Below are 121129 nucleotides of genomic sequence, written 5' to 3' on the forward strand. Positions count from 1 at the left end.
GAGACATTTATAAGAATACAAGTTGTTCCCTCATTGATAAATGGTCAAAGGATATGAACAGGCAATTTTCAGAAGAAATCAAAGCTACCTATAGTCAGATAAAAACAAGTGCTCTAAGTCATTATCCATTAAAGAAATGTAAATTAAAACAACTCTGGGATACCACCTCATACCTATCAGATTGAATAAAATAACAGAAAAGGACAATGACAAATGTTGGGAGGGATGTGGGAAAATTGGGACACTAATGTCTGTTAGTGGAGTTGTGAGGCAATCCAACCATTCTGGGGAATAATTTGGTACTAAGCCCAAAGGGCTATAAACCTGTGCATAGCCTTTGACCCAGCAATACCACTACTAGGTCTGTATCCTAAAGAGATCAAAGAGGAAGGTAAAAGACCCATATGTACAAAAATATTTAAAGCAGCTCTTTTCAGAGTGATAAAGAATTGGAAATTGAAGGGATGCCCATCAGTTGGGGAATAGCTGATCAAGTTGTGGTATACGATTGTGATGGAATACTATTGTGCTATAAGAAATAATGAGGGGATGTGTTCAGAAAAACCTAGGAAGACTTAAATGAACTGATACAAAGTGAAGCGAGCAGAAACAGCAGTTCATGGTAACATACTAACAATAATCACCTGTGAAATACTTAGCTATTCTTATCCAGGCAATGAGCTACATCAATTTCAAAGGACTCTTGATGAAAAATGTTATTCTCCCCCTAGAGAGAGAACCAATGAATGCTGAGTATAGATTTTCCCCCCATTCTCCTTAATTTGTTTTTTTTTCTCCTGCAACATGGCTAATGTGGAAATCTGTTTTGCATTGACTTTATATCTATCATGGGCACTGCATTTCTAGCCTTCTCAAGAGGTAGAAGAAGGGAGAGAATTTGGAACTGAAAATTAAAATTAAAAAAATAACATAAAATGAAAAATGCTAGGCTTCCCAGAAGACATAGAATTCTAGGTGGGTTCTGAAGGACAGCAGTGGGGAGGGGAGGGGGAATTTTTTCAGTAACAGGAGAGAGTATGGTATTCCAGAAAGGAAAACAACATGAATGCAAACTTGATGCAGGACCAGGCAGGGATTTGGGGGGCACAAGGGGAGGGTTCCTGAGGAGCCCAGCCTGGCTGTAGCAGAGTCTGAAAGTTGGGCAATAATCTTCTAGAGCTTAGAATGGCTGGGTGAAGGAAGGGCCCATGGAAGGTCAGCCACCTCCCTGAAGTCATTTCCAATGACTCCAAGAGATGGACAGACTCAGAATGAGAGAATCCCTGAAATTCAGAGCTGGAAAGGATCTTTTGGGGGTACTGAGGGCAATCCCTATTGGCACAGAAATCCCCTAGAATGAAGACCTCACAGTGGTGAGCCCAAGCCTTGCTCAGCAGCCAGGTCACTTGGGGTGACTTTGCTAGTTCCTAGTGACGTCAAGATCAAATCTGCCCTTTTTGGTGACTTCCTCCTGCACTGTTCCTAGTGCTGACCTCTGGGGCCAAGCAGGACAAAGCAAAGCCTCTTTGTTAGGCCAGCCCTCCCCATGCTTGGGGCAGCTGGTTGGGACGGGCCAAGCTCATCCCCAGTTGCTTCTCCAGGATAAATAGCCTCCATTCCTTCAGCTGATGATGATCATAGGTAGGAGCCAACCTTGTCTTCTGTGGTCTGCGTTCTCACAGAGCTGGAGCATTCCAAAATCTCTCTTCCAAGGGCCCTCCCAGCTCAGACACTACATGTTCTATGATGCTCTAATATGAAGTAAAAGCCAGTTTTGTTCTGAGCCATGTGCCTCATGGTAATTTGAGGCAGCTAGGCATCAAAGGAGTCAGTGCCTGTGTCAGCCTTGAGGCCCAGAGGGTAAGAAAGGACTAGCAGGGGTCTACTTCCTGGAGGGCTGTGTGTTTCGGAGGGAACTCCTCTGGGACCCAGGCTGGTAGCAGCTCCCAAGGACTCTGAGAGATGCCCAGGATTATGATTCCTTTTTATCCTGGAACAAACAGAAAACTTTCCAGGCATCTTCAGTTTGTCCAGCATATGGAAGCATTTATTGAGCACCAGTAATGTGTCCAGACTGGCCTAGGCACATTGGGAAATACAACAGACAGAGGTAGAGTTCCGCTCCACTTCTGGAGGAGGAGGAGGAGGAGCTCATAGGCAGGTGGATAAGTTGATGTGGGAAGGCTTAGGTTGTGTAACACACAAGGTCTGGGTCCCAGCATCTTTGGGTACAATGTTGCCCTTCCCAGTCCTATCAGGGCTCCAAGGCCAAGTAGAGAGAGTCCTAGACCTTGAATCCAGACAGTTCCAGTCTGAGCTCTGACATTCATCAGCTGTGTGACCTTGGGCACCTCCAGAAATTGGGTACAAAGACTATTGTAATAGTTACCTCCCTGGGCTGCTACTTGTCAATAAGGATGTTGCTTCTGGGAGGAGCAGGGCCCCCAGTGACGTGAGTGTTGGGTTGGGGAAGTAGGAGGAGAGCTAGGCATGGCAAAAATTGGGTCATGGGAATGGACAGAGAGCTGATGGATGGAGGGGGCTCCTAATGCGTGGGAAGACTTTGAATGCTAACCCAAAGAACTGAAACATTCTGGTTAGTTCCACTTGACCTTGGGGATGGGAAAAGGCAAGCCTTGGGAGCCAAAGTAAGATGGGCCTCCAAGTGAAGCACCCTGAGTCCTTTACAAGGGGCCCCAAATTCCACCATCAATGACTCATTCTTTGCCACTCCTCGGACATCTGTTTTTAAAATACAAGTACCCTTAGTGGGACATCTACATTACACTGGTATTAGTCACTCACCACTCAGTATAAATCAGTTTTCTAAGTCCCAGAAGACCACACCCTGAAGGACTGGGGGTTGTGGGCTTCAGGGGTGTAGAAGGTCATTTTGGAAGCCAAAGAGATGCCAAAGGATCTGGGACAATGTTGGAGCAGCAGTGGGCATGGGCACTTGAGGGAGGGGGATAGGATCCAGGAGGGCTGGGAGTCACCTGTGGGTAGTCTTGATGCAGAGTCTATCTGGGGCCTGCTGTTCCATCTCCCCTGGCAGCACCTGGCCCAATGCCCACCTCACTCACAGAAGAACTTAGCACGTCTGCAGCTTGGTGTCTTCCATTGGACAGGAGACTTCTGTCAGTCAGGTAGTGAAGCATTTATCTCTTGTCCCCTCTGGGTAGGCCCAGACAGATACTAGACAGGGGGAGGGGAAACAGGGATACCTAAAATTCCACTCCTGCCCTCAGGGAGCTCTCAGTTTAGTAGGAGAAATAAATAGGTATAATAATGCCGAAGGAGTGTCACCTGGTGTAGGAGAGGAATGCAGGTCTCTGGGATTTCCAAAGATAAATGGCTGGCTGGGCCATGGGGAGGGGGAAATCTAGGAAGACTCCATGGAAGAGGTAGCATTTGATCCGTGCCTCAAATGCCACATAGGATTCTTGGGGGAGGGGGTGGTAGACAGGCTGAATAACATAGAATGATCAAGTGTCAACCCTGGAAGGATCCTCAGAGAAACTACAGCTCAGCTGATCCCTAAACAGGCATCCTCTTAACAACCTCCTCAGCAGTGACTCCTGTCCAGCCTCTGTGCTCTAGTCTCATTCTGCATCACCAGGAGTAAAATGTGACCATGCTCTCGTCTAATCTGACTACTGAGTTTGTTACCAGTGTAAGAACCATTTGCAGAACACATGCAAAAAAAAATGCAGGGAGATGTGCTTCTGTCTCACTGCTATCTTTGGATCCCATTTTTGTTTGGGTTCTAAGAAATGTAGCCATATAGGCATATGCGTATATATATATATATATATATATATATATATACATGTAAAACACACATATTCTTATACATATTATACATATATTATACATATCTCTACATGCATATCAGATACATATATAACCAACAATGGATTCAGCGTGGCTCCCAGAAGTTAGGGTCCATGTGGTTTTATGCTGAGGTAGACACAGGGAGGTGGAATGTTTTACAGATCCACCCTTCCAAGGCAAAAAAGAGACTCCAAATAAAGGGTCCCCAGGGGCCCTTGAATTCATTAGTTAGGAGAAGCCAGATAAAACTGTCCACAGGGGCTGGCAGAATTCCTTTTGTATTCATCATGGACTCATATGTTTCTATCAACTTGTCCCCCTTTTTTTTCCTGGTAGGGGAAGGGAGCTGTTTGAAGACCTGTAGTTACACAGAACTCATCACCTCCCAAAGCAGATTAATATACTTTCGAATAGAAATAGAAAATGTAGAAAAGTCATCTAGCTAGGCTGTTGTATAGGGTTTGTGCTGAGAGACAATAGGGCATAAGGGTGGTGGGCCTTGAATGCCAGCCTAAGGAGATTGAACTTTATCTGGGAGTCACCAAAGATTTTTGAATGGAGGTGGGTGTATAACATGGTCAGAGATGTATTTTAAGAAGAGGACTCAGGCAGCCTGTATAGTGTGGAAAGGTATAGGTTAGACAACAGTGCGGTTTCTGTGGTACTAGTTGAATAGTCCATGGATCCCCATCAACACAAAAGGAGATCTCCAGCAGAGTTCCCAAGGATCTGCACCTGTCGCTGGACTGTCCACTCCCTTTATCAATTACTTGGATGAAGTAGAATATAGATGCTTTTTTCTTTTGATCCAGAGTCGTGGACATAGGAACTCCTGGTGAGGAAACTCCCTCCATCAATGACCAAAAGCAGATTAGCAACAGCCCAACATCTTAAGAGAGAGTGAAAGCGCAGACAGTCAGAGAGTCACTGAACCAACTGAGGCAGTTTGTTGAGAGCACTGAGAAGTTAAGTGAGTTGCTCAGGATCACACAGCCAGTTTGTATCAGAGACAAGACTCGCACCCAGGTTCATTGGGACTCAGAAGTCATTACTCAGTCTGCTATACTACACTGCCTGCCAGAGATGGTATCTCGTCAAATTTGCAAGGAACGACAGCAAACATACTGGATTCAAAAAGACCAGCAAGGATCCCTAATGATTTCCACTAGTTAGAATGTTTGGCTGAACTAAATAAGATGGAATTCAGTAAGGGGAAATGTAAAGTCTTACCCTTGGGTTTCTGATATAACCTTCACAAGAGCAAGTTGGGAGAAGTGTGTTTAGAAAGCAGTTTGTCTGAAAAAAAGATCTGGAGGTTTGAGTGGACCACAAGATTAAGGTGAGTCTACAGAATGACACAACAGCCAAGAGAGTGAATGGCATTTTACCCTGCTTCCTATCTGCCCTGTGCTGCCCACATTTGCAGAGCTGTATTCCACATTTTAGCAGAGCCATGTTGACCAGATGAGCATTCAAGTTAATTGAAAGGTTTATATGCAGCAAACACTTAATAAATGTTTGTCCAATTGTATTGACAGACCTTGGGATCATTCCATATGAGGCTTGCTTGATGGCCATGTGGAATGTAAGATTTGCTGTGTGCTCACTGTCATATGGAAGAAAGACGAGCCTTCTGGTTACCTTGGCCCCTGAGAGCAGGACCCAGAGCCATGAATGAGCAGAAGACAGGAGAGAGGAGGTCAACTTCTGTAAAGAAAATCATCCCTAAGAGAGAGGGTGAGTGGAGAGGTTTTGGGAGGGAGGCGTTCCTGTTCCTTGGAGATCTGTGAGTGGAGGCTGGCAGAGATGTCATGGAGACACTCCTGAATAAGCCTTGGTTGGAATAGATGCCCAAGGGTCCTCCCATCGCTGAGATTCTAGAGCCAAAGGTTGAAAGGCTGGAGGTGAAGGTGGGCAGCCCAGCAGAAGGGGGAGCATGTGGCCTGAGACACCCATAGCGGTACTTTGCCCCACAAGGGGTTTCCTGAGAAGTCGGGAACAAATCAGTGTCTGGTGAGTCAAACCACACTTGACCAGCATGGAAGATTGAGTGAAATGGAGAAGAATCCTCTGGAGAATTCCCCAGGGAAGTCAAGAGTCCTCCTGCCACCCCCTGGTTTATCTTTGGTGGGATTCAAATCAGCTGCGCTGCCACCTGCAAGGGACCATAGGCTGGGCCTCTCCCTTCCCCCAGAGGGAGTCATGAAAGTCTTCCAGTGGAGGCCACTTTGGGAGGAGGCTGGGGTGGAGGAACTGCCCTCCACAGTTCTAGGATTTCCACTCTCTTCTTGGCATTTTGAGGGAGGAGAGGGAGTGGATACATGATTTGAATAATCTGCTACTTCCCTAGGTGGGGGCCAGAGTGTACAGAAGAGGACCAGGGCCATGGTGCCAGCTTAGGGTCCAGCTACAAGGGTCTGGGGTTGGAGGGAGCCATTAGCATGCCCTTCATAGCTAACTCTGAGTCCTCAGGTGGGCCAGTGGGGAGCTATTTGATGGGTAGATGGAGAGAGTTGGTTCCTTTGATGAGACTCATGGCTTTCATTCCCTCTGGCACCTGAGGGGTCACCTTCTCCAGCTCAGGTAAATAAGAGGGATTTTCCCTTAACTCCTTTCTGTGTTCTGGCTCTGAGCCCATTGGCTAGGAGTTCTCCAGTCTCCCTCTGGGGCACTCTTGTCTGCCTCCCTCATCCCAGTCTGTGTTCCTTCTCTCAAGAGGGGCCATGGGTGGGGGATACCTCAGGAGGAACATCCCTGGAACTGTCCCCCTCAGGGGCAGGGGCCATGGCTGACTCTTCTGGGGGAGTTGGTGTGGGCTGTTCTGTGGATAGAATAGATGTGGGTCCTTCACAAGGGTCAGAGGTTGAGGTAGGGGGACTGAGGGTTGGGTCAGAAGGCTGAGATGTAGGGTTGACCTGAGGTTGATCTGTCAGGTTTGGCTGGGGCTGGGCAGTAGGGTTCACCTGGACCTGGGTCATGGGGTTCACCTGGGGCTGGAGCAGGACTACAGGCTCTGACTGAGCTGGTGGTGAGGCTGCAGGCATGGCACCCCTAAAATGCTCCTCAGACAGAGCAGCAGCGAAAGAGGAGAGCATGGAATGGAGGAGGGCACGGATGTTGGCACTGGCCAAGACACAGAGGAAGGGGCTCAGGCAGCTGTTGAGCACGAGCAGGTAGTCAGAGTAGACCAGCGCCTCCCAGAGGAAGTACCCAGGGTAGAAGTCCCACAGGTAAGCCAGGTAAAGCAGTTGGGCCAGCTGGTAAGGTAGCCTGAAGATGATGTAGGCTGACAGGATGGTGGAGGCCACACGGGAGAAGCCAGCTGCCCGGGGCCCAGCTCCACCATCCTGCGACTGCTGCCTGCGGAGTCGGCAGGCTTGGATCTGGGTGAGCACATGAGAGCTGAGGAGGAGGAGGAAGGGCAGCAACCCGCCAAGGATCTCCAGGACCCGCAGGGGCAGCTCCTCAGTGTCCCAGAAGTCGAGGCAGATGACAAGGTCATACCACCATACGTTGGCCTCTGGAAAGATGAGCCAGGGCACACTGAACAGGGTGGCTAGCACCCAGGACCCTGAACACAGCCAGAGTGGCAGGAGGGATGGACGATGGCAGGGATACCACCGAGGGCACAAGGCCATCAGGCAGCGGTCAAGGCTGAGGACGGCCAGCAGGAAGAGGCCTGAGGAGTAGGAGATCCCCCAGAGGAAGTAATAGAGGCGGCAGGCGGCTGTTCCAAGGGGCCAGTGGCCCTGCAGTTGAATCTCCATTATCTGGAAGGCAGTAGCCACTAGGAAGAGGAAGTCCGAGATGGCCAGGCTGAGCAGAAAGAGGGCTAGACGCTTGCCAGCCCTATGCCGGGCCTGGGAGCCCGCCAGCCACGCCATGAGCCCGTTGGCCGGCAGCCCCACCAGCAGCAATGTGACCAGAAAGGCCGTATCCCAGCCACCTTGGGGATAGTAGTTATCATCCAACTCAGATCTTGTCCTCCAGGGTGGAGCCAGCCTGGCACTACTGCCTGCTTCCATGTCTGGGGGGCCAGGCTGATGGGCCTGCAGGGCAGAGGGAGAGGAGAGAAGGGAGAACTTAGGGCTTTGGATGGGGTGAGGGGTGCGGCGAACAAGGAGAGACCTTCTTGGCACCAACTCTGGTGGGAGGGAGGGAGGATCTTAGTGCCAGTGCCCCCAGGTAGGACCTCAGTCCCAGAGCTTGGGCAGGCAGAGAGTGGTCTGAACCCCTGGGAATCCTGCCCAGCTTTTTCCAGACACCTGACCCTGCTGTTAAAGGTGTTTGATTCTACTGTCCTAGAAAGACCTCATCCCGTCTGGCTTCTGGACCCTTCCCAGCCTCTGGAGGGACCTTGCCATGAGGTGAAAAGAGTGCTGGACTTGGAGCCCTAAGATCTGGATTCAAATCCCACCTCAGGTGTCTGTGTAACCTTGGGCAAACCACCCTCTCTGGGGATCAGTTTCCCCACATACAAAATGAGGATGACTGTACATCCACTGTGGGGCCTTTCCCAGTCCAATCCCACCAGCTGCCGAGAGCTACCCCAAGTGGCCTCATGCTTCCGTTTATATGTATATGGTGCTTCCCAGATAGAATACAAGCTCCCTGAAGACAGTGTTCAATTTTTGTCTTTGTATTTCTGGTGTCTAGCACAGTGCCTAGTTTAGGGTGCTATCTAATCAGTACAAGTTTGTAATATCAGAGATTCCATGTGAGAGGGATCTTAAAGTCCATCCAATCCAACTCTCTCATTTCTAAATGAGGAAACTGAGGCCCAGGAGGTGAAGGGACTAACCCAGTTAGCAAGTATCTGAGGTGAGATTTGAACTCAGGTCTTCATGACTCCAGGCACAGTATTATGGATTAGATTGCTAGGCCTTCTCCTAGGCTCCTTCAGAGACCCAGCTTCAGAGGAGGGAAGAGACTGTGTGGAGCTAGGGAGTATGTCTGCACCTGCCCAGATGATAGTGCCCTGAGAAGGAGGTAGGAAGTTATCCCTGTCCAGGTCTCTTCCTCCCTTCCTTCCTTCCTTCCTTCCTTCCTTCCTTCCTTCCTTCCTTGCTTCCTTCCTTCCTTCCTCTCTCTCCTTTTTTCTTTCCCTCCCTCCCTCCTTCCTCCCTAATCAGTTTATCCCCTCTGTGAAATGGGCTACATGATCTCTAAGGACCCTTTCAGACACTAAAATTCTCTTTCCCAGAAGTCCTTTCTGGGATTGGTCCTTGTTGGGACAATGGGTTTCCTCTGGGCCCAAGAGGCAGCATGGTACATAGGTTTCTAGTCTGGAGTTCCTAGTTTGGAGCTGAGGCTGTCCTCCTGATTCAGCTGAGAGACCTCAGGCAAATCCCTCCCCCTTTCTAGGCCTCAGTTCCTCCTCCTTAAAATGAGAGAATGAGCCCCAATATCTTCTAAGGTCCCTTCTAGCACTAAATCCCATCATCCTTTGTTTCTGCCTCCAGCCTCCTCATGGTCTCTGGGCCCCTGCCTAGGGAAGGGGGAGGGCGGGGACAGACACCTACTGGGAGTGCTCTGTTAAAAAGTTGTGGAGGCCTGTCCTTCCTGCCCCATGAGACCCCCTGCCCTAGGAAGCTCTTCTCAGGGGAGGAGGCCCCCTGCTCTCCTTCAGGCATCCCAGGGCCTGGAGGAGGCCATGGCTGAGGGTTCAGGGGGTAAATAGGCTTACCAGCTCGTGGGGAGTAAGTAGTCAGGGGGGCAGAGAGGAGGATGGGGCAGACTGCGCCCCCACACACAGCCTGGCTTCTCTGTGTCTGCTCCCGGTTCTCCTAGCCCAGCAGCAAAGGCCTGAGGGGTGTGACCCCCCGTCTGCCAGTCTGTCTGTCTAGGTTTGGGCTCTGGGTGTAGCGGACGGTCGCCCCATGCACTTCTGCAGTGGGAGAGGTAACTCAAGCCAGGCAGGCCCATTAAACATTCATAGAGCTCCTCTCCTGGGGAAACTCTAACCCCAGTCCCTGCTGGGCAATGCTCTGGAGTCAGGCTGCTCCCTCGTTCCTCCCACCCAGGCCCCCTGTCCTGTGCTAGCTCTGCCTCTGATCCATCACCTTGGGAGACCATTAGCAAACTAGAAGCATCACTCCCTTCTCTCCCATAGAGAGAGGCCAGAAGGTCATCAGCATTGGGACAAATTCAGAGGCAGGAGGGGGCCAGCCTCCTTCATTATGCACTTATAATGTGCAGACATAGGCCTGAAGGACCCTCAGAACCCTTTGGCATCTCTGCCCCAAACATCCCTTAGATTGGCATTCAAGGCTCTTGACGGCCTGCCTGGTTGATGAATGCACAGGGCCTGGCTCTATTCTAAAGGGTCTTAAGCCTAATCTCCAAATCTTACCCACTCTTTAGGGCCCTGGAACCTGAAGATTCAGCCCAAAAGAGACGAGGGCAAGTTGGGAGCTGTCCCTCAATCAGTCAGTAAGCGTTTATTAAACACCTAGTAAGTGCCAGGCATAGTGCTAAACACAGGAAAGCAGAAAGACCATCCCTGCCTCCCAGAGGCTGCCAACCTAATGGGAGTGTTATATTAGCATTTGATTAGGCTCCAGGATCACTGACTTTCAGACCTGGAGGAAACCAGGAAGAGAGACTTCTGAAACTCTTATCCAGCCTCAGTTGTGGGGAACTCACTACTTCCAAGGGCAGTCCATTCCACTTTGGGATAGCTCTCATGGGTAGGAGGCTTTTCCTGGCATCACCCTGGGTATATTGGATGAAGCAGTGACCTCACTGACTTACATGTAAAAACAATTTTAGCCTTTGGTTTTTTTTTGTTTGTTTGTTTGTTTTTTTACAACTCAAGAGTTCCCAATTCTCTCCCACCCTCCCTCCCCACACAGATCATGGAGAAGGCAAACACTTTGATAAAGGTTAAGAAGATAGATGTTTCAGGGAGATGCTTGGGCTCATGAAAACCAGTCTCAATCAACTGGCATTTATTAAGCACCTACTAAGGGCCAGGCATACACAAAAAGGCAAAAGATGGTTCCTGCCCTCAAGGAGCTCTAGTCTAACGGGAGACAGCGTGCAACAACTGTGTTGTTGCAACAAAGAAGCCATCTGTGGGATAAATTTGGGGTGGTGTCAGAAGGACTGGGAAAGGCTTCTTGCAGAAAGGGTGGCTTTAGCTGGGACCTGAAGCGAGCCAGGGAAGCTGGGAGGGGGAGATAGGGAGGAAGCTAGCACCAGGCTTTGGAGTTTTTGGCCTTTGGAGATGGGATATCTTTGTGAGGAGGAACCTGGTGGCCTGAGGCAGACCATGTGGAAGGCAGTGCTGGGGGATGAAGGGGCCAGCTTCTGAAGGGCTTTGAATAAAGGATTTTCTATCAGCTGATCAGGAGCCCTTGGAGGTCAGTGACTAGGGGAGTGCTGGGATCAGAGCTGAGTTTTAGGGAGATCACCTAAGCAGCAGAGTGAGTCATGTGCTGGAGTGGGCAGGGAGACTACCCAGCAGTCAGTGTAGGACCCCAGGCATGAGGTACTGAGGTCTTTTAAGCAGGTGACACTGTTCAGTAAACAAGAGAGCCCTTCCATCTCTCAGCTCAGGGCATTTTCTCAGATCGCCCCCCCCATGCCAGAAAGCCCCTCCCTGCTCATCTCGGCCTCCTAGTTTGCCTGGTTGTTTCTAGTCCCAACTAAAATTCCATCTTCCACAGGAAGTCCTTCCTAATGCCTCTTAATTCTAGAGCTCCCTTTCTTATTTCCTGTTTACCTTGTATATAGCGTTTTTATGTGTTCATATTTGTTTCCTTGCTGTCTCTCTCACTAGTGTGAGCTGCCTTTTGGTAGAGACTGTCCTTTGCCTCTTTTTTACCCCCGGCACTTAGCACAATACTTAGCACATAGTAGGCACTTAGTAAAGTTTTATTGGCAGACTGACTACACCCAGTGACAGCAACATCAGAGAGAATAGGTGTATACGTAAGTGTGTATTTATCCTTCATTGCCGAAGAAGACCATGCCATCAGAGAAATGATGACATGACTTGCACTTGACTTTGTTTTGAGTGAGGGAGGGCTGTGCAGGTCACCAGCCTCACTTCTCCGGAGACATCTGAATCCAGTGACCAGATATTCATCAGGATGACTGGAGATGACCCAGGATATATACCTGGGTATATCCAAAATGAGAAATGATAGGACATAGCTACTGGTTGGATGTGGGCGGTGAGAGTGAACAGTAGAACTTGCTACCCATCAGGATGACTGGTGTGGTGCCCATCCTCAGTAGTTCTAGGGAAGTCAGGAGGAGAGAAGAGTTTGGGGTGGGGATATGAGTTCCATTTTGGACATGTTGAGTTTAAGATGTCTATGGGACACCTAGTTCAAGATGTTGGAAAGGCAGTTGGAGATATGAGGCTCAGAAGTTAGATTGGACAAATAGAATTGAGAAGTCAGCAGAGATGCTAATGGACCCACGGGAGCCGATGAGATTCCCAAGGGAGGAGGGAGAAGAGAAGAGAACCCAGGATGGAGTTTTGGGAGACCCTCCCTTACTATTAGTGGGCACAGTGTGAGTGAAGACAGTAAAGGAGGCTGAGAAGGTGCCAACAGAGAGGTAGAAGGAGAGCCTATGGCGAATAGTGTCAGAAAACCTAAAAACCCATATATGATGGCAACCCATTCTTTTACCCCACAGCTACCTCCCAAAGCTTGCCCAACATCCCAGCTGCAAGAGATGCCACTAATTGTCCAGGTGCCTAGAGCACTGAAGTCCCAGAGAAGGTCCCTCCTCCACAAGACTCCTCTCTCAATCCTTCCAAGTCCTAGTGCTCTCCTGTTAATGTTCTCCAATGTATCCCATCTCTAGTCTGTTTGAGTGTAGGGATTTGCATGTTGTCTGTCCCATTAGATCAGCAGCTCCTCCAGTGCAGGTGTTTTCTTTCTTCCTTCCTTCCTTTCTTTCTCTCTTTTTTTCTCTTTCTCTCTCTCCCTCCTTTCCTTCCTTCTTTCCTTCCTTCCTTCCTTCCTTCCTTCCTTCCTTCCTTCCTTCCTTCCTTCCTTCCTTCCTTCCTTCCTTCCTTCCTTCCTTCCTTCCTTCCTTTCTTCCTTCCTTCCTTCCTTCCTTCTTTCTTTTTTTCTTTGCTTCTTTCTTTCTCTCTTTCTTCCTTCCTTTCTTTCTTTTGCTTTCCTTTGGATCCTTAGCTCTTGGTCTGCTGGCACATAGTAGGCACTTAATAATTTTTAGGTGACCAGCTGACAAAGGCACATTCCTCTTGTGATAGTCCTTGCTCATGGCACCTCAGTGGCTCCTTTTTGACTCTGCTGCTGTTCATCCTTGGTTTTCAAAGAGGACCAATGATGTCATGGGGTGGTGTCCTGACTCACAGGTGAATTGGATTGAAGTGAGGCAGAAATGCACAAAGTTATCAGCCTTGTTTTCTTCCTGAGTCATCACAGTTCAGTGACAGGACAAAAGTCAGGTTGATTACAATGGCCTGGAATGCAGTGGATGACCTTGGAGTCTTCCATGTCTGACAAGCTCTAAGCTTCCACCCATTTTGGTGGACTCACTGATGGGTTTTGGGGCTAGACTCTGCTTCTTAAACTTTCTCCACTTGTGATTCCTTTTCACCCATGAAATTTTTACACAACCCTGTGTATATAGGTATATAAAATAGGTATACAGATCAAACATTTATTGATAATAAATCATAAAGAAATTTATTTTAAAATAATTCTTTTGTATACATAAAATTTTGCCATTTGTTAAAGACAAAGACAAATTTACATTCTAATGACACGGATGTGCTTGTTTGTTTTTATATAAAGAACTAAATCTTGGCAGAATATTTGATACTACTGGACATTGAGCATCTTCAACATTTTCCAGCGTTGATCCATATTTTGATTTTGTAATTGTCCATGCTGAGAATGCTGTTTTGCATAAATATATAGTACAAAATGGCAGAAGTATCTTTAGGGACATTTCAGAAATTGTTGAAAATTCTGTCCTAATCTCAAGCCAAAATTCATTTAATGACTTTTTTTTTAGGAAACTCAAGTTTTAAACTTGTATTGTTTGATAACTCAGCAAATTTTTCTTGAACTTTTAATGGCAGATGACTGGTGTTTTAGATTTCAGTTGAGTATGGTTTATGAACCAACTTGGTGTTTTTAGAGTCAAAGTTTGAAGGGAAGTATTTCTGAAACTGTGTTCCTATTCACTTCAGATGACTAATTATAACTCCTACAATTAAATCTTTGGGAAGGTCATTTCAAATGCTCAGTTTCCATTATTTTCAATTATAAAATCATCTGTAGCAGTGAACATTTCTAAAGAACCATTTTCACCCTGTTCTCCTATATGTTAACTTTTAAAGTAAATCGTTCAGTTTTTACCTTTTAACTTAAACATGCTACATTTTTTCCTTGAAGAGACATGTTTAAATTATTGAATTTTTCAAAAAATCCAACAAATAACAGTTTTGAAAACCATAAGTTATTATGAAAAAAATGAACAAAATTTGATTTTTGCTCAGTCAAAAGTATAACAACTTCCTCTTTCAATTTCAATAATCTTTTTAAACTTCACCCTCTTGAGAGCCACATGACTGGAGATATTTTAATTTTCTTGTCAATTTAGGAGTACTACAATCTGGTAGCAAAGACTCTGACATGTTGTCATCAGTATTTTTATCTTTTCTGTCTAAATTTAGCCATTTATTCATAACTGAAAAATATTTTTGTCCTAAAATATAATTAAATATTATTAATTTCCCAAATAAATACTAGCTTTAGTGTATCAAATTACATTTGTTTGTGCTTAATTTAAAGAAATTGATGTTCACACTTACATACACACAGGGTGATGGTGGAGAAATATTATTAAAGGGCTTTTTGTCTTTACTTGCTGCAATTAAACAAAGGAGATAGCAATTTTTAAAATCAAACATTCTAATGCAATCCAGTCCAAAGATATACTAATTTGATACTTACATGCTGAGGAATGACAGTAGGAAAATATTTGAAGCCTTTATTTTCTGTAATTAAACTACTATGTTTCTGTCAGAGCAGTAAAAACACTGCATGTCATAACATACGGTAGTCTCGGATCTGAGCTGAGGCATTTCTGGCAGGGTTTCTGGACATTGTGTGCCATGATGGCATACACAGCACAAAGTAAGCATGTTGTGTGTTCAGAACTAAGGCTGCAGTGATATTGTGTGATGAAACACAGGCAAACCCTGCCAGAAACACCTTGGATTCATGATGTGTTTGATTTTGAATTAATTTTTGGTCATTGCATGTTCAGAAACCTTTTGCTGTGGTCAAGTTTCTCGAGACCCCCACATATGAGGTTGAGACCCACAGTTTAAGAAGTGCTGTCCTAGAACAAGGTCCAAACTTGAATATGGCCCTAAGCTGTGTCACAGAGCTGGCCAGGCATATTCCATGTGGATTTCCTTGATGTCCCCAATGATCCTGCCACCTTGGATTCTGAGGGGTCCTTGATCTATGTTCAGGCTGTCTCCTATCTCTGCAGATTTGGTCCCCCATATTTGGAGTGCACCCTCTTCTCACTTCTCCCTGTTAACAACACTTTTTTGCCTTCAAACCTCAGCTGAACTGGCTCCTTATTTGCAAATAAAAATAAACATAGCAGCTGGCACTTATAGAGAATTGTAAGGTTTGTAAAGAACTCAACACATATTATCTCTATTTTTTCCTCACTACAACTGTGAGAGGGAGATACTTGTGTTATTCCATTTTACAGTTGAGGGAACTGAGGCAGACAGAGGTTAAATAACATGCACAGGAAGTGTCTGAGGCTGGATTTAAACTCAGGGTATTCCTGACTCCAGGCCCTGCCTTGACTAATAAAAGTACCTGTCATTTCCTTCAATAAAATGTAAACTCTCTGAGTAGTTGTTGGGTTTCTGTCTTTGTATCTTTAGCACCTACTACAACATTTGTCTTTAGCACCTACTACAACATCTGGTTGATAGATTAATCAATTGATCTTGGTTCATCAATTGGTCAAAATACTGCTCTTTTCCATCTACCTGATGCAGCTTGAAATTCCCCTGTTATATGAAGGCACTGTCTCCAGAAGGTCCCACTGGAAATGGGGAATAGCTGCGTGTGCGTGGGGTGGTGGCGTATTGGACTTACCTAGCAGTCAAATGATATGTTAATATTATAACAATACCTTCCATTTCAATGTGATTGATTGGCTCTTTCATCCCCTTCTACAATGACTCTGACACTCAGAGAGAGGAATTGACTAGATCTGTCATTAGAAAGCCTGGATTCAAGTCTCGGCTGTCCCCCTGTTCCCCTCTTGGGGCCTAATTCCTTCCTCTATAAAATGTTCAGTGGTCTCCAAAGTTAGCTCCAACTTTATCTAAACCCTCGTACTGGCTGTTGGGTTGTGAGAAGTTGGAGATTTCCAACACGTGGTGACTCTGGAGGCTGAGGAAGTGCTGTGTCTGATGTCCCCCTGGACAGCTGTCAGGAGCACAGCAGGGGGGTGATGGCAGATCCTGGCCCAATACCATGGCTGCCCACCTGCATATACTGTCCTCATGAACACTGTTTCTACGATGAGCTTCTTTGGGCACAGGGCAGTCCAGAGACCCCAGGCTGGGGACCTCAGTGGGCTCTGAGTGGGGGCAGGGAGAAGGTTGAGACCCCATTGGATAATCAGCCTGGACAATGTCCTTCTTATTTACCTTAATCCCCAGTCAGTGACCTGACCCCAGCCTGACTGTTCCCTGGGTGGTGGGGTTGGGGGTGGGGGAATGAAACTAAGCTGATTTTCTGGATCCTTGAGGGCTATATGTGAACTCATTTGCACCATTTCCTCTTGGCTCTGCACTGCATGGCTGCTAAGCATGGGAGCAAATACAAGAAGGAAGGCGATAGCCAAGGTCAGGGTCCTGAGAAGCCTCCCTCCAGGGAGTCTGTCAGGGCCAAGGCTGAAGGAGGGCTCCTGAGAGACCGGAGCATTCGGAGAAGCAAGAAGGAGAAGGGGCGCCGGGAATCCCAGAGAGACAGAGGGAGCGGTTCTGGGGAGAAGGCTGGAGAGAAGCCCTGTGGCAGGGACCCTGAAGCTGAGGGAGAGGCAGGCATGGCTCCTAACCACCGGAGGTTGTCCCATCGGCACCGTGGTGACTCTCAGCATGACCCTGCTCACAAGGCTTACTGGCCCCTGCTGAACAGTGTCTTTGGCAAGGTGAGGGTCTGGCTGCTGGGATTCCTGGAATGGAAGTTCAGCTGCCCAGGGGGCAGTCCTAGACCATGATGAACACGAAGGAGCCCATTCCCTGGGCTCCAATCCTGGGAAACCCCTAGCTTGGTAGAGGAGGGGATGTGGAGCAGGGACTCCAATTCCTCCCCTCCACACATACGCACATTGGAAAGTAGATGGTAGTCCAGGGCTGGGGAAGTGGGGAGGAAGGGCTGGGCACCTAATCTCATGGATATTTATTATGCATCTCCTTTGATCAGGGCTTGATGCTGGGCACCAAGGAAATAAGGTGTTTAGATAATTTCTGTACTCATGTATGTAGCTCGTGCACAGTCCAGGAGCTGGAGGTAGAGTGAACAATTGTCCTGGGCTTGGCTATCTCTGCCATGTGATGTTGGGCCAACCACGACATCTCTGAGCCTCAGAGGCCGCATTTGAAAAATGATGACTATTCTTTCCTTGCCAGCTTCCTCTTTCTGGGAGAGTCTCCCGGGAGTTACCAAATGAGAATTTTCTTTGTAAAACACTTACCAGCAAATATAGCGATGTGTTTAAAATGGATTATTAGGACTAGAAGGGACCTTAGGCTCACTTCAACCTCTTTATTTCACAGATGAGGAAACTGAGGCCCGGAGCGGGGGAGGGTGCTTGGTGAGTGAGTGGCTGCCTAGGAACCCAGTTCTGACTTCCAGTCCAGGGTTCTTTGTATCTCACACAAGCAAAGGGTATCTTCTCAAACTAGAGAGATAGGCATTAAGGGTACTCCTGGGCAGGAGACAGGGATGGGGCATGAATGGAGGAACCAGAGCCTTTGGGTAGCCTGGACTTCCTCGAAACTTTCTTCTTGCAGGATCGGGAACTGGGTCCTGAGGAGCTGGATGGTAAGTTATTGTGGAAACTGAGGCCTGAGGCAGAGAGAGAGGAGAGGGGCCCATTGGCACCAAGAGGGAGCAGAGAGATGAGCAGGGGCTGGGGAGCCCTGGGAGCTGGAAATGGGCAATGGGAGCCATGAGGGATGGGCAGCCTGTGAGGCAGGGCACTGAACTCTGTCCTTCCCTTCTTCTTCCACTGCACGGACTGACCTGGACAGAGCTGCTGGAGGCCTTCAATGAGTTTGACACTGACCAAGATGGCTATCTTGGCTACCGCGAGCTGGGGGCTTGTATGCGGACGCTGGGCTACATGCCTACAGAGATGGAGCTCATTGAGATCTCCCAGCATGTCAAGATGAGAAGTCAGTGTCCAGAATTCCTGGGGGGAGGGCAGTATGCTGAGTGTGCATGTAAGCGTGTGCATGCACGTGCGCATGTGTGTGCACATGTGTGTGCACAGTTATAGGGCCAAGGCCCAGGAAACGTGGATAGCACAGGCTGAGTACAGTAGATACAGAAGGTGGTGTGGGGCGGGACCACCAGCAGGGACCCAGAGGGGAGCTGGGTACCCATGGAGTGGGATGGAGTCAGCTTGCAGGAGAGTTAGAAGTTTCCATCAAAGTCAGACTAAAAATGGGGGTGCAAGAGGGGAACCTTTCAGTCTGAAAAGCAGAAACTGAAAGGTCATCAAAGTTTAGTTACCAGAAGAGATTGAGATGATCTCTAAGGTCTGACATTCCATGTTCTCTGTTCCAGGATTCCTCCCAAAGGTGAAATTCTGTGTTTTTTGTTCTGAGTCCCTCCAACTCTGATATTCCTGACCCAACTTTGACTTTGTGCCCTGTGATCTAAAGGGTCTCCCAGTTCTGATATTCTGTGTTCTGTGTTCTAAAGGCCCTCCCAACTCTGACATTTTGTGTTCTAAGCTCTAAGGGTTTCCCAGTTCTGCATTTTGTGTTCTGTGTTCTAAGACCCTTCCCAACACTGACATTTTGGATTCTATATTCTAAGGGCCCTCCCAGCTCTGCCGGTTCATGTTCTAAGAGTTCTACCTGACATCCTAAGATGCTCCCATTGGAGGAAGTGGGAAGCCCACGCTTGGAATGAGGCTCTCCCATGGGGTTTGACGAAGTCCTTTCACATAGAGATCTGTAGCAGAAATTTTGGCCACCCCAAAGCTGCCTGCTCTGTGTTTGAATACTAATGGACAAAACTCTAGGACTCTCCTCTGGCCACTCCTCTGGTTTGGACAAGGCTAGTCTTGCAACATTGGATGAATTTTTCTCCTTGCAGTTCGTGTTTATAAGAAGATCCAACCAGACAAGCATGGCTTCCTGGCTTCTGAGCCGGAAGGCCGGCCTCCCTCCCCTCAGGGTCAGCTGCCACCAGCTGACCAGATTGCAGACACTCATGGAGGGAGGAGGGGCAAATAGCCTCTAGAGGGCTTCCCTGTCTGATTCACCCCTCTTCGGGGAGACGGCTGACCTAGGGGATCTTGCCAGGCTAGAGCACCAGTGATCGCAGGCAGGGCTGTGGGTGGAGATGCAGAAGGTGCAGGAGATCAGCTGGGTGCAGATCACCCTAGTCCATCATTGGAAAGGATTTGGATCATTGAGTATTTGAATGAACCAGAGTGTCAGGTAACTGAAAAGGGAGCCAGGGGCCAGGTGGGGATTTTAGATTTGATCTGGTTGTGACTTCTTGATTGAGAGAGCTTTACAGTCAGACCAGGCTTCTACCTAGGCATGATAATTGGTTGCTGAGATCACCCAGTGAGATAATGTGGAAGGGGAAGGGCAGTGAGCCCAGGGCAGAGCTTTGGGTGACACCCATAGGCAAGAGTGTTCCCTGGACCCCAGGGGGTTTCCACACACACTTTAAGAAGCGCTGGTAGCAGAGGTCATAGAAGGTTTTGATTAATCAGGTAATTTACCCTCCCGGGAGCAGCCCAGCCTCTGAGTCTTCAGGTTATTAGAGGTTTTCCTGATTGAGCTTTCATGCTATGGAGTGATGGACTGAACCTTCTGAGCCCCTGGGAGAATGCAGGAGCCAAGGGTGGACATGATTTCCTGGATGTCTGATCTAGGGCCTTCCAGTGAGGGTAGGGGAGTGAGGGTGGGGGAGTTGGGGTGGGGGGTACTTCATTTGGTAGAAGGGCCTGTCATGGTCATGGGCCCACTGAGGGGGCAAAGCTATCCAAGGTTCACAAAAACTTTCCTTACAACCCTGCTCCAAGGAAATGAGCTGGGGTCCTAAGGTCCCACAGATAGGGTGAGTGTCTTTGTTAGAGACATTCCTGGGCACAGAGCATCTAAAGTTCCTTCCTGGGTCCTGTAGTGGGCGGCTGTGTGGACTTTGAAGAATTTGTGGAGTTGATGGGGCCAAAGCTACGCGAGGAGACAGCCCACATGTTGGGCATTCGGGAACTTCGAATCGCTTTCCGAGAGGTAGGGCAGAGTGTGTGAGTGTGTGTGTGTGTGTGTGTGTGTGTGTTTTTGTGGTGTGTATATATGGAGGAGGGTGGTAATATGTGTCTATGTATGTGTGGTATGTGTATGTGTGTGGTGTGTGTATATGTGTGTGGTATATGTGTAGGAGGGTGGTGGCAGGAGACTGTGAAGCTAGAGAAGTGAGGGAGAAAGGCCCAGTCCTGCCTGGGAAGGACAGGCAGAGAGGACTCTGTACTGGCTGGAGCTCCCAGCAGAGGCAGGGTCTGAGGAAGTGCTGGTTGGGGGCATTGGGCAGGGGGCAGGGGGCAAGGGGCGGGGTTGAGCTCCTTTGTCGGACTTTCCTATAGTTCGATGCAGACAGGGATGGCCGGATCACTGTGGCTGAACTGAAGGCTGCTGCCCCTTCGCTGCTTGGGGAGTCCCTGGTGGGACCTGAGCTGGAAGAGATGCTTCGAGAGGTTGATCTCAACCGAGATGGACATGTGGACTTTGATGGTGAGAATAGAGCACCACCCCTCATGTTGTCAGTGCCCCCTCCCCTTTCTGCCAGCTCTGATGCCCAAACTGCTCTCACGTCTCCTCTTCCCCCAGAGTTCGTGATGATGCTGTCTGCCCGCTAAGCTGAAGGTCCCTGGATCCCAGGCCCCCAGAGGACAGATGAGGCTCTGTGTCCTTTCTGCTGGTGACATCGTCCAGTTGACTGACCTGCTTCTGCCATCCCTAGGTGCCCCGATGTTTTCCCCTTTGTTTGCTGGTACTCCTCTTATACTGGTGCCCAGCACTCATGCCATTGCGCCATCCCTCTCTTCTCATCTCCAGAGATATAGAGCTATGTGAAGCCCTAGAGAGACCATCTAGTTTAACCGTCTCCTCAGGTCTACAGATAAGAAAACTGGGGCCCAGGAAAAGCAAGGCAGGATAGCTGAGCTCTGTGCACACCAGACACCTGCCTCATCTCTGCAGCCCCACTTGATATCTAGAAAGAGAACCTGAGTTCAAATCCTGTTTCTGACGTTAATCACCTGTGTGACATTGGGCAAAGCACTTTGTCTCCTGGGCCTCAGTTTCCTCACCTACATGAGGGCACTAGAGGGGACAGCTTCTGAGGTCCTTCCAGCTGGAGGGAGATGAGTTGCTCAAAGTCACACAGGAAGAGTTGGGATTTGAATCTAGGCCCCTGACTCCAAATCCAAGGTTATCTGCCACCCATCTGTCCTGTCTGATGTAAACCTTGCCTCCTCCAGGAGGCCCTCCTTGACTCACCCTGGCCCACACAGCTCCTTTTTTGTCTCAGGATCCCATCTCACAGTAGGCCACACACCGTCCCACAGCCTCTAGCTATGCCCTGCCTGTGTCTCTGCAAGGAGCAAGGGTGGGGTTTGACCCCTTCTCCTGCCTTCCTGACCTCAGCCCACCAAGGGCTGCATACACTGGCACTAGCTAAATTGTCTGAGCAAATGCGGAGAAAAGGCAAAGTGGGACCAGCTAGGGTTATGGCTATAGGAAGGGCAGGGACAGGAACGATGTTGTCAGAGCTGCTGGGAATTGATCAGATGCCTTAAATGGCTGCCCTGGGAGTTTCTCTTTCAAGGTTGCTTGATCTGTCTCCCCAGGTGTCCCTCTTGCTGGGCTGCTCTGATCTCACTCCCTCTGTTTGCCCCAGGTCCGTAGTCTGGGGGATCAGAGGTCATGGTTCATCTGCTTGCCCTGCCTTTTGTCCTACACCTGTCCCAAGAAGAGACAGGGAAAGAGCTTTCAAGATGAGCAGGAGCCAGAGTAACTGGGCAGGGCCAGTTTCTTAGCATGGCCCACATTCTGGGATGGTTCTGGTGGCCCCTGGGGGAGCCAGCACCAGGCTATGAACCAGGACACTGGCCTCTAATTCCCATCTCCACGTCATTCTCTCTGGGTGCCCTTGGCTCCGGGGCATCTGACGGATCAGCCCAGCTGCCATCTGGGGCCAGGAGAAAGAAGCAGGGGCTGCTAGCCTGAGAAATTTCTCTCTCTAGACAAGAAAGACCTGGGGCTCCAGATTCCTTGGGAGAAGAGCCTGTGCTGAAAGAGTACTCCAAGTGGGGAGGGTTCAAGGGTGCAGGGCAGGGGGGCGGTGTCCTAAAGTCAGTAGTGTCATAGGCCACTTTGGAGGAAGTGGAGCCTCCTTCAGGGCTGGGGGGGGAGGGGAGGGTGGCGGCAAGGACTGTTTTTTCAAATCTTTTCTTTTTCCCTGGGTTCCAAATCCATCTCGCACTAGTATTGCCCACAAGGTGCAGGACCCCAGGACTTGAGAAGGGGGGAACCTCAGGGGCATCTCATATGTGTCATGCACAAGAGGGCATGACAGCCCCTGATGGCAGTCACCTCCCCCCTAGCCTGGCAGCCAGGAAGACTTGGGTTACTAACAACTCCAGGATAGGAGAAGTTAATTCAATTGCATACCTAGTATCTGAGTAGCTAGTCCATGTTGGAGGCAGGATTTGACCTCATCTTCCTGATTGCAAATCAGGAACACCTATTCACAGGGCCATCCACTCACCCTACAGATCCTGTCATTGACAGCTGATGAGCTGTGTGACCTTAGGCAAGTCACTTCAATTCTCTGAGCCTCAGTTTCCTCATCTATGAAACGGGACTATAATAACAGGGCTGCCACAAGAATCAAATGAAACTACAGATGTAAAGTTCTTTGCAAACGTCCAAGGGTACTATTCTTAGTAGAAAGGCTTACCCAGAGGGATACGTCCCAAGCTGTCTCCCTGATCTCAGTCCTGAAGCCTGAGGAATCCAGAGTCAGGGAGCATAGGGAACACTTGTTGAGGCTCTGACCTTCAAGGGTGGGAAGGAGACCTAGAGGCTCTCCCTTCCCTAAATGAGGAAGGCTGATGGCCCCACCCTGGGAAGTTTGAGGCATGCTGTGGCCAGGTCTGGGCCAAAGGTTAAGAAGAAAGGATCCAGAGGAGAGTGTGGACAATCACCCCACTGGAAGGCATTGGGGGTGCTTAGCCTGGGGCCCACAAGATTCAGGGGGCCACAAGCTGGATTTAAGTGCTTGTAGGGCTATGTGGAGGAGAGATCAGGCCTGTGCTTCTGGACCCCCAGCGTACAGGACCAGGAGCAGTGACTGGGAAGGTTCCAGACAGCAGGAAGAACATCCTAATGACTGGAGGGGTCCCAAACAGTGCTCTCAGCTTTGCTTTGAAGGGGATAGGGCCTCTCTCCTCAGAGCCCTTCAGGCAGAAGTTGGGGACCACTTTCAGCCTTAGGAAGGTTCCTTTGGGGCATGAGTCACGCCAGCTGCTGCCAGAGTCCCTTCCAACTGTGTGATTCCATGAATTGGGATGTTAGCAGGAGGGAAAAGAGGTAAACGGCCCTTTCTGGAGCCTGCCTGCAACATTCCTCCTTCACTGACTAATTCAGCATCCAGGGAAGGGGGGTGGGGGGTGGAGGGCCAAGCGCCCAGGGCATCAAAAGAAGAGTGTGCAGGGACCAAATCACACAAGGAAGGGAAAGGGAGAATCTGAAGCTTTGTATCAACTGACAGAGTCAAGAACATAGAACCAAAGGACAATTTACAGGATGAACCCAGTTCTGTAAAGGGAGGCAGGGTTTAAGAACTGTGGTCATGGCCTTGACCAGGAGACTGGTGAAGCAGGTCTGCAGAGCTTTTGGCAGAGGTGGTAGATTCCACACATTGGCTACTATGTTGTTTTGCTTGGTTATACTTTGTTACAAAGAAGCGATCTATTTGGGGAGGAAAGGCATCAAGGAAAGGTCAGTGATACAATGCACAAATAAAAACAAAACCCCCTCCCCTACTACAGGTGTGGAATACTGTATACACCATCAGACTTGGTTTATGTGTTGTAGTCTTATAAAGTTTCTTCCTCCATCCCTTCCTTTCTTTTTCATTCTTTGTTACAAGAGATGGCTTCCTAGGGAAGGGAGGTGGGATTTATTTGGAAATGAATGCCAATAGAAAGTCTACAAAGAGGAAGGTCCACCCTATGTAAGAGCACCAGATCTGTAGGCTCCCCAGACGGTGCCTGAACCATTCTAGGTCAGTTTTCTCATTTGTACAATGGGGAAAACATTGTTTATGTGCCCTACCACAAAGGGTTAAAAGAGCTGAAATCTTTAAACTTGTCCTTTGGGGGGAGGGAGCAGGGGGAAGGAGGGAGTTGAGGATCGAAGGGGAAAGAGCCCATTCTCCCAGCCAGAATTAAATGCCATTTTATTGGGACAGAAGACCCGAAATGTGAGGATGGCCTCAGGGACCTCCTAATAAGTTAAAGGCACCAGGATTAGAGGCAGCACTGGGGGGGAGGGGGGCTGAGGAAAGCTTGACCCCAGAGCTAGGGAAGCCCAGGGACCAAGGAGGGAACAGAAGGAGGAGGGATGGGGCAGAAGTGGGGGCAGTAAACTTCCTGAGAAAACCTCTGGCTCTGACTCCAGGGGTCCTGGGACGGGCTGGCCACAGAGAGCCAGGCAAGGAGCAGTCTCCCCAGACTGAAGCTTTCCATCGGCTCCAGCTAACCTGTCCGGCAGGATCAGAGGCAGCTTGTAGTGGTCAGGAGGCAGAGGGCCGAGGTTCGAATCCAGGCTCCATGGCCGACTAGCTGGCCATCTCTGGGCAAGGCATTATTGCCCTCCACGTGGGGGGAGCAGGGCACTGGCCTGATAGGCCTTGGAGTTCTTTCAGTTCTAAACTCTAGGAGGGGGAAGGGGACACTCTCTGGAGGAGGCTACTTTGTCGTTACTTCTCCCCAGCCAGGCCCCCTTCCCCATTCTCTTCCTTCCGCCCAGTCTGGAGCTGTTGGGCCTACAAGTATCCGGCCAGCTGTGTCCATTTCCGGGCTGCTGAGACAGCATCAGGGCAGTGCGGAGCTCCATCCCGGACACAGGCTCTGGGTTCATTTCTCAAAGTAAGGCAAGTAGAAGAACTGAAAACCTTGGTGACCTCTGACAGCAAAGTAAATGAAGATGACGTGGTATACTGAAAGGGAAGGGGCCTGTCACCAGCTTGTCCTTCATTATCCTCCCCCCCACACCCCAGGAAGTGGGGGTCTCCCTTCCTCCCCCCACCAGGCCTGGGGTGCACCTCCAGGGATGAGCAACAGGAAGCCAGGGACAAAGAAGATGGCACTGGAGACACCTGCGGGGAGAGAGGTGGACAGGCTGGACTCCATCCCGCGCACTGGGACAGTTCCTGGGCCAAGGCTAGAGGAAAGCGCAGGCAGGGAGGCTGGATAGTTCAGGAATGGCCCCCTCTTTTCTCCACCCCATCCCTCATGCACCTAATAAATTTCCAGGAAGGAGATCACAGATAAGAGAATGCTCTCACCTGGAGAAGGGTTCACCTGGAGTCCTATTCCAATGAGGATGAGTACTTCAGCCAGGTCAGGAGAGAGGCAGGTGGGGGAAGGGGGTGTTAGGTCAGAATCTAAATCCCTCCAGGATCACTCCCCCCAGGGCAAGGCCTCTTGAAGGTGCCACCACTTACACTAGGCCCCTCCTGATTCTTCCCCAGTTAGACAGCCACAGATTCAGTGTACCCTCAGGGGCCAGTGAATCTGATCCCCTCATTTTACAGATGAGGTCACTCAGATATGAAGCAGAGAATCTTTTCTGCCTCCAAGTCCACTACTCTCTGCCCCTCACCTCCGACAAATGCCCCAAAGTTCCTCCATGTTTCTTTTGTAATTACTGATCTGTGCGGTTCTTTCCCCGGTAGGATGTCAGTTCCCAGATGCCTTCAGGGTGGGGTGGGGGGAGCCACCATATCTAGTTTAGGGCTTGGTACATGCTACCATCTTAGAAGATGAGGGAGTAAGCCCAGAGAAGGAAATCCACCCCAGCTTACACAGTTTTGCCATTAACATCAGCAATTAGAGATCTGGGTGGGTGTGGGAGCTCTGAGAAGGCATAGGTATCTTTTCTACACTGTGGGCTTCCTCCAGCACCTCCCTCCGATTTTTTCCAGCGGCCAGGTACTCCTCAGATCCCTAAACTGTCTTGGACATGAAGTTAACTGATGGACTTTAAAGGTTAGAATTAGATTTTGGATTCGGAAGGAAGCCTAGAGTTGGCCTTGTCTAACTCCTTACCTGAAGCATGATGACCCTTCTCCCTCCCAGCTCCCAGCTCCACCCCCAACTTGTAATGGGAAGATGGACTGGATCCAACCTCTAGATACTCACTGAGGCCCAGTAACAACAGTAGGAAGGAGGCCAGAACCACCCGGCGATTCTTCTTGATCAGAGGGTGCTGTGTCCAGCTGAGGCCAGACAAGAAGTCATAAATAATGATACAGTGGTAAAAATAACAGATCACATTTGGATAATATTTTAATATTCTCCCAATTTTATGGAGGGGGAAACTGAGACCCAGAGCAAGTCAGGGGTGGAGTTAAGGCTGTTTTCTGGATTCCAGTGACCTGATGGGAGAGAGTGTTAGATGAGGATGGGACTGGGCTGGAGAGGGCATCTGGGAGAGAGGGAAGGATAAGGCAGGTTGGGGGCTTGTCCCTGGCCTCCCAGGAGGGAGGGGGCCCTGCCCTCACCTGCAACAGGCCTGATAGGAGCGCTGGGTACTGTTGCTGATGGTGCTGAAGGACCACTGAGAACTTCGGGTAGAGGACCGGCCAGAGTCCCTGCTGGAAGAGGGCAGACTGAGCATGGTTCCCCTGTGCAGGCCAGGAGCTGGGAGAGGGTGGGAAGGGCCAGGGGGTTCAGCCTAACCTGAGCTTCATAGCTCCATCAGGATCTGAGGGCATCTGGGCACCATCCTCGTCATTCTCCAAGTTCTGCTCCAAAATAAAACACCTAACTGTTGGGGTATGGGAATTCTCTGAGACCCCCAGCTCCTCTTCCAGCCCCCCTCCCCCCACCAGCCTAGAGGCAGCCGTGATTGTCCTGACAGCTGCTCACCAGCCTAACAAGTTTGATGATTCACTGAAACCGAAACCAGTTCCTAGGTGGATGGCTCAGAAGGCTGAGCAAAGGCCCAGCAAGGTTGGGAGGCGCCTGCACAGTGAAGGGAGGGTGTCTGCAGGGGCGTGAGCAGGAAGACTGTCCAGGGAGGAGAACTTGGGTCTGGGGGCCCGGGCTGTGCCTGTGTAGGGGACGCTCCCGATCCTCAGGACACACGGGCGTTGGGCAGCTCTCTTCTCTTTCCTGTCTGTAAAATGTGTGTGGGTGGGTGGGTGGGGAGCTTGATTTCTAGGGTGTCTTCCAGTCTGGAGTCTTAAGACTTTGGGCCGGATAGGGGCCCAGTAAGATCCTGGATCCAAAGCTGGATGGGGCCTTGGCAAGCAGCTAGTGCGATTCCCCTATTTTACAGATGAGGCAGCTGAGGCGCTGAGGACCCCGGGGTGCGGGGTAGGGGCTAGCGCGTGGAGGGCGGGGGAAAGGGGGACGCTGTTCTCTCACCTGGTACTTCAGACGAGACTGCTTCTCGCCCTCTTCTTCCGCATCTCCCCGGCCCTTGCGCTCAAAGTGCAGCGCCCCAAAACGCGGGGTAGTCCCCCCAGACCCCGGGCCCCCCTCCTCCAGGGACAGCTCAAAGGCATCGTCGATGCTGAACTCGGAGCGGCCGCTGCTCATGGCTCGCACCCCCGCATGGAGCTGCCTTGCAGCTGTGCCCAGCTGCCCGCAGCTGGCCCGCCGGGCTGGCTCTCAGAAGCCCATGGTCCTTGCTGCGCTGGTCCAGGCGCTGGGCTGGCCAGTTGGCACCGAGATCTACCTTGAACCTCGCCTCCGCCTCCCGGGACGCTGGCATTCACTCCAGCCCCAAAGTGGGGTGGGGGAGGGGGAGGTGGCTGCTGGGGAAGGGGTGAAGTAGGAGCTAGTGCCCCCACTCCCCACAGGAGGCGAGACAGGAGCAGTCAACCGCCTATGGCCGGATAGCTTCACCTAGTCCGGGAGGGGAGGAGGAGGGAGGGGCACCAGTTGGGGGTGGGGATAATTTGGGAGGAGGGAGGAGGAGGGAGGAGCAGAGAGGAGGAAGGAGGAAATTCCACTTCTCTAGCGAGAGCTAGATGTGGGAGGCGGTATTAGTTTGAGCAGGTCCTCTGAAAAAGATCTGACGGTTCCAGTGGCCTGCAAACTCGATCTGGGTTAACCGTGTTAAATGGCAGCTATGGAAGCTCAGGTCTCAGATTTAAGCACAACGCAGAGAAGAAAGTCACGTGCAGCTCATCAGTCAACAAGCATTTGTTAATTATCTGCTAAGTAGGGGCAGCTGGGTGGTGCCATGGATAGTGTTCTGGACTTGGAGTCACGCTCAGACACTTACCGACAATGTGACCTTATTGATCTTGAGTCACATCAATTCTTTCTGACCCCTTTTGGGGGTGGATACTGGAGTGGTTTGTCATTCTTTTTTCCAGTTTATTTTACAGATGAGGAAACTGAATGAGTCAAGGGCTTGCCCTTGATCTGCTTAGCCCACCTAACTATGTGACCTTGGGCAAGTCATTTAACCTCTGCCTCAGTTTCCTCATCTGTAAAATGGAAATCATACTAGCAACGTCCCAGGGCTGTTGTGTGGATCAAATGAGAAAACAACAAAGTATTTAATACAGTGTCTAGTACCTAGTAAGTGCTTTGTAAATGTTAGCTAGCATTATTATTATTACGAGTGCCAGGCACTGTGGTGCCACATGACCCTGGGTTAACCAGAAAGCTCAACTGCTACCTACTGCATGGGTGGGTCTGGGACATGACCCCCAGGGTCTAATTTTCAACCTTTCTTTTCTTTCCTTCTCCCCACCTGCAGTTACTGCAAGAAAAGTCAATATCCTCGTGGTATAGTTCCTGTCTGTCTCCCCAAATGTAAGGGCCCTATTACAAGCACTCAAGGTAACAAATACAGAAGGAGGATAGGACAGCCTTTCTTTCTGGCCAGGAAAATGCAGAAGGTACAAAGCATCCATAGGAGCCCATAAACAGATTCATTCATAAAGCACTCAAAGAGTTCCAGAGCTCCTCTGGAAGGGAACCCAATATTGAATTGCTACTTGACATTCTGGTCAGTGGCTCTTTCCCACAGAATTTTGCACAATCCCCCCCCCCCCCAGTGGTTTATAACAGTCAAGTGAAACTCAAATAGAAAGGGAATGCTGTGGGCTGCGTATCGACCTAGCAAACCACGAATTATGTTGTCTTTTTACTCATTTTGTTCAACATTTTCCAATGACATTCCAATCTGGCTCCTGACTCTCCTTCTTACCAAAGTTAGCCACAGTTTGGGGCCTAAAGCTCAAGCAATGCCCTTTCAGTCACATGTGCAGTCCTTGAGTAAAGTCAGGCTTTGTCCTTTAAGTAGGACACAGCTGAAAGGACTAGTAGGATTATCCCTTCCTTTCTCCAAGTAGGCTGCCCCAACAGGAAATCCTGTCTTCTCGGGGTCAATCCAGGAGGAGGGTGTGTTCCAGAAAGGCCACTCTTCTCAGGCCACCTTTGCGAAATGATTTAAAATTGTTATCCAAGTTGTTCCTCACAACAACCTTAGGAAGGAAGTGCTATTATTATCCACATTTTACAGATGAAGAAACTGAGGCAAATGGTGATTAAATGAATTGCCCAGGGTCACACAGCTACTAGGTATCTGTGGTCAGATATGAACTCAGGTGTTCCTGACTCCAGACCTGGTTCTGTGTCCACTGGTCAATTGGTGTTAACTACACTGAGGGAAGAGGAAGAGTGAGATCCTGAACCCCTAATCACTAATCTCTTGAAGAAAGTCCAAGGGAAAAGGTGAGGGGGGGATCCTGAAGACAATGAGAGCGAGTTGGGTGTCAACTCAGTAAAAGGGCCAGATTCTCTACCAAGAGCCTGTTCCCTGAACCAATCATTTGGGGTTCCTTGTGCCAGTGGTCGATGGCAGTGAAAATTGGCTAACTTTGGAGTCTAAGGATGTGTTTGAGCTTTGCCTCTGTCACTTACTTCCTGGGTGATCTTGGGCAAGTAGCTTTCCCACCATGGGCCTCATCTGGAAAAGGAGATTAGACTCCATAAGTCCAGGGTTCCTTCTGACTCTAGATATGGGATGTGTCAGTCTGTGATCCTTAGGGGGGGGGTTTCCCTTGGATGCTTCCAAGCTTTTGTTTATCATCTTATCATAGATAAGAGACTCTTCTGATGACCTCCCTCCCCCTTATATTCTAATGAGAAGAAACATCATTTACAAAGACAAATCAATCCAAAGAAGGGACTGAGAACTCCCAGGTGAGGAAACCCATCTACCAATGCAGGTCAGCATCTGCTTTGTAGTCTGTCCTCTCAAAGTGCTTATAACCACTGAATGGGTGTTGCCTGAGACAAACTGAGACCTGGCAAAGACCTTAGCTTAAAAAGACCAAGGCCTCCCACTGCATCCTGGGCCATCCACAGGTGTCCTGAACTCCAGTGACTCAGGAGGAGAGAGTGAATCTGGTGAATCTATGCAGCCCTCCCTCCCTCAAATCCAATTTACTTGTAAGTCATGACATTACTCTCCTGATGTCACTGGTCTTCTTGAAGGATGAAGGATGAACAACAATGTGTGAGTAGTAGCCCCCTGGGGGGACCCAACAGGCTAGTTCAAGTTGGTCAATGCTGCCATTTTTTTCTCCTCCTCCTCTCCCACTCCTTCCTCTGTCATGTGGGGAGTCACATGACAGTGTGGGCCCTTTGTCCAAAGGTATATATATATCTTCATCACTTATATTTCACAAGGTATCTTAGGGTTTGGGGGCTAGATTTTTTTCTTCTCTACTTATTTATACTATCACTTAAAAAAAACTGGAACAATTAACTCTTTTGTCTCACATAATTTTTATTTATGGTTTCTTGAAATTTTTCTGGAAAACCAGACTTTGCTAAAACTTATTGGGATTCAAGTGGAACAAGGGGGCTATGCCTTTAAACCCAAGTCCATCTGGCTCTCACTGACTGGCCCAAGCCTCACTCTCTCACTGCTCTGGTTTGATGGCTCAGAGTGTAAGAAACAGCAGCGGTTTCTGTTCTGGCCAGAAGCTCTGAGGGTCTTCCCCTCCCTGACTGAAATTTTTGTGAAGGTAGAGTAGGCCATCTTTTACTTCAATTCTTACTGAGCCTTTGACTGTTGAATGAATGTTGCCTCAGACAAGCTGAGACCTGGGAAAGACCTTAGGTTAGAAGGACCAAGGTCTCTCACTGCATCTGGGGTCATTGCTACTCATCCTGACTTATGACTTGCCACTGGACTTGGATGACTCCGGAGGAGAGAGTGGGGCTGATGACTGCACGACCCTGCTTCACTTAAATCCAATTCACTTGCAAGTCAAGACATCACTCTCCTGATGTCACAGTTCCTCTTTGACAATGAAGGATGGATGAACGACAAGTCTCAGAGTTGCTTAGAGAATTGAGAAGTTAAGTGACTTACTTAGGGTCACCCAGAAAAAGATGAGACTCGAACTCAGGTCATCCTTGTTCTGAAAGTGCTCTTTGGACACTGCCACAGCAGGAAGTAATAGGGAGTCATTGGAGTTTATTGAGGTGTGTGTGTGTGTGTGTGTGTGTGTGTGTGTGTGTGTGTGTGTGAGAGAGAGAGAGAGAGAGAGAGAGAGACAGACAGACAGACAGACAGACAGAGACAGAGGCAGAGAGACAGAGAGGGAGAGAGGCATGGTCAGGCGTGCTCTTTAGGAACACTGGCAGCTGAATACAAGATAGGTTGGAGTGGGGAGAGACTGGAGGCCATGGGGCCAGTTAGAAGGCAGTCGTCCAGGTGAAAGGAGAGAGCTGGACTCACATTTCCAGCTTGTTAGGATTTAGCAGAACTTGCAAAGCTCCTTAAGAACCCAGAGTCACCTTTACCCCAAAATGAGACTAGAAGAAAGTGCTAAAACCTTCACTGTCTCATCTTTCTTGGCTTCTCTTCAGCATTTGGAACTGCCCACCACCTTCCCCTGCTGGGTACTCTTTTCCGTCTGGGCTCTGGGGGCAAAGCTCTGTCTTGGCTCCTCCCCCTTCCCTCCTCCCCACTCCCCCATCTGACTGTTCCTTCTCCTTTGCTGGTTCATCCTTCTGATCCCACACTATTATTAACTGTGGGCGTTCTCCAAGGTGCTGTCCTGGGAGTCTTCTCTTTTGTCTATATTCTCTTCCTTGGCAACCTCATCAGCTCTCATTGTTTAAAAACATCTCTACATCAAGGACTTCCAAATCTATATCCCCATATCCAGCTCTAATCTCCACCCTGGATTCTCTCTCTCTCTCTCTCTCTCTCTCTCTCTCTCTCTCTCTCTCTCTCTCTCTCCCCCTCCCTCCCTCCCTCCCTCTCCCTCTCCATTTCCCTCTCCCTCTCTCCCCCTCCTTTTCCCTCTCCCTCTCTCCCCTTTCTCTCATCCTTCTAGTCACCCAACTGATGCAACTTCAGTCATTATCAGCTCCTCAGTTTCCCTTACTGCACAAATCCAATCAGTGACCAGATCTTATAGATTCTGCCCTGCCTCTCCCAGCTCTCCACTCTCCCTGGCCCCTCAGTGGCTCAGGGCTGTATCACTAGTCTCTTGCACCATTCTAGCAGCTTCCCAATTGGTTTCCCTGCCCCAGATCTCTCCCCCCTCCAATCTCTCCTCCAAAGAACTGCTAAAATTACCTTCCTAAAGCACAAATCTGAAGATGGAACTCCTCTGCTCAAGAATGCCCAGGGACTCCCTACTGCCTTTGAGGAAAACAAACAACCCCTCTCTGGGCACGCAGCCTCTTTCAGCCTCCCTCTCCAGTTTTGCTCCCAATCTCTTCCTTCACACACTCTATGTTCCAGTCACACTTTCCTGCTCCTCTCTCTTCCTCTGTCCCTTTGGGTCGGGATGTTCCCTCCTGACCTTTCCTTTGAGAATCTCCACCTCCCAAGGCTCAGCTCAAGTTCTGCTTCCTGCTGAGAACTCTTTGGCACCCCTGATTGGCTTGTGTCATGCCCTACCCCCACAACTTGCACTGGCGCTGGTAAAACCCAGTCTCCATATGGTATTCCAAGGGTAATCCTGTAGGCAGCTAATGCTATCCACAGTACTGGCCAGTGTGCTCCCCTGAGGCCACTACAGGGTGTCATGGTGCACTGAGTTTTAAGACTGGAGTTCAGATACATCAGCCCTGCTTATTGTGACTCTGGGCAAATCACTGGACCTCTGTCTGCCTCAGTTTCTTCAACTGTAAAATAGGGATAATAACAGCACCTACCTCTAAGTGTCATTGTGAAGATCAAATGCAGGTTCTGTTCCAGACCACTGCAATAAAGTGGATATTGCAATAAAGCAAATCACAGGAATTTTTGGTTTTCCAGTGCATGTAAAAGTCATGTTTACACTATACTATAGGCTATTACCAGTGCAATAGTATTATGTCTATAAACCGCCCACCCCAATGTTTTCTTGTTCAGTCGTGTATGACTCTTCATGACCCCATCTGAGGTTTTTTCGGCAAAGACACTGAAGGGGTTCACCATTTCCTTCTTCATTTTACAGATGAGGAAGCTGAGGCAAAGAGGGTGAAGTGACTTGCCCAGGGTCACACAGCTAGGAGCTGTCTGAAGCTGCATTTGAACTCAGATCCTCTTGACTCCAGTGCACTAGCCACTGAGCCACATAGCTGGCTGTTAACGAACACCTGTTTCAAAAGCCTTTCCAATGGAACATATTAGGAGCTGGAACCTCACAGAGATGCCAATGATTATAATCTTCACTTTTTTTCCATTGGATAGTTTATTGTCATGAATGTAACTATATAAAAACCTAACTTATGAAAAGCAGTTATGATATTTCCCTTTGGCCCCTCTCACCCAAGAAAGAGAAAAGGCACAGGGGATTAGGGACAGAAGACAGGATAGGGCCGGGGTAGGAACCCATGACCTTGAGGTCACAAGCAGCCCTCTAGGTACTCAACAAGCATTTGACCTGGCCATCAACACAGAAAAGACCAAGTGGATGAAAATGTCTATCACACAGATTTCAACATGCATCAAAGGGTCATACTAGAAATTGTCCATTAGTATTTATCTGGGAGAGACAGTATGGAGGGCATTGAACTGGGCCAAGAGCTGAAGAGTTGAATGAAGGTAGGCTGGGTTGCCCTTGGGAGATTGCAAAGAACCTTCACTCATTCCAATGTGGCTGTAAAGCAAAGGCCTGTCTTTTCAATACAAAAGTTCTACCAACATTGCTGTATGATGTGAGATGTAGGCCCCTACCGACCCTGAAGAACTAAAGGTGACGTCCATACAGATGGCAATGAAAAGGGACATGGTGGATATAACCAGAACCCTCCAGGAATTTGGAAAAAGAACAGGAGGAAAGGATGTCATCAAGGAACTGGATGAGGGGAAGAGGAGATGGGATGGTCACATGGCAAGATAAAGGGATGCCATGAGAACAGACTGAGGGATGCTGGGAGAGAGAAGAGGACCTCCAGAGGTGAAGGTCCAGGTGAAGGACCTTTGGGGAGCACATGCTCAAGAGTCACCTAGGATGGGAAGCAATCTTCATCGATCCATCAAGGAACATTTTTGAAGTGCCTGCTGTGTGCCAGGAAACAGAAAGGGAAAGGACAGTCTGTATCCACAAATAGCTCACAATCTAATTCTGGAGACAAGATGCAAACAAATGTATGCAAAGCAAGCTCTAGACAGGATAAATAAGAATGAACAGAGGCAGGCACTGTAGAAGGTGGGATTTTAGCTGGGACTTAAACGAAGCCAGGGAAGCCAGTAGTGAGAGATGAGGAAGGAGAGCCTTCCAGGTACAGGGGACAATTGGAGGTGAGAAATGGACAGTCTTGTTTATGGAACAGCTGGGAGGCTGGTATCACCCGATCAAAAAGTCTGTGTTAGGGAAATAAGGTGAAAGATGACTGGGAAGGTAAAGGGGCACAGGTTGGGAAGGGCTTTGAACACTAAACGAAGCACTTTCTACTTGATCCTGGAGACACTAAGGACGTACTGGAGGTTATTGAATGGGGATGTGAGTGACATCATCAGATCTGCACTTGAGGAAAATTACTTTGGTGGCTGAATGGAGGACAGACTGGAGTGGGGAAAGATTCCAGGCAGGTTGGCCCACCAATGGGTGGGAACTCCCAAATTAAGGGGATCATCGATGGATGGGACCTTGTTGAATCACATCTGATTTTTCAAGACCCCACCAACCATAGCACCAGTGCTGTCTGTGAGGTTTTCTGGGCAAAGATCCAGGAGCCTTCTCAAGTCAAACAGAAGTTAAGTGACTTGTCCAGGGTCACACAGCTAGTATCTGAGGCCAGATTTGAACTCCTGTCTGTCTGAGTCTGGGGTCCTTCGCTCTATCCACTAAGACCATCAAATCCAGCCTCCTTTTACAGATGGGGAGACTGAGGCACATAAAGAAGTCATTTACCCAGAATCCTGCAGCTAGTAAGTGATGAGGCAGGATTTGAACTCCTCTCCCTGGCCCAAGTCTAGTGCCCTAATCATTATGCTAAGCTAATCTTCATTTGAGTAAAAGATATTTAATTGAAAAGGAAGGGGAGGGGGCAAGGAAAAAACCTCTTATTCAAGGTAGTTATTAAGTCCTTGCGCAGTTTCAGTCTTTAATACAGGACACAGGGAGGAGAGCACTGGTTAACTTCAAGTCAAGCAATCTCAGACACTTACCGAGTCACTTAACCTGTTTGCCTCAGTTTCTTCCACTGTAAAATGGGGGTAATAACAGCCCCTGTCCCCAGGATTATTGTGAGAATTAAATAACATTGGTAGAGCCCTTAGCACAGGGTAAGCACACCGTAGGTGATAGTAAATGCTCATTCCCTTCCCCAATAGTTCAGAGCACACAGGAAACAGGCACCCAAGTGTATTCTCAAGGTTTTGGGGCATTAATCTTCTTAATTCGAGGTTGCTTCTTTTCATAAATGCGAGCATGGAACAAGCCAGAGTCAGTGAGAACGGGGGGGGACGCGGGGTCAGCAGGGGGGCGTTGGGAGCCTCTCCTGCCTCCGGCTCCTGCGCCCCCCTAACTGGGGGGGTCAGCTCCGTGGAGGACCGGCCTCGGGCTCACAGAGCAGGGCGGGCGGGAAGGGGCCAGCGAGGCTCTCCCCCGCCCCATTTTCAGATTAGGAAACTGAGGCACAGTAGACCGAGCGACGTGTCGGAGCTCGGGGGGATTTGAACTCAGGTCCTCTGCCTCCAGGCACGGCCCCCTGCCTCACTCCTCTGCTCGGTACCGGAATCAGAACCAGAAAAACTGGGGCGAAGTTGGCAGCGAGGAAGACTGACAGGTAGTGAGCTCCCCATCACCCCATTCGTCCGATAGCTTGCGGAGGGGGTGAGCGGGGTGGGAGCTCTCGGCTCCAGCGCTGGTCGGGCTCCGGCGGGGAAGTTCCGAGGCTCGGGCTCCCGCTGCAGACACAGTTACTGCCCCGCCCCTCGGCCCTACTGAACTGGAGGGCTCCATCTGCGCATGTGCCAACCTCTCTGGCTTCTACCCTCAGTAAAGATGGCGCCGCAGCCGCCTCCGGAAGTTGCCGAAACTGCGGTTCCGGAAGCTGTCAAAACGAAGCGTTTCCGTAAGTTGCCGAGATTGTCCGGAAGCTTCCGAGAGGAGGGCATCAGGGAAGCAGGATGGCGGACTTGGTTAAGAAGCTGCGGGCGGAGGGCATCGAGAAGCGGATTGTACAGGAGGGCACCGGGGAGCTGCCCGATTTCCGGGACGGCACCAAGGTACGGCTCCGCTCGCCACCGCCCCGCGGGCCCGCTACGCGAGCGGGGCGGAGGGGAGGCCCCGGAGAGGGCGGCTGCACGGCCTCGGGCCCCCCCGTTGGCCCGCGACCCTAGCACTCACGCGCTTTCTCGTCCTGATTGGCCAGCGATTGCTTCGGGGGCGGGTCCGGGCGTGCCGGCTCCGCCCCCCGGTCCTTAAGCGCTGCCCCAGCGGTCCCGGGCGTTGCCAATCCTTTGCCCCACAGCGCCGCCTTGCGGCCGGGCAGGAGGCGCGGGAGGGGAGTCCCGCTACCCTCGGACTTGCTGTGTGTGGCTGGGCTGTGGTTCTAGATCTGGGAGGGATAACGGTGCTGTAGGCCCCAGGGTGCGGAGGAGCGGGGCTGGGGGGACGTCTGGGCCAGCTGAGCCTCAGTTTCCCGGTCTGGAAAATGTGCACAGCGGCGCCAGGTGAAGCCCGGGGGGTGGGGGATGAAGATCCCACGCGGGCACGTGGAAACAACATTGCCCATGTCACGGCCCACCTCTGCGGGCTCGGGCTCGCCGTGGGGAGGGGGCTTCCGGCGGTTCCAGGGCAGGGCGGGGACGGGGGTCTGTCCGGTCCCCCCCATGGGCACCCCCTGGCTCTCGGGCCGTCCTGACGGGCTGGCCCCCCAGGCCACCTTCCATTTCCGGACCCTGCGCAGCGACGAGGAGGGGGCGGTCATCGATGACAGCCGGCAGCGCGGGAAGCCCATGGAGCTCATCCTGGGCAAGCAGTTCAAGCTGCGCGTGTGGGAGACCATCGTGCGCACCATGCGCCCCGGGGAGGTGGCCGAGTTCCTCTGCGACGTCAAGGTGAGGCCCGGGCCCGGACGGCGGGCCTGCCCCTCGTGGCGCTGAGCTCGTGCCCAGCGGTGGCATGGAGCCTTGTGGGACCCCGTAGTCGGCTGAAGCTAGCACACAGGTCATGGGCCTCAGCAAAAATCCCCTCTGGAGAGTCCCTGACCAGTGGGCTTCCAGCCCTTTCCTGAAGCCTGCCCCAACCATCCCCAGGGGACCTGCCTCACCCTAATGTGGAGTCTGAATCTGTCGTTTTGTGACCCCTACACCCAGGTGTGCGCTCGGGCAGAGCAGAACAAGGGGGCAGAGTCTTCTCCAGGTCCTTTAACTGGCCTTTCTCTGGACCCCTCCGTGTGTATCATGGTGCCCATTGATGAGCCCCCTCCCATCCCACACCCGGTGTGGTCAGGGCAGAGGACTGTCCCAGGTCCACATCAGGCCCCACATCAGGCCCCACATCAGGTCCACATCAGATGTGCTGATGCGTTCGTTAGCCCCTCCCAGCCCTGATGTTCCCTGTCCTCAGGCCCCTTCCAGCCTGGATGTCCTATGTTCTAAGCTTCCTCTCAGCTCTAAAACCTTGTTCTTTCTAACACCCCTCAGCACGTGGTCCTGTACCCGCTGGTATCAAAAAGTCTCCGTAACATTGCCGCAGGCAAGGACCCCCTGGAGGGCCAGCGGCATTGCTGTGGCATTGCCCAGATGCAAGAGCACAGCTCCCTGGGCCACGCAGATCTGGATGAGCTGCAGAAGCATCCCCAGCCCCTCATCTTCCACATGGAAATGATCAAGGTGAAGGTCTAGGGGAAGCTGGCTAGGGGCAGGGGGAGGAGGCTCAGGCCCACCCTGCATCAGCTGGGTGACCTTGGTCCAGTCTTGATCATCTCCCAGAGGGGAGGCCCCAGTAATGATCATCATAGCGTCCTGCCCAGGGTTGTCCTCTGGCACCTCCTTGCAGCACAGCCCTGGCTTCTGTGCCAGCCTCAGCCCAGCCTCAGAAGAGCAGCCAACAGGGATATTGCTTGTGTTCTATCTCTGGGTCCTGGCAAAGCAGTGAAAGGAAAGGCTTGTAACCTCAGCTCCATTTTATAGGCTAGGAAACTGAGACTCTTTCCTTGTTTAACTGGGGTCTGGACAGACCAGAAAACAAACAGAACTGACCCTGTGGGAGGGGTGGTGTTACATTCCATCTGGGGAGACAAGTCTATCCAGAGTAAGCACAGACCACTGGGGAGGAGGGAAGGAGCGAATAGGTAAGGGTTCAGCAGGAAGTGGCCTTTGGGCTGAGCTTGGCTGGGAGGGGGAGGGAAACCCCCTGTGCAAAGGCGCAGAGGTGTGCAGGGAGCGCCTTGGAGGCCTGTTTGGCCAGACGTTGGCGTACGTGATGAAGAGCCCTGTCTACTGGGCTGGAATGAGGCAGGTGGGGAAGGGCGGCTGGTGGTGAGGGGTGTCTGGCACCAAAGAGAGCAGGGGCTGCTTGATCCTGGGAGTACTAGGGATTGGAGGGGGCGGTTATTGAGCGGCGAAGTGACCTAGTCAGACCTGTGCAAGAAAGACCAGAGAGTGAATTGGAAAGGACTCTGGGTTTAAATTTTCTGCCCTAAGGTATCCTCCTCTATAAAATGGGGTGTGTATGTGTACAAGATGATTGCCAAGCCCTGCCCCTCAGCTCTGGTATTCCATATTCTAAGTTCTAAAGATCCCTCCAGCTCTTTCATTCTATGTTCTAAAGCTCCTCTAGCTCTGATATTCCATAGTCTGTGTTCTAAGATCCCCTCTTAGCTCTAACATTCTATGTTCTAAGCACCCCCACCCCCACCCCAGCTGTGACCTTCAGTAAATCTAAGCGTCCAGGAGAGGAGGGACATAGCAGGGCCTTATCTGTTAGATACCTCACCCCCTTGGGAATTCTTGTCCCAGCAGCTGAAGCGGCTTTGCCGCCCTCCCGAGATGTGAGCCCGCTCCCTGTGCCCACAGGTCGAGGCTCCTGGCACCTACCAGCAGGACCCGTGGGCCATGAGTGATGAGGAGAAGATGAAGGCCGTACCCCTCATCCATGAGGAAGGCAACCGCCTGTACCGGGAGGGGCGCATCAAGGAGGCCTCAGTCAAGTACTACGATGCTATTGCCTGCCTCAAGAACCTGCAGATGAAGGTGGGGGCAGGAGAGGGAGCCGGAGCCAGAGGAGCCTCAGCTTCTGCCCCCAGGTGCCTCCCTGACTCACCCCCTTCTCTCCTGTGTGCTCAGGAGCAGCCTGGCTCCCCGGACTGGATCCAGCTGGACCTACAGATCACTCCGCTGTTGCTCAACTACTGCCAGTGCAAGCTGGTGGCCCAGGAGTATTATGAGGTGCTGGACCACTGCTCCAGCATCCTCAACAAGTATGAGGGTGAGTGCCTGGGCTCAGGCACCTGTGCCAGGCTGCTGCCTCTGCCCAGTGTGATCCAGTGCCCCAACCCCACTCTCCTTCCCCTCCGCTGGCCTTCCTGGCTTCCTTTCTCTCTACTGGCCCTCGTGGCCCCTTCCTGCCTGCGTGGCACATTGTCTCTGCCTTTTCTCTCCCTTGACTGGCAATGGAAAGTGAACACTGGGTTTGGGCCAGAATCCCAGCTCTGCTCGCTAGGACCTAGGCAGTCTTAACAAGGCCTCTTGCCCCCTGGGGCCTCAGTTTCCTCCTCTGTCAGTGGTTCCCTCTGGTGGGCGAGGGCAAAGAGGAGGGGTTCCTGGAGAGCCTCTAGGGCCTCACCTGTTGTGCCCTGCATCTCCCACAGACAACGTGAAGGCCTATTTCAAGCGGGGTAAGGCCCATGCAGCGGTGTGGAATGCCCGGGAGGCTCAGGCTGACTTTGCCAAAGTGCTCCAACTGCAGCCAGCGCTGGGCCCTGTAGTGAGCCGGGAGCTGCGTGAGCTCCAGCACCGGCTGCGCCAGAAAGACCTTGAGGACAAGGCACGCTTTCAGGGCATCTTCTCTCCGTGACCAGCCTGGCCGTCCCATTGTACCTGCCTCCTGTATAAATGCTGTATTTATCTGCCTGCCTGAGTCCTTGCTCATCTGTGCGGACCCACAGCCCTGTTGCTGTTTGACCAGTGACCTTGGGCCAGTCATTGGGCCTTCTCTGGCCCCTCGCAGCCTTTGTCCTGTGTGCCAGGTATCCTTGCTTGCTCTCAGGGGGTTAAGACTTTTGAGGCTAAGAGGAGAGGCCATGGCCTTGCCTCTTTCACTGCCTGGCTGGGCTTGGGCTAGAGCCTTTCCCTCCTTGGGCCTCAGTTTCCAGCTCTCAGTCTGACTCTATTTTCTAGGTCCCACCACCCCCTGCAATACTTCCCAAAAGGAGGCCTGGCTGACTGGGAGCTGAGCAGAACAGTGGCCAGAGGGGGGTGGCGAGAGAACCAGTGGAGAACTGTGGGGTGGGATCAAAGTACTTGGGTTTGAATCCCTGCTCAGTTGCTCGTTAGCTGTGTGGCTTTTCCTTCGCTTCCCTGAAGGCCAGGAAGCAATGAGACAGGCCAGTGAGAGGCCCTGGCGGGGGCGGGGGGAGCCCCAAGTGCAGGCACCACAGAGCACATGACACCACGTTAGGGGCTGGGGTTTAATGTTCACAGTTTCACACGTCATGGAAGCCTCAGGGGCCTCTGCCCTCTCCCCAGGGCCTGTCCCCTCACATTAAAGGGATTTGTAACACATTGACAGGGAATGGAGGGGACACAGAAAGGGCACAAGCAAGGGGGGGGGGTGTTGGGGGCAGCGAGGGGTGGGCTGGGAGGATTGTCAATAAATACACCATTCTCTTGACTGTGGCCCCCCAGAGTAGGGGGCCCTTGGACCAATCACTCCTCACTGTCCAGCTTCAGGCTGACACTCCGGGCCTTGGCCCGGGCCAGGGCAGTAGGTGGTGTCCCTGGCCCCTCCCGATCGGCCTGACTGGGCCCCCGGGAGCGGAGCAGTTGGCTCTGTTTTCGGAGAAAGTCCACGGGAGCTGCCACGTAACTGCTCTTGGCCAGCCCTGTCCTTGGTGGGGCCTGGGGGGCATGAGGGTGGGCGCCTGCCTCCAGCTGGGCCAGGTGGGCCACATAGCCTTCAGACAGGAACTGTAATGGGGAGACAAGGTGCTTTAGCCTGGAGTGAGCCGCACCCAATGAGGGTGTTGACATGGGGGGATACATTTATTAAAAGCCTTCTGGGTTCCTGGCACTGGGCTCAGAACCTTACAGGTGTTCTCATTTGATCCTCACAACAAATCTGGGAAGTAGGTGCTATTACCCCATTTTCTAGTTGAAACTAAGGCAGACAGGTTAGGGTTAGAATTGGAGCGCATTTAGGGTTAGATCTGAACTTGGGTCTTTCTGCCTCCGGGCCCCTGGGTCACAAAACTGCTTCCAAGGGAGGGCTCAGGTCCCCAGCACTCTGCCCTCTGCCCTCTGCCTGGTGGGCACTGTCCCCCCACTGCCAGCAGCTCACCTGGCACTGGGCCTGAAGTTTGCGGACAGCACGGCCCACGATATAGGTCTGGCCCGGAGGGAGCCCCAGGGCCCCATACACGGCTACATCCTTTGGGGAACCATAGCCAGCCACGATGTTCAGCTCCACCTGTGGTCCAAGTGAGGACACAGGCCTGTGTAAGTGACCAACACTCTGTCCCCCCAGCTTTCCCTTGAGCTGCTCAGCCCCTCTCAGCCCCAGAGTAGGGAAGGGGTTTGCTTGGGCCCCCCAGCTGGTGAGCGCTCTGGGAAGGATTAGAACCTAGGACCTCACCTCCTGCACCAGGCTCTGCAGGAACACGGCCTTCTGCCGCAAGGGGTCATGGGTGAGACCGTCACAAAAGGAGACGACTCCATGGGGAAAGTTGTGCTGGGAGAGCCAGGCGACCACGCGGTGCTTCTGCATGTCAGGCCGGCCTGTCACATACACAATCAGGTAGCCAGAGTCTTGCCAGTGTCTGTGGGAGAAGTGAAATGATCTTCACAATGACCCTGTGAGGCAGGGCTGTGATCTCCCCCTTTTACAGATGGCAAAGCAGAGGCCTAGAAAGGGGATGACTTGCCTGGAGTCACCACGAGAGTAAATGTCTGAAGCAGGATGTGAACCCAGGTTTCTGTGACCCATGCCAAGGAGCAGGGGTTGAGGTTGGGGTAGGAAGGAGAGAAAGGCAGGGAAGGGGGACACTCGAACCTGACGACGTCCACGGCTCCAGCCCTCACTTTGGGGTCGCTGCCCATGATGGAGACGCTGGCAGTGAAGGATCCATCGATGCTGAACACTACAGCCTCGGTGCCACGGGCCACCACAGTCAGGCAGCATTCGGCATGTGTGTGATCCCCCCTGCATAGGTGTGGACAGATGGCCCTGAGTGGGAGGCCTTTGGGGACTGTGCTGTTCTCCCCTCTCCGGGGTCAACCTTCCCCTGGCCAGTTCTGGCCTTTTACCTAACCACCATCCGGACTGGGTAGACACCGATGCCTAGGGAGCGCTCTGGAGGCACGGGGAAGGTGAGCCGCCCGGAGCTGTTGGTCACCTCAGTGCCAAAGTGAATCCACTTGCCAGAGAGGGGTTGGGTCATGATGTAGACATCTACCTGGAATGGAGGGGAACTAGTGGACAACCTGAGCCTGAGGTGGAGCAGGGAGTGCTCTGTTGGGGTCCCCTAGCCCATAAGGCAGAGTTGGAGTTGGAATGGGGAATCTCAACCCCACTCCCCTCCCCTGCCTGGGAGGATAGACAGAAGGATGGGGGGGGGGGGGTGAATCTCAGCGTGACCTGAATGTGTGGGGTCCACTCTGCTGGGTGCTGACCTTTTCTCCTGTCAGCGTCACCACATCCAGGGGCCCATACATGAAGCGGCCGCTCAGCACCTGAGGCCGGCCCTCGCAAACGATGACATCACTGGCCCGGTGATTGGAGGTCACATTCTGTGGGCAGAGGAGGGAGGGCCTGCAGTGAAGACTGGGGGAGGGGTGGCCAGGGTGAAGGGAACAGAGGGGAATGGGGAAGGGTGCCGTACCCGAATTTTGACCTGGGTCCTCCTCCTCTGCCACTTTTCCCGAGGGAAGGCCGGGCTGTAGATGGAAGACTCCTCATATTCAGCCAAGTGGGGTCTCTCCTTCTCAATGACCTGGCGATGGGGTGGGGTGGAAGCTCAGCTCCTAGGTCCCTCTCACAGGCCAGCCCTGGAGCCTACCCCAGCAGGGAGTGACACTGGGCAAGAGCTGCCTTTGGGCCTCCCCATCTACAGGGGAGACTGCTGGACCAGCTGCTGTCCAAGGTCCAGTCGCTCTGCTTGTCTATGGTCTACTTCTTAGGACCTTCCCCGCCCTCATGTTCCCATGTAGGTTTTAGGGGCCCTCCCACATCTGCCATTTGTTCTGTGGATTGAAGGCCTTCCTCTGGACTTGGGGGTCACCATGTGTAAAAGGGGCAGTTGGGACTAGGGAGAGTCACAAGTTAATGTCCCATTGGGTTTTCCCAGCTACCCGAGAGCCCCTCTCCTGTGGCCCTAGAGCTTGGCCCTTCTTCCAGCAGCCCTGCAGTCAGTCCCCTGGTGCCCTTCTCCTCCCACCTGGCGCAAAATGAAGGCCACCACGTCGGCAGACTCCCAGTAGCTGGCGTGGAAGAGGTGGGGCAGTGTCACCGTAGGGAAGGCCGTGAGAGCCTCAGGGCAGTACAGGGAATAGTCGATCCGCTTGGTCCCCCACCAGCGCTCCAGGACTGTGGGCCACCATACCAGTCAAAGCTCTTTCCAGCCCTTGGGCCAACCCTCCCTGCCCCATATGTCTCCTCCCAGCAGCTGCTCCCTCCATTCCACTTCCTGCCTGGGCACACTCACTTCTGACCACCTCACTAGCTGTGCTGGGAGCACCTGCGGGTGCTGGGGTCTCAGACCCTAGCTCGTTGCTCCGCCAGAAGCCGCCGCTGGCTGACGTGGGGGTGGACGGCACCATCATCTCCATCTCCTCCAAGAAGAGGCCTGAGTGGGTCTGTAAGGTGTCAGCTGGCAAGGGCACAGAAGGGCATAGATGTGTTGCAGCTCCAGCTCTGGAGTCTACCTCCCAGCAGTGGCCCTGAGATTCCATCTGTGCGGGTAGCAGCTACCCTGAGTCTGGACTTGAACCCAGGACTTCTCCCCACCTTCTAAGCCACCCTAGGATCTCAGCCCTCAGGGGAGGCAGGGTAGGATGGTGGAGTACAGACTAGTGGGCTGGGAGTCAGGAAACCCAGTGCTGCTAATTGAACCAACATGGGCAAGTCTCTGCCCATCTGTGGGCCTCAGTTTACCAGTGTGTAAAATGGACTTAAATGGTAAAGAATTCTGCACTTAGAGTCAGCAGCACTGAGCTGCAATCCTTAGTTTGCCACTTAACTGGCTGATCAAGTCATGGGAGCTTGGTGGGTTTCAGTTTCTGCCTCCATGAAATGGGGGCAGCCACTTCCCAGGATGTGACGCAATGTAACCAACTTCCCATAGGCTAGAGGAAGCCCTGAGAGTCAGGGAGGGAAAGACCTTGCCCGGGGTCCCCCAGGTGATGAGAGGAGCACAGGAAGGCTGCCACCACCCGCCTGCCTGGGATGACTGGCTAGCTGTGTCAGGTTGCAAGTGCCTTGGCCCTTCCTCGCATCCCCAGTACTCAGCCCAGTGCCTAGCAGACAGTAGGTGCTTCATAAATGCTTGCTGACCAAATGATTGCACACAGGGACAGAGAGCTTTGTGTAACACATAGCGCCGATGCCCAGACAATGTTGACACATGCTCCCATCTGCCCCTATCTACCCCACTGCTTTCTCTTCTCATCCAGGGCCATCCCAACCCACCAGCACGCACTGAGGCAGATCCTCAGGGAGGAGGGCACCCCCAGAGCTCTAGAAGCAGCTGGAATGTCACACGCTATATGGTCACCTGGTCTCCCCTCCTCCTAGGCTTTGGCAAGGGGCCACAGCCCTCTCCTCCCCTCCCTATGACCTGGTTGAACCTTACCTAACAACAGAGAGGTGCCATCTCCCAGGGGGAATTTCTGATAGCGGGGCACAGTGAGGGGGGCGATGGCCTGGAACTTGGGGGCCAGCAGGGGCTCCAGGCGGGAGGCACAGGGATCAGCAGCATGAAAGAGGTTATATATCTGCTCACAGGCCGGGCGCATCTGGGCCACTGGGGCAAGGAGAGAAGAGGCAGGGCAGCCCTTAGGTACCCGGGATGGCCAGGCAGGAATTCACATCATGTGTCCCTTTTCACAGTGGGGAGGGAGTAGAGAGCACCTCAGCCCTGACCGAAGCCTCAGGGGTTGGTCTCCATAGCCAGCACGTGTGGATGTGTGGACAAGGCTTAGGGGGGAGGTTTCATAGACTTCAGGAGGTGCACTGGTATTATGGGGCAGACAGTTGACCCCTAGCTCGACTCAGCCACCTTCCTCCCCATTGCCCCAGCTTGGCCCCTCACCCTCCAGGGCGGGCATCACGGTCTTGCGGAGGGCTAGCACCAGGCCCAGGGGTGAGCCAAAGAGGAAGAAGCCAGACACCTTGAAGTCAAGGCGGGTGGGGCCATCCGTGGCCTCTGGGGCTGGGCAGGAGACGGTGCTCCCCCGCCGGGGCTCTGCTGGGGATGTGCCAGCCTGCAGGCTGGCCAGTAAGGAGGCAAGTAGGGGGAGAAAGGAAGGTGGTAACAATGTGGGTGGGTGAGGAGAGCACATGACTTATCCAGGCCAACCACACAGCGCCCCTCTTTCCACTAGCATGGCCCCCTAGCCACTCTCTCCTCTCCATGTCTTTGCCTAGGCTGGGCTCTATGCTTGGCATGCCCTCCCTCTTCACCTCAACGTCTTAGATTTCTTAGCTCCTTCATCGAATGGCATCCCCTCCCTCTGACTTCTTTGTCTTTACATGGCATTTCTCTCAATTGAACGTAAGTAGGGAGCGTTTGCTTTTTGTATCCCCAGTCACTTAATAAATGCCTTTCAACAAATTAGCAAAATAGCATCTGAGGCTTTTAAGCCACAGACATCTCCAGAGCTGTCTAATTCAATCCCTTCATTTTACAGATGAAGAAACTGAGGCCCAGAGACCTTACAGAGCTTGTCTGAGATCCAGCTAGGAAAGGGAAGAGTTATGATTTTAACCCAGATCTCATCTGTCTACACCCTTAGGCTCCAAGGAACAAGGGGAGACACACTGATGGGTTTGGAGAGCTTGGAGACACCAACCTGCCAGGAGAGGACAGGGAGTCAGGCTCTGGGGCCGCACCATCACTGGGCAGGCGCTGGGCAGAGACAGAGCCAGGCTCTGGGCTGGCCCTGCCCAGAGCCTCCACGCCATCAGCCAGAGGATCACGTCCCGGTCCCTGCTCTGGGGACAGCAACTCGTTGTTCTGGAAGGAAGGAGACGTCCCCTGGTTGGGTGGGGTGGCAGAGGGGCCACACAGGAGGCAGAGTGTCCATGTCTTGCTCCTGTGCCCCATGAGCATCATCACCCCATTTAGAATGGGATAGGGCAGAAGGAGGAGAGAGAGGGAGGGAGGAAGGAGGGAAAGGAAGCAGGAAGGGGTGGGTGCTAAACCAAAAGATGGAGGAGAGGAAGGGGCAAGGATGGAAAGGAGAAGGGATTAGGAAAGGAGAGAGTCAAGGCAGGGCCCAAGCACTGACCATGCTGCCCCGGCGGCTGCTGCCCAGGCTCCCTGCGCTGGCGTTGGTACTATAACAGAGCGCATCAAAGCCCAGGATGCCACCAACACCATCTCCAATCAGCACTACCTGAGAAGGGGCAGACAGTGCCTGAGCTGGTGGTCCTGGAATGGACCAGCCCCAGCCCCAGTGCTGCTGCAGCCACTGGTCCTCCCCAGGAATGCTGTCTGCCCCAAAGGTGCCTTTCTTAAAGGGTGTAAGGGGACTGAGGGCAAGGCAAGGGCGGGGGAGGATGCACTGTTCTTGGGGTTAAAATAATCAGGTTCCAAAGAGGCTCATCTGAGCATTAAAGGGTGTGAAGGAGAAAGAAGACAGGATGTGGTGGCCAAGAGATGGAGGGATCACGAGCCACCTGGAGGATAGCAGAGTGCTCTTGCCTAAGGAGATGTCTATGCTGGGGGCCTGGACCCTGGTCAGGCCACAGCTGGGGTATTAAGTTCCATTCTGGGCTGGTGAATGTTCAGGCCAAGGGGACTCGGCCAGGGGGTGGACAACCAAGGTGGCTTTAGGCTGGGGAGTCCTGCCCTCTGGGACTCACTCGAAGTGAACTCTGGGTGACAGTATGGACAGGTCAGGGGGATGGAATAGTTGGTGTCCAAGTATTTCTCATGTGCAAGAACAGGAATTCTCTCCCATACTCCAGCAGGGGGTGCTCCAGGAAGAGGGTGCTCACTAGCTCCAGGGATGGCCCCTTCCCCTCTGGGACAGCTCTTCATGACATTCAACCTCAACTGGCTTCCTGCTGTGCACCTTGCCTGCCCCCCCAACCCCCAATTTGGTCTTTGCAACATTTCCCTGTTCTTCAGCAGCTCCAGCTGGGGTCACACTTGGGGCCTTTGATCCCCAGGCTGTACTTTCCATAGACCCCAGCCCATTCACGGCCTTCTCAGAACGTGGCCCCAAGACTCCTGATGGGTCTGGATAGGGCATACAACAGCCAGGCCTTTGAAATCTGGGCTAAGATGGTGTTAGCTCCCCTCCCTGCTGACTCATGCTGAGTACACAGTCCCTGAAATCCCCTCATCTCTTACAGATTCACTAGTCTCCACCCCCCCCCCCCCCCCCCCCCCCGCCTTCCCTGCATTAGATTTGTGAAGGTTGTCCCAGCATATTTACTTTTCCTAAATTCCCCATTCTTTCTTCCAGCGCATTGTTTCAACCTGCTGGGATTTGGGGTGGGGGGGATACAGACCGTCCTCCAGCTCAGCTATCCTGCTAAGCCTTGGGTCCCCCTCTGGGACAGGGAACTAGATTTGCCCAAGGTCACCCAGCCAGGCTGCCACAGAGTAATGTTGCCCTTCCCCTTCCCTCCCCCATCTCTGTTCTGTGTCTCCTGGCCCCATGTTCCTCCTGCTTTCCTGGGAGCCCTCCTGGCGCCCCTCCCCATCCCCCTGACCTGCCCACAGAAGCCAGTGCCCTCAGGAGAGCGCAGGAAGGCAGAGTAGGCCTGGTTGGTGCGGGTGATGACGGTGGTCACGGCCCCTTGGTAGCGGGAGGAGGAGGTGGCCAGCAGGGGCAAGGCGGCCAGTGGGATGTGGTCCTGGGAGCGAGAAAGGCTATCCCCATCGTGGCTGTAGGGACTGAGGCTGTGGGGAGGGGACAGCCAGGCTTGGTCTGCTCACCTGGCCCATCCAGGAGATAATGAACCCTCCAACCCCTCCCACCCCCCACCCCCCTATTGGTACCTTCCTCACTGGAGATACCGCACCCCCCTCCCCCTGCCCTGCCCCAGCTCATCTCCCATCATCCCTCCCATGCCTCCCCATCAGCCTGTCCAGGGGGATACTTGGAGACGAGGGCATAAGCTGCAGCGCAGATGGGCGGGCAGGGCACCAGGCGCAGCGCCACATGGCCCAGGGCCTCAGGGAAGTGCACACGGGTGATAGCATCGAAGGCTGCACTCAGGGTCTGCACGTCAGCCTGCTTGGAGTCCACATCTCCTGGGCCAGAGTCCAGAATGTTCCCGCTGTGCAAGATGAGGAACAGGGCATGCACAGCGCAGGCCTCGGCCCCCAGACCCTGGAGTAGGGCAGAAGCATCAGCAGACATCAGTCCTTGCCTGAGGGGGCCGAGGGCATGGCGGGGAGGGAAGGAGAACATGTCAGGGGGTTAGTGGGTGGCCTACCCTCCCCCCCATGTAGTGTGGGAAGCAGAGATTCCCAGGGCCACCTCTCTGACCCCAGGCAAGCCACCTGGCACTCAGGGTCTCAGTGCCAACCTGTGCTGGCAGGGAGGTCGCTCATCCAGGAACTCCCTAGACCAATGACCTCACAGGCTCCGTCCCCAGTCAGCCTTTAATCAGGTGCTAATCTCTGTGGTTTCTCATCGGTGCCATCTGCCCCTCCAAATCCAGACCCTGGGCTAAAGCCCTGATTACATTGCCCTTGTTACAGTTCAGTGTGACACACACCTCTGTGGTCAGAAATGGGCCATAAACCCAGAGAGGCAATAGGGGATGGGGTTTCACTGGAGGGGTGACTCACCTCAGGGTCCCTGGATGCTCCTGCAACGTCTCCTTCGCCCTTGGTGACCTCAGCCCCAGGGTCTGCAGGGTCTGGAAGAGGTGGCTGGTGAGGGCACAGGCAGCGGATGTTACCCCTCCTACCCCCCACCTCTTCCTTTCCGACAAAGGAGGGAGCCTGGCCATGTGGGGCTGAGTCAGGGAAGGAAGGAGAGATGTGACTTGTCACCCAGTCTGGGTGGGCAGGCCAGGGCCCGCACAGACTCCTCAGACCTTTGGGCTGCTGGGCTCAGCTACGCAAGGCTCTCTCCAAGGTTCAAGGTCAGTGTTAGTGCCTGAAGGCAGCCCAGATACCTCAGCCCAGGCTAAGGAAAGCCTCCAGGTGCTCACCAGAAGCCCCCACGGCAGCAGAGGGACAGGCAAATGCGTCAATGAAGTCATTGGAGTTCCACTTGGTCATCTCCTTGGGGAAGACGTCCTCACTGTCTGAGAAGCCTTCTACGGAAGAGGAGACCGGGGCCAGGGGCCAGGAGCAGTGAGGCGGGGGCCCAAATGGGGACAGAGAGATGAGGAACAAAGGGGCAAGGAGGGGTTCCTGCCAGAAGCCAGCCTCCAATTCCCAATGCTACCACCTCTGGGAGCCCTCCATGGTGCCCAATGGACCTCTGAGGATTGTGCAGGAGAGTCATGTGTGTTTGTGTGTTCTTTACTCCTAACTGGAAGCTGCAGGGAGGCAGGCACCAAGGTCTGATCTCACCTTTTAGTATGTATGTGGCCCAGGGTCAGGCACAGAGTCCTTCACATAGGCCCTAACCTCATGGCTTTGAGCCCCTGCCTCATGCCTTGGGCGTCTGACATTATTTTGTGCCCTTTACTGGTCTGTGTGGAGATGTTCCCCAGACCTTCTGCTCACTGATTTAACAGAACATCCACCCTGGAGAATGGCGGCTGCTAAGGGCAGGGGCTGTCTATGTTATTGTCTCCTGGCCTCTGGCCTGCTTGGCACATGGTAGAGCTCTTCATAAATGCTTGAAGGAAAGGAGGGAAGGGGTGAGAAGAAAGAAGGATGGAAGGGAAGGAAGGGAGGGAGGAGGAAGAAACATACCATGTGCATCAAAGAACTCATCCTCTGAGCTGTTTTCTGAGTCCCGGGCGATATTTTGCATCCGCCACTCAGACAAGCTCTGTGGAGACACGCCCCCTGCAAAGCCCCTTTTTGTCACTCACTGGAGGGCCCAAGCTCACAGCCACAGCCCCCACCCTAGCCAGATCCTATCAAAGAATCCTGTGGTTCAAACTGGAAGACACTGTAGAGCTATCTGGAGATATTGTATAAATGAGAAAACTGAGGCCCAAAGGAGAAGGGGCTAGTGACTCTGGTCAGCTCCTCCCAAGCCATGCCTTTGCTCGCTTGCCTGGCTCTCTGAATCACTGAGGTTCCCCTGCCTGAGCCCCATCCCCCATGCTCTCTCTCCCCCTCCCCACCTCACCTCCATGCTGAGAGGAGTAGGAGGACCTCGGGGACGAAGACCATTGTTTGGAGAAGCTGTCAGTGTCTGGGGAAGCATCAGCTGCTGCAGGGCCCTCGGGTCCTTCGGGACTTCCTGCTTGGCTTGCCTCTGTCTGGCCCTCAGACCCTGGCTTAGAAGTGGACTCAGTCCCTTCCCCTTCAGGTGTGGTGCATTTGGCCATCTTTCTGGCCAGCATGCGAGCTGTTTCCTCCTCCAGAGCCCGGATGTCAGCCATGCTGAGCTCAGTCCATTCATCCTGCCAGCACCAGGCCTGGCGGTGGGCTCGAAGCATCACCCTCCGTAGACCTGAAAGGGAAGAGCCTGGGCCTGAGCTGGGGCAGGTAGGGAACCCCACTGAAGGGGACTCCACAGGCAGGAGCAGGTGGGGAGGTGGACAGGGCCCAGGGGTTTGACCTGGGCGGAGTGGTCTCCAATGTGGGGGCAGGGGGGGGGAGACGGACAAGGCTCAGGGGCTTGGCCTGTGCAGGGAGGCAGGGTCCACTGGCAAGGGCTGAGGTCCTTTCTCTTGTCATCCCTCACCAACATCGTGGATGAACTGTTCAATCTTGGCCTGCATGCCCCAGTAGCGGAATTCCACCTTGCAGAGCTTGTAGGCACACATCAGGGGGCCTGATTGAGCAGCCAGCCGTGCCCAGTCGTCCCCGAGGGGCCCCCGGCCCGTCTTGGCAGAGCGGTACAACCTGGGGTCCTCCTCAGCTTTGTACTCACCGGGGGCCACTGCATCCCGGACAATATCAATGGTGTCTAGGGGCAAGGCAAGGAAAAGCCCTCCTGGGACACCCAGCCAGGATACCAGAAAAGCTTGAGAAGCACTTAATCCAATCACTATTTTACAGATGAGGAAACTGAGGTCTAGGGAGGTTAAGGACTGATAAAGAGCAGAGCAGAGAATTGGAATCCCCTGCATCATACCGCCTACCCCAGGAAACCCACTTCTCCTTCTCATGGCCTGTCACCCATTCATTCTCCCAGACCATAAAGACTGCAGGGTGAGGCTCCTTATGTTATTTGGGTTTGGGTCTGTATGGGGATTCCTGGTGTGGAAACTTCCTCCCTGACTGATCTTGGTAAGTGTAGAGAGAGGTCTAGACTCCTGGGAATGAAGTGACTGAGCCAGGATGGGTGGAGGTGGGACTCCATCCCGGGGCTTTCAGCCTCCACTGGGCCAGGCCAAAGACCCAGAAAGTGAAGGGCTGGCCCAAGGTCTCCAAGTTGGCTCTCCGCCTCAGGAGAGGCCTTCCAGGAAGGCCACCCCCCAGCTCATACCCAGGATGCGCTGCCTCCTCTCTGTCCCACTCAGATTGAAGACGTTGGGCTGCTGACCCCCGTCAGGCCGGTAGTAGGTTTCTATTTCAATGGAGAATTTCTCCACAAAGGGGCAGGTGTAGCTGTGGGAGGACCAGGGGCCAGGCTCAGAGTCAGGGCTGTCATGCCCTGCAGCCCAGTGTCCCCCGTGCTCCCTGAGGGAGCCTCATCCAGCTCCCATCCACCCCCTGAAGCCCGGCTTCCCCGAGTCCCACAGGGTGCCCTCCCGGTTGGCCATCCATCCCCGCGCCTCACCGAGTCCTGGTGTAAGGATAAGCGTTCCAGGACTCCTCCTCCACCTGCAGGGCGGCCTTGGGCAGCAGGGCCCGGAACCACCCCGGGATATGGGAGCCCACGTGGTAGACCTTGTGGGTGTACTGCCCGCTGCCCCCCGGCCCATCCTCGTAGGGCCTGTTGGCCAAGATTTCCACCCCGCTGCCCTCGCCGCTAGACTCTTCTCGGCTCTTCTTCTGCAAAGGCCCGGAGGTCAGGTGAGGGGCCGGTGAGCTGGGCAGGCGCCCCCTCGGTCCCCACAGCCCGGCCTCCGAAGCCTGCCCCCGCCGCCAGCCAGCCCCGCCTGCAAGCCCCCTCCCCCATCTCCGGGCTGCGCTGCAATCCCCGGCCCCTTTCTCCTCTCTCCAGGGTCTCCCCTTGCCCTTCCCTCCCTCCAGGATTCCAGCCCCACCTTCTGTTCGCCCCTCCCCCCCAGGCCTCCCCACCTGGATCATGTACAGCTGGGCCACCTGGTACTCTTCCAGGCTCATGGGCAGCAGGATGTGGTACTCTTTGATCAGCATGGTGCCCGCTGCCCGCTGCCCGGCCAGCAGGGAGGGTGCCCGCCTGCCTCGCCTCGTCTTCCCTCCTGGCTCGGGATCGGGGCGCGCCCGTCAGGGCTGGGGCGAGTTCAGAGAGTCCGGTCCCCCGGCTCGGGGAGGAGCCCGGCCCTGGCCCCGGCCGCCGTGCGCTGCCCCGCAGCCCCCCAACCCCATCGCCCGGCCCGGCCCTGGCCCCGCGCCCGCCCCCCGCATGGAGGAGGAGAGGGGAGAAGGGAGGAGGGATGGGGCAGAGGAGGAGAGAGGTGGGGAGAGCCGCGGCGGCGGCCGGCCTGGACAGGAGCTGCTGCTGCCTCCGGCCTCGCTCGCTCCCGGGCTGGGGCTCCAACCGAGCTCCCTCTGACCTCCTTTCAAACGCCACCGCCGTGGGCCCCCCTCCCCCCGTTGCCGCGGCAACCGAGTGCTGACGCGTCCACCCCTGGGGGAGACGAGCCAGCCCAGCCAGGCAGCGGCTGATGCTGGCCCCCTCCCCCAGCCTCTCAGGCTTCTACAGCTCGGCCCCCTCCCCCCGCTCGACATCCCTTTTCCACCGCCCCTCCCCCATTGCCCCCACTTCCCCCCCATCACGCCTCCTTTCCTCTCCTAGGTCCTGACATCCCTCCCCTCTTCCTTCTCCCCAAACATGCCCCTCCCCCGTCTCCAACCCCCAGCCTCCCCCCCACCTCCACATCTATCTTCACGTCTCAAATCCCTTCTCTCATTTCTCTGCCCAGTCCCCAACATCCTGCTCCCTCTCTCCATTTCCCCAACCTTCCTCTGCCTCCTTTCCCCTTTCTCCATCCCTCCTCTCTCCCCCCTTGATCCCCTTACTTTGTCCCCAACATCCCTCCTCCGTTCTCCTTATCCCCCTCCTCTTCCCCTTTCCCCCAAATCCTTGTCTTGGCTCACCAACCTTCCTGGGCACAGCCACTCCTCTCCTCTCCTCCAGCTACCCCTGCATCTTATCCTTAACCTCCATTCTTTCCACCCTTTATCCCCCCTCTCCAGGGAGGGCAGGGGAGAAGGGTATCCTCACTCTCCCTCTACTCCCCTCCAGTGCCCTGCCTCCTTCAGGCTCCCTTTATGCCCTACCTCCTCTGCCTCCATCCCCCTATCCTGCTCTGCTCCCCAGGAGGCCCCTTCTGCCCCAGACCTTTCACTGTGCAGTTACTGGGTGAGGCCACTGGCAGATAGATAAGCATTCTCGGAAGCAGTCACCGTGAGAACCCCTCTCCCCCATTCTCCCTGCCCCCAACAGAGCTGCCCAGACTCAGGGCCCGTCTTGAATCCTACCTCCTAGTCCTCCCTGAATTTCTTTGGGACCAGCAGGGCTCCATCTCAGCAGCACTTTGCTGCTCAGGCCCCAGGGAACATCTCCAGCACTTACTCCTCTTCTGGTCCCCTCCCCAGGTGCCACATCATGGAACTGCCCCTTCCCCACTCAGCCACAGGGATCCAGGTTGGGGGATCTGCCCTCAAGGTCGGTCCTGGCAGTGGGAGGGCCCATGTCTAACTGGCCACCCTCTTTCCGGAAGGAGCCCAGACAGTTTATAAACCTCTTAGAAGGGGAAGTAGAGCCCAGCCCATCTGGGCTGTCTTGGGCCTGGCCCCTGAAGCTCCCCAGGACAAGCCTGTTCTCCCCTGTGCCGTGGCCCTTCACATTTCTGCCTCCTGACCAGAGTAGCTGTGGGACCGCAGCCAAGCTACCTCCCCTCTGCCAATTCTTTTATAAGAGGGGCCCTGTTGGCCCGAATGACCCAAGGTCCCTTCCCTTTTCTAATGGGCATTTGCCTCTCAGAACGAACAATACCTCAATGCTCCACATCCTTAGCTCACGTCCATTCCCCATCTAGGCCCACATGTGCACCTCTGGCCCTCCCCTCCCCTTATCTTTCTATTCACACCCAAGCCTCTCCCTGGGTCTAACATGCCCTAGTGACTGGGCCAAAAGCCCTATTTCTCTGCCAGGGTTCAGGGAAGGAAAGGCACCAGTCAAGCCTCTGACCCCGCCCCTGCCCAGCACAGAAGGGGAAGTGCCCAAACCTGCTTCAGAGCTGGGGACTTCAGGCTCCCTGCCAGAGTGGCTAGACAGCCCAACTGTCAATCACCCAGACACGGAACTAGCACGAACCAGGCTTCCTGGGGAGGGTCAACGGCCTGGGTTGCATCTCTCTCTGCAGCAATGCTAAGCTGCCAGACCCATCTTGTGGACAGGATGTGGGGGGCTATGGAAGGACTGTCCCCCAAATGTTCTAGAGGCCCATGATTCTTAGTGCTTCTATCTTCCAAGGGGGTCTGTGCTGGGCAAAGGGACTTTAAACTTGCAGAGGGCCCTACCCAGTTCCACCCTGGGACCTTGCCCTGGGGCAGGCCAGGAGCAGAGTGGCATCTCTCCCAGATAGGGAAGTAGGGCCAGGACTCTGCCTCCTAGGCCAGGCAGCCTTAGGGGGCCATGTTGAGGGGGCCTGAAGCAGGTACCTGCCACTTGAAGACCTTTTTTGAGCCCAAGGACCATAGGAGCACATTGAGATCTGAACCATCTAGCCCACCCCCTCATTTGACAGACAAGGAAACAGCCTCTGAGAATGGAGTCGACTTTCCCCTGGTCATCCAAGCAGTTAGCAAGAGATCTAGGATTTGAATCCAAGTTCTCTGACCCCACACCAGAGTTTTCACAGGTTCATTCCTAATGCCCCATCCATCCTGGATTGTCCAGGAAGGATGGCAGATCACAGAACGTCATCTGTGATGTGGATGCCCTGAATAACTTCATGGTGATTTCCCTTGGGGCCCCGGCCCACCCTGGTCTTGGCCCTGTAGGCCCAGAGCCAGCCAGCGATGTCCGCAGAGAACAACTCCAAATCTCCTTTTATTTATAGAAAAAGAGCATTTTAGTAAAAGACGCTGAGAAAAGGCACCACCTCAAGCAGCCCAGAGGCAGGGCTGGGAGGTGGCGGGTGCCAGGGAGGCCCCAGCCAGAGGGAGGAGTTCCAGCGTGGGACGGAGGGTGGGGGCCAAAGGTCAGTACTGTGCTGGGGGTGGGCAGGATGGCCCGGGTCAAGGACTCTCCAACACCCACTGGCTACGGGGCGACTGAGGGAGGCCTAGAGGCATCAGGTCTGCTGCTTTTGCCTGGCACTGGCTCCAGGTTCACCCATCCCACCCCGTGTGGCTGTTGGTCACAGGATGGGAGAAGGTTGGGAAGACAAGAAGGGCACGTGGGGAGGGGCTCTGCTCCAAAAGGCGATGCAAAGAGGTGGGAAGGTCCATAGGGCAGAGGGGGTGGCACCCCGTTACGTGCGGGCGTTGCGCTCTGTCTCTGCCAGGCATTCTCTGACCAGTGCCCGGGCATGGATGATGCCTAGGGAAGGAAAGGAGAAGATTTACTGGTAAGCAGCCTGGGATGGTCCAGCCCGGCCCACTGGCCCAAGTGGGATGCCACGCACCTCGTTTCAGCCGCTCCATGGCACTCTTGCTGCCCGCGTAGGTGGGTCGGATTTCCTTGCCCATCTCTTCGATGACGGAGAGCAGGTCTGTATAGGTGCTCTGGGAGCCTTGGGAGCCAGGGGGCTTCATAGCCTGGAAGAAGACGAGGTGGTGGGACCCTTGGCCCTCCCCCAGCACTTCTCTGCCCCATCTCTGTCACTCACCTGCACATAGCCCATGGAAGGTGGCCCAAAGTCATTGAAGAGGGGACGGAAGGGGGCAGCAGCTCCAGGGACTGAGCCCGAAGGGGAAGGGACACTCGTGGCTGCAAAGGATGGGGAAGAAAGTAGTTACCAGGTGGTTTCAGTCCCTTCTTTCCTCACTCTCCCCCTGGAGCAAAACTGAACTTGGGGCAGTCTAGCCTGGCCACCCCCAAGGACCAACCCTTCCTTCTGCAGCTGCCTCCAGGAAACTTCATGTGTCACCTCTCCAGGCCTTTGTATAACTCCCTCTTAGCACAGTGCTCACTGACTGACTGACAGACCACCACCCCTAAATCACAGATACTTTTTGCTTTTGTGTCATGGCCTGCGCCTGATCTCCCCGCTTGCTTTGGGTCTTCCCTTGTAACAAAGATAACCAAATAAACCAACTGGCACCACCATTGTGCAGTAGTCTATAGGGCAGTCAGCGCAATGCCTTGCTTTTCTCCTCTCCCAGGCTTTCTTTTAGTTGTTTTTCAGTGTGTGACCCCATTGGGGGTTTTCTTGGCAGAGGTCCTAGAGAGGTTTGCCATTTCCTTCTCCAGCTCATTTTACAGATAAGGACACTGAGGCCAACAGGGTGAAGTGACTTGCCCAGGGTCACCCAGCTAGGAAGTGTCTGAAGCTGGATTTGAACTCAGAAAGATGAGTCTTCCTGACTCCAGGCCTGGTGCTCTAACAGCCAGCTGCTCTCCAGAGCTATGAGACTCCAAATCACTTCTCTGTTAGGGTTCCTGTTACCCTGCACTAACTGCCCCTTTCTTCCTGTTGCGGCCCCCCTAAACTGCCTCATCTCAACTCTCTCTGGCTGCAGCTCAACGAACCTGGGATGACTAGAACCAGTGGGTCACTGTCCAAAATGTTCTGTGACTGGTCAGAGAATGCATGTCAGAGCCCCAGTGGACAACAGAAACCCGAATGCTGGAGCTAGGAGGGGACTTAAGAGTCAAATGGAGAGGTATGAGAATCTAGAACACGGCAGAGCCTGGGGCTATTAGAACTTTAGAATATGCAAGTCAGACCTGTGGGGTCGCTTTGAAGATGCAAAGAAGCTCGTCAGAAGCAGGAGAGGACGGGCTTGGGACCTAAAATGCGTCGTGTAAGAGATGGGGGAAACCCTAGAATGAGATGTCAGGGTTGGGAGGCTCAGAACTTAGAACGTGGCACATCAGAGTTTGGGAGTGTTAGAACTTAGAATGTGTAGATCAGGGCTGGGGCCTAGAACACAGCATGGCAGAGCTGGGTAGGCTCAGAAACTGGACCGTGGCAGGTCAGTCTGGAGGCTCGGAACTTAAGAGTGTGCCAAGCCACAGTTTGGGGGCTTTGGACCTTGGAATGTGCGAGTCAGATGGGGCTGGGCGCGCTGGGCACCTAGAACATGGCCAGTCTGAGCCTGTGGCTGTGAGAACTTGGGCACGCTAGTCTGACCTTGGAACCCGCAAGGATGCGCGCTAGAGCTAAGGGGGGGGAGGGCTCAGCACCTAGAACCCAGCAGTCAGCACCTAGAACGCGGCTCGGCCCCGGGCGGGCTCCGGGCCCTGCCCCGGCGCGCTGCAGGACCCCCCGCACCTCTGGCCCGGGCCGCGGCCTCTCGGCTCACCTGAAGGGATAGGAGTGCCGGGCCCCTGCGCGCTGGAGCCGCTCGTGTTGGTCGGCGCAGGAGCTATGGGTTTGTAGGACATTCCCAACTCTTCGGGAGGGCAGGGACCAGTCGACTCTCCTCCGGATTGGCCGAGCCGCTGAGGAGCGCCCGCTCTGATAGGCTCGCCGCCAGGAAGAGCCCGCGGCTCGCACTTGCGATTGGCGGGGGCGCACGTCACTCGACGCTCCCAGGCCCCCTTCTCATTGGTCGAGAGTCCCGGCCCGGACCTGCTGCGGATTGGCCCTCGTCGCGTCGGGCTTCGCACCTGTCTGGCCGGGATTGGCGGGCGGAGGATGAAGCCTGCGATTGGAGGGTTCGGGGAGGCAGGCTAGCGCGCTCCCAGCACGATTGGCCTGGGAGGCAGGAGGGCGGGGCCGGCTGGCACCGGGAAAGGAGTCTCCGGTGTCGGGCCGCCTCGGCTCGCGCTGAAGGTTCCCCTCGGCGAGGCTTGGCCGCACGCGCCCTCCTTCCGACCGGTTATGCTGGACCGCTCGTGCCTCCTTCGGCCAGCTCGCGCCGCTACCCGCGCCGCCTCCGGGGCCGAGCCGCCTCGCGCTCTGGGGCCGCCGCCGGAGTCGCCGGAGACGCGCGCCGCCGCTCTCCCTCTTCGGACACCACTGGGCGCGAGGCTGTGACGTCAGGTCGCGCCCCGCCCCGACGCAGAAACGTCACGGCGCGTGGTCCCGCCCCTCCTGGCCCGCACGCCCTCCAGGCTCCGCCCCGTCTCCGTGGCAACCGCCCCGCCCCACCGCCCTCCCTGGCCCTGGAGACCCCCTGCTCCTCCCGGGAGACCCCGTCTTCTTGTCTTCCTCGGAAGGCGCCCCGTCGTGACTTCCCCTGGGAAAGGCCTTTCCTTGTCTACTTCTTGAAGCCCCCTCCGGAGACTCCTCGCCTTAGGAAGCCCCCATCTCCTTGGACTCTCCCAGAGGACCCCCCCACCTTGGCCCCCTCGAGCCCCCTCTCCTTGTCTTCCCCAGGAAGACCCCTTCTGTTGCCCCGAGGAAGCCCCTCTCCTTGTTCCCACCTGGAGACCCCCCTTGTCCCTCCCAGGGGGCTCCTCCTCTTTGTCCCGCCCTCCTTATCCTCCTCCGAAAGACCCCCCAAGGTCGTCCCCCTTCTCCGCGCCTCCCGGAGTCTTTTGTCCCTTGGGGAATTCCTCTTGATCTCTCCCAGGAGACCTTCCTCCTCTTCCCTTAGAGGCACCCCTTCTTCGCCGGACTGCCCCGCCCGCACTAGCAGACCCCCTCCCCACCGCTGGTACTAAGCGGTGGGCTCGCCTTATCCTCCCCGCCCCCCTAGTCCCCTCTGCCCTTCCTGCCCTTTTCCCGGGAACAGAGCAGAACACGCCCCCACCTCCAGCCTGATAAAGGCACCAGTCTCCTGAAGAGTCTAGGCGCTTCTCCTCCCTCCACTTTCCTTGTTGTATTTACTAAATAGTAACTGTTTCTCTTTTACCCAGGAATGCTACGGGTCTGTTTTCCTTCTTTCCTTCCTCCCTCCCTCCCTTCCTTCCTTCCTTCCTTCCTTCCTTCCTTCCTTCCTTCCTTCCTTCCTTCCTTCCTTCCTTCCTTAACTATCCTGAAAGGGCCAGGGACCCCCACTGCATCCTGGGCCATCTCCGCTCATCCTGATGAATATCAGGCCAGTGGACCCACATGGCTCAGGAGAAGAAGGTGAGGTTGGTGACCTTGCACACCCCTCCCTCACTCCAATCAAAGTCAATTGCAAGTCATGTCATCACCTCCCTGATGTCATGGTCCTCTTCCAGCACAACGGACAAGCACAACCCAAGTCACTGACTACTTGTGTGGCGGAGACACTGTGCTGAGTTCTCTCTCTCTGCACTGTCGCACTTGGGGATCTTACCAGCTCTCAAGTGTGTAGTCGTCCTCCCTAGACGGACAATTGTCTGATCTGTACATCCAGCCCCGGCCTGTCTCCTGAGCCCTGCATCCCATACCATCTGGACATCTGGAACCAGATCTGCAGGTTCAAGCTTAGCATCTTTCCCTCCTTCACCCTCCCATTCACTTGAGCTCTCAGCCTTGACTCCTCACCCTCAACTCCCTTGTAGAGCTTGTTCTGCCTTCACAATGTCTTCACTATGTGTCCTCCTCTCCCCACTCACACCACCCTGGTCCTGATGCTCATGCAGTAGCCCTCCTGTGGGTCTTCTTCAGGTGTCCTCTGACACCCAACTGCCAAATCAACTTTCCTGAAGTGTTATCCTCCTCAATAAACCGGGTTATTGTTGTCAAGTCATTTTCAGTCATGTTCGACTCTTTGTGACCCCATTTGGGGTTTTCTTAGTAGAGATACTAGAGTGGTTTGCCATTTCCTTCTCCAGCTCATTTTATAGATAAGAAACTGAGACCAACAAGGTTAAGTGACTTGCCCAGGGTCACCCAGCTAGGAAGTCTCTGAGGCTGGATTTGAACTCAGGAAGCTGAGTCATCCTGACTCCAGGCCCAGGGCTCTGTGTCCTCTGACAGCACTCAGCTGCCCCCAATACACCCTAGGGGCTTCCTATTCTGGGAGGAAAGAGAACATGCTCTATTTGACATTTAAGCCTCTTCCTGCCTTTCCAGTCTTTTTACCCTTATGCTGCCCCTCCACAGGCTTCCTGAGGGCTCCTTTTCCCTGTCCATCCCCCACCCCTAGCCCATGCCTTGCTTGCTTTAAGGCAGCTCAAACCCCACCCCCTACCCCTCCCAGGTCATTTACTCAGTACCTTGTTTGTACCTCTTTGCTCAAATACTGGCACGAATCTGATGTGAGCTCTTTGAGAGCTGGTTGTGTTCTTGCCTTTCTTTGTATCCCCTGGTACTTAGCACCTGGCAGGCTTTGATTGATTGAACAAAAGGAAAGTCTATTGCTGGGCCCTTCCCAGAGGTGATGGTAGGAGGCTAGGGTGCAGCTGTGGCCCAGGGTGGGAACTGGCCCTGAGGAGACTGGCTTCTCCCGGGTGTGGTCTTGGGAGGGCTTTTGGAAGTGTAGAGCATCTGTGGGGTAGAAAATGACCCAGAACTCCAAAGGGAGCAGCTTTTCCTTTGACTCACTGTCCACTGGCCTTCCTCCCACCCCCAAGTGCCCCACTTCCCTCCACAGTGTGAGCTTTGGGAGGATTAATGACTTTAACACTGGCATCTGGTTTGGTTTTTTTCTGTCTGAGCCATGGGAGCCAGTCGAGGATCAGCTTCCACTGATGGAGAAAGTAGGGGGGCAGGTGGAGGGCAGAGCTCCCTGACCCAGCGAGTGAAGCCTTTCATGATGCAAGGGAAGCATTTCTTGAAAGCTTGTTGACCCAAGTGGAGCCCCCATGGGTCTTCCTGGTGCCAGTCACAGGGAATCTGTCTGTGGCCTCCTGTGGCTTTCTCTGAAGCTGCTTCACTTCCTCAGAATTTCTTTCTGTTTCTAAGTTTTCTTCAGGGTCATGTTCCTCATTACTTCCCCTTTCTGCAGCTTGGCTTCGTGGAAGCAGCAAGGGCCTGGGAGTTAGGATGCCCAGCTTCCTGTCTCTCTTCTCCCTGATTTAGCTTTGTGACCTTGGGCAGGTCATTTCCCCTCTTTAGGGCTCAGGTTCCATGCCTGGGAAAAAGAAGAGACTGCCTTAGATGAGCTCCAGTGAAGTCCTGGGTGCCTGTGGATCTTCCCACTTCTCCAAGTCTCTGAATTTTGCTTAGCTTCTTTCTGGACAGGGAGACCTTGGAGAGAGGAGTATATGTGTCCTTATAAGTACTGGGGGGTGGGAGTGTAGAAAGGGCCCAGAGACTCAAGAAAGAAAACAAATGCCTAGGGTCATTCCTACTCCAAACACCCTTCACCTGTCCTCTTCAGGAAGAGATAATTCAGAAGGACCCCAGCATCCTCAGGGTGGTCAGAAGGCCCTTCCTGAGCTGTGCTTACTCTTGAAGCGAGGAACAATTGGGAGGTCCTGGAGGAACTTCAGCCCAAATACCAGGCCCTTGTATACTGCCTCAAAGCTGTGGATAGTTGGGAGAAGTCTCCTAATTAAGGAGAATTAAGGATTAATCGGGATTTTCTAGAGTGAGTGCTGCTGGACCCCACCCTGGCCAGCACTGGCACCTTCTCCTTGACTATTCCATGTTCGGTGGAGAGGAGGAAGACGAGGCCCCATTCTAAGTGAGGCAACAAGAGAAGGGGATCTTCCAGTCATGGCTAGAGCTGCCATCTTGAAGAGGTTATTTTCATCCATTCTGCTCTTCTCCCTTGCAGGACCACCTTCCCCATCTTCTTTCTTAGATGATTACTTTAGCCTCCTAAATGTTCTTTATACCTCCAGTCTTTCCTTTGCCAAACCTGCACATGGGTGACCTTCCCACATATGATCCAAACTCAATCTCAGCATTCAAGGCCTTTTTAGAACCCACATCTCTTTTATGTGCCTCCCTTCCAGGCATCTTTCAAGCTTGCTCCCTTGGTTTCATTCTTGTGCTCTACCTGAAATATCTTTCCCTCAGTTATCAAAATCCTGCCTTTACTTTAAGGTCCAGCTCTGGAGAAAAACTTCATTAAATGTTTCTTGTTCCCTACTTGGAACCAATAAACCTTAATGGCTTTGACCTTCCCCTGTTTTGAAGCACCTGTATTTCTGTCTTATTCCCCTCAAGTAGATTCTAATTTCTGTGCAGGCAGGAGCCTTAGATTATGGAATCTTTGCATCCCCGAAGTGGCCAGCATGGGACAGCGCTTTGCACATAGTAAGTGCTTCATAAATGTTGAATTAAGAAAAGGCACCACTACTCACCTTATAGACAAGGGGCAGATGTCATGGCACCCCTCTTTTGTTTCTGAACTTGAAAAGTCCAGGGCCCAAGGCGCGTCTCCCCTGACCTCAATCCCAAAGGCAGGACTGAGGCTCCTTCTTCATCTAGAAGGTCTCCTCCAACACGTACTAGGTTCTGGGCAGCCTGAACCTGGTTACACAGTAGTAGCCCAGCTAGGGGTAGAGTCAATGCAAGGAACATTCATTAAAGGTCACTGTTCTTGGTCCTAGACCTCACTCAGATCTTTCCTGGATTGAGGCTCAAGCTTTCAGTTTCCAAAGAAAGGGCAAAAGTCCCTGGTGGTCAGACATCCAGAAACTTTATTATCAGTAAGGATAAGGACAGGGATGGGGAGGGACACACAGGCCCACTGGGGAAGAGAGATTTTGGGAGAGTGGGGAGTGGGTAAGGACCAGAGGTTGGAGAGGGAGAAATTAGGGGTTGTTACACAGACACACAGCTTAAATAAAGGGGCAGGGGAGAGGAGGCTTCTGGATGGGCACCCCAGGAGGGGGACTGGATGATCCCTAGGGTTGTAGCTGAGTTGAGTGTCTTCACAGGCAGGCTGGCTGGTCAAGTTAGCGGGACATCATCCGTACAAACTCTGTAGGGGCAGGGCCCTCAGCTCCCAGCTTCCCACTTGGGGAGGTCCTGGGGCTAATCTAAATGTTTGACTCTGACCTGGGGGGTGGGGTCTCACACCAAACTGGGTGCTGAGGACCCATCTAGAACTAACTGAACCCTGTCAGACTAGGCTGGAACCTGCCCAGCCTCTGGGGTTGGGAGGGAGGTAAGTAGAAAACAGAGACTTAGGCCCTGAAGTTGACTTTGGCATTGACTTTAGTGCTTCCCTTGGGGTATGGGTTTCCCCCTCCCCACAGTAAGAGCTTGATCTAGGTAACTTCTGAGGGTCCTGCCAGCCATTTCTGGGATGAAGGGGGGATATGCTTTTCCAGGGGACTCCTGGGGAGGTTAGGAGGGGCTTACTGGCCCAGGTGGTACCTTCAAAGTCAACGAGTCCATCCCCATTGAGGTCAATGTCATGAAGGATTTCATCTACCTCCCGCTGGCTGAGTCGCTCTCCCAAAAGGGCCTTCAGGGCAGCCCGTAGCTCCCCCAGACTGATCTGACCATCGCCGTTGGTGTCAAACTGGGAAAACCCCCAAGAGGAGTGTCCTCAGCCATGGAACCACCCATCCTGAGCAGCCCCCACCCCAGGCCATACCTGACCCCAGTCCCATGGACTCAGAGCTCCCTCTTCTTCATCCCTGCCCTCCTTTCCCTTTCAGTGGTCTGGCCTTACCTCCCTAAAGGCATCCCGCAGCTCCCTGACTCCAATCATGTCTGCGGTCTCTGCCAGCATTTTGGGGCCCATCAGCTCTACAAAGTCTTCAAAGTCCACCTTTCCACCACCTGGCATCCAAGGCAGGAAGCTAGAACTTAGATGTAGCTCCTTTATGCTATCTCTGACCTACCCAGGGACCCCTCTATCCTGTGCCCACCTCCTCTCTGCCAAGAAAGTTCTCTAGAGGAAGTCATTTGTAAGGACTGACCCTCAGGCTTGACACATTCTTCCTCCTCCTCTCCACTTCCTTTTGAGGCTTAGCAGCTGGTAAGGGGTATCCTTCCTAGCTGCTGGTGCCCCACCTCTAGTTACTTTAAATTTATTTTGTCTATATTTTCTCCCCACCCTAGCACCCGGTACAGAAATCTGGCCCATAGCTAACTTCCTCTAACCAATGCAGATGGGAATCTTTTTTTGCCTCTCAGAGTTGTCTGGGACATTGAGAGGTTCTGTGATGGGCCCAGGGCCACACAGCTAAAGTGTATCAGTTAGGACTTGAACCCAGGATTTCTGGAACCTCCAGTCAGCTGTGCCCAGCACATATACAGTAGGTACTTCATAAATGCTATTGGATGACTGCAGATACATTTGTAGTTTCTAATCTGATCCAGAGACAGTGTGGTGTAATGCAGAGGGCTGGCTTTGGAGTTGATAATAATAAAATGATGAGCTAGCATTTTTAAGGTTTGCAAAGTACTTTATAAACCTCTCATTTTATCCTCACAGCAGCCCCGAGAGGCAGGTGGTGCCATCTCCTTATTTTATAGATGAGCAAAGGAGGCAGACAGAGGGTGAGTCACTTGTCCAGGCTCCAGAGCTAGCAAAGGTCTGAGGTCCACTTTTCACTGTCCTCCTGACCACATATCCAGTGCTCTGGCCACCACCCCACCTAGCAGCTATCTTTGGATAGGCTCTTTGGGCGCTCCCTTAACCTCTCTCCCTGACTCATGCTCATCCTTGGACTGGTACTCTCCCCACCATGGAGACCAGAAGCCTCGTCCAAAGGGCGTGTTCATCTCTGACTCCCAGAACTGAGTGTCAGACGGGCTCTATCCTTCAGGGAGAGCTGTGGGAGTTCTTGGAGGGGAGATAGGAAGGGGGCATGGGCCAGGGACCTACTGATCTGTTGGGAGATCTCAATGAGCTCCATCTCTGTGGGCATGTAGCCCAGAGTGCGCATGCAGGCCCCCAGCTCCCGGTAGCCGATGTAGCCATCCCTGTCCCGGTCAAACTCCTGGAAAGCGGTCTGTAGCTCTAGGAGAGGGAGCATGTGAGTGTCCCCCGACCCCAACCCTCCCCAGATCTCCTTCAAGCTCCTTCTGGCATCCACACCCCCTCCCACCGTTGCTCCCTCCCCATATCGAGCCTTCCTCCCATTCCTCCTCCTCAGTCATGATGCTCCCTGTGATCCCCATCCCACTACTTCCCCCTCCCCCTCAGCTCCGAGCCCCAACTTACAAGGACTCTGGAGGTAGGAACTACAGCTGAAACAGGGGCAGGGAGGGTTTAAATGAATGGGCAGCCTGAGGCAGGAGGGATGGATTATGGGAACAGACCGAGGCCACCTTACCTTCTATCTCTTCTGGGCGAAGCTCCCTGTCCTGAGAGGGAGACAGAGCCAGGTGATGAGTGCTCCCCCTGGGCCACTGCCCTTCCTTTCTTTCCTCTTCCCCTTCCCCACAAAGAGGACCCGTCTTCTTCTTTGCTGTCTCAGGCTCAAACCCTTTGTACCTCACAGTTTTCCCTTCTCCCGATCCCACCTGGGACTCCCTTTGGTCTTTGCGTTTTCATGCTGTACCTTGGGGTGCTGAACCCAAACCTAGGGTTCCCTGGAGGGCCGGGCAGGCAGAGCGGGGATCAAGAAGGGGGCAGGCCCTTCGGCTGAAGGGGGAACCCCTTCCCAAATGTTGCTGCTCTTGAGCATCTCCCTCCTTCAAGCCTCCCCCTTCTTTCATTTCCCTCTCTCTCATAGCCCCCATCTTCCAGCATCATGGGCCTCCTGGTTTTCTCTTTCCTTGGGCCTCTAACAAATCTCATTCGTTTTGGCAAATGCTTTCCTAAATGTAAGTCATGTATGCACTGAGCATCATGCTAAGTCTTGTCCTCCAGGGACCTCTGGCCCCCTGGGCATCTTATCACTTACCCGGCCCCCCTCTGTCCCTCCTGGGTTTATTCCTCTGGATCATTTCCCCTCATTTGTGCCCCCCTTTTCCATCTGGGTGCCCCAGTCCTCCCCTTGTTCTATCAGAGGCTTGAGCCTAGGACAGTCCTTAGCTGGTGACAATGGTCAGGGAGAAGAAAGGGCAGGCAGGGGGCATTGCCCTGGGGAGATCCAGGAGTGTAGGGAGAGTAAGGGATAGATTGTAGCACAAAATGGGTGGCATGTGGTGGGCCAGGACCAGCAGTAAGTACATACGATCTGGGTGGCTGCGATGCTGGGCCGGAGGAAGATACAAGCTGGGCCCACTAGGCGGTTAAGCACTGAGTAGGCTGGGGACTGTGACTCAGAAGCTACTGCCTGCTCCTCTGAGACTGTGCTGGGGCAGGAGCCCCTAGGGGATCCCAGTTGTGGCCAATGGTCCTATGGCAAAGCAGGGAATGAGAGGGTCTGGAGGGGGGCACTGTCAAGGGCTGATTTGTCCCCCACTTATTTGGAATAGGTAGCACCTACAAGGGATGATCTGAGGGACCTTGGGCTGGCCTTCTGTGCCTGGAAATGGAGCCCTTCCTGTCCTGGCCCCGGGCCTGAGTCACTCTTGCTCAGTTCTAACATATGTTAAAATGTCACCTGGGAGGGAAAGGAAGGCCAGCTCTTTCCTATGCCAATCATTTGCCAACCAGGGAGAGGCCACAAAAAGCCTGGGCATCCAGTGTACATGTTAGCATTGGAGACCGGGGTGAGGGAACCTGGAGATCAGAGGCAAGGGGCATTCCCTCCAGACCCAGGAAAAGCAGGGTCTGGGCAGGAGTGAAGCTTTGGGGGAGGGCATCATCACAGGGCCCGGGGGTAGAGTGGGGAAATTCATTTAGGATTGTGCCCAGTCTCAGCCCCTTGGAGACTCAGGTAACTCCACAGAACACAGAGTATCACAGTTGGGAGAGACCTTAGAACTTGGAATGTGTCAGGGATCTTAGAACACAGAATATCAGAGTTGACAGGCCTTAGAACACAGAACAGAATGTCACTGCCAGAAAGGACCTTAACATATCACACCCAAAAAGGCCTTTATTTTACTGTGGAGGAAATCTAGGCAGGGACCCCATTTGTCACCAATGGGTCTCTATCACAAGGGCACACCTCCCCACCATTCTAATCTACCCCCCACTCTTCCCTCAAAGCTTTCCTCTCCTCCCACCCCTGACCTAGCCCCTATAACTTCAGCTCCCTCCTGCCCTGTGCCCCTCCATTAACCCCTTCTGTTCCTGTCCTGCCCAACGCCCCATCTCATCTTCATCCCCTTGGCCTGGCCCTCCCTCCACATCCCATCTCCCCAGTCTTCCCTCCCATACCTTGAGTGCCCTGCGCCTGGGCCGTTTGGCACAATTTCCCATGAGTTCCTGAACCATGCCAGACCCAGGGGTCCTGAGAGGAGGCCAAGCCAGTGTGGCGTGTTCCCTCTGGTGTCCCCAGCTTCCTGGTTGTGAGGGCTTTAGGAGATTTCCCAGGGTTTTGTTTGGGAAGATTGAGGGCAGGTGGGTGGCACCAGGCCCCAGGCACAGGGCTGGGGCCCTAATCCTGGGATTATCTCTGCCTTCAAGAGGAGGGGGACGAACCTGCTCTGGGGGAACAGGCTGGGGTCCCTGTTCCCCTGGAAGCTCTACTCTCTGGGTGCCACCCACCTCGCTGGGGACTTTCCTCCTCCAGAATCCCCTCCCCCCTTATCCATTCTGCTCCATCCTTAATCTCTCCACAATCTATGGAGATTTAAGTCTTCCCCAGAGCTGGGGCTGCCTCCTGGGTGGCAGTCCTGAGGACTGAGGAGCGAGAAGGCCTATCTGGGGGTGGGAACCACCAATGATGAGGCTTTCCTGAAATACAGGGGGCTGCTGTTGTCATACCTCTTCCTTGGTGATAGTCCTTGCCCTGGAGCTGCCAGAGCCCCCAACTCTCCCCTCCCCTACCCCAACACCATTTCTCATGCCCTGCTCCCCGGGAGAGCTAAGTGAGGCCTGGGCAATCATGGGGAAGAGAAAGGATCTCCACCTCTGGGAGGGCCCTCAGCCATGTCTGGCCTCCCTCTGGGACACACATGAGCCCAGAGCCTTCTCTGTGGTCCTGAGGCCCTTACCGGCCCATAAGCAGCCTCGATCTGGGCAATGAGCTCTTCTGAGTCCTGGAGCCCGGGATCTGCAGGGGCAGGGGAGGGGCTGGCACTCAGCTTTCCCTTTGTTCCTGGTTCCAGGTGTCCCAGGCTGGCCAGTGCCCGGCTGGGTCCAGGGTCTTCCTCAGGAACCCTTGAGTGGTGGTCCTGAGGCTGGGCCATGAGTTCCTCAGGCTGGCCCTGGCTTTGGAGGGCAATGTTTCCTTTGGCCTTTGGTGCTCTGGGAAGCCCCCATGAAAAGAAAGGGGCATAGGACTCAACGGACTCCCATGGTCAGTAGCCCCTAGCCCTCCCTACACAGCTCCTCCCCAGCTGCCTGGCCTGAGCCTGAGCCTGGCCCCCCTCCCCTCACACCCCTCCCCACCCCCCTCAGATAGGTCTGCCGTCCCCCAGTCCCTCTCCTCCCACTCCTTGCCCCCACCTCATTCTGGCTCTCTGTCCTGCTGCTTTGGATTCCAGGATGTGCCTGCTGGAGTCTGGGATGGGAAAGCCCTCTGATTTCTAATTATCTATCCCACCTGCTCCAAGTCCCCTCAGAAACTCTCCAGAGCCCCCTTCCCCACCTTCCCGGGCCCCTTAGGAAAATTCGAACTAGACTTGAATCCTAGCTAATTCTTTGACCTCAGCCTGCTTCTTCACTGGCAGATCCCTAGCCCTGGATACTTGTGGGTAGGCCTCAGTGAGGGCATGGTGAGTGACTCTGCTGGGTTGGGGGGCAGAAAGGAGGAGGAAAGGGCTCAATGTTGGGGCTTGCCCTTATGCTCCCTATGGCCTGGAAGGACCTGCCTTGGGTACACATCACCATTCCAACCAGCCTCTGGCCTTAACTGAGGCCTGACCACCTCTGACTGCTGACTGCCTTCTGCCTCCTCCTTCTTCAGGCAGTCCCCCTAACCCCATGCTCACAGCCCCTCTTTGGTTCCTACAGTGCATATCCAAGCCCTTCCCTTCTGAATCTCCTGGAATCCTTTCCCATGCCCCCCTTACTCTTCCCTCCTAAGGCCCACTCACCAGCCTAGGCTCTAGCTCCTCGCAGTTGGACAGAATGAGGTCAGTTTGCCTCAGGCCCAGCCCAGCCCCAGGCCTGCTCATGTTTTATTCACCTGCCCAGCCTCACTGGCCCTTTGTCATTGGGAACCAGATCCCCTCAGCTGCCTCCTTGCTACCTGAGCTGGTCCTGCCTGCCCTCCTGGGCCTCCTCCCCAGCTCAGATCTGGGGCCTGCAAATGACTGTACCCTTCTGCCTTTACCAATGCTCCCCTTGCCATGTTGTTGGGACTGTGGGAGGAGGCCTCTCTTGCCCAGTACTGGGGTGAGAAGATGGCCCAGAGACTGCATCTGGAACTCCCCTCACTCAGGCTCAATAGCTATGTGCGATCAACGAAAGTTTTCCCACACAGCCGAGATATTCATTCACTCACTCGCTCACTCTCTCACTTACTCATAGCATTTCTGCTAACAGGGCACTTGGTTCTGGGCCTACCAACATCCAGGAAAGGCATTGGCAAACTCAGTAGTGCCTGAGGAAGGTGACCAGGATAGGGGAAGGACTGGAGGCCTTGCCTTAGGAAGATCCATGAAAGGAACCAGGGGTGTTGGGGCCTCAGGGGGATATGGCTTTCTTCAAATACCACAAGGTCTGTCCCAGAAAGGAGAGTAGACTTATTTCACTTCACCCAGAACTAAGAGGCCCCTCCCCAGATTCCACTGTATTTACATTGTCTGTGTTTTGCCTTTGAGTTGCAAGCAAGGACAATCTTCCCAAGAATCCCAACAGGCCAAAGGAGGGATGGGCTGCCTTGGCTGGTTTGGAGCTCCAAGTGAAGTCTCTTACTGGGACAGCAGCTGAGGTAAGGTGGCCAGCTCTGCCTCTGAGTACTGAAGTGTGCTGCACAGGGCATAGGCTCAGGATGCAGGAGGGGAGCACATGTGTGGCTATGGTCAGCACTGGAATGTGTTTTATTTAACCAAGCCTTTCGTTGCAAGGATTTGGTTTTCCTTTTCTGTTTTTTTTTTCCCCCAATAAGAGGATGGGAGAGAGAGAAAATCCATGAAACTTATTAATTGAAACTAAAATTAAATTAAATAACAAACCAAAATATTAGCCGGACCGGGTTCTTGCTGAGGTCAATAGGCCCTTTGAGTTTAGCGAAAGTCTCACCCAAGGCAAGGGGGCAGCCTTGTAGTCCCCACTGTATAGTCATGCAATGCTGGCTGGGACTGATACCTCCAAACCAACCCTAATGCTGGCAGAAGAGACAGGGAAGGGATACAAGTGGGGATCTCCAGGGACAGCCTGGTCATTGAACCATACAGTGGAGAAAGCACGGATCCAAGTCAGAAAGCCCAAGTTTGAATCTGGCCTCAGGTATTTCCCAATGGACCAGTCTCTTCTCTTGGGTCCATGGTTTGCTCGCTATAAAACTGAGTTGAACCTGATAAATATCCGAGGTCCCTTCCAGCCCTAAATTTATGAACCTATGATAAGGACAACCTCTGATGGTCTAGGAATCCTGAGACCACAGCCTGTGAGGGCTCTAGGGAGGGCAAGGGGCAGGGTTGATGTTTGGTTTTGTTTTTTTAACGAATGCAGTATTTCTTTATTTTGACTGTGATGTTTCAAAGGGAGGGAAGTGCTCCTGCTTGGGGTGGAGGTGGGGGACCCAGGCCAGTGGGAGGAATGGTTTCCCATTCTTGGGGTCACATGACATCTCAAGCTGAAGCTGGATGAGGCTCCCACCCTCAGGCACATTGAAGAAAGGATTTCTTCCTGCCTCAAGCAGGTGCTTTTCCCTCTCTGAGATTGGCTGGGACCCTCAGTGGCCTCTATCTCCCCTTCCCCTTGGGACTCATTGGTCTTTTCTAGGCAGTAAGGTGGTGCAGTGGACAGAGCCCTGAGCCTGGAGTCAGTAGACTTGTGTTCAAATCCAGCCTTAGAAAATTACTAGCTGTGTGACCTTGGGCAAGCCACTTAATCACTCTTTGCCTCAGTTTCCCCATCTGTAAAATAGGGATAATAACAGTACCTACCTCCCAGGGTTGTTGTGAGGCATGTAGTAGGGGCTATAAACATACTCATTCTCTTCCTCTCTCTTTAATCTTTTAATCCTTACCTTTGAAGGACTGAGGGAGATGCTATGGGCCTCAGCATAGGGTAAGGCTCAGAGAACCTTAGTTTCTCTGTCTGTAAAGTGGAAGTGATCACTCTTGCTCCAGCCCTCTCATGAGTTGAGGAAAGTCTGAAGTGTGAGATCTGAACTGAAGAATGGAATAGGCCATGGGCAGGCAGGCAGAAGGTTTGGGCTCTAGGCCCAGGCCTGCCACAAAGTCAGCTCCTTGACCCTGAAAGGGCTGGACTAGACCATTTTCCAAGTCCCCTCCCTATTAGAACTTGCTGTCTGTCATGACAACAAAGCCCCTTCCTCTTCTCTGACCCGACCCCCACCCTGGGGTGGACCCTCATCCCCTCACCCTGGACAAGACAATGGTTGCTGAAGGTCTGTCTGCCTCAGGTCTCTCCTCTCCCATTCATCTTCCATTCAGCCACTAGAGCTCTGACCCCATCACCCCCTACTCAATAACCTCCAGGGCTCCCTAGGGCCTCCAGGATCGAATATAAAACCCTCTGTTTGGCCTTCAAAGCCCTTCCTAACCTGACTTCTCCAACCTTTCCAGGCTTTTTATACCTCACTCCCTTTCATCCCATCTGTAGTTGGTTTGTGTGCAGTTATCTGTGGTCTTCTTGTGAGACTGTGAGCTCCCTGAGGTCAGGGCCTAGCTTTCTCCTTTTGTTGTAGCCTCAGTGCTAACAGAGGGCCAGGCACTAAGGAGACACCTCATAGGGACACCAGAGTGCACAGATGTCTGGATGTGATGTCAGAAGGACTTGTGTTCAAATCTTACTACTGGCATGCCATGCTTCATTCATTAGTTAAGTCATTTAATAAGTACATATTTATTATTTTAATGGTTTCTTTTTGTATCACCATTAATCTTGAGTGTAGCACTCTCCTCTTCCTCCTCCCATCCTTCCCCTCCTCTCTCCTCCTCTCTCCTCTACTCCCTCTTCTCTATCTTGCCCTCCCCTTCCCAGAGAGCCACTCTTTGTAGCAAAGAATTAAAAACAGAGGAAAAAGTGGCTCAGGAAAACCAGCAAACACACCAAGAGAGTTTAACAGTGTGGGCATGTGCCTGCTGCATGCCAGGCATCGTGCTGTGTGCTGCAGATACAGAGATAAAAGGAAAGCCGTCCCTGCTGTCGGTAGAAACAACACACACTCAGGTAGATAAGCAAATAGAAAATGAATAGGGGCCTGGAGAGGAAGAAGCAGCGTCCAGGGAAGCCTCTTCCCCTCCAGCCTGGGCCTGGCCAGGGACCCCCCCTCGCCCCTTTTCCCTTCTCCCTCTTCTTCACCCCCAGCTACCCTCTGCAGCTGTCAGCCCCTAAGCAGCAGGGCCAGATCAGCTTCCACACATCTGTCCTGTAGGATTTCTCTTCTCAAGCAGAATTCATGATAACCAGGTCAGCAAATCCTCGCCACCATCAGGGCCATGTTACAGGACCCAGGGATCGGGATAGAATTCCAGGCCCCATATCAGGGATCATGGACTGAGCCTTGGCACACTTATCCAGCCAGGTGCTTGGAACTGAGTCTCAGACATCCAGGCCTGTACCAAGACCTTTAGGATGGAGGAGGGAAGGAGGCCTGCAACCTTTCAGGGCCATTATCCCTCCTCTGCCCCCCCACCCTCCCTAGGCCTCTGCCTGACCCTTTAGTAAAACTCACCTGGAAGCTGGGGAGGAACGGGCATCTTCAAAGCACCTTCTAGCCCTGGAGGGGGTCTGTGCTCTCCCCCTGAACCCTGCAGGGATGACAAACATTTTTAGTTCCATTATACAGATGAGGGGACTGAGCATTAGAGAATGGGTGACTTTCAGAAGGTCACACAGGTGAAGTTGGCTGAGCCATACACCTGACCCCATCCCCTCATATCCAATTTCTTTCCTTCAAAGTTCAGCTCCGACACTATGAAGCCTTTCTGATGCCCTTGTCTAATAGGACTGCCCTCTCCTGTCCCCTCCAAATCTAGCTTGTATTTTGTACATATACAAGCACCTTGGTCTTTGCATGTTCTCTTTCTCAGTAGAATGAAATCACCCTGAAGGCAGGCAGTGTTCCTCTTTTGTCTGTCTCTTGGGGCCTTGCACAGTGCTGGGCACAGAGCACACCCACAGTAGATACCTCCTGAAAGAATGAATGATTGAATAAAATCAAGATATTTCTTGGATTCCATTGCTGACGGTTGGTATCTGTTGACTGAGAAAACGCATACTGATGGAAAGCCAAGATGAACTCAGTGGTGCTTTGGAAGGAATTTGGATTGTATAAATTCTCCCGGCATCTGAAGACATTGGAGAATAGATAAAGGGAAAGGCAAGTTCTTTATTGGGCCCCCAGGGGTCCTGCTGGCCGAGGAGGGAAGGACTCAGAGTCAGGAGGCCTCGGGCTCAGAGAGGCCTTAGATGCTGCTAGCTCTGGGATGTATCCTTTCTGATCCTTAGTTCCCTCACCTGGAAAGTGACATTGTATAACAACAGTATCAACCTACTGGCTGGAAGTGTTGTGGCAAACTTGTTATGGTAAAGTCATATAGTAAATTTCTCCATGGATCCTCCAGGGTCCCTGGTCTGGTCTAAGCCCTTGTTTTACTGACAAGGGAAATAGAGGCCTAGGAAGGACTTTTTGAACTGCATTTGTGGCTGATCTTGGCCTCAGGGACTGTCTACTCATCCCTGGCTTCCTGGAGACAAGATCCCTCCTTTCTCCCTTCTGTTTCCACTCAACTGCCCCCAGGAAGGAGGGGAGTTTGTGTGCATGCAGACATTCTGACCCCAGCCAGTAGCTGGGAGGCGGTCTCCTCTCCTCCCCAAATCTCAGAGTAGGCAGTGCCTGGGTCACCTAACTTCAGACCCTCTGTGACAATGACCATGACACAAGTCACTTCAATGATCCACCCCTCAGTTTTCTCACCTGTACAATGACGAGGTAGGTGGGCCTCTAGAATCCCATGGTCTTAGTGCCACCCACCTAGTTTACAGAGAGGAAATAGGCCTAGAGGAAGGGAATAGGGACCTGGATTTGAAAACTGTCTCTGATACTTATTGGCTGTGTGACTTTGAGCAGGTCACATTCTGGGCCTCAGTTTCTCTGTGTATAAAATAAGGAGGGTGGGACTCCTGTTCTCTCAGGGCTCTTTCAGCTCTGGGGCAATCTTCCCAGGCTGTAGCCAGCCAAAGTCCCACAACATATGAGCTGAAGGTCAGGATAGCCCCTAGTCTCATGCACAGTATCTGTCCCTAACCTCGACAGACAAGTCTTCCATTGAACCTTAGCCTCTTGGGGCAGAGACTGTTTTTGCCCTTTTTAGTATCCCTGGAGCCTAGCACAGGGATTGGTACATAGGAATAATAAATATAGGAATTAATGAATGAATACATATAGGCACATGGGAGTTAATACATACACATCGACTGAGTCATTATGATAATCACACTTACATTTATACAGTCTTTACAAAATTATCTCCTTTCTCATGATCTTGGAGGCAGGTGCTCTTGTTATCCCCATTTTACAGATGGGGAGACCGAGGCAGACAGAAATTAAGTAACTTGCTTATGGTCATGCACTAGTGTCTGAACTAAGCTCTTCCTGACTCCAGGCCCATGGCTCCAACTGGCTACCTCAGTGACCATCCAACCTTCCTGCCCTCTGGAGCTGCACAGAATGCATCCAATCCCATCTTCATGCATGCTGGCATGACTTTGGAAGGCTGTTCTTGACCCCTCAGTTGAGGGAAGATGCTGAGGAGCTGGAGAGCATCCAGAGAAGGGAGGGCTCCTGGAATGGCAAAGGGCCTTGAGCTCAGGCTACATGAGGACAGTTTGAAGATACCTGGAATGCATGGGGCTGAACAGGGTTATAGTGAGAGATTAGATTGTATTGGGAGCTTCTTGGAGGCAGGAACATTCTTTTGCCTCTTGTATCTCTAACTCTTAGCACAGTGCCAAGCACACAATGGTCCTTAATAAATGTTTATGGATTACTGATTGGCAGAGGAGACTGGCAGAGGTGGTGGAGGGAAGGGAGATAAGTTTGCTCTATTCAAGTTTTTGAAGGGCCATCCCATGGAGGAAGGTCTAGGCTTAATTTTGCATGACCTGGGAGTAGGCCAAAGATTAGCAGGCATGAGATGCCAGAGCCTGACTCCATGTCATGTCAGAAACAATTCCCTACTGAAGAGAGCTGGGCACCAGTGGCGTGGGCTGTCTCAGTGAGGAGGGAGCTCCCCATCACTTGAGGTCTTCAGGGGAAGGCTGAACGGATCCTTCTTGGGAAGGGCATAGAGGGTGTTCTTCAGCTGTGGATTGGGTTGGAGGGAGTTGGACTTCCTCCTAACCCAGGCAAGTAGTGACTGTCCTCAGTTCTCCAGGGCATTGATTTTCTTTCTTCCATAGAATTTGACAGTAAGTGCACGGCTTTGCCTTATGAAAAGGGAGGGAAGGGGATGTACCAGCTACTTACTACGTGCCCCATTCTGTGCTAAGAACTTTACAAATATGATCTCATTTGACTACAGATATTTCCAGGGGTAGGTTCTGGAAATAGTCTTGACCTGGACACAGCCTATTTCCCTGGACCTGAGTTTGGTCATAAAGCCATTCTCCTCAGACCCCCTCCTTACCAGCCTCCCTCCAAGATCTCTTGTGTTCCCATGGTCTAGTCAGCCCAGCCCACATCAGCCCAGACCAGTCCAGCCCAGTTCAGATTAGCCTAGTTCAGTCCAGTCTAGACCAGTTCAACCCAGCTCAACCAAGTCTAGCCCAGCCCAACCCTGCCTAATCCAGCCTAGACTAGTCTAGTCCATCCCAACCCAGCCCAGTTCAGCCCAGCTCAGCCCAACTCAGCCCAGACCAGTTCAGTTTATCCAGTCTAGCTCAGCTAGGACATCTGTTTCTCTTAAGCTTGCAGATGGTAGTAACCACATGAGAAAATGTCTCTCACAAATCCCCAAGAACAAGAAAAATCAGGAGAGGAAAAAGCTCCAAGGACATGTAAAAATGGGCTTCATTCATTTTTTGCCATGCAGTTGGAAGATACCTTTTTTAGTCTTATTAGTACCTTTGGTCTTTGTATCACAGTCACCTCTTTTTGTTAGAAGTGAGCCCATCTAACAAGCCCCCAACAGGGAGAAGCATGCTCACCTTAAATAAAGAGCAATATCTGTTGTGAAATCAGGAAAGCCTTTATTAATCTTTACATCCATTCCCCCTAAATGGATGGGTAGCCTCCCTAGTAAGGTTACAGGAAGACTACATGTGCAGGAAGATGGGGCTTCTTATACTTTTTTCTGAACTTTGGATCTCCCGAGATACCATCCCCTGGCCATGTGACTCCATGTTCTCCTCTCTGTTAGGCCCTTCCTCACACAGCTCCTTGGGCCTGGGCGTTAGTTTCTGACCTCTAACCTGTCCATGCTAGGTCACAACCGTTATCACCTAGGAATGTGGGCAACAGAACTTTCTTACTTCCCACAAAATCCCCCCTCTTTTTTTTTATTAAAATTTCTGTTTCCACACCTAAATCTAATCAATAAATACCTCCTCAAATTCTTTCCCCTATGAATTCTTCCCTTCATCTATCCCCCTTTATATAAATATGGGAAGGGAGCAAAGTTGACCTACGCATTGACAAATTACAAGAGGGCAGTCCCCTTGTTATAAGTACAGATATAGAGAATCAAAATACAAAGGCAGATCAATAAATCATCCATTCAGAGATTCCATCTCATACAGCAGGTCTGGGGAGGAACATCATCTGATGCAGTTTTCTGGTCTGGATGCTCGTTCAAGCCATCTTCAGCACAGCATCTCAGTATCTTCTTGTCTTCATCTTCTTGTAGAAATCCAGATGTCCAATCTCCTACAAGACTGACCTTAATACAATTTTAGATGACCATTCCTAAGCTTTATACTCTTATCACTTACAAAATCAAAATTGGAACTTTGGTCAATGGTCATGTTTAAGAAATACACATTAGAACCCAGTTTTTACATTTTACGTTAATTTATTATTCATTTCCCCCATCAGGAGGATGAAACTTCACTAAGGAGTCAATAACAGGCTCCGGTACGTACATAAATACAATAAATAATCATTTTTAACACAGTACTTATCACATCATAAAACAGTTCCAACTTCTGGTCATGTGATGCTTCTTTAAAGCATTTACAATATAGACCGCAAACCATTCTTCTTTTAACATTAACCAACTGAGACAAAACAATAACTACGTATGCTAACCTCACAAGCCCTTGACCTGATTGTCTCCACACTATTACTAAGAAGTGAAGGGCCCTAACTTCTTGTTGTTGGTCTAAAGATCTAAGCCTAATAGCTTAATTTTAGACTCAACCTCAGATATTCCCTTACCAACAATCTATTATTTAATAGATCTGGTATTAAGCTTACAAAACTCTTGATTATAGGAATTTGCCATTAAGAGCAGAGATATTGCAGGGAAACAATATCTCTGTAACTTCATGTCAATTCCAGGCAGGAGTAGATTGTCAACTGGCATTCAGTCAGGCTTCAAGTCTGCCAGGTGTCAGTGGGGAAATTGAGTCAAGAGAATTCTATCTTAGCCCAAGCTGAACAGGGGCTCTCCCAACCTTTCCATGAGATCACCTTTTTGCAGTTCATACCAGCATCTCATAAGCTCACTGGCATCATGGATCCGAGGCTTAGATCACCTTTCTTGCTATCCATACCTGGAGTTAGATTCAGAAGAACAGTCAGTTAATAGTCCCATAAAATCTTAAAATAGCAAGCTCCAATAATCAAGTTTCAGATATGACTATAATTTCACATTGGCTAAGGAATATCTTTTGAAGCAAGTCTTAAGTGGCTTGCATCCCTTTCTATGCTTTTTCTAATTCCTGATTAAATAACAATCATAAAATCAAATTTACTATTAAAACCTTGTTATTGCTCTAATAGATTTAAATCTGTTTCCCAAACTGCTCTGTCCCTTTCTAACCCTGCTCAATCTAAAAGAATGAGCTACACATGTGATAAGTTCAAACACTAACTTCAACTTATGTTCATGAAATGAATTCATATCAAAACAGAAGCATTTACCTTTTCCATTAATGTAAAATATTACCAGAGGTTACCTGCCTCTAAGAAACTACACAATTTTTTCCCCCCAGCTAAAGATGTCTTTGATTTAATCTCAGTAATTAATTCAGTCAATTGTTTTTACCCATATAACAACCTTATATGTAACATGTAAAAACCTTATTCCAAGTTGGGACCTTTGTCCATTATCCCAAAAGAGTTTTAGTCCCATTTATTTAAAAGGGCCCTGGAAAACCTCACCTTGTCCCATGTGAACTGACTGTTTAGAGGCCCAAAAGCTTTTCTTATCACTATGCCCTATCAATCCAAATCTCCAGGTTACTGGTCACTCCCATCAAGACCATTCCTGGAACCCCCAGGCAACCTGTGACCGCCCCAGACTCCTTCTTCAGTCCCTCTGTAGATAAGATACAATTGCATCTAACTATAAATCCCAATCTTGTTCTATGGAACAATGATACAACATCACATTTATACTTTGGTTTCCTTTCCTTTATCTAATTATTCCCCTAAAATTCAGAAATAATATTCTCAGGGATTTTATCTTTCACAAGACCATACCAGAGTACCCATTTACCCAATTAACTGAAAGCAGCAAGATTCCGCTACTTGCATCGTTCTTACATCTTAAACTATCTGCTTTGATTATAGAAACATGACATGTAGATGAAAAGCAAGGACCTACTTAGATATCACCTCTACCTTATAGCCAGACTTAGAATAGCCAAGGGGAAAATATACCTTTTCAAAGGAACACACTGGGGAAACTGATCCAGAAGGATCCCATCCCAGGCTGAGGACACAATTGTCCCCTGAGGCATATTTTTGTAACAGTCACATTTCTCTCTGAGTAGTAGGACACAATAAGTAATGATCCCAGAAGCTATTTACCAAATGGCAGGTTTCACTAATAAAAAATTTTACCAGGACTCATATCTTAAATCTTAAATTTGTCCTAAAAACCAATCACTAGAGATTATTTATCACCAGCACAAATTCCTTGTTTAGGAACTCCATATATAAAGAGTTTACATAAGAGATTACAACTTTAACAAAGTGCGGGTGATCATTTGGGTGATCATTTTAGACTCTCCAAATCTTAGGGGCCCCTGGGTGGAGCTGGTGCCACTCCTCTCCTTCAAACAATAGGAAATAGTTAACATCTCTTCTCTGAGCATCTCCAGTTCAGATTAGATCTTAAGAAGTCCTTCTGTAATGACTGAACTTCAAAAGGAAAGGGGGATGGGGCCAGGAGGCTTTTTGTCTTAAAATTATCATAGAGTTTCCTGGAGCCGTAAAATTCCTGGTCTTCCTTATCTGGTCCCTTATCTTCCAACCTCCCCATAAAACTTGAAGTTATTATAACAAAATAGCTTACAAATGTAAATTTGAAAGGTAGGCCTTTCAAAAATCATACAAGAGATTTTTACAAAACATTTCTTCATACAACAAATATCTTCCTCTTTTAAGAACAGTTTAAAACTTATCACAACACACTAAATGGCAAAAATTACAAAATTTAAAACCAAGACTTTTGCATATTTGCCCATAAGCTTCCTTTTATAAACATACTTTTGTAAATGCTTGATTCATAGCAAAAACAATTTTAGTTGAAACTTCTTTCTTAACAGCAGAAATAAACTTTTTAACATACTAATATATACGTAGGTGGAACAGGCTTGAAAATCACACCCATATAAAAAAATATATATGTATTTTTCCAAGTGTTCTCATTGTCTCAAAAGGAATTCTCTGACACAGACACTCTTACACAGAATTCATAACAGCTTTTTAAAACCAATTCATCATTAATTTAATAATGCAATTCCTGTAGCAATGTAGCAAATGTAGCAACATTTAGATGGTCTACCTAAAAATTTAAGCTTATTTAAGCTTACTTAAAACTTAAAATAAGCCATTAACCCATTCAGCTGAATACTTTTCCACATCACCTTGCACAGTATTTCATCCTCTTATCACCACGTGGGCATACTCTATCACCTGATCAGATAGAGTCAGCTCAAATTTGATTGAGCTATTAATTATCAAATCAAGTTACATGATTTTTTCTCTCTTCTTAAAATACTTCCTCACATCCTCACTATTTACATAAACCATCTGAAACTGACCCATCCAGAACTATTCAGCCTCTTTCATCTTCCCAAGTCTCTCAATCCCATTACTCAGGTTGTCTAGTTCCTCCACATCTTAACCATAACTGCCTACACTGAAATCCCTTTATAGCTTAAAGAAAGCAAAAAAGTTAACTCTACCATTATATAGCAAACATCAGCATTTTCACTGCTTATTTATAACCAAATATAAGTTTCAAATTATCAAATTTCTATCACATCCTTTTAAAACCCCACTCTATCTATAACAAACTCCAAATTTAAAAATTGTGTAACAATTGCATCTCACGTATACCCATCCTTATATCCATCCTTGTGTTAAGCACTTTACAATCATAATGGCCAAATAACTATATCTTTCTGCTTAATCCTGATAAGAAGAACATTCTCAGATGCTGCTCTGTATTCCTTTGGGACAGATTTTAACTTGAAATCATATCAAATCTGGATTTATAATCACTAATGATAGACGTTTTGGCCCTCTTTTTTCCAATCAAATATTCTTGCTCCTTAAAAAAAATTTCATTTATAACTTCCCATAATCTCTTTTTACTCTCCTTTCTTAAAGAGCTGAAACATCATCTTCCAGTTCCCCCCTCTCCCCTCCAAGGCCCACCAAACCAGCTCTCCCAGTCTCATTCCAGTTTTTAGATCATATGGTGGGGTAACCTTCCCCTTGTCCACGTGGTCTGAGCACATGGACAGAGTTAATACTTCTAAAAGAAATCACTGAAAATTTTAAAGTGAATTTGCAATTTTAAATACTTTGTCTTCTGGTATTAGATTTATTTACTTAATTTAGACATAAAGTACAGATTTTAGCTTTGAGATCTCATTAAATCAAAACTCAACTTTTCTACCCAGACTGCCTGTGTTTTTGTCTGCTAATTTTCATTACAAAGAGATCCTCCTTTAGGTGAGGTATGCCACTCCCCTATCTGAGGAGGAAAGACTTTCCCAGATTCAAAAAGTTTTGAATCAGATTAACTAAAAAAAACCTCCTTGCCCAGGCAAAAGGGCCTAAATAATACTGACAAAGTGTGACTTCCAAGCATGAAGCTTGGGAGCTTAATAACTAATAGTAATTATTATAAATCACAGTAAGCAATTTTTAAATCTTTAAATCCAATAACCTTCCATAACTTTGTCTATTGGTTTCCTAGTCAGGCTAGATATTTTCTTAAGTGGGATGGGAGAGGAGAAAGGGAGTAAATGGTCCAATCACATGGAATACTCCACCATCCTACTCATATCCTCCCCTTCAAATAAAACAAATACCATTTCTTCCAGGTTCTTTATTCCTTAAAAAGAAACTTAGAGGTTAAGAGCCTAACAATTTAACTTATTAATAGAGCCACATTTTTTTAAGTTGAATAATCTACGAGGAGCAAAAATCTTCCTTTTCACATTCACAACCTGGTCAGGGTTCTAGAATGCAGAGAGAAAGATTTTTTTAAAGCAACTTCTGAAAAATTTTCTAACTTTCTGTTAACACCATTATCAAGCCAAATTGTAAAGCATTTTTTCTCTCCTTTTCTCTCTCCCCAGTCCACTCACTCCTCTGAGGCTGCTGTAGTTAGGGAGAGAAGGAGAGGGGAAGATTACGAGATAGCAGAATTCCAAGGGAAAGTCCAGCTACAGCCCTTGCTACTCTGGGGGCTGCATGGCTGCATTTACAGTTTAACAAAACACTTCACAAACACACAGACAAACACAGAACAGATAGAATAATACAGATCCTCTCTTTTTAGGAAATAAACTAATTTTAGACTAGAGTGGTCAAAATTTAACCATTAATGTCAATTTACTCTGACTGATTCCAAGCTAATTTCAAAAGGATCCTTCCTAGATCTAGATTCTCCCTCCTTCCTCTTTGTCTCTGCTCTCTCTCTCTGTCTCCAGAGCAGACAGAGGAAGGAATATAGCCAGCATTCCTTCAAATGGGCTTCCTACAGAATACCCAGAGGATTATTCATCCCCTCCCTGGTACAATTGTTTTAAGAGCGCTCACTCCCCATATTAGTACTTATATTCCCAAAGCCCCCAAAGGGCTGGTCATGCCTAAGATCCCAAGGCACATAAGGCAGTACCTAGCTACCTGATTTTCCTGTTGTTGCTCAGGACCCTGACTTATGCTACCTTTGGCTATTCAATCCTTTGTTTTAGCTGTGTTCCTGAGTTCACAACAGTTCCAAGCAGTACTGGAGAAGTTGGCAGTCAGAAGAGGAGAACAGAGCCTGTGGGTGTCTGAGCCACTGAAAAAATCAATGGACACGCTGCCATTCCCCACAAGCAAGATTCCATCCTGACCTTTCTGATGCTAAAGATCTCGGATGAACCCCCAAGAATTGTTAGACGTGAGCCTGTTTAACAAGCCCACAACAGGGAGAAACATGCTCACTTTAAATAAAAAACAATGCCTGTTGTGTAATCAGGAAAGCCTTTATTAATCTTTACATCCATTTGGATGGGTAGCCTCCCCAGTAAGGTCACAGGAAGACTACAACACGTGTAAAAAGATGGGGCTTCTTATACTGTTTTTCCTAACTCTGGATTTACTGAGACATCATCCCCTGGCCATGTGACTCCATGTTCCCCTCTCTTATAGGTCCTTCTTCACACAGCTCCTTGGGCTTGGGCGTTAGTTTCTGACCTCTAACCTGTCTATGCTAGGTCACAACCCTTATCACCTAGGAATGTGAACAACAGAACTTTATTACTTCCCACACTTATACCAAAGAAGAGTTAACACAAATCCCACTAATAGATTACACATACACCATTCTGCCCTAATGGTCCTTGCCTCTCTACCCAGAGCAGTGTGGCATGTCTCCCCATTTATTCTCCCATGCCAGTTACTCAGAGTTTGGAGTCCTTTCAGTCTCTGTTTAATTTCCATTGTAGTTGTTGTGTGTCTTGTTTTTCTGCTTTTGCTTTCATTTTATCGTCCCACATCAGCTGAGTGGCTGGGAGCACAGAGGCCAAAGTGCCAGGACTAGAGGCTGAGAGATCTGAGTTCAAATCTGATCTTAGATACTAGCTGTATGAACTCAGGGAAGTCAGTTCATTTTTATTTGCCTAAATGTTCTCAAATTTAAAATGAGAATAGCTAGAATGCCTGTCTTCCAGAGTTGTGATGATCAAATGAGAACATTTTTACAAATCATTTAACAGTTCTTGGCATACAGTAGGTGCTTAATAAATGCTTGTTTCCTTTCTACCTGCCAATCTTCCCATGTTTTTCCAAATTCTTTTCTTACTGGGCTATCCCATTCCATTCATATGCCAGTTTACCCAGATGTCCTCCTAGTAGATGACCATCTTGCTTATTTCCACTTCTTTGCTCCCACATAATTGTGGGAAAGTCAATTACCCTCTGAGGGCATCAGGCTACCTTATAATACAATAAGTGCTAAGTTGCAGATGGATTGCCAATGCTTTGACAAAGTCAAAGGTCAGGATCAGCTCCCCTCTACCCTCAAATGGTCTATAAAGCTTAACTGGGGTTCTCTTACCAGAATAACAGAGCCTAGTGAAAAGTCCATTGTACTGAGCCCCAGGACACTGCAACATCTCCCCAAGGAGATTCTTGACCATTCAAGAGACAGGCTGGCCTCTTAGCCCATACATGTGAAACCAGTGTCCCAGAGGTTCAGACTATATGTGGACTAGGTTTGATCTTAGCAACTTCTCAAAAGAAAAAAGTCACTCCCTTTGGAGTGTCCTCACTCAGAGCTTCCTCTGGGAGCCTCAGAGCTGGACTCATTTCTCTCTCACCTAAATTGGACCTGGGAATACTCAGAAATGTCTTATATCTTGATCTCTAATAATATGGGTAAAAGAATCACTGTTCTTAGGCCAGTTTACAAGCTAACACTATCAGGTATAGGGCAATCTTTGTTTGATCCCTTAGGAAGAATGTACAAACTCCACAAAGGACTCAGAAGAGCTCTGAAAAATGAGGGTTACTCCTCTGTCCAGTGAGTCTCAACAGACCCACAGGGATCTGTAAAGTCCTTGAGACATATAGTACCATCCTATGGTCTGGATTCTTTCTGAAAGAGAAACAAAGTTTGGGTTGCTGGGGAATAAACTCCCCTGTCCTCTAATAATCCACTCACCTTGACTAGGACCTACACAGTTCTCCAAGAGTTTGGAGCTCCACCAAAAAGTAACTTTACACTTGAAATTGGCAATCCCCAGCTATCAAAGAAAAAGGCAATTTCCAGATACCTAAGAAAAACATTCCTGGTCCTCACAGACCTACTGGTGAATTTTATCAAATCATTAATACCTGTGCCACAAAACAATTGAGTATATCATACTCCTTCTATGAGACACATATGGCTCTAATATTTAAAACAGGAAGAGATAAAGCAGAGAAAGAAACCTAAAGACCCATCTCACTAATGCATATTGATGTGAAAATTAAAAAAAAAATCAAAGTTCAAAGACAATAGCAATACAGAGAACTCTTAACTCTCTAAACTTCCTAGTGCTTCTAGGGATCTATACAATCCCCCATTCTTATAGTACTACCCTACTCTCTCAAGAACTTTGGATTTGACTGTACAACATGGGAGACACTGGCACAGGACCACTCAGCATAGCGTGTCCGCATTGGAAAGGGTGCTGTGCTCTTTGAGCAAAGCAGAATTGAGACAGCACAAAGTAAACGCAGATGTGCAAATTTGGGATATCCACTCCAAATATTCACACGGACTATCTGTGCCCAACCTGTGGTAGAGCATTCCGAGTTCATACTGGTCTGATTAGCCACAGTTGGACACACTGAAATTTCACTTTATCAAGGTGATATCATTTTGGTCCTCTTCAAAGACGAAGGACAACAACCAACCAACCAACTAATTACCCTAAATGTGTGAGTCTCTTCCCAAAGGTCCTCTCGTGCTTAGAATTTTTATTAAAACCACTTTCCACTGGACTTGCACAATTCAAGTAGCTCATCCATTGTAGTTCTATTTTTTGTTCTTTCTCACATCCATATGGGTGTACCTCTTTTTTTCCAGCAGGAACTCTCCCTGTTCCACAAATTTTGGGGTCCCAATTTTGCTCCTTTCTTTCCAAAAGTCTTGGTTCTAGAACTCACTGTTGTCTAAAATCCCCCTCTCCCCCAGGAAGCTGGGTCTACAATTCTTGAGTAGTAGTGTCCCAAACCATTCCCTTCAAGAACCTTGCGGTTCCCTGCAAGGACCCAACTTGGGGACCCTGTTTACTCTCAGCTCCCTTAGCTTTGGGTCCTTAGGTTTTATTGTAGGAATTTTTTGTTTGTTTTTACATAGGGAAATTTACTTTGAAGCTACAGCAAGAAGGAAAGCACAAACATTCCTCCCAGTCCCTGAGGGCACACCTAGAATGGGTTTGGATTGAATGCTTTGTACAGAACATTAGCTCCACCAAGTTCACTTCTGAATGTGGCATGGACAATGCATAGAGTGCAGTATCAGTGCTGCTGCTGGACTGGGCTGTGCACAACTGCTCAGTAGGAAACCTGAGTATGCATTTCAACTCCAGAAAAGCTATTCTCTCTCTTTCTCTCTGTCTGTCTGTCTGCCTCTCTCTGTCTGTCTGTCTCTCTCCCTGTCTCTCTCTCTTTCTCTGTCTCTCTCTCTGAAGAGATACAGGTCTATGAGGGAGGGATTTTGTATACATTGTCTGATTTGGTTATATTAGTTTAGTCTTGGAGAATCATTTTTCTTTTTTTTCTTTATTCTTTCCTGTCTCTTTCTTTCCTTCTTTCTTTCTTTCTCCCTTCCTTCTTTCCTTTCTTTCTTCTTTTCTTCTTTCCTCCCTCCCTCCCTCCCTCCCTCCCTTCCTTCCTTCCTTCCTTCCTTCCTTCCTTCCTTCCTTCCTTCCTTCCTCCTTCCTTCTTTCTTTTTCCTTTCTTCCTTCTTTCCTTTCTTTCTCTCTCCCTCTCTTTCTTTCTTTCTTTTCTTCTTTCTGTTGTTGCTAGAAATACCTTGCTGTGTAGGGAAAGGGAGAAGGACCTATTTTGAAATTAAGATAATGTCAGAAGGAAAGATCTCGATAAATTGAAATTACAAAGAAAGTTAATGATGTTGTGTTGAATTTTAGTCTCTCATGTGAGACCTAGGAGTAGGTGGGTAGAAAGATAGCAGACAATGAAACAAGCAGGTGATAACTTCAGCTTGATATAAAAGTCTGCAGAGAAACAACTGAGTAAAGGGAAGACTTTGAAAGTTTAGGAGCAGGAATTTGCCATTGGGGGAAGGGGAAGGAAGCATGGGATTGGGAAGAGAGATGATTTTGTGGTGGCCCTGAATTATGTGGAGAGCTGTCCCCAAATGGTTGTGCTGCCTGGAGAGGTGGCAGGTGCCTCTCCTAGGGAGGACTTGGGCACAGGCTCCATGAACACTTGGCAATCTTTATCTGGGGAAGAGTTAAACTAGATTGTGCTCTTACCAAGTCTGAGATTTGGGTCAAGGCAAGGAAATGGGGAAGAAGAAACCTTTCAGGAATTGAAATGGATTGATCAATCAATCAAGAAGTATGTCTCAAAGGTGCCTACTTTTGGAGAAGAAAATGCAAACCACTTCAGTGTCTTTGCCAAGAAAAGCCCAAATGGGATCATGGAGAGTCAAAAGTGATTGAAACACGACTCAACATCAAACAGCACTACGTGTGTGCCAGGCACTCACTGTGCTGAGGGGATACAGAAGCAAAGGGATACAGAAACAAACAATCCCCACCCTCAGGGAACCTCTGTTCTGCTGGGGGAGAAGGGAGACAGCAGACACTTACTGTGGGTGTGTAGACTCTCCATAGAGACAGATGAAGGGTAGTCACTGGGGTGGGGTTGGGGGGGCAGGAGAGACCTCCTGCAGATGGGGAGCTAGAGCTGCCTTAGGTGTTGAAGGCATTGCTTTGGCTTGATCTTCATCAACCACAGTGAGGTGGATGGGACTGTGCTGTATACATAATAAGGGCTTAGAAACCACTGGAAGGAACGGGAGATCTTAAAAGTATGTGAAGGGAAAATAGGAGGATAATGGTGGGCAGTGAGCTCAGTGACTCAACCAGACCACAGTGCCAGGCTGTGTGGATAGAAGAATCCCTTAGCCTTGGTCACAAAAGAACTGGAGCATCCTGTCTGGTTGGGAATGATGTTGGTTTTAGGAGGGCTGCTGCTGAGCTGCTGTCTGGTCCAGAAGAAGGTGAATGAGAAAGGTCAGTCTTCAACCCTCACCAGACTGGCTGAGAGAACTGGGACCATCTAACTAATTTAGGAGGACATGAGACTCAGGGCATTGGGAACAAATAATTGTTGTCCTCAAATATTTGAAGGGTTGTCCTGTAGAGGATATAGAGGATAAGAGTTCTGCTTGGCTCCAGAGGCCGAAACTTTGGCCAAAAGGTGGAATTTACAAGAAGGCACAGCCCTAATAGTGAAAACTGTCCAGTGATGGAAGTGAGGAATCTTCTGTGGCTGGGAGACTGGGAGATCTCTTCTCAAGGGTCTTTTGGAACAGGGATGTCCAACTCTGAAAAAAACAGGGGACCACTAAACTTGTATAAAGATCTCTGTTGCTGTATATTAGCTCAGAAAACCACATATTAACATTAATTGTATTCTGTTGCATTTTGATTTATTCTGTCAAATATTTCCCAATTACATTTCAACCTCGTTGGGGGCTAGTGGGCCACATGTCTGACACCTTTGTTTTCCAGTGTATTCATGCTTCAGGCAAGCATTAGCCTTCATGACTCAAAGGTCCCTTCGACACCTAAGAATCAGTACAAAACAATACGATAAAATTTCCCCCTTTCTCCAGTTGCACCAAAGTCACAGAATATTTTGAGTTGAAAAGCATGGGAGGGGAGGGGCTCCAAGCCAACCCACATCAAGAAAGAAATCTGTCTAATGTCTCTGACAAGTATTTATGGAGCCTCTGCCTGAGACCTCCCTATGAGAGGCACGTGCCACATCTCCAGGAAGCCCATCCCATTTGGGGACAGCTGTCAACATAAGGAGCTGTTTTGTCTCATGTGGAACCTTCATGTGTCTCTTTCTAACTTTCCCCATGACTCCTGATTCTGCCTTCTGGGACCATTGAAGAAGACAAATCCTTCCTCATGGTGGCCCTTCCTTTGATGACTTTGACGTTCTTAGAAACTTTTAAAAATTCTATTTTATTTCATTTTTAGTTCCAAATTCTTGTTTCCCCTCCTATTCCACTTTCCCACCTTTTAAGAAGGCAAGAAATACAGCATCCATTATATATATAATACACATATATTCATAATTATATATATATACACACACACACAGAGATGATCATACAAGATGTATTTCTACATTAGCCATATTCCAAAAAAATGGGAAAAAACAAAGCAAGAAAAAAAAGTATGTTTCAATTTTGACTCTGAGTGTAGCAGTCCTCTATCTGGAGGCAGAGATCATGTCTGCTCATGAGTCCTTTGGCACTGTGCTAGGTCACTGTATTGATCAGAGTGGCTACGTCTTTCATAGGTGATTCTCTTTATAATATCTCTGTCACTGAGGCTGTTAATCTGGTTCTGCTCTCATCAATTTGCATTAATTAACACGTCTTCCCTGGTTATTCTGAACCCATCCCCATCATCATTTCTTACAGTATAATGGTATCGCTCACATTCATATACCACACATAACTTGTTCAGTGGTCCTCAATTGAGGGATTGGGGAATCCCCAATTGGGAGCGCTAGGTGGCGACACAGTCCATAGAACCCTGGACCTGGAGACAGGAAGACATCTTCCTGAGTTGAATTCTGTCTAACCACTCCAATATCTTTGCCAAGAAAAGCCAAATGAGGTCATGACGACGTGGACACAACTGAAGGGGAAAGTTACAGCTATCCCTTCATTTTTCTATTCTTTTCCAAAAGAAAAAGAGCTGCTACAAACATCTTCATATGTAAAAGTTCTTGTCTTTTATTTTTGATTTCTTTGAACCAGGAGCAGTACTTTTTTGAGTCAAAGGGTGTGATTTCGTAGCTTTGGGGGCATAATTCCAAACTGCTCTCCAAATGGTTGGACTTGTTTACATCTTCACCAGTAGTGCTTTTGTGTGCTGATTTTCCCACAGTCTCTCCAGCAATTGTAATATTTTCTGTCATCTAAACCAATCTGATGACTGTGGGGTGGTATCTTAGAGTTGTTTTAATTGGCATTTCTAGAATTATTCATGATTTAGAGAATTTTTTTTATATGACCTTTGATGGCTTAGATTTCTTTCTGTGAAAATTGCTTATTCATTCCATCAATTAGGGAATGGTTCTTATTTTTACAAATTTGGCCCAATTCTTTATATATTTGAGAAATGAGAACTTTATCAGAGAAACTTGCTACAAGGATCTCCTCCCCCCACCCCAGTTTCCTGCTTTACTTCTAATTTTGCCTGCTTTAATTTTGTTTTTGCAAAATCTTTTCAATTTTATGTTATCAGAATTAGCCATTTTACTTCCCTGAACATCTCTACCTCATGGTTTGTTTTTTTTTTTTTTTTTCACGAACTCTTCCTCCATTCATAGATCTGACAGGTAGTTTCTTCCATGATCCTCAAATTTGCTTATGCTATCACCCTATATATATATATATATATAAATCATGTACCCATTTTGGCTCACCTTCATATAAGGAGTGAGTTGTTGGTCTAGGCTTACTCTCTAGCAGATTACTTTCCATTTTTTCCAGCAGTTTTTGTCAATAATGCGTTCTTATCCATGTAGCTGGGATCTTTGGGTTTATTAAACAGTAGGGCTCTGTGCTCCTTGGCTTTCGCATATTGTGTACCTGATCTGTTCCATTAGATCAGCCATTCTTTCTTAACTGGCACAAAATCGTTTTGGTGCTTACATCTCTGTCGTATAATTTGAGATCTGGTACTACTGGGTCCCTTTCCTGGGCATTTTCCCCCATTAATTTCTTTGATGTTTTGACCTTTTGTTGCTCCAGATGAATGTTGATATGTTTATTTTCTAGCTCTCTAAAGTAGCTCTTTGGTAGTTTAATTGTGTGGCATCGAATAAGCAAATTACTTAGGTAATATTATCATTTTTCTTGAATTGGCTTGGCTTACCCATGAGCAATGAATATTTCTCCAGTTACTGAGTTCTGTATTTATGTGAAGAGTGTTCTGTAATTCTGTTCATATAGCTCCTTTGTGTGTCTTGGCAGGTAGACTCCCAAACATTTCATGCTGCTGGTAGTTATTTTCCGTGGAATTTCTCTTTCTATCTTTTTCTCCTGGGTTTGTTGGAAATATGTACAAATGCTGATGATCTGGGTCATTTTATTTTATATCCTGTAATGAGTCAGAAATTGTTTATTATTTAGACTAGTTTTTTTAGTTTACTCTTTAGGGTCCATTAAGGAAACCATCAGATCATCTACAAAAATTTGATATTTTTTTCCTCGTTGTTCATGCCCATTTCTTCAGTTTCTTTTGCTTGTCTATTACTGTAGCTCTCAGTTCCAGTGCAATATTGGATAGTGATGGTGGTAAAAGTATCCCTTCTTCACTCTTGATCTTATGGAAAGGGTTCCAGTTCATCTTTATTATATTTAATACTGATGCTTGTTTTTAGATATATACTCGTTCTAATAAAAAAAGTTTTATTCCTATGATTTCTAATGCTTTTTTTCTAACAAGAATGGGTATTGTATTTTGTCAAAAACTGTTTCTGCATTTATGGGAGTCCATCCAGTTGTGTTATGATCTGGTCTATCTTTTCATCGTTTCTACAAGAATAGGATAAGGAAAAAATCTATGTGAGGCACATTCCTCACCTACAGGTTCAATAACCATAGCAAAGAATAAAATCAGGTTAGCTAACCATATTCATTCTGAAGTTAACCCAGCTGGCTCTTTCTAATCATTGCTTGCCTTTCCAGATACTTGGCAACCATACCTTTAGTAACACCTACTTTATTTTCCCAGGGTAGCACATGAAGCATGAGGGATGTTAGGGAGATGAGAGGCTGACACAGAGGATATTCTAGAACTCAACGGTTTGGTGACATCTTTGAAGCTGATTTCCTGGGTCTGCTTATGGAGACTTCTGAAAAAGAGAAACTAGGAAATTTAAATTGTCCCGTTTGCACTCTGCCAAAGTACAGAATTGGGTTAGGATTTTAGATGGACATGGGCCACTTTTCCTGTCTACCCTGTGGCACCCTGAATGTTGGGCCTCTTAGGAGCTGTTGGGGTCAGATGGAACAACTGGACTTGTGGAGTGACAGGGAGATATGGACTACTTGTTTTTGTTCAATAATTTCAGTTGTATCTGACTCCTCCTGACTCTATTTGGGGTTTTCTTGGCAGAGATACTGGAAAGATTTGCCATTTCCTTCTCCAGCTCATTTTACAGATCAGGAAACTGAGTCAGGGTCACAGCTGGTGAGTGTCTGAGGTCTGATTTGAACTCAGGAAGTTGAGTCTTCTTGACTCCAGGTTTTGTGCACAATCCACTGTGGTGCTGCTTTGCTGCCCTGACATAGACTAGATGATAATACAATTGGATAAACTTCAATAGATGCAGAAAAAGCTTTTATCAAAGTACAACATGTCAATCCATCTTTACTCCAGCCCTCATGACCTGCCCAACTCATCCAAAGTCTGTGTCTCCCCTTCCAGTAAGAGGAAGCTGGTCCTGCCTTTGTCGTTGGCAGCCCCAGTCCCCAGCTTCTTGGCATCCAGCCTGGCCTCTCTATGCTCATAGGGTTTCCATGGCTGTTCCTTTATTCCCAGTAAAATGAGACCTGGATGGCTGCAGATTTGCCTTGATGTGATTAATGCTGGCAGTGGGGAGAGATTCTAAAAGAGGTTTTGACCTCCATAGAGAGGTGAAGGCCACATTCCCCACTTCCATGTACTTGGGGCATAAGGAGGAAAGAAGAGCCAACTAAGTCCATATAGAAACCCCCAGAGCAAGGCAGCTAAACCCCTTAGCAAGGATGAGTTTATATGTACTGGAAAATCCCAAAGAGGAGATTATTAGGTGGATGGACAAATAGACACACAAAGTTAAAGATATAGACAGACAGAGAGTTCTAGATTCAGAATTTACTGGTTGACCAGTCCCAAGGGTAATTGCTAAGGATTTCTTATCTATTTATCCATCCACCTATCTGTCTTATTCATCTATCTATGAGATATGAACTGAGATTTCTCTTTTTTTAATTTTCTAAAACATTTTTATAATTTGTGTACTTTAATTTTCCACATTCACTTTCATAAGATTTTGAGTTTTAAATTTTTTCCCCCTCTCTCTACTCCCCCCTCCCCAAGAAGCCATGCGGTCTGATGTAGACTTTACTTATACTTTCATTTTAAACATATTTTCATATTAGTCATGATGCCAAGAAGAATTAGAGCTAATGTGAGGAACTTCAAGAAAGAAGAAAGAAAAGAAAACCACAAAAAGAAAGGAGAGCAAATAGTCTGCTCCCATCTGCATTCAAACTCCAAAGTTCTTTCTCTGGATGTGGACGGCATTTTCCAACATGAGTCTTTAGATTTGTCTTAGATCCTGGCATTGCAGAGAACAGCTAAGCCTACAAAATCAATCATTGAACAATGTGGCTCTTACTGTGTATAATGTTCTCATGGTTCTGCTCTCTTCACTCAGCATCAGTTCATAGAAGTCTTTCCAGGCTTTTCTGAAGTCCGCCTGCTCATCATTTCTTATAGCATTCCATTACAGTCAAATACATCCATCTTGCAGTATTCCATTACATTCATGTATCACAACCTGTTTAGTCATTCCCCAATTGGTGGACATCCCCTCAATTTTCAATTCTTGGCCACCACAAAAAGAACTGCTATAAATATATTTGTACATTCCCTTTCTCTACATATGTCCCATGCTCATGATCTCTTTGGGATACAGACCTAAAAGTGGTATTGCTGGGTCAAAGAGTATGCATAGTTTTATAGTTCTGTCGGCACAGTTCCAAGTTGCTCTCCAGAATGGTTGGATCAATTCACAACTCTCTCAACAATGCATGAGTGTTTCAATTTTCCCACATATTCTCCAGCATATATCATTTCCCGTTTTTGTCATATTAGTGAATCTGATACTGTGTAGTGGTACCCCAGGGTTGTTTTAATTTGCATCTCTGTAATCAACATTGATTTAGAGTTTTTTTTAAATGACTATAGATAGCTTTAATTTCTTCCTCTGAAAACTATTCTTATCCTTTGACCATTTATCAATTAGAGAATGATTTGTATTCTTATAAATTTGAATCAGTTCTGTATATGTTTTAGAAATGAGGACTTTGTCAGAGACACCGGCTTCAACTGAGCTTTCTTAAGGCAAATGGGAATTATGGTTGGGCAGGACCAGACCCCCTGAAGAAGTAGTTTGCTACATGTGGGTTCAAGTAATGGAAATAAAATGTAAAGGATGGAGGCTCAACAGTACTGGATTTTAAATTATATTATAAAGCATTAATTATCAAAACTATCTGATACCATCTAAGAAATAGAAAAGGACATCAGTGGAATAGAGTAGATGTCCAATTTACAACAGCAAATGACTGTAGTAACCCTGCATTTGGGAAATGTAAAGACTTAAATTATTGGTATAAGAACGCATTATTTGGTTAAGAAAATACTGGGAAAACTGGAAACCAGTCCGACAAAAATTAGGCATAGCCCAGTATCGTACACCATTTCCCACAATAAGGACAAAATGGATACAGGACCTAGATATAAAGAGAGAGATTACCAGAAAATCTGAAGAACATAGAACATATTGCTTATTACCTTTTTGGATAGGTTAGCAATTTGAAGAAATAAGGGATAGAGAGCCGAGTGAGGTGTAAAATGGATGATTTCAATTACACGAAAGTAAAAACATTCTCTCCAAATAAAACCAACAAAGCCAAGATGAGAAGGAAAGTGGATAACTGCGCTGGGCAGGGTGGGGGCGGGAGGAGGAGGGGAATTTTACAGATAGTTGCTCAGATAAAGGTCTCATATGTCAACTACATAAAGAAATCTGGCAAATCTATAAGACTGTGAATCAATCCCCAATTGACAAATGGTCTAAGGACGTGAGCAGGTAGTTTTGCAATGAAGAAATCAAAACATTTTTTGGTCCTAGGAGAAAATGCTCTAAATTATTACTGTTTAGAGAAATGCAAATTAAAACAACCGCGAGATATCATTTTACACCTATTAGAATGGCCAAAATGATAGAAGGGGAAAGTGACAAATGTTGAAGGGGAGGTGGAAAAATGGGTACACTAATTCACTGTTGGTGGAATTGTGAACTGATTCAACTGTTTTAGAGAACAATCTGGAATAATGCTCAATGATTATCAAAATTATCTGATGTTAAACTCCCTATTGCTTTGATCCAGAAATACGCAGGTCTTTTCCCAAAGATGATTAGGGAAAAAAGAAAAGAACCTGTATGTTCTAAACTATTTCTGACAGCTCTCTTTGTGATGGCAAAGAACTGAACATTGTGGGAATGTCCATCAATTGAGGAACGCCTGAACAAGGGACACGTGATTGTGATGGAATTCTACTGTGCTACATGAAATTATGAGCTTGATTATCTTGGAAAAACATGGGAAGACTTGCACAAAATAAAGTAGGGTGAAATAAGAAGAACCAAGAGATAGTTTTATATAGGAATGGCAATATTGCTTTAAGTTCCCCTGTGAGCAACTAAGTCATTTTGACTTTTATAAATAATCAAATTACCACAAAGGATATGTGACAGAAGAATCCACCTGGATCCAGACAAATAACTGATAAATGAACCACATATGGAATGATTTTCCATATAAGTGCATATGTGTGTCTAGTGGTAGTCATCTCTAGGGCAAGGGGTGAGGTGGAAGGAGAGAAGAAAGAAGAAAAAAAGGAAGCTATATGATAACTTTATTATATATTTAAAAGGAATTGCAAGTTGTACATAACAGATTTGCAATTTCATGCACATTCATCATTTTTCTATTACATTGTGGAAACACGTTTTATTTCTCAAGTTCAGAAGAAAATGAATAAAAATTAAAAAAAATAAAAGAACAAACTCGGCTGTTCAACATGTACAGTTAGGCAAAATAAAATTTTGCATTGACCATGGGTAAAAGAAAATAGGTATGCCCACATCAATCTCTTCATTTGCATTCTGGGTTTTCATCTCTCCATCAGGAGAGGGGGAGACTGTTTCCTCACTATCTCTCTGCAGTTGTGGCTGATCATCATGTTGATCAGAGTTTCTAAGTCTTTTAAAGTTATTTTTCTTAACAATGTTGCTGTCATGGCAAGAATTATTGTTCAGGTTCAGTTCACTTTACTCTACAAGAATCCCTAAAAGTCTTCCAGGACTCTCTGAACCCATTCCCCCATCACTTATTGCAGCACCGTATTGACATTATATCACCTGCTCATCCATTCTCCAATTATTGTCACCCCCTCAGATTTCCATTCTTTACCACCTGAAAAAAGAGCTATAAATATTTTTGCAATCCTTAGAGTTTATTGTACTTCATGCCAGTCCCTCCTTTAATCTACCTTCTCTCTCACTCTGTCCTCTTCCTTCTCCTCTTGCCCTCTTATTTCCCTGAGGGGTGAAATGTGTTTTTATATGAAATTCTGTCAATCTATATCCTTCCTCTGGAATATTCTATTCCAAGCTCTCTGGTCCTTGTTATGGTGGCTATTAAGTCATCGGTGATTCTGACCATGGTTCCACAGGACTTGAATTCTTTCTTTCTGGCTCTTTGCAGTATTTGTTTTTCTCTGACCTGGCAATTCTGTATTTTGGCTACAGTGCTCCTGGGAATTATTTTTTGCAGGTTTCTTCCAGGAGAAACCAATGGATTCTTTCCAATTCCACTTAGTCTTCTGATTCTATGAAGTCTGGGTAGTTTTCTTTCCTGCCTTCTTGAAATAGGATGACTAAGCTCTGTTTTTGATCACGGCTTTCAAGTACTTCAGTGACTCAAAGGATCTCTCCTTGATCTGGTTGCTGACTTTCCCTTCCAGTAGCCAAGATGGTGAAGTAAGAAGTGGCTCTCACCCCCTTCCTATTGACGTCTGAAAGCCCAGAAAATATCCGTGGGAAAAGCCCTAGAACAACTGAGCCAGCAGAAAAATGGAGTATAACAGTCTTATAGCCCAGGAAGCTTGGGGAACGAATGGGAAAGGGCCCTCTCCCTCTGGGGGAAGGGGAGCAGCACAGGACTGGAGGCATGTCAGTAAGCCAGCAGCAAGCCCCATCTCAGCTACCAAGGGGAGATCTTGAGCCTCAGGGTGGTGGAGCAGGTGAGTGCCAACACCAGGACCCCTCAATGCCTCAGCACAGACAGGGGTACAGGTAGACACCAGCTCAGAGAACCACAATGTCTGCTGGCATTCTTTAGCAGACAAATCTCCCATGATTTAACACAACTCCAAGAGCTCTAGGTGACAGGCAGATATCCTCCCACAGTCAAACACTGGAGTGCAAAGTCTGGGTGAGTAGTAGTCAGTGCAAGGCCCAGGTGAACAGGCATCCCCCAAGAGGCAGGTTCTCCACCACAACCCTGAGACCTCCCTTGTTAATGATCCCAGCTCAGCACTAGATAAGCTGTCAGAATCCTATAGCCTCCAGCCATCATCCCCTGAGGCCCCTGCACACAAATCCAGTAACCAGGTCCCAGGCCCCCAGCACAAGAAGTTTAGGTCATTGTTCCCTGCACTTCAACTCAAGTCTAAAAGCCAGGACATAAACAAACACCATGAGCAAAAAGCAGAAATGGACAATGCCCATAGATTCTCATTAGTGGGACAGGGAACTTCAAGGCACAAATTCAGAAGAGGACAGCACTGTCAGTATACCCGCATCTGAAACTTCAAAGGGGAGTATGAACTGGTCCCAAGCCCAAAAAGCCTTCTTGGAAGAGCTCACACCCCTGGAGTGGTTTGCTATTTGCTTCTCTGGCTCCTTTTACTGATGAATAAAGTGAGGCAAACATGATGAAGAGACCTGCTAAGGGTCATCAAGCCAGGGAGGGTCTGAGGGTGGATAACTAAATTGTCCATACTGAATATGATTGTGACGGAATACTATTTAAGAAATGAAAAGCAAGATGGTCTCAGAAAAACCTAGGAAGGCTTACATGAACTGAGACAAAGTGAAATGGGCAGAATCGGGAGAACATTTTATATAGTAACAGCATGATTCTATGATGTTCGACAGGGAGAGACTTAGCTATTCTTAGCAGTACAGTGATCCATGACAATTCTGGACTTTTGATGAAAAGTGCTCTCCATCTCCAGAGAGAGGAGTGATAGAATCTCAATGCAGATTGAAACAAATTTCTTCTTTACTTTACTTTCCTTGTGTTTGTTTGCCTGTGTTTTTCTTTCACCACCTGACAAACATGGAAATAAGTTTTTCATGACTGGACATGTATGATCTGTATTAAATTGTTTGCCTTCTCAATGAGAGGGAGAGGGGAGGGAGGAAGGGAATTTGGAGTTTAAAATTTTTTTCAAATGAATATTAAAAATTGTTTTACAGGTACCTGGGGAAAATATCAATTTTTTTAGAAAAATAAATCATCCATACCCTTCTCCATCCTACTCCCCACGATCCCAATACTAGACATATATCCCACAAAGAACACAGACTGAAGAAAAGTCTCACATGGACCCAAGTAATTGCAACTGCATTTATCACCTTGAGTGCTTGTATGAAAGCAGACTTGTTCTCTTAGCAAATAAATTCTGGGTGGGGGAAGAAGTCAATGAAATATTGTTAAGTTAGAGATAGCCCCTCTGCTCAGACCTGGAAATCCTAGGTTACAACTGTGGGTGGAGATTGAGGAACCATCTGTGAAGAGATCTGAAGCTATGTAAGTGTAGCATCTCACCCACAGAACAAGAGGGTAGAGGAGGGAGTCTGGGGTTACATCTGACCTAAGCGAGAGGGAGATGGATGACCGCAATTGAGGTGAGAAAGAAGGAGGAAAAAAAAAATCCCTAAACGATCAAAAAACAAAATCGCAACACAACCTGAAATTTCTCAAGAAATGAGCCAGTTGGAATGAATGAGGATTAAGTGAAATAGCATATAGATGATCCATCCTATGTAAACCTTTAAGCCTTCTCTGGAATCCAGCTACAATAGCTGTTGGAAAGAGATCAGAGCCAGGACTACTCACCAGTGCAGGTTGATTTATATTATGTGAATACTGACATAAACAAATGAGGAAATAAAGAAGATTGAAGAGAGAAGAAAAGTAAAGAGGCACCTTTCAGATTTTTAGTCAGGGAGAAAATTCTTACCTAAATAAGAGATAGATGGCATCACAGAGGGCAAAACTGACATTTGCAATTGCACAACGTTACAACGCTTCTGCATGCAAGAAATGTAGCCCAAATAGGAGTCCTCCTGACCTTCCAAAAAGCTCTTTCAAAGCAACTCTGAGAAAAGCCTGGTGTGATTCTTGAGATAGATAGGGAAGGAAAACCAGAGTAAGCCTCAGATGGCTTCCCCAAGAGAGAAGCTATCAAAACAGGGAGAGTTTCCAAAGAGAAGAACCACAATGAATCAACAACCAGAAGAAAAGATGCTCCAAAATAAATGAAAAATAGGAAAACCTTAAAGGAAGAGAACTCAAGCTTCCCCTCCCCAGATTGGCAAAGGTGATGCAAAACACAAACTGCTGTTGGAGCAGCTGTGGGAAGACAGATTCACGGACACACTCTTGATAGCTCCCACAACTTTGCCAAAAGCGTTTAGAATTCTGTGATTTTTGTGTTGTTGTTGTTAGGTTGTACCCACCTCTTCTTGACTCCACTTGGGGTTTTCTTGGCAGATACTGGAGTGCTTTGCCATTTCCTCCTCCAGCTCATTTTACAGATGAGGAAACTGAGGCCAATAAGGTTCAGTGACTTGCCCAGGGACACAGAGAAAGGGAGTGTCTGAGGCTGGAACACTAAGTTGTCCATACAGTATATGATTGTCATGGAATATTATACCACCATCCCAACGTTATTGCAGTGATATAAGAAAGGATAAGCTGGATGCTCTCAGAAAAACCTCTGTAGCAATGGATACAAAGTGAAATGACCAGTATCAGGAGAACACAGTATAACAGCAGCATTTTATGATGATCAACTGGGAATGACTTAGCTATTCTCAGCAATTCAGTGATCAAAGAAAATTCTGAAGGACTTCTAAAGAAAAATGTTCTCCATCTTCTGAGAAAGCATTGATAGAGTCTGAATGCACAACACAGCAAACTTTTAACTTACTTTCATTATTTTTCTTAGCTTTTTGTCTGTCTTTTCTTTCTTTCTTCTTTATTATTAGTATTATTATAGGTTTTCAGTGTTCTACAATCACTTCTATATATCTTAGATTTTTCCCCTCCTTCCCGTCCTTCCCCCCTATCTCCCCACTCCTTCCCTGAGACAACATACAATTTTCTATAGATTCTACACATGCATTCCTATTAAATTCATTTTCATCTTAATCATGTTGCATTCAAGAATTAAAATGAATGGGAAAAATCATAAAACAAACCAAAACATAATATGGAAGAAAATGATCTGCTTCATTCTGCGATCGAATTCCACAGTTCTTTCTCTGGAGGTGGAAGGCATTGTGCACCTGATCTAAGGGCGAGGAAGATGGATAATCACCATGAAGGGAGGAAGAGGGAGGAGACAAGGAGGGGACAGGCTCCCCTCCAGTTCATTCTGATAAAGACCAAGCCTGCTTCTACTAAAATCATCTGAGAAATGTCGGGGCAGGTGGAATTAATGAAGATCAAATGAAATGACATATAGTTAATCTGCCCTGGGTAAACCTTTAAGCCTTCTCTGGAATCCAGCTACAAAAGATGTCGGAAGGAGGTCAGAGCCAGGAGCACTCACCTGTGCTAGGTGAGGCCACAGTGAATCAAGTGCAGGGCCTGGAGTCAAAAAGACCTGAGTTGCAATCCAGCCTCAGATTCTTATTGGCTATGTGACTGTGGACAAGTCACTTAACTTTTAGTCTGCCTCAGTTACCTCATCTGTAAAATGGAGGTAATAACTGCACCTATCTCCCCTGGTTGTTGTGAGGATGAAGTGGGATATGTGTAAAGTGTGTAGTACAGAGGAGGCAATATAGAAAAGCTTATTCCCTCCCTCCCTCTCGGCTTCGTTGTCTCTCTGTGTTTAGTGAGAAGGTGGGTCTCAGCTAGGATATCTTCTGTTCTGACTCCCCCTCCCCCTAATTTTGAACTCTTATGTTATAATATCCCTCCTGGCCCTGACGTATGGTTCCATGTTCTAAGGTCCCTCTCAGACCTGACATTCTAGGTTCTAAGAATCCTCTCAGCTCTGATATTCTATGTTCTAAGATCCCTCCCAGGTCTGGTGTTGCATATTCTAAGGTCCTTCCAAGATCTGCCAGTCAATGTTTCATGTTCTAAGGTCCTTCTCTGATATTCTCTGTTCAATTCAGTACATCAATGTCTCCTATGTGCTGGGCATAGTTATTGCCCTAAACCAGCTTTCATTCTATTTCTGAGGGGGGTGGGCGAGCAAGAAGTGGGAAGATACAAGACAGTTAAATTAGAAAGAAATAAGGTGCAAATACACCAACCAGGATGGGAGTCTTGAGACTATCAGCCCGCAGATTAAATGTCTGTAACCCACCTAACTGAAATTCTGGGAGCCAAGATGGCAGAGTGATCTGTAAGTGCTCTCCCTCTGTCCTTGTTGACCTTGAAAAACCCAGAGAATATTTCCCCAGGAAAAATCCTGGAATAGTGGGATCAGCCTAAGAGGTAAACAGTCTCTTAGGTTGAGAGCCTAGGAAATTCGTCAAGGAGAAACCCTGTTGCTGTGGCTGAAGGGGACCAGTGCAGGACCGGAGCTGTCCCAGACAGCCCCATCTCAGCAAACCAGGAGGATCCTGAGCCCCAGCGGGGTGGAGCCAGTAAGTGCCAATACCAGGACCCCAGGGATGCCTTAGCACAGCCAGGGGAATCAGGAAGACAGTAGCACAGACAGGGGTTCACCAACCATTCTAGCTTCTAGCTGAAAGAACCAGAGAGCACAATACACAAAGCCTCAAGTTCTCAGCACAGAAACTATGGGAGAGAGCCCCAGAAGGAGAGATCCACTTTAAAAGTCAGGAAAAAGGCAATCATCATGAGCAGGAAACAAACCAGAAAAGAAAAGACCATAGAACCTTACTATGAGGACAAAGTCCAAAACACGAATACAGAAGAAGGCAGCATTGAGAATGTACTTCCATCTGAAACCTCAGAAGGGAATATGAACTGATCTCAAGGCCAAAGAGCATTCTTGGAAGAGCTCAGGAAGAATTTTTTTTAGCATGGCAGTGTCTCCTGACATATCTTCTGGCCAATATCATTTAAAAAATTATTTATTTATTTTTAGTTTTCAACATTCATTTCCACAAGATTTTTAGCTGCAAATTTTCTCCCCGTCTCTCCCCTCCCCACACCCCAAGACACCATGCATTCTGAATTCCCCTTCCCCTAATCTGCCCTCCCTTCTATCACACCCCTCCCTTACCTTATCCTCATCTCCTCTGTTTTCTTGTAGGGCAAGATAGACTTCTAGGCTCCATTATCTGTATTTCTCATTTCCCAGTTGCATGTAAAAACGATTTTTCACAGTCACTTTTGAAACTTTGAGTTCCAACTTCTGTCCCTTCCTCTCACCCCATGGATCCCCAATGAAAGACAAGCAATTCAATATAGGTTATACATGTGTAGTTATGCAAATGAATTCCATAAAAGTCATGTTGTAAAAGACTAACTATAGTTCCTTCCCATTTATTGTATTCTCTCTTTTGACTTTGTCCCTCCCCAAAAGTGTTAACTTGTAATTACTCCCTCCTCCCATGTGCCCTAACTTCCATCATCCCCCCACACCCCACTTATCCCCTTCTCCTCTATTTTCCTGTAGTGTAAGATAGATTTTCATATCAAACTGAGTGTGCATGTTATTCCTTCCTTAAGCCAAAAGTGATGAGAGCAAGCTTCACTTTTTCCCTCTCACCTCCCCTCTTTTTCCCTCCATTGAAAAAGCTCTTTCTTGCCTCTTTTATGAGAGATAATTTGCCCCATTCCATTTCTCCCTTTCTCCTCCCAATATATTCCTCTCTCACCCCTTAATTTTATTTTTTTAGATTTCATCAATTCCTATTCAACTCACCCTGTGTTCTTTGTCTATATGTATACAATCCCTCCAACTACCCAAATACTGAGAAAAATCTCAAGAGTTACAGATATTATATTTGCATGTAGGAATGTGAACAGTTCAACTTTAGAAAGTCCCTTATGATTCCTCTTCCCTGATAACCTTTTCATGCCTTTCTTGATTCTTGTGTTTGAAAGTCAAATTTTCTATTTAGCTCTGGTCTTTTCATCAAGAATGTTTGAAAGTCTTCTATTTCATTGAATGATCATTTTTTGCCTGCAAGAATTATACCCAGTTTTGCTGGGTAGGTGATTCTTGGTTTTAATCCTAGCTCCTTTGCCTTCTAGAATATCATATTCCAAGCCCTGTGATCCCTTAATGTAGAAGCTGCTAGATCTTGTGTTACCCTGATTGTATTTCCACAATACTCAAATTGCTTCTTTCTGGGTGCTCACAATATTTTCTCCTTGACCTGGGAACTCTGGAATTTGGCTACAATATTCTTAGGAGTTTTTCTTTTCATATCTCTTTCAGGAGGTGATAGGTGGAGTCTTTCAATATTTATTTTACCCTCTAGTTCTATAATATAGAGCTCCAGAAACAATGGCTCCAGCTTTCCTTGCTGCTACTGTGGCTGTCATGTGTTCCTCTACCTCCTCCCCCCTCTGCAGTCCTGGGGCTGGGGCCTGACCACTCCACTCTCCTACACTGGTCCCACAGGATTTTCCCACTGACATTCCAATTTATCCTCAGCGTTTTGTGGTCGTGAAGTTTGGAAACCACCACAGGTGTGAGAGATTCAGTCTCCCCAAGGCCTGCTCAGTTCCCTTCTGTGCACTTGTGGCCCACACTGGACTGCATTTTGCTCCCAGCATGGTGTGATAGACACATCCTGGCGACCTTCCAGGCTGTCTTGGGCTGAAGATTTGCTTCACTTCATCATTCTGTGGGTTCTGAAACTCCAGAATTTGTTTAAAGACATTTTTTACAGGTATTTGGTTGGGCTTGGTGAGAGCACTCTAGAAAGTCTGTGCTGTTACTCTGCCATCCTGGCTCTGCCTCAAGAAGGATTTTAAAAGGAAAATTAGTGAGGTAGAAGAAAAATTGGGCAACTATGTTAAAAATATGAAAAAAGAATTCACTGAAGAGAAGAGCTCCTTCAAAAGGAAAATTGGGCAAATGGAAAAGGAGATGCAAAAGTTAACTGAAGATAACAAACTATTAAACATTAGAATTGGGGGAGTAGAAGCTAATAACTGTATGAGACCTCAAGAATCAGTCAAACAGAATGTAAAGAATGAAAAAATAGAAGAAAATGTAAAATATCTCATTGGAAAAACAACTGACCTGGAAAACAGATGGAGGAGAGAAAAATCTAAGAATTATTGTTCTACCAAAAAGCCATGATGAAAAAAAGAGCCTCGACAATATCTTCTAAGAAATCTTCAAACAAAACTCCCCTGAGGTCCTAGGTACAGAGTGCAAAATTGTTATTGAAAGAATCCACTGATCACCTCCTGAAAAAGATCCCAAACTGAAAACCCCAAGAAGTATTGTTGTCAAATTCCAACTATGAAATTAATGAAAAAATACTGTAAGCAGCCAGAAAGAAACAATTCAAATATCGAGGAACCACAGTCAGGATCACACAGGACCTTGCAGCTTCTACATTAAAAGATCAGAGTGATTGGAATATGATATTCTGTAAGGCAAAGGAGCTTGGACTACAACCAAAGATCAATTACCTAGCAAAGTTGAGCATAATATTTCAGGTAAGGAGATGGACATTCAATGAAAAAAGCAGCTCCTCAGCTCAGACCTGAGAGTTCTGGAGTCCAGATTACATCTGAACAAGATGACTGGGAAGCTATCTATGAAGAGAACTGAAGCTCTTAAAACAAAGGAATGGACCCACGGGAAGAAAGACCAGAGGGTCAGCCTGGGAGGGCAAGGGAAAAAGAGAATTTTCCAGAAAGCAATGGAAGGAGAAAGGAGAGCCTGGGGCTGGGGCTGGAGGTGGAAAAGAAAGAGGGCACCAGGTGATTAAGGCTATGCCTTAGACCATTCTCCCAAGAAGCAAACCAACACACCCTAGGGTTTCCCAAGAAAGTCGGAAAGTTGACTTATTGTCCCTCAATTTGGATATCATATCAGTAGCCAACTCTCTGGGGGAATTTAGTGTGCTTTCTCTGTAACTGAGTCATGTAAGCTTGTGGAGACAGGCCAGGAGCACACACCTGTCCCTATGAGGGCCACAGTGGAGAGCATGCTGGGTGTGGGATCTATTTCTTCTTTCAAATGGGGATAACACAATGACCTGGGTTCTTATGAGGACTCAACTGGATGAGATTTGTAAAAGGCTTAGTAAAGGTCATACAGTGGAAAAAGGTTTCTTCTCTCCACCCTCTCCAGCTTCCTTGTCTCCCAGTGTAGAGTCAGCTGGTAGGTCTCTGCTGGAATAGGCTCTCTTCTGAGACTCCCGCTGTCCTGGTTCTGCAACTCCCAGAGACAAGGTCCCATCTGGCCCTGACATTCTCTTCTATTTTGCAAAGTCACTAATTCTGAAATTCTAGGTTGTAAGATTTCTGTCAGTCCTTATGTTCTCACGTCTAAAAACTGTCTCATCTCTGACATTCTCTATTCATTTCAGTGTTTCAAACATCTCCTCTGTGCTGGCCACAGTTACTGCTCTGAATCAGGAGTGATTCTATTACTTGGCAGGGGAGAGGGAAGAAGGAGGAAGACACAAGACCCAGACTAATTGTAAACACATAGGGAATTTGAGGATGGAGAGCACCGTAAGAGCCGTGGGGCTCATGGAAGTCTTTCCCACAAGGATTCTGAGAGGGAGCCATGAGGAGGGGTCATGCTTCAGGAACCAGGACCAAGGAGCAACATTGGAAAGGGGAGTCAAGATCAGGGAATGTCTGCCAACACAGTGTGGCCCCAGAATGGAGCTGGTGAAGAGGATAACAGGAACAAGGCTGCAAAGGTCAGGAAGGAGGCAGGGAGCTCAGGACCTGAAGGGACAGGTTAGGAAGGGCTAAATTCTAGAAGATTAGGGAGCCCCTGAGGTTGTTTGAGCTAGTGAGGGTCAGGGGCAGGCCTGTGTTTTAGAAAGATGGCTTGGACAGCTATGAGCAAACACAGATGTGGTCCACTTTTCTAGGAAGAGCCTAGGGAAAGAGAGAAAGACCCATGCCCAGAAGCCTGGCCCTGGCAGGTGTAAAGACAAAGCAAAACTACCGAACTGCCCTCATGCCAAGGGTCCCCTTCCATCTCTGCAGGAATGGGAGCAGAGTGGCAGAGGAGAGGGCAGCAGCCAAACCCTGTCTGTCTATCAACATGAATCCAGCTGGTGGGGCTCAAAAGGCTGCTGGTGTGCATTCCAGCTGTGCAGGTTCACTTGAATTGTATGACTATTGAGATGAAAAGAGCAAAAGGGAAAGAAAATGCAAACTAGAAGGAAGGGAAAAGCGACCTTTCAGAGTTTGCATCTGGGAAACCATGAGAGAGGAAATCCCAGAATGTCAAAGAGACAGTATCACACAGCATTTCAAAGAGTTTGCAGGCCACGCTGCAGCCCACAGAGGAGTCCTCTAGACCCATTCCCCTAAAACAGATCTCCATCCAACAGCTCTGAGAGAAGTCTGGTGTGATCCTTGAGAGAGACCAGGAAGGAAAACCAGCAGGCAAGCCTCAGGTGGATTCCCCAGGGAGAGGGACAGTCAAAGGGCAGGGAGAGTTTTCCCAAGGAGAAGAAAAGCAAGGAATGAACAACCACAGGAAAAGATGCTCCATGATTAATGAATACTAGGGAGAATACAAAGGAGGACAGCTCATGCACACACACACACACACACACAGACTGACAAATGGGAGAAAAAATGGAGCAGTTGTTTTGGAAGCTGTGGGAAGACAGACTCAGGGAAGCACTCTTGGGAGCTCCAGCAACTTTGCCCCAAGAGTTTAGACTTCGGTGATTTGGTTGCTGTTCAGTCATTTCAGTTATGGCTGACACTTCTTCATTTCATTTAGGGTTCTCTTGGCAGATGGATGGAGTAGTTTGCCATTCTTCTCCAGCTCATTTGACAGATGAGGAAACTGAGGCAAACAGCAGCTAGTGACTTGCCCAGTGTCACGCAGCAAGGAAGCATCTGAGCCTGATTCACTGAACTGTCTAAAAAGAATATGATGGGGATGGAATACTATCGTGCTCTAAGAAATGACAGACAGCATGCTCTCTGAAGAATCTGGAAACACTTAACATGAACTGATACAAAGTGAAATGTGCAGAAGCAGGGGAACGCTCTATACAGTAACAGCATTGTTATATGATGACCAACTGTGAAAGACTCTCCCATTCTCAGGAAGCCAATGATCCCAGACAATTCTGACGGACTCAGGATGCAAATGCCCTCTGTGTCCGCAGAACGTAGTGACAGATTGTGAATGCACACTGGAGTCAACTTTTCCTTTACTTTCTTCATTTTATTTTGATTTGTGGTTGTCCATTCTTTTCTTTCACAATGTATCTAGTGTGGAAGTATGCTTTGTCCAACGGCACATTTAACCTGTATCCAATTGCTTGCCTTCTCAAGGACATGGAGAGGGGAGGGAGAGGGGATTCTTTGGAACTCCCAAATTTTTGAAAAGGAAGGTGGGATGGGCCAAAGTCCGATCACCTCTGGGTGCAGCTCTGCTCACTTAGGTCCTCACTGCAGTGGTTTGTGTGCATCAGATCATGCCAGTTCCCTCTATATTTTGGTGCTCTTGAGCAGAACCCCAGATAAAGGGCCTTAGTTCCCTGCAGGCATGTGGTGTCTTCTCATTTTCCTTGCTGCTGGTGAAGCAATGTCAGCAACCACTTGGCAGTCCTGGGAGGTGGCAGATTGTTTTCCTTTGGTGTTTGGAAGCAGATTGTCCACTTGGAGGCAGCACTGCCCCTTCAGGATGCGGGAGTGTGGTGCTCCCCAGCGCTAGTGGTCTTCAGCTAAAGGCTGGATGAGCACTTGTTGGAAATGCTACTTCATGGGCTTACGAAAATAAGAGTTAGACGGGAGTCGAAAGGTCATCTGATCTAAGTCCCGGAAACTGAGTCCTGGAACAAGAACACCTGTGCTGATGGTCCTTTGCCACTGACCTTAGCAGACCCCAGCTCCCATCTCTGGACCCATGCCTGGAATCTCCTCCTTCCTCCAGACCCACCTTCCCCCTCCCCCTTAAGGCCTTGGTGAATTAGCACCACCTCCTAGGTCACTCTTTTGTTGCCTGTGCCCCTCCGAAACTCCTCCCTTGCAACTCCTGCCCTGCCCCTGCCCCTACCCTTGTCCGTGGTACTGGGGCCTGAGGGACTCTGCCCATTCCTGTTCTAGGGTGGGGTGGAAAAGGAGGGTAGGTGGAGTCAAGGGTGGGGCGGAGGTGGAGGTCGAGGCATATTAAGGCCGGGGCGGCCTCTGGGATGCAGCTACCTTGTACTCTGGTTCCTGTGTGCCGCTATCTCCAGAGAGTAAGGCCTGGGCCTTCCCAGGGAGGAGCATCGAATAGGGGGAGGGGGAGGGCCTGGGAGGAAAGGACTTTGGGGAGAGTAGGGCCCGCTGACCTCTCTCTGTCCGTCTCTCCTAGTGCCTCCTTACACCATCACCTACTTCCCCATCCGAGGTAACTCGTGGTCCCAGCACCGGGGGCGGCAGGGCCGGGGCCCCACGAGAGGAGTCCACCTGCCCGCAGGGACGTGGGAGAGGAACGTGGAAGCCCCCACCCCATATCCTAGCCCTCGGCCCTTGGATTCTACGCGGGAGGAACCAGGCCCAGGGACGGGGAGGGATTTGTCCCAGCGGGACCTCAGAAGTCCGCAGCCGGCTGCCCCCTCCCCTCAGCGGCCCCGCTGAGCCCCTTTGTCCCCGCCCCTCCCCCCAGGGCGATGCGAGGCCATCCGGATGCTCCTGGTGGATCAGGGCCAGGAGTGGCATGATGAGCGACTGAAGCCAGACAAGTGCGTGTGTGAGTCGGAGGAACTCAAGACCGCCTGTGTGAGTGGCCCGGCTCGCAGATGGGCGGGGACGGGGGATGGTGGGAGGGCGGTGAGCGCGGATTGGGGAGTTCTGGGAGGCAGGAGGAGGCCGAGAGCTGGGGGTGCGCGGGGCCTTGGAGGGCCATTTCGTTGAGCTGCTTCTCCTGGACTCTGCCCCGTAGTTCTCCGAACTGCTCCCCAAATTCACAGATGGAGACTTCACCTTTTGCCAGAGCAACGCCATCCTGAGATACCTGGCGCGCAAGTATGGTATGAACATTGTGCCCTGCTGGGGGGCAGCGTAGAGGAGTCACGTGGGCACCATCTATCCCCTTATTCCTCCATTCCTCCCTTCCTCCATCCCTCCTTCCGCCCATCCATCCAGGATTACTGGGCACCGTGTCTGGGCCCCGGCCTGCTTCAGCCGCGCTAGAATACAGAGAAGACAAGTTCCCTGCCCAGACTCAAATCGCTTTGAATTCAGTTCAGCATCTATTGCGCACCTACGGTGTGCCAAGCACTTAGTGGGAGATAACGGAGTCAAAAAATGTCAGGGCCTGCCCTCAGGGAACTTAGGTCGGGAGGGAAGAGGTTGGGAGATGATAAAAACCCAATAAATACAATGGCATTTTGGAACAACTGGTGAGGTTCCAGGCAGGCCAGAGATGAAAGAACACCCACTTGCCCTTCAGAAACTGAGTAAGGTCCAGTGGGGGGAGGTCCCAGCCTGGACAAAGGCAGGAGGTGGGAGATGGACTGGAAGGAGGACCAATTTGGCTGGAAGGAAGAGTTCTCAGTGCAGGGCCACCCTGCTGAGCCAGGTTGCCCAGGGAAGCCTTCTCCCAGCTTGACCAGGAGAAGGGGAGCTGAGAAGAGCCTAGGGGTTGGCCATGGGCAGGAAGGTGACTGGACCCTTTCCCTCCCCTCACCCTTTCTCTTCCCTCATCTTTAGAACTCTATGGCGCAAACTTTCAAGAAGCTGCTCTCTTGGATGTGGCCAATGATGGGGTGGAGACCCTCAGGCTCAAGTACCTTGACCTCATCTACCATCATTTTGTAAGTGAGAGGAGAGCTTCTTCATCACTCTTTCCAAGGAGCTATGTAAGAGGTGCTGGTCTGCAGGGGCAGGGAAGACTGGCCAGCCAGGTGTGAGGAAGGGCGTCCAGGCTTAAGGGAGGCCTGAAAGGAATCTGGGAAGGCCAAAGTCAGGGTACATCCTGGGGCTCCCACTTCTTCCCCTTGTCCCTTGCATGCCTCCTGAGCTGCAGGGCTCTTGGCTTTGCAGGAGGAGGACAAAGACACCTACGTGAAGGACCTGCCCACCCAGCTGAAGCCTTTTGAGGTCCTGCTGAGCCAGAATCCCAGAGGAGGGGCATTTATCGTGGGGGACAAGGTGAGGCTCTGGGGCACCCGACTGTCACACCCGGGAGAGCCTGGATCCCAGGCTCCCGCTCCCAGCACAGGGCTGCCCTCCCTCCCAGCTCCCCTTGGCTCACCTGGTCTCTGGTGCCCCTTGCCTGCAGATCTCTTTTGTGGATTACAACCTGCTGGACCTGCTGTTGATTCACCTGACACTGGCCCCACATTGCCTGGAAGACTTCCCCTTACTGTCTGCCTATGTAGCTGGGCTCTCCTCCAGGCCCAGGATCGGGAAGTATCTGGACTCCCCCAGGCACACTAGTCTCCCCATCAATTGCAATGGTAAACAGTGAGGGCTCAGGCCTGACCCTTGTCTTGCAATAAAGGCTTTCAAGCAAACACCTCGTGGTGTCCTTATTTCCGTGGGACGGGGAGAGGCAGGGGCTCTGGAAGGGCCTGTCTGTGCTGAGAGTGAACCCCAAGGCATCCCTCTCCCAAAAGCACACATTTGTGATGGGGGGAGGTGACTGTGGTCACCTCTCTCCACCCCCTCCTGTTCGATGGAGCCTTGGCCTTCCAGACTTTGTCCCCTCCTGGTCAGAGAGTGGGCTGAGTGGGGCTTTGCAGCAGATGGCAGTGTGCTGAGGGAGGGGGAGGGCTTTTCCCTGCTTCTCCTCGTGCTGTCAGCCCCTTGCAGCCAGCATCCCCTGGGGTGGCAGGGGAAAGGCATGGCTAGGAGAGGGGGAAAGAGAGCAGAATTCTCCCAAAGGTGATGGGAGCAGAAAGATGGGCCGTCCATCCCTCTGCTCGCGTGTCCTGCATGTCTCTTCAGAAACCTTAGATCCATAGGGACAGAATTGTACTCATTGTCTTCTCTCCCACCCTCCTCCAACTCCCTCCTCCCCCCATCCTTCATCTGGAGTTCCTTTTCCCCCATCCTCTGAGTCAGACCCATTTCAAATCCCTGCCTCATTATCCTGAGCACCTCCGTGCCCTCCTCATCACCCTCCCTCCCTCCTCCTTTTCCTTACCTCCCCCTTACACTCTCATTCTCTCTGCTCACAGGGCTCTAGCCAGACTTGGTGGGCTCTCAGCACCCTGGGCTGCTGCACTGTCCACCTGATTGGCCCCAGTCTTTCTCCAAACAGCTGCCCTGTTAAAACTCCTCAGAGTCAGCTGACTTTGTCATGGCCCCGCTCCAAAATCTTTGTGAGCTTTCCTGCCTGGCCAGAGGCAAATTTCTCAGATCCCCCTTGCCGATTCCAGCCAAGCCCTGAAGGTTGAACCAGTGGAAAAAAGTGAGGATGCCCTCAGAATAGCAGAAAGAGTCAGCTAGAAGCCTTCAGGTAAAGCTAGGAGGACTAGAGATGGCACTCACATAAGCTAGAGCAGAGTCCTCTTCTGAGAAGTCTCAGGAACTGGTAGCAGTCTGTTGCCACCTTGACTGGTGTTGTGTCACCTCAAATGTGACCCTGGGCTCTAGTCAGGAAGACCTGAGTTCAAAGGACTCCTGGGCAATGTATGTAAAAAAAAAAACTTTCTTTGCCTCAGTTTCCTCAGCTGTAAAATCAAGCACCTATGTCCCTGGGTTGTGAAGGTGAAATGAGGCATCTGTGAAAAGTTATCAGCATAGTGGAGACTCTATATCAATGCTAATTTCCTCCCTCCCTTCCTTCCTCCCCTCTTCCAGGGGCTTAGATGTCCCTAACATTGCCTTGAAATGCCAGAAAATTCCCTGAACATGAAGAGCTCTGATGTTCAAAGATGGAAGAAGGGTCCAAACTGGAGGTGAGAGTGGGTGTCAGAGCCCAGGATGAGGCCAGGGCTGAACACCCCTGCCCAGTCAGACAGGAAGCAGGAGGCGTAGCCTGGCCTTGGCACAAGGCCTCATGTCACGAACCAGACAGATGGAATATATGGAAGTGTCTAACGGATGGAACTGTCCTCTAAGCCATGTGTGGCTGGACCTGAAAGAGCAGGCTAGAGGAGGGCTAGAGGCAGGGGAGAGGTGGGCTACAAGTAGGGTAGAGGCAGAGGAGATCTGAGCTGGAGTGCTCTCTCCTCCTGAAAAGAGTGTTGGGGTCCACTTTGGTCAAAGTGCTCAATTCCTCTGAACTCTGCTGCAAGAAATTATTAGTATCAAGTGTGTTTCTAATAATTGACACCCAACATGGGGTACAACTCTCTGTCTTTGGACAGACTGAGATAGTACACCATGGGGAGAGTACTCCTGTTAAGATTTTAAGAGTCCCTATGGTTGAATGTGATCTGTTCAGGCACCAGACCTTGAACTTCAGAGAATACAGAGGAACTGGGGAGGAACCTGCTGGCTGACCACGCAAGTCGATATATTGGACAAATGTACGAGGAGCGTAGGAACTTCCACTCCAGATTGGTTTTTTACTGATGAGTGGAGTTTGGTTGTAAACTCTTTGTTGGTCAGACTTCTGTCCCAGGAGTCCGAGCCAGGTTGACCTTAAGTTGAAAAGTGGACTTGGACACCCAGAGTCCTGGGAATCTGAGGATTTGGAGAATGGGGGCGAGTTCTAGGCCTAGAGGGGGAAATCCCCAGAAAGATATCCTCCCTGCTCCCTTGGGAGAATGTTGGATATAGGGAGGATGCTTCCAGAACAGAGGGGAAGGACAAGAGAGCATTTTTATATAATAGTACCAGGAAGGGGATAAAAAATCCTCTGAGTATGCCTTCAGAAATGCTAGCAGATTGAGGTAGGGCATCTGCCCTAGGATGAGGATTTTAAATGGCCAAAAGAACTGATTCTTGGATCTGTATTGTACTCGTGGGCAATGAACATTTCTCCAATTACTGAGTTCTTTTTATGTGAAGAGTGTTTTGTAATTCTGTTCATATAGTTCCTTTATGTGTCTTGGCATGTAGACTTCCAAATATTTTATGCTGTTGGCAGTTATTTTCCATGGAAAAAGCTGAATACAGAATAGAGATGATCTATATACTGTTAGTTCAAGACAGATCCTCCCACCAAGAGGTAGACTGGTCCATTCTCCATTAGGTCACTGTCTTCTTTACATGCATATTACACAACCACCCTTGGTGTGATCTCCCCTCCCAAACATGCTTTAACATAGGACCCATGATCAGAAAGTGGAGGGATAATTTTATGTGGGTTGTGTGTGCTTACATACATGAGGCTCATTAAGCAAGTGCAGTGAAGAAAAGCCTCCAGGTAACACTAGGGAATTTTTCTTGGCTAGTTCCAGTTAACCAACATTTGGTTCCTTTATCAAAAGCTTTGTAACTTTCTGAAGGCCACTGTCTGTCTTTTGATTGATTGAGTCCACCTACAGTCTGCTAGACTTCTTGTTATCTGACTTATTCTTAATGCCTTCATCAATTAACAATAACTTACTGTGGAAACTTAACTTTTGCTGTCTCTCACATCAGAGAAAGAAATCCAACCCATTGATAGTCATATCAAAAAAATTCTCTAAGTCATGAATAATACTAGAAGTGCAAATTAAAACTACTCTGAGGTGCAACCCCCAAATCATCAAATTGGTTTAGATGACAGAAAACACGACGAATGCTGGAGAGGCTGTGGGAAAATCGGCACACAAAAGCACTATTGGTGCAGATGTGAACAAGTCCAACCATTCTGGAGAACAATTTGGAATTATGTCCCAAAAGCTACAAAGCCACACCTTTTGACACCAAAATACTGCTCCTAGGTAAAAAAAAAAAATCAAAGATGAAGGACAAGAACTTTGATGTATGAAAATATTTGTAGCAGCTCTTTTTGTGATAGCAAAGAATAGAAAAATGAAGGGATATCCCTAACTTTTGTTGTTCGGTTGTGTCCGAGTTGTCATGACTCCATTTGTGCTTTTCTTGGCAAAGATTTTGAAGTGGTTTGCCAGAATTCAACTCAGGAAGATGTCTTCCTGTCTTCAGGCTGAGATGAATTCACAAGGGAATTCTATCAAACATTTAAAGAAGAGTTAATTCCAGTGCTATATAGACTGTTTGGGAAATTTGGGGAAGAAGGAGTCCTTCCAAATTCTTTATATGTTACAAATATGGTTTTGATACCTAAACCAGGAAGAGCCAAAAGAGAGAAAGAAAATTTTAAATAAGTTTTAAATAAGATTTTAGCAAAAAGAATACAGTAACTTATCATGAGAATAATACATTATGATCAAGTAGGACTGATAAGAAGACTGCAGGCCTGGTTGAATATTAGGAAAACTATTTGCAGTATTGATCATATCAACAAGAAAACTAACAGGAACCACGTGATTATCTCAATAGACGCAGAAAAAGCTTTTGACAAAATACAACACCCATTCCTATTGAAAACACTGAAGGGCATAGGAATAAATGGAACTTTGCATAAAATAATAAGCAGTATCTACCTAAAACCTTCAACAAGCATTATACACAATGGAGATAAGCTAGATTCATTTTCAATAAGATCAGGGGTGAAGCAAAGATGTCCATTATCACCACTATTATTCTATATGGTACTAGAAATGCTAGCTGTAGCAATAAGAGAAGAAAAAGAAATTCAAGGAATTACAATAGGCAAGGAATAAACTAAGTTATCACTCTTTGCAGATGATATGATATACTTAGAGAATCCCAGAGACTCAAGTAAAAAACTACTTGAAATAATAAATAACTTTGGTAAAGTTGCAGATTATGAAATAAACCCACACAAATCTTCTACATTTCTATATATGACTAACAAAGCCCAACAGCAAGAGATAGAAAGAGAAATCCCATTTAAAGCCAGGGTTGACACTATAAAATATTTGAGAGTCTACCTGCTAAAGCAAATTCAGGGACTATATGAACACAATGACAAAACACTTTTCACACAAATAAAGTCAGATCTAAGTAAGTGTAAAAATATCAGTTGCTTGTAGGTAGACTGAGTCAATATAATAAAAATAACAATTCTACCTAAATTAATTTACTTATTCAGTGCCATAACAATCAAACTATCAGATAATTATTTTCTAGAGCTAGAAAATATAATATAAAAATTCATCTGGAAGAACAAAAGGTCCAGAATATCAAGGGAACTAATGAAAAGAAATGCTGGGGAAGGTGGCATAGCTCTACCAGATCTCAAATTGCTATAAAACAGCAATTAGCAAAATCCTTTGGCTGCCCAGTAAGGCATCTCTAGCACAAAAGAAAGAAAGGAAGGAAAAAGATGAAAAGAAAGGCAAAGAAAGAAAGAAGGAAGAGTAGGAGGCATGGAGGAAGGAAGGAGGATAGGAGGAAAGTAAGGAGGCAAAAAGGGGGAATAAAGAAAAATGGTATGGCAAAACTAAACTAATATAACCAAATCTGGCAATGTATACAAAATCCTTCACCCAAAGTCCCAAACTTATACAAACAGAGAGACAGTGAGAGATAGAGAGATACAGAGACAGAGAGAGAACATGAAGTTCATACTGGCATTTACCAATGAGGACATAAGTCTTGAGTGACCATTCATGCCCAGCATAGTCCAGAAGTAGCAGGGATTCAGTCCTCTATCCATGCTACATTTAGAAGTAAATTTGGTGGAAATAATGTTAGGTACCAATGATTCGATCAGAACCGATTCTACTTGAAGACCAAGGTTGTGTAGGAGAGACAAGGTCCCTCAGCTACTCCAAGGAATGTTTGTGCTTTAGTTCTTGCTGTATCTTCAAAGCAAATTTCCCTACATCAAAGCAAACACAAAACTCCTACAACAAAAGCCAAGGGACCCAGAGTTTAGGGAGCTGAGAGCAAACTGGGTCCCCAAGAGTTGGGGGAAATAAAGTCCCAACTACATGGTCCCAAAGGGAGCAGTTTGGGACACTGCTCCTCATGAATTGTAGCCTCAACTTCTTAGCGAGAGCAGAGAGTTCTAGAACCAAGTCTCCTGGAGAGAAAAGGAGCAAGTACCTGACTCCAAAGTTGGCAGAACATGGAGAGTTCCTGGACCAGCTTGCTAGAGAGAAGATGTACATCTACATGGATGTGGGAAAGAACCAAACATAGAATTATGACAGATGAGCTAGTTGAATGGTACAAGTCTAATGGAGAGTGGGCTTCCTAAAAACTCTAAGCACTAAAGGCTCTTTGGGAGGAGTAGGGAAAGTCCAGAAAAGGGTGAGACTGACAGTGTCCAAGGCTGCAGAGAGGTGGAGAAGGATGGGAATTGACAAGTCATTGATTACCACCAAGAGCTCCCTGGTCACTTTCAGCCAAGTGATGATGTCGATCACCTCTTCAGATTTCTCCCCCTGGCCCCTCTGACCCTCCCTTCCATCCTCATGGAGCCATCTAATCACAGTGATGGACACTCACTCACTGGTCTTGCTCTCCATGGTCACTCTAGTTGTGGCTGGAGCACAAACTGTCACTAGAGGTCAGACCAAGACAGAGTCTGTTCTTTCTTGCCTGACCCACCCAAGCTCACCTCCCTGAGATGACAGAAGCTGAAAGTTGTTTTTTTCTATTCCCAGGCCATTTGCTTTTCCAGAAAAGCAAGAGCTTTGGAGTCAACAGACCTATGTTCAAATATTGATTACCAATGACTACCTTTGTGATTTCTTCATCTATCAGCCTCAGTTCTTAGTTGGACTAGACATTCAATTACCCTTTGATGGATAAGGAAACTAAGGCCCAGACCACCTTGTCTGATTAATGCCATACTGGGAATAGCAGAGCCCAGTCCAGAGAAGCCCCAGGCTTCTTGTTTGCCATCCTCAGTGGTCTTCATTTGTTCTTAGGGCAGGGGAAGAGATTCTGCAGATCCAAGGATTACCTGGATAATCCTCAGCTCAAACCCCCTACCCCCCACCCCAGTCCACTAGCTCTGTGGTCTGACTCCATCACCAGCACCAGAAAAGGGAGAGACAGTGGCAGCCCCAAACACTAAACATCACTCCTTTCCTGAACTGGGTCAAGATAATGGGATACTTTGACATTTCTCTTCCTCAAACCTCTCATCCAGCAACTTCCCCTAGACAAGTTCTTCCCTTTGCTTGGTTCTCCCTCTGCCAGTTTCTCCCTCTGCCTGCTTCTCTCTCTATCCACAGCAATACAATATATATATATATACACACACACACACACACACATATATGTATATGTATATGTATATGTATATGTATATGTATATGTATATGTATATATATTTTCTAATCAAAGAGTGGGCACTTGATTGACTTGGAAGAGCTTGGAAACCAGCATTGGAAAGGTGTGGGGATCCCTGTGGCAGAGACCTATTAATGGGCAAGGAAGATCTAATATTCCATTAATCTCACAGTTGCCTGGGTGACATAGAGTCTCCCTTCTCAAAATTAGTCCATTGGGAGCCCTCTAAGTAGTTTGACCTCCACCAGACTTAATGAAATTAGGTAACGATGGCAATGATGAAAAAACATTGTTTGAACCTATACCTACATGACCAGGAAATTGAATTGTTTCTGTATTGTTTAAAGACCCTTAACTAAGGACCCCAGAAACTGAGATCCAAAGATTGATGCAAGAACTTTTCTCAAAAGGCCCTACCAGGTCCTTCTGACTACTCCCACACCTGTCAAACTTATGAGTGTGGACTCCTCGATCCTCTGAAGAAAGCCCCTGCTCTTGAGGATGTCAGAACCCTCCAGGGACCTCACATTCATCTCCTATGGACCCAAAGCCAACACCTAGAGGAGACAGCTGTGCCAACGTTCCAGACAAGGGCTGAGTCTATTGTCCTAGTTGTTTTTTGTCTCTTCCCTTTTGTTATGTGCTCAACCACCAAGGACCTGATTCTAGTGTGCACTGGCATTTTCTCTCTCTATAGTCTTGTCGCCCCTCTCTTTTCTGCTTGCAAGTGTCAACCATTACCAGCTTTGTTGTTAACAATCAAAATGAGGCTGCCTGCATATGTTTATTTCTCTCATAGCTTCTAGAACATGCATAAAGATATACATGAAAGTCCACCCAAGGATGGACAGACAAAGGGGACCTTATACCTTCAGAGCAATTCCCTCTCACCACCCCCTTTCTGGTTGTGTATGTCTCTGTCACCCAGAATTAGTCTCCATATGTGTTAACTATAACATGAGAAAGGAAATTCTTAAGTGGATAGATTGTAAATACAACAAGATGGGAAAATGTCAAAGTGTACATTGAAATTGTAGATCCAAGATACCTGTGTTTCTTTTATCTTGAACTTGACAAAATAAAACATAAAAGTCCTATCATTCAAGATAGTGTCTGCTACAAGATGCCTTGTCCTTCAGGGTCATAAATAGATGAATGCTCCTGGTCTGCTTCACTTTGTAGTTGCTGACACAGAAAGGGGCATTTTGAGTAAACTTTGAGAGCAGAGCAAAGCAAATCATGTCTATTATGCCAGAGCACACAAAGCATTATGGTAAGTTAAACTCTGAGTGGACCAAAACGTCTCTCCTGATTGGCCAGTGTAGGCTTTAGGTCTTTCTCAGGTGTTGGGGGTTCAAAATGGTTTGGGGAGAGGTCCACACAAGCAAACAATGGCCAGCAATGACACCTGGGACACACTTCCCAGATAGGTCCCCTCAAGGAACTAAGCCCCTGGGCAACATCTTCTGGCCCAACTGGTCTCTCCTGCCATCTTGGCTTATATCTGTCTCTCCTTTACTGGCCAGAAAGGGGAAGTGTCAAGATGCTATCAGGAGATACTGTTTTTCAGGGCTAAGGCCCAGTAAGCAGGCTACACCCTGAGTGTGGCATAACCACAATCCTTTGCACTCACCCTCTGGATGATCACAACAGGATCCCAGAATAGCTTCAAATGTTTATTGTATGGCTCTGCCTGGCACCAGGTGTTCCCTGAGCTCAGACAAGCACCTGCTGTGTCCACATTCTGCTCATGAGGCCCTACTGTGAATCAGACCTGGCACATAGCTGTTGTTACCCCTTATTGTCAGGGCTGCAGCTCACTCTGCAGCCCATTGGTACCAGTATTGAGATGTCCCCACACTGCCTCACAACCAAATCCCAGGGTCAGACCCCAGCACCTGTGTCTGTGCTTACAAACCCTTTCCCTCACTTTGAAATTAACCTTCTGTTTGATTTCTGACTCACTTGTCTCCAGTTCAGATCTCCCCTGCCTCTACCCTACTTCTAGCCCTCCTCTAACCAGCTCATTCAGGTCCAGCCACTCATGGGTAAGAGGACAGTTCCATCCATTAGACACTTCCATATATTCAAAACATCTTTGATTCTTGACATGAGACCTCACGCCAAGGTCAGGCTGTGCCCTCTGCTGCATGTCTGAAAGTGCTGGGGTGCTCAGCCCTGGGTACCCCCTGGGCTCTGACCATCACTCTCACCTCCAAGGCTTGCACCCTTCCTGCCTCTTTGAGCATCAGAGCCCCTTGAGGGGAATTTTCTGGCATTTCAGGGCAGTGTTGGGGACCTCTAAGCCCCTAGAGGAGGAGAGGAAGAAAGGGAAGGAGGAAATTAGCATTTATACAGAGCCTCCACTGTGCTGAGAACTTTTCACATATATCTCATTTGACCTTCACAATAACCCTGGACCATAGGTCCTTGATTTTACAGTTGGGGAAACTGAGGCAAACAAAGATTAAATGAATTTCCCAGGGTGCCTTTGAACTTAGGTCTTCTTGACTTCACCACTGAGTCACAGTTAAGATGCCACAATACCAGCTTAGTTGGCACCAGGCTGGTTGCTGTCTGCTATCAGTCCCTGAGATTTCTCAGAAGAGTGCTCTGCTCTGGCTTATGTGAGTGCCATGTCTGGTCCTCCTAGCTTTACC

The 121129-nt window shown here is 49.3% G+C and overlaps 8 protein-coding genes and 1 long non-coding RNA gene across 32 annotated transcripts; 4 read left to right on the forward strand and 5 right to left on the reverse strand.

The window, feature by feature from the left end:
* Positions 1–6545: 6545 nt before the first annotated feature.
* Positions 6546–7874, reverse strand: GPR152 (G protein-coupled receptor 152). Its single transcript, XM_072639313.1, has one exon. The coding sequence runs from the start codon at positions 7857–7859 to the stop codon at positions 6546–6548; it is 1314 nt and encodes a 437-aa protein (XP_072495414.1). The 5' UTR covers positions 7860–7874.
* Positions 7875–16632: 8758 nt separating this feature from the next.
* Positions 16633–24253, forward strand: LOC140524640 (calcium-binding protein 2-like). Its single transcript, XM_072639312.1, has 6 exons — positions 16633–17025; positions 17891–17921; positions 18131–18274; positions 20250–20359; positions 20710–20857; positions 20954–24253. Exons 1-6 carry the CDS (start codon positions 16672–16674, stop codon positions 20980–20982), a joined length of 816 nt encoding a protein of 271 aa, XP_072495413.1. The 5' UTR covers positions 16633–16671; the 3' UTR covers positions 20983–24253.
* Positions 24254–24573: 320 nt separating this feature from the next.
* TMEM134 (transmembrane protein 134) lies at positions 24574–28486 on the reverse strand. 17 transcript variants are annotated; one of them, XM_072639302.1, is made up of 7 exons: positions 27787–28486; positions 27097–27161; positions 26919–27008; positions 26557–26633; positions 25701–25745; positions 25458–25511; positions 24574–25352 (listed from the first exon to the last, which is right to left on the reverse strand). In XM_072639302.1, exons 1-7 carry the CDS (start codon positions 27958–27960, stop codon positions 25270–25272), a joined length of 588 nt encoding a protein of 195 aa, XP_072495403.1. In that variant the 5' UTR covers positions 27961–28486; the 3' UTR covers positions 24574–25269. The 17 variants fall into 17 exon arrangements, with proteins under 17 accessions (XP_072495403.1, XP_072495399.1, XP_072495401.1 ...); XM_072639298.1 differs by having other exon boundaries at positions 25458–25576; XM_072639300.1 differs by having other exon boundaries at positions 26919–27011.
* An 8311-nt stretch (positions 28487–36797) lies between these two features.
* On the forward strand, positions 36798–40924 carry AIP (AHR interacting HSP90 co-chaperone). 2 transcript variants are annotated; one of them, XM_072639319.1, is made up of 6 exons: positions 36798–37072; positions 37756–37906; positions 38495–38683; positions 39869–40045; positions 40139–40280; positions 40663–40924. In XM_072639319.1, the coding sequence occupies exons 1-6, from the start codon at positions 36813–36815 to the stop codon at positions 40866–40868; spliced, it is 1125 nt and encodes a 374-aa protein (XP_072495420.1). In that variant the 5' UTR covers positions 36798–36812; the 3' UTR covers positions 40869–40924. The 2 variants fall into 2 exon arrangements, with proteins under 2 accessions (XP_072495420.1, XP_072495419.1); XM_072639318.1 differs by having other exon boundaries at positions 36898–37072; positions 37727–37906.
* A 536-nt stretch (positions 40925–41460) lies between these two features.
* On the reverse strand, positions 41461–55746 carry PITPNM1 (phosphatidylinositol transfer protein membrane associated 1). Of its 4 annotated transcripts, XM_072639316.1 has the most exons (25): positions 55475–55746; positions 54958–55151; positions 53572–53714; positions 53108–53322; positions 52814–52935; positions 52067–52291; positions 51506–51832; positions 51121–51216; positions 50406–50513; positions 50038–50108; positions 49341–49573; positions 48951–49140; positions 47516–47623; positions 47078–47241; positions 46318–46496; positions 45859–46029; positions 44713–44877; positions 44446–44594; positions 43891–44001; positions 43682–43798; positions 43316–43464; positions 43062–43211; positions 42645–42828; positions 42351–42479; positions 41461–41980 (listed from the first exon to the last, which is right to left on the reverse strand). In XM_072639316.1, exons 3-25 carry the CDS (start codon positions 53647–53649, stop codon positions 41720–41722), a joined length of 3702 nt encoding a protein of 1233 aa, XP_072495417.1. In that variant the 5' UTR covers positions 53650–53714; positions 54958–55151; positions 55475–55746; the 3' UTR covers positions 41461–41719. The 4 variants fall into 4 exon arrangements, with proteins under 4 accessions (XP_072495417.1, XP_072495416.1, XP_072495418.1 ...); XM_072639315.1 differs by having other exon boundaries at positions 54958–55746; XM_072639317.1 differs by lacking the exons at positions 54958–55151; positions 55475–55746 and having other exon boundaries at positions 44746–44877; positions 53572–53828.
* A 769-nt stretch (positions 55747–56515) lies between these two features.
* On the reverse strand, positions 56516–59660 carry CDK2AP2 (cyclin dependent kinase 2 associated protein 2). Its single transcript, XM_072639322.1, has 4 exons — positions 58954–59660; positions 57315–57415; positions 57111–57243; positions 56516–57025 (listed from the first exon to the last, which is right to left on the reverse strand). Exons 1-4 carry the CDS (start codon positions 59033–59035, stop codon positions 56958–56960), a joined length of 384 nt encoding a protein of 127 aa, XP_072495423.1. The 5' UTR covers positions 59036–59660; the 3' UTR covers positions 56516–56957.
* Positions 56967–84211, forward strand: LOC140524647 (uncharacterized). 2 transcript variants are annotated; one of them, XR_011973787.1, is made up of 4 exons: positions 56967–57053; positions 58168–58311; positions 71190–71299; positions 83947–84211. It is a non-coding gene; the product is annotated as an uncharacterized lncRNA (long non-coding RNA). The 2 variants fall into 2 exon arrangements; XR_011973786.1 differs by lacking the exon at positions 56967–57053 and having other exon boundaries at positions 57413–58311.
* Positions 64064–68694, reverse strand: LOC140524645 (calcium-binding protein 2). 2 transcript variants are annotated; one of them, XM_072639321.1, is made up of 6 exons: positions 68638–68694; positions 66698–66728; positions 66247–66381; positions 65086–65195; positions 64785–64932; positions 64064–64386 (listed from the first exon to the last, which is right to left on the reverse strand). In XM_072639321.1, the coding sequence occupies exons 1-6, from the start codon at positions 68692–68694 to the stop codon at positions 64361–64363; spliced, it is 507 nt and encodes a 168-aa protein (XP_072495422.1). In that variant the 3' UTR covers positions 64064–64360. The 2 variants fall into 2 exon arrangements, with proteins under 2 accessions (XP_072495422.1, XP_072495421.1); XM_072639320.1 differs by lacking the exons at positions 66698–66728; positions 68638–68694 and having other exon boundaries at positions 64064–64932; positions 66247–66568.
* Positions 84212–108964: 24753 nt separating the features above from the next.
* LOC140524650 (glutathione S-transferase P-like) lies at positions 108965–111751 on the forward strand. 2 transcript variants are annotated; one of them, XM_072639331.1, is made up of 7 exons: positions 108965–109374; positions 109606–109641; positions 109900–110012; positions 110176–110263; positions 110946–111049; positions 111279–111386; positions 111517–111751. In XM_072639331.1, exons 3-7 carry the CDS (start codon positions 109920–109922, stop codon positions 111703–111705), a joined length of 582 nt encoding a protein of 193 aa, XP_072495432.1. In that variant the 5' UTR covers positions 108965–109374; positions 109606–109641; positions 109900–109919; the 3' UTR covers positions 111706–111751. The 2 variants fall into 2 exon arrangements, with proteins under 2 accessions (XP_072495432.1, XP_072495431.1); XM_072639330.1 differs by having other exon boundaries at positions 109239–109489.
* The last annotated feature ends 9378 nt before the right edge of the window (positions 111752–121129 follow it).

This window comes from Notamacropus eugenii, chromosome 2 (assembly GCF_028372415.1).
Source record: "Notamacropus eugenii isolate mMacEug1 chromosome 2, mMacEug1.pri_v2, whole genome shotgun sequence".
In the NCBI taxonomy this organism is placed as follows: domain Eukaryota; kingdom Metazoa; phylum Chordata; class Mammalia; order Diprotodontia; family Macropodidae; genus Notamacropus; species Notamacropus eugenii.

Coding starts and splice junctions, on each gene's coding strand:
- GPR152 (XM_072639313.1), bottom strand. CDS start 7,859: ATGGAAGCAGGCAGTAGTGCCAGGCTGGCTCCACCCTGGAGGACAAGA.
- LOC140524640 (XM_072639312.1), top strand. CDS start 16,672: ATGGCTGCTAAGCATGGGAGCAAATACAAGAAGGAAGGCGATAGCCAA. Junction 17,026..17,890: donor TGAACAGTGTCTTTGGCAAG/GTGAGGGTCTGG, acceptor TTCTTCTTGCAG/GATCGGGAACTGGGTCCTGA. Junction 18,275..20,249: donor CCAGCATGTCAAGATGAGAA/GTCAGTGTCCAG, acceptor TGGGTCCTGTAG/TGGGCGGCTGTGTGGACTTT.
- LOC140524650 (XM_072639330.1), top strand. Junction 109,642..109,899: donor CACCTACTTCCCCATCCGAG/GTAACTCGTGGT, acceptor CCCTCCCCCCAG/GGCGATGCGAGGCCATCCGG. Junction 111,387..111,516: donor CATTTATCGTGGGGGACAAG/GTGAGGCTCTGG, acceptor CCTTGCCTGCAG/ATCTCTTTTGTGGATTACAA.
- TMEM134 (XM_072639295.1), bottom strand. CDS start 27,960: ATGAGCAGCGGCCGCTCCGAGTTCAGCATCGACGATGCCTTTGAGCTG. Junction 27,162..27,786: donor AGTCTCGTCTGAAGTACCAG/GTGAGAGAACAG, acceptor ATTTTGGAGCAG/AACTTGGAGAATGACGAGGA. Junction 27,012..27,096: donor GATGGAGCTATGAAGCTCAG/GTTAGGCTGAAC, acceptor GCCCTCTTCCAG/CAGGGACTCTGGCCGGTCCT.
- CDK2AP2 (XM_072639322.1), bottom strand. CDS start 59,035: ATGTCCTACAAACCCATAGCTCCTGCGCCGACCAACACGAGCGGCTCC. Junction 57,244..57,314: donor CTTCCATGGGCTATGTGCAG/GTGAGTGACAGA, acceptor GTCTTCTTCCAG/GCTATGAAGCCCCCTGGCTC. Junction 57,026..57,110: donor CATGGAGCGGCTGAAACGAG/GTGCGTGGCATC, acceptor TTCCTTCCCTAG/GCATCATCCATGCCCGGGCA.
- AIP (XM_072639319.1), top strand. CDS start 36,813: ATGTGCCAACCTCTCTGGCTTCTACCCTCAGTAAAGATGGCGCCGCAG. Junction 38,684..39,868: donor TCCACATGGAAATGATCAAG/GTGAAGGTCTAG, acceptor CTGTGCCCACAG/GTCGAGGCTCCTGGCACCTA. Junction 40,046..40,138: donor TCAAGAACCTGCAGATGAAG/GTGGGGGCAGGA, acceptor CTGTGTGCTCAG/GAGCAGCCTGGCTCCCCGGA.
- LOC140524645 (XM_072639320.1), bottom strand. CDS start 66,397: ATGCTCCCTCTCCTAGAGCTACAGACCGCTTTCCAGGAGTTTGACCGG. Junction 65,196..66,246: donor TGAGATCTCCCAACAGATCA/GTAGGTCCCTGG, acceptor CTTGGATGCCAG/GTGGTGGAAAGGTGGACTTT. Junction 64,933..65,085: donor TGCGGGATGCCTTTAGGGAG/GTAAGGCCAGAC, acceptor GGGTTTTCCCAG/TTTGACACCAACGGCGATGG.
- PITPNM1 (XM_072639316.1), bottom strand. CDS start 53,649: ATGCTGATCAAAGAGTACCACATCCTGCTGCCCATGAGCCTGGAAGAG. Junction 51,833..52,066: donor ACAGTTCATCCACGATGTTG/GTGAGGGATGAC, acceptor CTTCCCTTTCAG/GTCTACGGAGGGTGATGCTT. Junction 50,109..50,405: donor TGCTGCCGTGGGGGCTTCTG/GTGAGCACCTGG, acceptor CACCTCTTCCAG/ACCCTGCAGACCCTGGGGCT.